Raw genomic sequence first — 144,179 nt, forward strand, 5'->3', positions numbered from 1 at the left:
ATCGTGGGACAGAAGGTTTAGGGGTAAAGAATAGTATTAAAGCTCAACGGGAAGAGAACAAAAACTACTCAATCTCATTGTATTCTCTCAGCTCCCAATAATCTTGACCCTCTACTGCTTTGCTACTCAAAATGTGGTCCATGGAACACCAGCACCAACATCATCCTAAGCTAGTTAAAAACACAGGATATAGGCTGGTGCCTTTAATCCCAGCACTTTGGGAGGCCAAGGCGGGGCCTATCACTTGAGTCCAGGAGTTCGAGATCAGCCTGGGCAACATGGCAAAATCCTGTCTCTACAAAAGAATACAAAAATTAACTGGGCATGGTAGCACACCCCTGTAGTTACAGCTACTCAGGAGGTTGAGGTAGGAGGGTCACCTGAGGCCAGGAGGTTGAGGTTGCAGTAAGCTGAGTCATGATTGTGCCACTGCACTCCAGCCTGGGTGACAGGTTGTTTATTTTTTGAGACTGGGTGACCCTGTCTCGAAAAATAAAAATAAGTAAATAAATTAAATAAATAAAAATACATGATATAATAAGACCTCATCCCAGATCCATTGACTAAAAAATCTGCATTTTAGCAAGATCCACATGTGATGAATCCCCAGGAGATTTGTATATGCACATTAAAGTTTGATCAACATTTCCCGAACACGTTGAGTTTTAAGGAAATAAACAATAAGATATGTCATACCACATTAATCTCCAAATTGGTGGTTTAAGTAACTTGGTATTTCATTAGACAGCCTTTCAATCTCACTTTAGAAGAGAAAAGCACAATAAAATATGCAGTATAAAAGGTATTTTAGGTATTCTTTATGTTTATCTGTTAGTGTCTAGTTAGGAAAAAATATTTCTTTTGCAATAAATTTTCTTATTTTATAATTTTCTTACAAAATGTACCAAATCTGTTTTTTAAAGTAAATATGTATTAGACATTTTTAAAGAATACTGACATATTAAGTACTGAATGCAAATACATACTTTCTTCCTTTTTTTTTTTTTTTTTTTGAGACAGAGTCTTACTCTGTTGCCCAGGCTGGAGTACAGTGGTATGATCTCAGCTCACTGCAACCTCTGCCCCCCAGGTTCAAGCGATTCTCCTGCCTCAGCCTCCTGAGTAGCTAGGATTACAGGCACCTGCCACTATGCCTGGCTAATTTTTGTAGTTTTTAGTAGAGACAGGGTTTCACCATCTTGGCCAGGCTGGTCTTGAACTCCTGACCTCATGATCCACCCACCTCTGCCTCCCAAAGTCCTGGGATTACAGGCATGAGCCACCATGCCCTGCCACTTTTCATATTCCTTTTTTTTTTTTTTTTTTCTTTGAGACAGAATTTCACTCCTGTTGCCCAGGCTGGAGTGCAATGGCGCGATCTCAGCTTACTGCATCCTCTTTCTCCCAGATTCAAGGAATTCTCCTGCCTCAGCCTCCCAAGTAGCTGGGATTCCAGGCATGCGCCACCATACCCGGCTAATTTTGTATTTTTAGTAGAGATGGGGTTTTACCATGTTGGTCAGGCTGGGTCTTGAACTCCCGACCTCAAGTGATCCGCCCGCCTCATCCTCTCAAAGTGATGGGATTACAGGCGTGAGCCACCATCATATTCTTTCTTTAATGCCCAGTCTAAGTAGGGAAGATAAACATTTACTAATATGTTCATTAAAATAAACATAAAACTCAGCTACTCTGGGCACACTGCCTATGGAGTAGCCTTGCTCTGCAAAGAGCGAGGAAAAAAAAGAAAAAATATTTAAAAAAATTTTAAAAACATAAACATAAAACTTAATAACAATGTAAATACAAAATATTCAGCTAAAAGTTGGAAGGGTTCAGACCAATATGAATTACACAATCCATTACATCTGTTTGCCATTGCAAAACAAACAAAAAAACCCAGCAGTCTTTTGATTTAGTATACTTTTAGTCATTTCAACCATTTCATGAAATAGAAGATAGTTTAAAAGAGAAAACAAATCAAGGGTAGAAGTAGGGCCATATGTTCTTACTTAATATTAGGATATAAAAGAGAAAATACAAGTAACATCAGTGTGACTCCTTCAGTGAGATTTCAACGCCTCATCTCACATATTTTTAGGCTATTAGGTGACATCTAGGGCTGAAGGATTTATTCACCAATCAGTATGTTAGGTGATGAACTGTGTCCCCCCAAAATTCCTGTGTTGAAGTCCTGACCTTCAGTATCTCAGTATGGGATTGCATTTGGAGAAAGGGTCTTTAAAGAGGTAATTAAGGTTAAATGAGGTCATTAGGGTGGGCCCTACTCTAATATGATTGGTGTCCTTATAAGAAGAGATTAGGACACAGACACCACATAGAGACCATGTGAAGACACAGGAGAAGACAGCCATCTACGAGAGACCTCAGAAGAAACCAACTTTTGACACTTGACCTTAGACGTCTAGCCACCAGAACTATTGAGGAAATAGGTTTCTATTGTTTAAGCTACTGAGTCTGGGGGTACTTCATTATTGCAGCCCTATCAAACTAATATAGCATCTGACATAGAAGATGTGTAATAGGTATTTACTGAAGGAATGAAGGTTACAGTTTATCCAGCAATTAATTCTGCCCAAAGCTGAGGCTGAAGGTTGACTTTCCACCAGTAAAGTCAGATTAAATATTTATTCTGCAGTAAGACAGGCAAAAAGCTATTATTAAATATGAGGAATATCCACATACCCTCCACCCATCTTAAGAAATGAAGCGGCCGGGCACGGGCTCACGCCTGTAATCACAGCACTTTGGGAGGCCGAGGCCGGCGGATCACGAGGTCAGGAGATGGAGACCATCCTGGCAAACACCGTGAAACCCCGTCTCTACTAAAAAAAAAAAAAAAAAAATTAGCCAGGCGTGGTGGCGGGCGCTTGTAGTCCCAGCTACTCTGGAGGCTGAGGCAGGAGAATGGCATGAATCCGGGAGACGGAGCTTGCAATGAGCCAAGATTGCTCCACTGCACTCCAGCCTGGGCAACAGAGCGCGACTCCATCTCAAAAAAAAAAAAAACAAAACAAACAAAGAAAAAGAAATGAAGCATCAGCATTATAGAAGTACCTGTGCTCTGGTTCTCAGTGGCATCCCTCTTGCTCCCATGCTAGAAATAACCACTAATTTAATTTGGTTATCATTCTGAATTTTTCTTTTTCTTTTCTTTTTTTTTTTTTTTTTTTCCAGACAGGGTCTTGCTGTCGCCCATGCTGGGGTGCAGTGGAACGATCATGGCTCACTGTAGCCTCAAGCTCATCTCACCCGGCTGATTTAAAAAAAAAAAAAAATTTTTTCGTAGAGATGGTGTCTCCCTGTGTTGCCCTGGCTGGTCTCAAACTTCCAGCCTCCAGCAATCCTCTCGCCTTGGCTTGCAAAGTGCTAGGATTACAGGCGTAAGCCACTGTGCCCAGTCACATGTAGCATTTCTTCATACACCTATCTATAGGTCTGTAGCCCTAAGCAATATAATATTATTTTTGCATGTTTTCAGATGTTATACAAATAATATCATACTCGACAAGGACTGTGTATGTTGTTTCTATACACCTACCATCTTTTTTAGATTCAACCATATGGATGCCCTTAACTCTGGTTTATTCATCTTAACTGCTAAATATGAATACAGTATTTTGTTATAAAATCATACCATGATTTATTTATTCTTCTGTTGATGATCTTTTAGGTTGTTTTCAACTTTTTTGCTATTATCAGCAATACTGTTAAGAACATTCTTATATGTGTCTCACATATATGTGAGAGTTCTCTAGGGCAATGATTTCCAATTCCTTTCATGACCGCACACAGGAAATCTTGGAAAAGCATATAGGTAAAAAAAGAAAAGGGGGGCTGTTCATAGCCAGCAGTGACCTGCCCGGGGCTCTGGCTGCCCCAAGACCTGCTTGGCTACTCCTAGCCTAATAACAAGTGTGGGGACTAGAGTGACTTTATTTTAAATGCTAATCTGCCATGTAACTTCTGACTAACCCCAAGTCTGGGAATGCCTCCAGAATGTCTAAATGATGTATTAGTCTTTATGCAAGAACCTCTATTCACTGTAAGTTTCCACCTAAACCACACTTGATGCTGTTGCAGAAATCATAGGCTGTGATGCCCATAGCCACCTACATACTCCTTCCAGAGCACATATACTTTCCCTAAGATATAAGCCCTGGGTCTGGGAGGTTTCGATGCAGAGATCTACCTGTCATGCAGCTGCCCAGGACCATATTTCTGTCTGTAAATTCGCCTAATAATCACTCAAAGCTGACAAACTGGGTCTGTCTGCCTCCTTCTTTGCCTTCTCAGCTCCTTCAGCATTTGGGGGCCACTTTGCACATATGGCCCATTCACAGATCAAAGAAAGGAAGCTTCTTTGGGAGTTTCCATGGAAGCAAGAGTGATATATACCAAGTGGAAGAATTTTTGAGCACAAGAGTATGTATAGTACATCTTTAGCTTTTTAATGTCCACATTGCTCTCCAAAATGTTATATCAATTTTTACACTTCTACTACCAACATATGAAGTGTTTTTCTACATTTTTACCAACACTTGGTATTAGCAGACATTTTAATTTTTGGATATGAAACGGCAATTCCATTGTGACTTTAATTTGCAATTTTTAGATTACCATTAAGTATCTCTTCGCATTTACTAATCATTTATTTCATTTTCAGCAAATTCCCTTTTCTAATCTTTTGCCCAAGAAGTTATGTCTTACTCTGAGCAACTGTTCTTTTCTACCCATGTTAGTTAGGAATCTCTCTTAAACAAAAGCACATTCTATTTTATATATCAGAGCAACTTACAAAACTACCATAGTGCACAGTCTACATTTTGTAAGCTGCTAATCTATACAATGGTCTAGAACTGATTAAAAAGCGAAGGGAGAAACCTGATATACATTTTGTTTCTTTTTTTATTTTATTTTATTTTATTTTATTATTTTTTTTTTTTCTGAGACAGAGTTTCACTCTTGTCGCCCGGGCTGGACTGCAATGGCGCAATCTCAGCTCACTGCAACCTTCACCTCCCGGGTTCAAGCAATTCTCCTGCCTCAGCCTCCCAAGTAGCTGGGATTACAGGGGTGCACCACCACTCCCAGCTAATTGTGTATTTTTAGTAGAGATGGGTTTTACCATGTTGATCAGGCTGGTCTCAAACTCCTGACCTCAAGTGATACACCCATCTCGGCCTCCCAAAGTGCTGGGCTTACAGGCGTGACCACCAAGGGTGGCCCTGACTTATATTTATAACAAGCTCAAATCACCAAAAATTTCACTCACACTAGATCATTTCATCCTTGGGAATGCAAAGATCTTATTTAACTAAATTTTCAGTTACTCAGGTCTCTGAGAATATTACCTGTAGTTTCTGCAGATAGAAATGGTTCTAGGCCAGGCATGGTGGCTCATGCCTATAATCCCAGCACTTTGGGAGGCCAAGGCAAGCAGATCACTTGAGGCCAGGAGTTCGAGACCAGCCTGGCCAACATGGTGAAACGCTGTCTGTGCTAAAAATACAAAAATTAGCTGGGTTTGGTGGCAGGCGCCTGTAGTGCCAGCTACTCAGGAGGCTGAGGCATGATAATCACTGGAACCGAGGCAGAGGTTGCAGTGAGCCGAGATGGCACCACTGCACTCCAGCCTGGGTGACAGAGCAAGACCCGGTCTCAAAGAAAAAAACGAGAAATGTTTCTTGCTGTGGAGTGGTTGTCATACAGAAATCCAGCTTCTTTGGTCATCTCAAAATGCTACAAATGGTTAACTTATTTGTAATCAAAAGTGTGAATTCAGGATCGTTATTTTAAAGGAGTCTGCACAGGATTTGATAGCCGGTTGGTAGTCATGCTACGAGCCAAGTCAGCTATAATATTCTCACTGTGGCTATTATCAATTTACCTACTCAGAAAGGTGAAATCACTGAAATTACTGAATGTGCAGACAGAACTCTTTATGCAGCTAATTTTTACTTAATGATTTAAAGCTATTGCATGTTTTTGCTACCGTAAAGCTCAACACATCACAGTGAACTGTGATGAAAATTTAACAAATTCTGTTTGATTTGAGGCTGCATAGACACTAAGCCTCTGAAATCATTTGAAGCATATTTTTCTTAAGTTTTTTCTTCATAAAAATTGCATGTTTTACAAATTATGATGGAGTAGGTCAAATCTTCCCATTAGTATTTCTATTATTGTATAGTAATACAAGATCAAGTCTTAATGGAAATTATATTTAGAAACTATAGATTACATTTGCTGAAATTGATCTATGTTTACATTTTCTTGTCAATGGGAAATACATATAACCATAAGTGAAAAATAAACTAAAACATGTTTATCTTTTGATTTCTAATAATCAAAGCTGATATTTATTGAGCATTTACCATGCACCATGCACTGTGTAAAATACTTTTTTGCACATTATTTCATTTAATTGTCACAAATTCACGAGGTAGGTTATGTTATTACCATTTATCTGATGAGGAAATGGTTAGAGAGGTTAAGAACACTGCACAAATACTGGTTGTATGATACAAGCAATCCTTTCTTTCTTTCTTTTCTTTCTTTCTCTCTTTCTTTCTTTCTTTCTTTCAGGGTCCCACTCTGTTGCCCAGGCTGGAGTATAGTAGCATGAACATGGCTCACTGCAGCCTCGACTTCCAGGGCTCAAGCAATCCTACTACCACGCATCTCGAGTAGCTAGGACCACAGATGCACCCACTATGCCTAGCTAATTTTTAAATTTTGTGTAGAGACAAGGTTTAGCTATGTTTCCCAGGTTGATCTCGAACTCCTGGGCTCAAGTAATCCTCCTGCCTTAGTCTCCCAAAGTGCTAGGATTACAGGCATGAACCACTGTGGCTGGCCAATACTGCCATTCTTTATGCAAATATTTTTTTCAATTGTTATCAAGTAGGAAATCTAATTAACTTCAGTTTCATTGAATTTCATCTTTACTTCCTTCCTATCCATGGCTTATGAGAGAAGTGTTAACATGAAGCAACAAGGATTATGGTAAATAGAGAATTAATAATCTAAAATAACTAAGAGTTTGCCATATTGTTATTATAATTATACTGAAGCTTATTTACATATTCTTTGTTTTGTGTTGAAGCCTTGAGTTCTGATGGGGGAAAATCATGATTTTGATTAAACACAAAATTGCTTCTCGCCTTTTGGCTAAGATCAAGTGTAGATTAAACACAAAATGAGTAGTTAAACCTCTAAATAGTACACACTTTGGAGAAAGCTGAAGTACATTTAATTATTTAAATCATTCCTGATTATTTAACTTACATATTTACAAGCCGAAATAAAATGTGCAAATGTAAATAATGCTTTTTCTTTTCTTTTTTTTTTTTGGAGACAGGGTCTCACTCTGTCACCCAAGCTGCAGTGCAGTGGCACACTGTAACCTCAACCTCCTGGGTTCAGGTGATCCTCCCATCTCATCGTCCCAAGTAGCTGGGACTGCAGGCGCCGGCCACCATGCTCAACTAATTTTTTGTATTTTTTTGTACAGACAGGGTTTCATCATATTGCCTAGGCTGGTCTTGAACTTCTGGACTCAAGCGATTGGCCTCGCCTTGGCTTTCAAAGTGCTGGGATTACAGGAGTGAGCCACCTGCCTGACCAATACTGCATTTTTTGACTTCCTGTTTTCTATCCTTAAAGCACTGATTTCTTGGACCCAGTGAAAACAAATTTTTCAAGTTGAAGATTTTAAGTTAATGTAATCATTCATATTTGAAGGATGTCATGATTTATTTTTTAATGTCTTTACTATTGAAAATATTTCTTATTATAGTTTATTTATGCCCTAAATTAAAAATAAGCAGGCACTTCATATTCTGGATTTGCTGTCACTTGCCTACAACAAAACAAGTAACTCTGGGTTTATACTGGATGAGTTACAAAGCAAGAGTTTGGATTTTATCATTGGTTTCAGTCCTAATTTTAGAGGTGTGGGGATACAAAAGAAGTTCTTAATTTGGAGACATTTAAAATGGCTTGTGTGGTTTTCTTCAGGAAGGAAGCATGCTGTCTAACTTCAGGACCATCACAGCACCCTTTAAATATGTAATAATTATTTTGTTCAAAATGTTTATGTTCCATATCTTATCACTCAATGTATAAAATATCACTGCCACTGACATCAATTACATTTTATGGAAAATGGAGTGAATTAGTAAGCTGTCAAGTAGGTATTTTCCTCCTCCCTCAAAAAGTTATGTGTCCAAGTATAAATCATCAAAAGGATGCAGATTCTTTCCATATATTGCTTACAAATTGACTATTGTTTAAAAAGGCACAAATTTCAAAAAAATAAAAAATATAAAAAATAAATAAAAAGGCACAAATTTCATAGACAAGTCTTTATCTCCTTCTTTCTTAAAAAAGCACAGAAAATGGAGGAAAAAGTCTTCTATACTGCAGTCTAAATTATAGGTAGGAAAAATAAAAACCAAGTGACATGGGAGATTGGAGGTGAATTTTCAAATATCAGTAATTTACAGGATTTACAGGATTTTCATTAGCATTGTTTCCACGTTTTCTGTAAGATATGAACATTTAAATTGATAAGAATGGAATGTTCATATAACATTAGTTTTTCTTACTTGTATCCATTTAAAGATTCACATTTTCACTTTAATATATAACTTAAGACTTTTCTTTCAAAACACATCTAAAAAATAGTAAAATGCCTAAATGGAAGCTTTATTTACTTGGTAGAAAAGCTGGAAAAAAAAAAAAAACGTATTCTTCACAATTTCAGAGGTGACAAAAATCTCTTATATTTCAGTAGTTTCTGATCTCCCTTAAGGGATTGAAAATTGTATATGATGTTGCATAATCTTAAGAAGATTAACGTTAAAGTGCTACTTGTCTATCTCAATTGTGTACTTCTTACAATATAATGAAAGAATTTATTTGGTAATCCTGAATCTATTGACCTCACAAACACTGGTCATTATTTTGGTGAAAATATTCATAAGCATTTTTAGTTACTGATTTCTAACAGTTGTTTCTTATTATCTTCCTGATTTTACAATTCCCCAAAGTAAAGGTGCGAAAAACAAACATCTACCCTCCTTTTCGACAAATGCCATGATAGAGGGGAGACTTGTGTGGTGTAAACACAAATGTAGACATTTGGAAGTTGATGGTTTTAAGACTCAATAAAAACTTGAAGGTTTTGGCTTCAAATCCCCACGCTAGTTTGTTTTAGTTCTACCGGATACATGTCCCCTACCCATTTCAAAGGACCCAGTCAACTCCGCTCTTGCCTGCAGTTTCAGCGTCGCGGGTGGCCCGCGCCCCGCCGGAGTTGGAGCTGGCAGAGTCCGATTGCTCAGAGCGCCGAGCCGGGAGTGGGGCAGGGGTACGCTTGCAGGTCCGGTGGTCACGCGGGCTGAGAGCCCCCACGGCCGACCCGCGCTGCAGACCCTCCTGGAGAACCTCAGGCCTCTCCTCAAAAACATCCCTAAAACGCGTTCCCTTTGTTCATTCATTCATGTTCAATTTCATATGCCCCTCTGTCTTGGGAAAACCAATTCGGGCCTCTGCAGCCTCAACACAGGGGCACTGTTCCCGCCTATTACTGACCCAGTGAAGCCGGGAAGACGAATCTCGACCACTGTTTCGCAGATACCGCGTGTGATTTATTAAATGCCGTCTCGCCGAGTCCCAAGTGGCCGAGAGCATTATGCCACGTCCCTTGCCCTCATCTCTCACTGCCATGCAAGAAAGCGTTAATGGCAAATAGGGACCACGGCCACGCTCCGTCGTTCCTGCTTCCTGCTTCCACAAAGCAAACCTTGTGCCAGGTTCCTCATTTCGCGAGGCTCCACTCTCTTGGGCTTCAGGCTGCGGCTGCGCCTCCAGGACCAAAGGGCAATAGAGGTCTGAGAGTCCGGGCCACAGGCATATGCAGGCCGCAGGTGGGAGGAGAATAGCGCCCGCGCGTGGCAACAGCCCAGGGCGTCTCAGCCGGATTTTTCCATCCCCGGGATAGGCTTGGTGCCCCGTACACTCCAGCGGAACTACAACTCCCAGCACCGTGGTTGCCCGGACTCCCGGAAGCCGAAGCCCGGCTGGCAGGAAGCAGCTGAGACCCCGCCAACAGACCGGGGGTTAATTTAGACAGAATAGGGGGCGGGAAGGGCTGTGGGATACTTGTCAATTCGCCGCCATGAACGTGGTTTTTGCTGTGAAGCAGTACATTTCCAAAATGATAGAGGACAGCGGGCCTGGTATGAAAGTACTTCTCATGGATAAAGAGACGGTGAGTTTGCTTTTGCTCAGCATTTGTCAAGGAACCCTCTCAACCTTACAATAGCTGGTCCCATTCCACAGTAGGATTTAGCATTTAATTAAAGATATGAACATAAGGGTCAGTTTGTGTGGAATTGAAAAGTTGTATAAAGCTTGCCCGGTGGGTTTTTCAGTCTAAATGGCTCCAGCCACTGCCCAGAGACTACTTCTACCCGAAACAATTTATTGGAATCAGAAATCTTTTAATAAATGTCTCTGCCAATAAATCATTAATATGTTAGAGCACTTGGAAGACTTTGGGATGGGCCTACTGTTTCCACTCAACATTGCGTTTTAAAAGTAAAGCTGTTGGAGCTCAAGCTGAACTGACAGGTTATTTGTTGGCCATAGACCAGAAAACAAAATTCTTTAAGGTGATAGAAAAAAATATTTTTGGAAATGTATGGATTGTTCCAGTTCAAAGAGAGCATGCTTTTTCTTTGTTTTTTGTTTTTAACCTTGACACTTCAGCTGAAAGGAGAGAGCGTATTTTTCGTTCTTGTATGTTACCTACCTGTTTGGATGTTCAGTAAATGTTATTACGTATATTACTATTTAAGTTATCCAGCTAAGTATTAATGAAAAAAGAGGCTTAGATATGCTACTTGTTTTTATTATTCTAGACTAGCTTACTTTTAGTTAATCCTTTGTTTTTACAGACTGGCATAGTGAGTATGGTATACACACAATCGGAGATTCTACAGAAAGAAGTGTACCTCTTTGAACGCATTGATTCTCAAAATCGAGAGATCATGAAACACCTGAAGGCAATTTGTTTTCTTCGACCTACAAAGGTACTGCATAAACTGAGTTTCCATCTGCCCAGGCAGATGCAGCACACTCTAATCTGAAAGCATTAAGAAGGCAAAATAAATTTGTATTTTCATAATTTGTGGCATCATAATTATCCTGGTTCATCAGTATTATAACCTTCATTTTTCTTGTTTTGTTTCCATATTTCAGTTGACCCCTTACAGCCAATTCTTCCTTCAAGATGTCTTTTAGGTTCACAGCTATTCCCATTGCCACTAATGAACTACTCTTAACAGAGACCCACATTACTTTATTCCTGGATTAACCTCCGTATCTGTCACATTGAACACCATCAACACTTAATTTCGTATACAGCTATGAGTGTCTTGAATCTTTACCACTTTATTCACATTTATGCTCAGAAACCTCTGGTGGTTTGATGTTATTTCCATGATTAAATCTATATTTAGCCCAGCAGTTAAAGCCCTCCTTTGTTGGTTTGATTTGCCCATATGTATCTAGCCTTCCTGTGTCCTAGGTCTGCTCCTCCTCTGTAGCCAGCTGGGCTACTGTTGGAATGAGCAATTTTACATGCTCATTCCTGTTCACTGTTTGGTTTCTTTTCTTCCACTAATTAAAAGTTATTGGCCATTTGTCACTTTTTGTCCATCACCTTCTAAATCTAGCTTGAGTTTCTCCTTTAAAAATCCTTTCCTATTTTAATACTTTCTTTTTTTTTTGGAGTATCCCTGTGTTGCCCAGGCTGGAGTGCAGTGGCGCAATCTCAGGCCCACTGCAAGCTCCACCTCCCGGGTTCACGCTTCTCCTGCCTCAGCCTCCCGAGTAGCTGGGACTACGGGCGCCTGCCACCACGCCTGGCTAATTTTTTTGTATTTTTAGTAGAGATGGGGTTTCACTGTGTTAGCCAGGATAGTCTCGATCTCCTGACTTCATGATCCGCCCTCCTCGGTCTCCCAAAGTGCTGGGATTACAGGCGTGAGCCACCGCGCCTGGCTGTTATACTTTGTTGATTCATATTCATATTCTTCAACTCTAATGCACTTTATCATGCTTGTACATACGTACTTTCCAGAATGCAAATTTGATCATGGCACTCCTGCTTGAAATCCTTAAATGACTTCTCATTGCTTTTCTGATAAGGGCAAAAGTCCTTGTAGCCTTCAAGGTGCAGCATGGTCTGGTTTCTACCATTTCTCCAGCCTCATTTCGAACCATTCCCCTTTTGCACTCTGCACCTTAATCACCTTAATCTTTCAATCCACTATATTCCCCTTGTTCTGTCATGCCACAGGACCTTTGCATAGGCTTCTTCTTCTGCCTGGAACTTCACTTCCTCAAGTAACCCTTCCCTGGTTTTGCTGACCAGGTCAAACCTGCCCCTTATGTGCATTTACAAAACCATCTTTATCTCCCTATTGCGTGTCATGGTTTGAACTTTTGTATGGTTTGGGTGATTACCAGCAGTAATCCATGAAAACAGATATGATATCTGTTTTTTCTCACCCTATATTCCCAATGCCTGTCACACAGTGGACACTCAATGAATAGTTGCTGAATTAATGAATACATGCTGTGTTATAATAGTTTCCAATTGTTTCATATTTGTAGCTCTTAGTCATGATATTTTGCTTCAAGAGGTACCTTAGAGATGATCTAGTTCATTATTTCCTAATTTTTTTATTAGAGAAACTCTTTGACTGCTATGTACTGTCTCTCAAACTCTTTTAAGAATCTTTCCTTTTGGCCGGGCACGGTGGCTCACACCTGTAATCCTAGCACTTTGGGAGGCCCAGGCAGGCAGATCACGCAGTCAGGAGATCGAGACCATCCTGGCCAACATGGTGAAACCCCGTCTCTACTGAAAATACACACACACACAAAAACAATTAGCCAGGTGTGGTGGCAGGCACCTGTAGTCCCAGCTACTAGGGAGGCTGAGGCAGGAGAATTGCTTGAACCAGGGAGTTGGAGGTTGCAGTGAGCTGAGATCACGCCACTGTAGTCCAGCCTGGCGGCAGAGCAAGACTCTGTCTCAAAAAATAATAATAATAATAATAATCTTTCCTTTTTCTTTTTATTATTTTGTATATTCTCTTTTGTCTTTTTCCACATTGTCTGAACTTTTAGGAATCTTTTAATTCAGTTTGTTATTTTTGCCTAGCATATTACGAGGAAGTAATTGAGGTTTAAAAGATATTTTAAATTTTTTTCTTAAGATTATATTATAAAGTTAATTTGAATGCATTTTTAAATCTAAATGACAATTTTTAAAACCTTTTCCCCATTAATAAGCAGTATACATTGCTTACATTTTTTTTTTAATTCTGTAAAGAAAGGTGATTTTTAAAACAAATTACTAAATATGTTTAGGGAACAATTTATATTGAAATTTAACCAGGTATTATAGTATCAAAAATCAATAAAACCTGCATTATAATCTTATGTAATCGGAATTCTTATATTTTGACCATATAAAAATCAACTTTTTTGTTTTAAACTTTTATACTTTATTTTAAATTAATGTAATTATAGAAAGATCCTAGCCTACTACTTGCAAATACTTCACAAACATTGTAGTTGTGCAGAGTCTTACATCCCAATAAATTAAAAGCCAAAGTGAATATAATTAACTATATTTTCTCTTGAATGTTTTTTTTTTTTTCAGACGGAGTCTCGCTCTGTCGCCCAGGCTGGAGTGCAGTGGCCGGATCTCAGCTCACTGCAAGCTCCGCCTCCCGGGTTCACGCCATTCTCCGGCCTCAGCCTCCCGAGTAGCTGGGACTACAGGCGCCCGCCACCTCGCCCGGCTAGTTTTTTGTATTTTTTTAGTAGAGACGGGGTTTCACCGTGTCAGCCAGGATGGTCTCGATCTCCTGACCTCGTGATCCGCCCGTCTCGGCCTCCCAAAGTGCTGGGATTACAGGCTTGAGCCACCGCGCCCAGCCTTGAATGTTAATTTTTAAAGGAATAGACACATTTGATATTCTAGGTAAGAATTTTGATCAGGCCAGGCGCAGTGGCTCACACCTGTGATCCTAGCACTTGGGAGGCCAAGCCAGTAGATCAGTTGAGGTCAGGAGTTCAAGACCAGCCTGGCCAACATGGTGAAACCCTGTGTCTACTAAAATTACAAAAAATTAGCTGGGTGTGGTGGCACAAACCTGTAATCCCAGCTACTTGGGAGGCTGAGACAGGAGAATTGCTTGAACCTGGAAGATGGAGGTTGCAGTGAACCGAGACTGTGCCATTGCCCTCCAGCCTGGGCGACAGAGTGAGACCTCATCTCAAAAAAAAAAAAAAAAAAAGAATTTTGAGCAAGTGAATACAATTTATAGACAAACAGCTCGATGTGAGTTTGCAGAATTATAATCAATTTTATGTTGTATTTCAACATCTGTGTCCTTTATATTCTTTATCTTAATTTGGTCAAAATGCAGTTGGTTAATATTTAATATTATACACATACTATTAAATAATATATGATTCCTGATCATTGTATTCATCTCTTTTGTCTCCAGCCCTTACCCACCAACATGTGCACAAAATTTATCTGTCTCCAGCCCTTATCCACCAACATATGCAACACTTAACCTAGACTTCAATATGCAGTAGATGCAGTAAATAAACAAATCAATGGGTAATGCTTATTACTTTTTTCCTTAAGCAACTCTCCTCATATTTTGTTCGCTTGTTCTTCATTTTCTAGGAGAATGTGGATTATATGATTCAGGAGCTCCGAAGACCCAAATACACTATATATTTCATTTGTAAGTATGTTAGTTCACTTTTTCAAACTCGTAACAACATCCCAGTTAGTGTGTTTCATTGAGCCCTTTATGTCACTAATAAGTTCATTCAATCTGTCACTATAAAGATCTCGTTTATTTAACGTCCTTCCAAAGTATTAAAAATCTGTTGACCTGCCGGGCATGGTGGCTCAAGCCTGTAATCCCAGCACTTTGGGAGGCCAAGGTGGGCGGATCACTGAGGTCAGGAGTTTGAGACCAGCCTGACCAACATGGTGAAACCCCATCTCTACTAAAAACACAAAATTAGCTGGGCATGGTGGCGCATGCCTATAATCCCAGCTACTTGGGAGGCTGAAGCAGGAGAATCGCTTGAACTGGAGAGGCGGAGATTGCAGTGAGCCGAGATTGTGCCATTGCACTCCAGCCTGGGCAACAAGAGCGAAACTCTGTCTCAAAAAAAAAAAAAAAAAAAAAAAACTTTTGACCAATATTCTGTTTCAGAGGGCTAAATGTGATTTCCATTCATCTTTGATTACTTAAATTAAAAATTTTACGTTTTACTTTGCCTTTCAAGATGCTTTGTAAGTCAAAAGTTGTAAGTAGACAAATTTTACATCTCACCCCTGCCAAAAAAAAAAAAAAGTATATACTTATCCCCATTTTACACTTAGGAATTGAGGCATGGAAGCTGATTTATTTTTTGAAGTGGGAAGGTAATACTTGAGTTTGTTGGAAAAGCAGAGATTTACTTTACATACCAGATAAAAGCCTTTCACTTCTCTTTGTTACTATATTTAATGCATTGAAAGTATAAATCATCAGGTAGTGATCTCTTATGTGCACAACTTTCTTGGGTTGGGGGTTAGGTAGGGGAGGTCTGGAAATAAACTAGGTTTGTATTTACTATACAATTTACATGGATTTTTTTGATCCAATACATTTGGCTGTGGAAGTTACATCCATTCTCCTCTAGATGTCATTATTGATCTTTATGTTAATAGTATTAGTGTAGTCTGTTTGGTAATATTTCCAAAACCAAGGACTAGATTTAACAGTAAGTAGGGCATTTGAGAAGTTTTAAAGCTTACTTAAAGGTATTAGAGTTTTAGGGTTTAGACTACAGTCTAAGACATATGTACTTTCTTCAGCGTATACTACTTAAATGGAATAATGATACAAAAAATTAACATTTGTGAAAAGACTATATATAAGAGCTCTCTCATATTTTATTTCATTCACTTCTGTGTAGAACTGAAAAGTTATATAAAGCTCGTCCAGTGGGTTTTCAGTGCACAACGCCCCAAGAGGTAAAAATAGGCAATTTTATTATCTGTGGCATCTTAATTTTTGTTTGTTTTTGGCTAATAGTCACAGGTTTTCTTTTTAAAATTAAACTTTCTATTTTGAAGTAATTGTAGATTTGTGTGCAGCTGTAAAAAAACAAAAAAACAAAAAAACACAAATGATCGCAGATACCCTTTACCCAGCTTCCCCCATGTAGTATCTTACATGACGATAGTACAATATCACAACCAAGATGTTAACACTGATACAGTCAGGATACAGAACATTTTCATCTCTATAAGGATCCCTTATATTGCCCTTTTATTAGCTTATATGGACTTCTCTCCCACGCCAACCCCCTCATTAACCCTGGTAACCACTAATATTTTCTCCATTTTATATTTTATCATTCAAAGAATGTTCTATAAATGAAATCATACAGTATAAAACCTTTTGGGAATGACTTTTTTTACTCAGCATAATTCTCTGGAGAGTCATCCAGGCTGGTATGTGTGCGTGCGTGCGTGCGTGCGTGTGTGTGTGTGTGTTTGCTTTTTTGTTTTTTTGTCTGAGAAGGAGTCTTGCTTTGTCACCCAGGCTGGAGTGCAGTGTCGCCATCTCAACTCACTGCAACCTCCACCTCACGGGTTCAAGCGATTCTCCCACCTGAGCCTCCCGAGTAGCTAAGATTACAGGTGCACACCACCACGCTCAGCTAATTTTTGTATTTTTTTTAGTAGAGACAGGGTTTCACCATGTTCATTGGCCAGGCTGGTCTGAAACTCCTGACCTTGGGTGATCCACCTGCTTCAGCCTCCCAAAGTACTGGGATTACAGGCATGAGCCACCAGATGTCGCCTGTTGTGTGTATTAATAGTTCATTCCTCCTTTGAGCTGGAGTTGCAAAAAAAAATTTTTTTTTAATTTAAAAATAGTTCATTTCTTTTTATTGCTGAGTAGTATTCCATGGTATAAATGTACCACAGTTTGTTTAACTATACACCATTGAAGGACATATGACTTGTTTGTACTTTTGACTATTACAAATAAAGCTGCTATAAATATCTGTGTACAGATTTTTATGTGAAAGTTAAGCCTTCATTCTCTGGGATAAATAACCCCCAGGAGTGTAACTGCTGAGTCATATGGTAATTGCATATTTTCTGTATTAAGAAACTGCCAAATGTTTTCCTTAGTGTCTATACCATATTACATTTTCACTAGCAATGCATGGGTGAACCAGTTTCTTTGCATCCTTGGGAGCATTTGGTGTTGTCTCTATTTTGTATTTTAGCCATTTGCATAGGTGTGTAGTTATTCTGGTATTTTTAGTATGATCACAAGCTAGATCTCTGATATATTTGTGTGTATATATACACATACACATATATATATATAAATATATATAAATCACATATACATATGTAGGTATATATGTACATATATCCCCTGTGCTGCCAAGTTTAAGTAGACATATATAATAACAGAATTACTCTTTTGCTGAATCTCTTGGCTAAAAATTGAATTGGTCATGAGGTGAAAGACTCCATTTTCCTCTAAACAGTTCTTTGTAGCAATTGACATTGATAATGGTTAATCTAGTGTTTACTCTTCTGGTTCTAAAAATTGTTTGATTTGGACTGTAAATCTATGAAGCAGAAGAAAAAAATTATATTAGCACCACAGCCTATGAAAAGTAGACTTCAGATTTCTTGGATGGCATAATCAATTTCAGAATTTTATTTGATTGATGTAAACTAAAATGAAATTGTATGTAGTGATTTTATTCATTACTAACTTGCAGCACAATTTATATCAGTACTAAGCTAGCTTGTTCATCTCTCTTTTATACTTTTTAAAAATATTTTTATGTTACTAAATCTCTTGTGTAATAGGCCCCTCTCTTTATTTAAAAAAACTTTTTGTTACGGAACATTCATTCATTTATTCATTTATTTGAGATGGAGTCTCACTCTGTCGCCAGGCTGGAGTGCAGTGGCACAATCTCATCTCACTGCAACCTCCACCTCCTGGGTTCAAACGATCCTCCTGCCTCAGCCTCCCAAGTAGCTGGGATTACAGGCCCATGGCACCATGCCTAACTAATTTTTGTATTTTTAGGAGAGTCGTGATTTCACTGTGTTGGCTAAGCTGATCTCAAACTCCTGGCCTCAAGTGCGATCTGCCCACCGTTGCCTCCCAAAGTGAGGGGATTACACATGTGAGCCACCTCACCGAACTTTTAAAGACATACAAAAGTAGAATAGTATCATAAGTCCCAATGTACCTATCAGCTGGTTTCAACAGTTATTGAGCCTCACCCAATCTTGTTTTAGCTATACTGTCACCTACTCCCCCACCAATATTATTTTAAAGCAAATCTAAGACATTATATAATTTTATCCATAAGTATTTCAGTATGCATCTCTAAAAGATAAGGACTCATTTTTTTAAAAGCACGTTTCCATTATTACATGTAGATTAAAAATAAAAAATAATTATTTTTTTTCTTTTTTTTTTTTGAGACAGAGTCTCCCTCTGTCACCGAGACAGAGTGCAGTGGCATGATCTCGGCTCACTGTAAACTCAACTTCCCAGGTTCAAGTGATGTTACCTAGGCTGGTCTTGAACTCTTAGTACTATTTTCAAATAACCATTCAGCATTCAAATTTAAAATTGTCTCTTTTTTTTTTTTTTTTTTTACAGTTTTTTAAAATCAGGATCAAAGTAAGGTTCACACATTGCTGTTGGTTGATATGTTAAGTTTCTTAATCTTCTGTATAGGTCTTCTCACCCTGCGCCTGCTGCCCCATGCAATTTATTTATTGAAGAAACTGTTAAGTTTTCCATAGTCTGGATCTTGCTGATTGCATCCCCATGGGGTAGTTTAACATGTTCCTTGAAGTTTAAAATACTCCTCTATCTTCTGGTTCCTGTAAATTCATAGGTGAATACAGAGCCTTAATTAGGTTAAGATTCGATTTCTTCTTGGCGAGAATACTTTATAGGTGGTATTGTGTACTTTCATTGGCTATTTATTCTTTTGATATTAGCAGCTGCTGATGCTCAATGCCTGGGTCCATTCAATTGATTCATTAGGGGTTAGAAAAAATGATGATATTCTAATTCTGTCATTAACATTCGTTAGTTATTGTTGAGCCGGAATATTTTCACAAAGAAAAATTTTCCCTCATCTATTTGGTTACCTGGTAGTACAGTTTATATATAAAACACAGGATGAAAGTTTACTTCTTTCTCCTTATTCGCTATTTTCAATAAAATGACTTGGTTCCCTAGTGTTCTCATTCTCCAATCCCTCCGATGGTGGTTCTTTTTTTTTTTTTTTGAGACAGAGTCTCGCTCTGTCGCCCAGGCTGTAGTGCAGTGGCCTGATCTGGGCTCACTGCAAGCTCCGCCTCCCGGGTTCACACCATTCTCCTGCCTCAGCCTCCTGAATAGCTGGGGCTGCTACAGATGCCCACCACCACACCCGGCTAATTTTTTTTTTTTTTATTTTTAGTAGAGACGGCGTTTCACCGTGTTAGCCAGGATGGTCTCCATTTCCTGACCTCATGATCCACCTGCCTCAGCCTCCAAAGTGCTGGGATTACAGGCGTGAGCCACTGTGCCCGCCGGCAGTCCTTTTAATATATATATATATAAAATTATGAATTTGTGGATTAAATATATTTGTGCTACCCATTCCAGTTTGAAGGTCACTTATTCATTAGGCTTTAACTATTAGGCCCTTTTACATATACTTGCAGCAGAAATTATCTCCTTTGAGTCAACCCCAACTCGTATGTTTCAGATTTCAGTAATGTGATCAGCAAGAGTGACGTGAAGTCATTGGCTGAAGCTGATGAACAGGAAGTTGTGGCTGAGGTTCAGGTAAACATATTGGTCCTGTAACACATCTCGTATGTTGGCCCTTTTTAAATATTTGAGTCTAAAAATAAAAAATAAGGAAAGGTCTGTCTCAAAGTTTTTTTATGAACACTTAAATATGTTTATCACATAAGTGAGGAATATTGTTTTCAGAGGCAGCAGATAAACTAGTTTTGAATTTTTCAGAAGGATGTGATAGGTGATAAATGAATAAAAAGAATGACCTGTTTTAAATTATATTCTCTCTCATGACAACACATTGGACAGCAAAGTTCTTTTTTATCTGAGTAGAACATTATATCTCCTATTAGCAGTATGTTATTTTTACTAATTGATAAGTATGCATAGAGGTCTCCAGAAATATAATGTGTATACCTTTACAACTTTTATTTTTTAGATTTATTGTTATTGCTACTGTTTTGTAATTATTTTAATTCTCCCACGTTGACTGTTGTTACTCAATTATCAATTGAACAATTTTGTGTCTCTTTACACCTGTATTTCACCAAGTTTGGTTATATCATATTATATATCACATATGACAATATTACTGCTTGATACAATTGAAGTTTATGGAATGACTATTCTTGGTGCTTTATTTGCAGGAATTTTATGGTGATTACATTGCTGTGAACCCACATTTGTTTTCCCTCAATATTTTGGGTTGCTGTCAGGTATGGAAGGAAAGGTTTAATTTATCAGTTGAGAGTTAATTCAGCAAATAATTAGACTTGTAGGAGAAATTTCAAATATTTTCTCTGAATATATGTTTTTAACAAAAAGGGTCGAAATTGGGATCCAGCCCAGCTATCTAGAACAACTCAAGGGCTTACAGCTCTCCTTTTATCTCTGAAGAAATGTCCCATGATTCGTTATCAGCTCTCATCAGAGGCAGCAAAGAGACTTGCAGAGTGTGTTAAGGTATGGCATTACCTATTCCTGGTTCCAAAACATAACAGCCATCCATTTCTCTATCATATTTCAAAAACTAAAGCAATATTTTATTTACAACCAAGGACATGATTGTATGTTAGGTTTCTTTTCTTTGTTTTTTTTTTTTTTTTTGAGACGGAGTCTCGCTCTGTCGCCCAGGCTGGAGTGCAGTGGCCGGATCTCAGCTCACTGCAAGCTCCACCTCCCGGGTTTACACTATTCTCCTGCCTCAGCCTCCTGAGTAGCTGGGACTACAGGCGCCTGCCACCTCGCCCGGCTAGTTTTTTGTATTTTTTTTAGTAGAGACGGGGTTTCACCAGGTTAGCCAGGATGGTCTCGATCTCCTGCCCTTGTGATCCGCCCGTCTCGGCCTCCCAAAGTGCTGGGATTACAGGCTTGAGCACTGCGCCCGGCCTTGTATGTTAGGTTTCTAAGCAAAGAGGTAGGTATATGTGATTTAAAACAAAAAGCAACATTTAGAGCTAAGATTCTTAGGTTTACCCCAAGAAACATACACAGGCTATTTAACTCTTTTTTGGTCCAGTTAAACCACTTATAAAATAGGGTTTCAAATTCTAACCTCTTAAATAGTATGCTACTAAACTTTGTGAGACTTTTGAATCCTTCAAATGGAAGATCTATGCGGATGCAAAGAACTATTGTTAAATGTAGCGTTTATTAATTTCCTATTTATATCATCTTTGTGTGTAACTAGTTGGTTGCACAAACCATCTTTCTTTCTCACCCACAGCAAGTGATAACTAAAGAATATGAACTGTTTGAATTCCGTCGGACAGAGGTTCCTCCATTGCTCCTTATTTTAGATCGTTGTGATGATGCCATCACCCCATTGCTAAACCAGGTACAAAACCCTTTCTTGGCATAATAGGAGGATGATTTCAAGTGATATTCATCAAAATACAGATATGGAAATAAAAGCATGGTCCACTTATTTGCCTCCTTATTTTTAGCTATTCTTGGTTTTGCTTTGCATTTCCCTGTGTTTTGGTATCATGATTCTTCCATCCACTGTCATCATTAACTCTTCTGCCTCATCCCTCCCATATCTTTCTGCCAGTACCTCCATGCCTAATCAAGACAGCTTCTTAATTCTGTAGATTCTATTTTCCAGTGTTTCCGTCTGTCTCCTCATTTCCATTCTTACAGCTATTGCCTTGGTCTAGACCCTAATCTCTTGCAAGAATATTGAAATAGTCATCTACTTGATTCCCTACTTTTTATTTCTTCTCACTCTAAATGTTCCACAAATACAATGAAAACTTTTCCTAAAGCACAGCTCTATCTTACTACTCTTGGCTTAAAAACCTTCATTGGTTCCCATTTGCCTACTAGGTTAAAAAACTCCTGAACTTGGCATCCAAGAGCCTTCACAATGTGGGCTAAACCTCTTATGAAACCTAGAGCTCACTACTTATGTAGATAATGCCACATGGTTTCCTGCCAGCATGCTTTTACTGTGACTGCTTTCTAAACTCTAGAATGTTTGGAGTACCTTCTCTTCCCATCTTCACCTATCAAAATACTGCTGTTAAAACCACTCAATCTGGCCAGGCATGGTGGATCATTCCTGTAATTCCAGCACTTTGGGAGGCTAAGGTGGCTGGATCACCTGAGGTCAAGAGTTCAAGACCAGCCTGGCCAACGTGGTGAAGCCCCGTCTCTACTAAAACTACAAAAAACTTAGCTGGGTGTGGTTGCACACACCTGTATTCCCAGCTACTTGGGAGGCTGAGGCAGGAGAATCGTTTGAACCCTGGAGGCGAAGGTTGCAGTAAGCTGAGATCATGCCACTGTACTCCAGCCTAGACAACAGAGCGAGACTCCGTCTCCAAAAATAAATAAATAAATAAATAAAATGATTTATATGAATAATAGCAAAGAATAAAAAAAAAAAGAAGAAGAAGAACCGGGCACAGTGACTCACACCTGTAGTCCTAGCACTTTGGGAGGCCGAGGTGGGTAGATCACCTGAGGTCAGGAGTTCGAGACCAGCCTGTCCAACATGATGAAACCCTGTCTCTACTAAAAATAGAAAAAAATTAGCCGGACGTGGTAGCAGGCGCCTGTAATCCCAGCTACTTGGGATGCTGAAGCAGGAGAATCACTTGAACCTGGGAGGCAGAGGTTGTAGTGAGCCGAGATCACACCACTGTCCTCCAGCCTGGGCAACAAGAGCGAAACTCTTGTCTCAAAAAAAACACTCAAAAGCCATCTCCAACATCCAGCCATTCTTCAACATCTCCTTGAAGCCTGTATTCTTCCAGTCAGATATTGTTCTTACCTCCTGAAAATTCCTGTAGACCTGTAGACCTTTGTGTCTCTCTCATGTCTCATGCTGTACTTGCCATGTTGTAGCTTTGGCTGTTTACACCGTCTCCTACGTTACATATTTCTTCAAGGCAGACTGTATTTATTTTTTCTCCTGCAAGCATAAGAACAGGGCACATAGCAGGTGCTCCATCAATAGTGATTTTATATGTATGTATGTATTTATTTATTGAGACAGAGTCTCTCTCTGTCACCCAGGTTGGCGTGATCTCAACTCACTGCAACCTCCACTTCCCAGGTTCAAGCAATTCTCATGCCCCAGCCTCCTGAGTAGTTGGGATTACAGGCGTGCACCATGATACCTGGCTAATTTTTGTATTAAGTATTTTTAGTACAGACAGGGTTTCGCCATATTGGCCAGGCTGGTCTCAAATTCCTGACTTCAAGTGATCTGCCCGACTCGGCCTCCCAAAGTGCCAAGATGACAGGTGTGAGCCACCGCGCCTGGCTGTGACTTTGTATTTATAGAGAAAGGCACAATCTATGTTTCAGTTTCTTCCCAGCTTATATGCTAAGGGAAATCTGTGGAGTGAAACTTCTCTGTAGTATAAAATAACCTTATATTCCTAAATTCAGAGTAATATATGTTCACCAAAGAAACTTTTGATAATATCAAAAAGTGGAAAGAAAATTAATTGCCTATTATTCTGTCTTGCAAAGAAAAGCAACTATTTATCCCACAGATTTCACTGGGGACTTGTTTTGTGCCACGTACTAAACTAAATACTAGAGATAAAAGGTTAAAAATTATAATTTCTGCCCTCAAAGAGTCCATGGTGCAATGATGAGAGAAATAAACATAATTTTAATTATAGAGTAAATGCTAAAAGCATGCACAAGAAGCTATCCGTAAAAACATAAAACATTTTGTTGTACTTTTTTTTTTTTTTTTTTTTTGGCAGAGTTTTGCTCTTATTGCCCGGGCTAGAGTGCAATGGTGTGATCTCGGCTCACTGCAACCTCTGCCTCCCGGGTGCAAGCGATTCCCTGCCTCAGCCTCCCGAGTAGATGGGATTACAGGAATGCGCCACCATGCTCAGCTAATTTTGTATTTTTAGTACAGATGGGATTTCACCATGTTGGTCAGGCTGGTCTCGAACTCCTGACCTCAAGTGATCCACCCACCTCGGCCTCCCAAAATGCTGGGATTACAGGCATGAGCCACCATGCCCAGCCTTGTATTTATTTTAAGTGCTCTAATGGAACTTGCTTTTTCAGGAATTCCTTTGGCAAATATTTTAGGAAATAAGCACCTTCTTTTACAACCTTCTAAATTATTTGTTAATAAATCTAATTTTCTTAAGATAAAATATGTATATAAACATTTCTAGCATTTAGATTCTAGATGCAGAAGGGAACGTGCTAGAAAATACTTCATTTTGTCTAACAGACCTATGACTGAAAGTAATCTATTCTCCATAAATGGTGAAAAGGGAAAATTTGGAGATTTCTCATTTCCAGTTTTACCAAATAAATTCACATTTTGTGAGACTGGAAACCAGTCCTTCCTCACAACTCCCATTAGGTAAAAATATAAAATAAAATGGATTCAGAGGTAAGTTTCTGAATCTCCCAGTGTTTTGATCAACTCACAAGGTTTTTCTGATAATATTAGTGTTCCCAGGATAAATATAGTACCACTCAAATCTGCAAGAACACACTTCTCATGCTGCAGAAAACCACAGAAGCATACAGGAAATGGTACAGCTTGTAACTGCAGTACCAATATAGCTCTATCTGTGAAGCCAAAAATATACCCTTAATTCACAGGCAAAAAATTGGAGCTAATGATAGCTCTAATTTGTTGTCTTTCTATCAAGAATATTAATCTTGCTGCCCTTTTTCCAAAAATGTGAAATTTAAAAGTATTTTGACTTTTTTTCAGTGTTTAATCAATTAAAATGACAATCTTGGGAGGCTGAGGCGGGCGGATCACGAGGTCAGGAGATCGAGACCATCCTGGCTAACACGGTGAAACCCCGTCTCTACTAAAATACAAAAAATTAGCCGGGCACGGTGGCGGGCGCCTGTAGTCCCAGCTACTCGGGAGGCTGAGGCAGGAGAATGGCGTGAACCCGGGAGGCGGAGCTTGCAGTGAGCCGAGATGGTGCCACTGCACTCCAGCCTGGGCGACAAAGTGAAGACTCCGCCTCAAAAAAAAAAAAAAAAGACAATCTTAATGCTTATGATAGCACAAAGTATTAGTAAAATTTAACTAGAGAATCTTCATGTAAAGAAGACTAGTTAAAGAATGTTATCAGTTTTTGTTTTCTTGAATGTTTACTATTTCCATATTTTGTCAGTTACCTTTTTTTTTCATAATTCTTTATTTAGTGGACATATCAGGCCATGGTCCATGAACTACTAGGCATAAACAACAATCGGATTGATCTTTCCAGAGTGCCGGGGATCAGTAAAGACTTAAGAGAGGTGGTCCTATCTGCTGAAAATGATGAATTCTATGCTAATGTAGGTGGTTTAAATTTTTTTTAATTGTCTTTAGTTGTTTTTATGTAAGAAGATCAATATTGGCTTGTTAGTATGGGGGCAGACATGGGATTTCATGTGAAAGGATGATAGAGGCATCCTGTGCATAAACTGCCTCTCAAGGGAAGGCAGAAGATTTGGATTCTGACCCTTTAGCAGTATTTTTTCATAGAGATCACGTAGTTAATTACTTCTCTCCCCTCCAGTAGCTGTTTGTGAGAATAGTAATGCTATTCATCACCAGTGTCCCAGCTAATGTCCAAATTTGGTAATTAAAATGGAATTTCCCTGCCCTTCAATTCTGCGTTCCGAATTCTTTTTCACTTCTTTTAAATTTTCTGAAAGTCAGACTAGTTGATGATGTGCTTCCGCCTTTCTTTTTCACAGAATATGTACCTGAACTTTGCTGAGATTGGTAGCAATATAAAGAATCTCATGGAAGATTTTCAGAAGAAGAAACCAAAAGAACAGCAAAAACTAGAATCAATAGCAGACATGAAGGTAAATTGAGCATGTACATGAATGACTAACATGTGAGAGTTTGGAACTATTCATGTAAGCAACACTTTTGGAATCTTCTGGGTCTGATTTCTACCTTGATTGATTTTATTTGGTTTGAGGCTTATTTTCTATAATGTCTTTAAACAATATAGCAAAAAATTCATAATAAACCATGTGCTTCTTTCCATTTTTCAGTAATATCTGGACTATTTAAAGACTCAATCTATTGCCAGGCACAGTGGCTCACGCCTGTAATGCCAGCACTTTGGGAGGCCAAGGTGGGCGGATCACCCGAGGTCAGGAGTTCGAGACCAGCCTGACCAACATGGTGAAACCCCATCTCTACTAAAAATACAAAATTAGCCGGGTATGGTGGCACATGCCTGTCATCCCATCTACTCAGGAGGCTGAGGCAGGGGAATCGCTTGAACCTGGAAGGCAGAGGTTGGGAGGTTGCAGTGAGCCGAAATCACGCCAGTGTACTCTAGCCTGGGCAACAAGAGCGAAACTCTGTCTCAAAAAAAAAAAAAAACAAAGACTCAGTCTACCAACATATACCAGTTCTTCTCTTCTTAAGCATAACAAAATGCCATGTGGCTGAAAGTTGTAGATGCTTTAATCAGGGCTGAAAAACATCCCCTGCTTTCCCTACCCCCCCATTCAATACATGCTTATCCTTGGTCAAAAAATAACAGAACCTCTCATTGATGTTTTTCCCATGGCAGGCCTTTGTTGAGAATTATCCACAGTTCAAGAAAATGTCTGGGACTGTTTCAAAGCATGTGACAGTGGTTGGAGAATTGTCTCGATTGGTCAGTGAGCGGAATCTGCTGGAGGTTTCAGAGGTTGAGCAAGAACTGGCCTGTCAAAATGACCATTCTAGTGCTCTCCAGGTCAGTCCAATTTGATGAGCACCTACTATGTGTAAGGCACTGTGCCAGGCAGAGCAAGAGATAAAAAGGCAAGTAATCCTTCTTCGCCAACATGGAATTTAGTCCGACAAGGAGCTGAGATGAGAACACAAATTGATATTGTTTAAGATAGATCTATAAAAAGAGACACAAGAGAAGTGTAATGTGCAATTCCTAAGCGTTCAGTTAATTAGTATGAGGGCAGCCTAGTCTACTAGAAAGAGCACTAAACTAGGGCCGGGCGCGGTGGCTCACGCCTGTAATCCCAGCACTTTGGGAGGCCGAGACGGGCGGATCACGAGGTCAGGAGATCGAGACCATCCTGGCTAACACAGTGAAACCCCGTCTCTACTAAAAAAATACAAAAAACTAGCCGGGCGAGGTGGCGGGCGCCTGTAGTCCCAGCTACTCGGGAGGCTGAGGCAGGAGAATGGCATAAACCCGGGAGGCGGAGCTTGCAGTGAGCTGAGATCCGGCCACTGCACTCCAGCCTGGGCGACAGAGCGAGACTCCATCTCAAAAAAAAAAAAAAAAGAAAGAGCACTAAACTAGAATCAGAAGATCTGGATTGGAGTGTTTGGTATACCACTTACAGGCTTTGTGACGTGGAGTTGTTGACTTAATCTCTGAGCCAGTTTCATTATTCGTAAAATAGGTATATTAATACTCATCTCACAGAGTGGTTAAGAAGACTTTAAAAGATAAAACGCGTATTAAAATGTATTATCTAAGTTTATTCATTATTGAAGTCTGCTTTTCATCGCACCAACATGTTGATGCCTGCTATATGTACATACTACTGCTGTGAGGATGTAGGAGTACAAAGATGAATAAGATACCACATTATAGTCGGGAAGAAAGAAATTTAAACCAGCAATTGTAACACCATGCACTATGTGCTATATTAGAGGTATTTACAAAGGAATATGGAAATACAGAGGAAGGACAACTGTTTTCCCGAAGGATGAGGCTTCTTAGCACTTCTTAGGGAAAATAACATCAAACAGGGAAAAGGAAGAAACATTCGCAGCAGAGAGAATGCAGGCATGAAGATGTGAAGAAATAAATATTGATATATATATTTTTTCTTTCTATATATAAAATATTTATATTTGAAATATACATATATTTAAATATATATATGGGAACAGAGAATAGTTCAGTGTGGCTAGTACAGGATACAAGATGAGTGGTCTTAGACTAGAAAGACTGACTGAAGCCAGGTTATGGCCATTGGAAGAAAGTTGGGCTTTAATCTTAAAATGATGGGACCTCCCAGAGGATTTTAGAATAGCAATATAATCAGACGCTGGCCTCAAGAAATGTATAGTCTAGTTGAAGACACAAAACTAAAGCACAAGAAAAAATTCGATAATGTTTCAAGATGATAATTAAGTCATAATTGTAATACTGACTGTAACAGGTTTTGAGGTTATTAGGAACAGTTTCTTAGAGAAGGCAAGATTAGGATGGACCACAAAGAATGAATAGAATTTGGGGGAGGAGTTCAGTCAGGAACAGCAAAAGCAAAGATGTAGAAGTACGCAGGAAGTAATAAACAGTTTGACCTGTAGAGAGTGAGTATGAAACAGAATTAGATAAAATTGAATTGGTAAACAAAAAACAGTTTACAAGCTTTATGAAGAGGCTTGTAAGAATTTATACCTGCTGGGATAGGCAAAGAGATCCAGTATAGGATCTTATGTAGAAAGTTGAGGTGGTGAAGGCAGTATTTTAGGAAATGTAACCTAGTAAGGATGCTTTAGAGGTGAAAAAACAGGTCAGAGAGACTTGTAGACTTACAGTGATAGTAGCAAAAATGTACAGCAAGGGGCAGAACTGAAAAACATTTCAAAGGGAGAAGAAATTAAATGACAGGCTGGATATAAAGATAGAATAAATCAGAGGTAATTCCATGATTCCTGAGAAATGACAAAGTATGATGTCACTGACAAGTAATTTAGGAATACGAGTCCTTTAGGAAATAGCCATTTCTAAGCCACTTACAAGAAGCACATTTCCCTGTTAATAGGACCCTATATTCTAAAGCTTAGCTTCTTTCTTTCCCAGCTACAGTTCCACTTTATTCTATAAGATAATGCCAACCTGGTATATTGGAAACAACTCAGGTTTTGGACCCAGACTGGCCTGACTTATATCCTACCTCTCCTTACCAAAGTTTCTTTGGGAAAATTACTTAATTTGCCCAAGTCTTGGGGATAATGATTTCAAATTTTCCGACTGTTATGATGATTCAGTGAGATATGTAAAATGCTTCACATTTAATAGGTGTTTTGTAAATGTTGGTTCCCTTCCTCTAAGCATGATTTTTTTTTTTACACATAGTGCAACCAAAAGAAAAAAGTCTACCTGTGGGTGCTCTAGTTATACCAGGGTCTTTACTGGGATTTATTGTTGTTGGGTTTTGGATCAGAACCTAAAGTCGCATTCTTTTTAATCACTAAATAGTATCCTTTGTAAAGATGTATCCTAATGTATTTAACATGGCCTTTAAACAACACTACTAATAATATTTTATAGTTGTTTTGTGGGCCTAATAGAAATGTCCTGATATTTATCACAAAAAAAATGAGTTTTCTGCCTCATATTAAATAAAAAACAAAATTGTGTCCCATAACTACATTTTAATTTCTTATATTTGTTTATCATTTGATTTTTCCCTTGGAAACAGTAGAACCAGACTTAATCACTAACCAGTTTTACTGTCTTTATTTGTATCTCTCTACATATGGAAAGCAATTAGAAAAAGTTATTGTAATAACTTGTCTGAAACTTTATTTTTATGTTCACTTCAAAAGAAAAATAGTCACTTTAAAAATATAAATTCTATTTGTGATCCACTTTTTATTTTTAAAACTTATCTTTTGAAGGTTTTCTTGTCTAGGGTATTGGGATTTTACAGTGAGTAGTTGATTTGGAGTCCCCCCATCATAAAGGACTTCTTTGGCAACACAACTTAAATAGTCTATAAAGGAATCTTTTGTTTGATAGTAAGTGGATGTCAGGGGCCTGACTTCTAGAGGGGTTATAGCATTCCTTGGCTTGACCTTAGATGATAATACATCATGAAGCAGTGAAATGAGGTTTGTGAGTAGAGATGGGATTTGCTTTATTGAATAGTAAGTATCATGACAAGAAAAAAAAGTTCACATATTGCTAAAAGTTAACTTAAAAATTGCTGCCATTCTAACCATTATTTTGTAGGCTAATGAAAATTTCATTTAGAAAGAATTTCACTGGATCCAAAGTGAAATTTACTACCACTGAAACATATACATATCCTTAGAAGAGATTTATTTGATTAGTAATGAAGATTTGCCATACCATGAAGAAAAGGCATCTTTAGAAAGGGAGCAATTCCACCCTCACCATCTTCCCCATACCCTGCCCCCAATGCCCAGTCTGTGTTGTCATATCACAGCTTTTCATATGGAGAGAGGAACCAGTCTATTTTATATCTTTTCCTGACCTTGCGTAAAGATCTCAAATCATCCTGTTAATGATACTTAATAAGGACTCAATCAATATTTATTAGAAAAATGAGGAGTAAGAGCTCTATTTGAAGCAGTATAGAGTAGTGGCTAAGAACTTGGACCTTTGGTGGCTTGGGTTTGAAAATAATTCCTAACCACTCTAAGCCTCAGTCTTACCTCAAAATTGTTGTGAGAGTGCAATGAGCTAATACATGTAAAACGCTTATGGTACTTGGTACTTACAGCTTTCAAGAAACATTAACTACCAACATTACGAGTGTTATTATTTGATGATACATTTAATTTTCTTAATGGCATCCAAGACTTGTTTTTTAGTTCATTGATAGCCGCATATCTCTCTGATTTCCGAAAAGTGTTTTTTTTGTTTTTGTTTTTGTTTTTGCCACTCATTAAAATTATAAGAAAAGTGGTTGGGACACATTGAACTGACTGGCAGTTTTACTTTGATTAATTAAATGTAAAAATGATCCTTTTACTCTAAAACAACATTTAGCCAGTATTTTAGAAACAGTGTTGATCAGCGGAAGATCTACTGCAAAGCTAAATTTTATGTTGACTAGTCATTAAGAAAAGGAATACTGACTCAGATGTATTTACCAGTCGGTAGAATTGGGTCTTGTCTGCTTTCTATCATTTTTCCCAGATAAGCTTTTTATATTCACACAACACTGTTCTCTCAGACTGTTAGGCTCATTTTTATCAGATCAGCATGTAGAAGACTTCTGCCAATTCCATCTTACTGTCCTAATCTGTTGGTTTATTTTGTTATATTCTGACTTTACTACATTACTATAGTAGATAACAAAGAAGGGATCCTGTTCTTTAGGTTAAACTAAAACAAAAAAAAATGGAGACTATCTTTAATTACCAAGACCATCTGTAATCTGTATAATAGTTTAAAATATGTGTATGTCATAATGATTTCTTCTTGCTCTGCTGCTTCATCATAGTTTTGATAGAAGAAAACAGAAAAGTAGAAAAGCGTTCAGCCAGAAACAATGGAAGAATCTCTAAATATCAGAAAAGAAGAATGGTTTTCTCACTGATATCTTATAAATGAATGTTAGTTCCTTTAGGAAACTTGATCTCCAAAGACACTATTTTTGCTTTTCTTTTCCTTTTCTTTTCCTATTCCTTGATTAGGCCCACACAAATGTTAGAGTTCAGCGCAAGGTTTTTGAATCCTGTCTTCTTAAGTAGATGACAGTTTTCTGTTTTGCTCTTTACTCAGTCATCGTTATAATATGACAGTGTCGTTTTCTAATAGTCACAAGGCTGATGGAAAATTTAATAAGAGAAACCAAAAAATTATGTAATTCAGTTATATTTCCAACAGATAAATACTACCATATAGCATATACCTGCTTTGTAATTATAAACCTCTCTGATTCTTTTTTCTCCTCTTCTCTGGTTAGTGCCCTGAAATCTCAGTGTAACGTAGGCCACTATCAATCAAGTTGATAAGTAGCTATGAGGGAAATCCTTCAAAATGAAGCCAAAAGATAAAGTGGGATCAAGGCAGACAAAAAGGTCCTGCTTCTCCAAGGACTGATACAGCTGAAAGAAAAGAAAGAACTCAGCTTGTACCTACAGGTTTCTTTTCATGAGAGAATAGATACCTCTAGCTAGAACATGGACCTGAGCCATGAGTTGGGTCCTAAGGGCTCAAAAGTAGGCAAAATAGTTACTCAAAGTAGGTCTGGTCAGATCTGGGCCAAGTCCTCAATGGAGAACTAAGAGTCAAGCCAAGCAATCTGAATACCAGTACCAAATCTCAAGGAATAGAAGTGGATTTTGTTTATGATTGATGCATAATGATTGTACAGATTTATGGAATACAATGTGATGTTTCAATACATGTGTACATTGTGTAATGATCAAATCAGGGTAATTAGCATATCCATCACCTTAAACATTGGTCGTTTCTTTGCGATAAGAACATTTAAAAACCTCTCTTCTAGCTATTTTGACATATGTAATACATTACTTTTAACTCTATTCATCCTACTATGCAGTAGAACACCAGAACATATTCCTGCTCTCTAGCTGTAGCTTTGTACCTATTAACCAATTTCTAACCACCCCCATCCTTCACCATCCCATCCTCTGGTAACTGCTATTATGCTCTCTACTTCTATGAGTTCTATGAGAACAACTTTTTACTCTCATGTGAGTAAGATCATGCACTATTTGTCCTTCTGTGTCAGGCTTATTTCACTGAATATAAGTCCTCCAGGTTAATCTGTTTTGCCACAAATGACAGAATTTCATTCTATTTCATGGCTGAGTAGTAAATATTTCATTATATATGTATATATGTATGCTGCGTTTTCTTTTCCTTCTTCTCTTTTTTTTCTTTTTGTTGAGACAGGGTCTGGCTCTATCACCCAAGCTAGAGTGCAGTGGTGCAATCTTGGCTTACTGCAATTTCTGCCTCCCAGGCTCAAGCTACTCTCCCACCTCATCCTCCCCAGTAACTGGGACTACAGGCATGCACCACCATGCCCAGCTAATTTTTGTATTTTTGTAGAGACAGAATTTCACCATGTTGCCCAGGCTGGTCCCCAGCTCCTGAGCTCAAGCAGTCCGCCTGCGTCGGCCTCCCAAAATGCTGGGATTACAGACCTGAGCCACCATGCCTGACCTAAATACTGCATTTTCTTGATCCATTCATCTGTTGATGGACATTTAGGTTGATTTCATATCTTGGCTATTTTGAATAGTGCTGCAGTAAACATAGGAATGCAGATATCTCTTCAACATACTGATTTCATGTCCTTTGGATATATTCCAAGTAGTTGGATTGCTAAATCATATAGTAGTTCTATTTTTAATTTTTTAAGGAACCTTCATACTGTTTTCCATAATGGCTGTACTAATTTACATTCACCAGTTGTGTGTAAGGGTTCTTATTTCTCCACGTTATCACCAACACTTATCTCTAATAAGAAACAGCCAAGAGTCAAGATCTACGTGAAGGTAACTAGAAAAGGACAGAGACTGATTACTGCAAATAGTCTTTGACTGTCATCATACCAGTTTTGTGAATTTATAGTTACTTGGGTTTCTCAGATTTGCTTAAAAGTACAGAGACAGATCAGCCAGAAAAGGTGGTAGGAGAGTGACTGCAAGGGTAGGAAATGAGACATTGTGCCTATAAGAAAAGTAACAACAGAAATCCCCAGTGGGATTTCTTTTCTTTTTAAAAATTTTTTAAAATGTTTTATTTATTTATTTTTTTGAGACGGTTTCACTCTGTCGCCCAGGCTGGAGTACAGTGGCACATAATCTTGGCTCACTGCAACCTCCGCCTCCCAGGTTCAATCTATTCTCCTGCCTCAGCCTCTTGAGTAGCTGAGACTACAGGTGCCCACCACCACACCCTGCTAATTTTTTGTATTTTTAGTAGAGACAGAGTTTCACCATGTTGTCCAGGCTGGTCTCAAACTCCTGACCTCAAGTGATCCACCCACCTCGGCCTCCCAAACTGTTGGGATTACAGGCGTGAGCCACCACACCCGGTCCCCAACGAGATTTCTTAATGTTTTAAACTTATGCTGTTGATTGAGATACATACATAATTTGTACCTGAAATTTCTTCATATTATAGTAGAAAATAGTGGAACATTTGAGCAGGTACCCTAAATGGGCTGTATTCCATGGCTGCTCTAGGGGGGAAGATACCATGAAGGGAAAAAAATAAGAAAAATCTTACAAATTTGGGATCAAAATCTACAGAAGTTTCTCCCTTTTTGATCCCTTAAGGATGATGGTAGTGAAATAGTAACCAAAAAAATCAACAATAGAAATCTCTCTCATAGAACTCTGTACTTGAAAGCTACATGGGAGGTTCCCCATTATCATCATAGTCCCTAGTCAGTGTGAACAGAAGAGCTCTTAGACATTGAACATGGTTGTTGTCAGGTACAAAAGAGATAATGTATGTGAAAACATCTTGTAAGTTGTAATCATATAGTTGATAATTATGTCCTCAGAATTCAGTGCCCTTTAAGGCTCTTGCCAGCCTTTCAACCCAAGCCATTTCTTCCTCTGATTTCCATATTTATTTTGATAGTGCCACTGTTTTTAGTCTCTCACACTGGTTCCAATACTTACTGATTCTTCAGGACCTTTGGCAATTGTCACCTCCTTTATGAAGTCTTTCCTAATTTCTCAACAACCCAGTATATTTTCTCTTCCCCTTTCTCTCCCCTTCCTCTTTTGCACTGATTTTCAGCTTTTGCTTTTTGTTTTCTTTTGTTTTTTTACATACATATGTTTCTGTTATAACACCACATATTTGTTCCTGAAAAACCTCACATTCTATAAAAACATGCACTAAAAAAAGGGTTATGAGAATATAGGGTTATAAGCAGACCACTTAAAATCTACATGACTATAAAAAGAAATTTAAAATTCATATAATTTTTTAATCAGAGCCCTAATAAAAATAGTAACAATTATAATAAAAATACTAGCATGGTTAAATCTCCACTGGCATTTGCACCTAGAAATAGAGCCAGTCCATCCTCTGCAGCCTTATTCCTGGGTCTCATGTTTTCTTCAAATTATAAGGTCTTGAAAATACTCACTTCTCATAAAGACTACTTTGTCAAAATTAAAAATACCATATGGAGATAGCTTTCTTCATCAATCAGTGTTTGATTGTTATTTTGTTTTGTTTTGCTTTTTAACACAGTGCAATATATTTGCATCCTTTGTATTTGCACTTGCCCTTTCCCTGTTTAGCATAACACAGTGGAAAGTGCAACAGTTCTTGAAGCTACAAAACCAAGTACTTCTTGCAGAACACACGTCTGTAGGATTATCATCTTTTTTTCTTAAGGTATTGGTAAGGCTTCCCCTTTAATCGTAAGAAAGCGTATCCATTCTGGAAAAATTACATATGAAACAATATGCCTTCTGTGTTAAACTGACACCATTTCCATATTTATTCATCTCACAGAACTAAAGTACATTAAAGAAACATGTATGTAGCAGAATAAATTATATTACTTTGATCATCGTTCACCCCATTGACTGTGAACTCACTGGGAACAGGAATTGTCTTTAACTTATCTGTGTGCCTGCAACAGTGCATGACATACTGCCTTATGGGGACTCAAAAAGTATTTGTTGACTTAAATTAAATTATTTGTTCTGCTGTATAATAAATATAAATCTGTACTATATGGAAGGTCCTGAATATGAAGATTAAAAAATGTAAACATGGCTTCTCCTGGCCCCCTTTTCTGTCGGTACCTGCCTCTTAAAATCATTAAGTACTAAATTTAGAGATTACGTGCTATTACATACTTACCTCTGTCAACCATGTTGAGACATGTTCTGATGCTTCTTAGAGATTAAGCCCAGTCTGTGTAAAATTCTACCAACTTTGTCTCCATTTCACATTATTACTAAGAGAAAGCAGTAGGGTTTGCAAATCAACTAGTCAGTTTTGTTGTGCTGTATTGATTCAAGTGGTGGAAATAGTTCCTTCTTTCAGCAAGGAAATTACAACTTCAGCTAGTGGAAAAGAAAAAAAAGAAAAGAAAAGTGGAACTACCCATTATTAAATTCATTTTTGTCACAAAGCAATTACAATGGAAATGTATTTCCTTATTTAATTCTTACCTTGGACAAAAGGCATTTAATTTTCTATAGTTGAGACAGTTGCTAAGTATATGACTTATAATTGTCATAGTAGTGATGTATCACTACCATTCAATAATTATTAGATCTAAGGCATTGTACAACAGATCACTCAAGTGAAAGGGGGATAAATATAAGTTCTATCTTTCTTCAGAATGTAAAAAGGCTTCTGCAGAACCCCAAAGTGACAGAGTTTGATGCTGCCCGCCTGGTGATGCTTTATGCTTTACATTATGAGCGACACAGCAGCAATAGCCTGCCAGGACTAATGATGGACCTCAGGAATAAAGGTGTTTCTGAGAAGTATCGAAAGGTAACCAGTTTCCATATTAGCCCACCAAACAGGAACCAACTCTGTTATTATATTCTTAGCTCTAACAAATGATAAATCATATTATTTTTATTTACAGAAATGTATAAATCTGTATTTTCATTTTTGTTTGCTTAATAAAATTATTTTCTTATGAAATGGGCTTCCTGATCCCTAAGCAATCAAAATTTGCTTCTCTTAATAGCTCGTGTCTGCAGTTGTTGAATATGGTGGTAAACGAGTCAGAGGAAGTGACCTCTTCAGCCCCAAAGATGCTGTGGCTATCACCAAACAGTTCCTCAAAGGACTGAAGGTATAGACATCTCCTCTATGCTCTCCTAAGTGAGAACAGTCGAAGCCCCTGAGGCTGAGAGTGAATGAATATGATCTTCAAAGTATCTTGAAGATTGCTGCTAATTTAGTACTATATCAATTAAATGAAATTAAAACTGACATCCTCTTGAAAGCTTTTTCTTTTAGTGCTTTCTGTATTAGAACTGTATCAGCATTGGACCAAATAACTGGGCGGGAAATAACTGGAGATATTTCCGGGAAATACTCAAGAAGAAAAAGACAAATGGTTCTGATAGTCACAGATATTTTACTCCATTTGTTTATAATTAAAGATTTGTTAGGTAGTTTCTTAAGGAAATTAAAGATGAAGCAAACATTTGATCTTTTAAAAATACTTAACTGTTTTCTTAAAATACTCAAAAATTAATTCTAATCTGCTAGCCTTTCTTATGTTTCCTGAAGTTTTTCTGTTTTCCTGGGTATTTCCAGTCTTTTTTGTACATGATCCTTTCCTTTTATTTGCTCTACCTATCATTTAACATTTTCACAGAAGGGTAAGAGGCAGTGAAGACATTATAAAGGATTTAAGCAATCCCATTTTTAAAAATTCCTTTACAATAACTAGCCCTAAATTACAGAGTAATTTTTATGAGATTAGAACATTTCTGACTGATTAAAATAATTGTGAAATTTACCACAGTTCCTATTTAAATCTATCCCATGAAATCTCTATTGAGTGTATATCCTTTTCTGATATGAATATTACTAATTCTTGTATTGCTAGTTTCCCAAAAATGACATAAGAACCATTTTCCCCTGTTTTAGGGAGTAGAAAATGTATATACACAGCATCAACCTTTCCTACATGAAACGCTGGATCATCTCATCAAAGGAAGGCTTAAGGAAAACCTATATCCTTATCTAGGCCCCAGCACACTCAGAGACAGGTAAGCTAACAAAGATGTTAATAATAAAAGCCAGAAACACTGAACAAATAGAAAATTTAGAGTAATGTTAAGCACTAAAGCTGAGGTTATAGCATTCTTCTCCTTTCTTCTGTTAAGATTCTTTTAGTTTTACATATGTCAGTATTAGATATGAATTCCTCTGCTAAGTCTGAAACATTTATTTCTTTTGTACTAAAGAAACAAGTGTTTTGGAGTGCCTCAAATCCTTCTGTACTTCAGTATCAAACCAGTTTACTTATGCCAATTAAGGTTCTGTTCGATGGCATCTGGCATTTGGTGTTTCAAACATTAAGGCCAAAAATAGACTTGCTGCCTGATTGCCCTCCAGAGCAGGTTGTTACTATTTTTACTGAGGACTGGACTTTGCCAAATGTTGCCAGCACACAAACTGAGAGACCTAATTAATAAAGTACATTTGTTACACAGGAGCAAAGGATGGCTTTCTTTTTGAGTATTAACTAAAGGAAGCAATAATTGTCATCTTAATCCAGTGGTTAATTTTTAATAAAAACAAAACTTATCCAGAACAACTTATTTAGGCCAACCCGAAATTTTAAATATTGTATACATAAATTCTACCTAGTTAAAAATTATATTGTTATATTTCTTAGTTGGACCACATGTTATCTAAAGGGGCTAACATATATACTTGAATCCTATTGGATAGATTAATGTGAAAATTTTACTGTTGACATAATTGTTCTATTATTTCAGTTAATAGACATCTAAGAGCCTTGGAAGTATAGTGTTTTATAAACATAATGAGATTCTGAATGGGAAAAATGTTTTGAGATACGTAAATGACTCATGTGATAAAGTGTATTTTTTCACGTTGTCCTTTAAAAATTTTTTTTCTGTAATTTGGTACAGAACAGGAAAAAAAATCATCTTTTAAAAGTCCAAGGTTGAGAGGCAGAACATTTGGTGTTCAATTCAGAGACACTCATTCAGATAAAATGTTTAAGGACCTTGGGATCAAGATCCAGAAATGTCAGCTAAGTGGGAAGAATGAACGCCAGCCCAAAGTTATGCACCTATCTGAGAGGCTTTTTAAAAAACATAACTATTCTTGAACTTTCGCATTAATGTGATAAATAAAAACATTAATTTGCTTATGAATTTATATAAGAATTACTGAACAAGAAATTAGCTATTTATTGCCAAAGGGAAACCATAGGCCACCAGAAGAATGTACTGTGCGTGATCAGTACACAGCAGAAAACCTTTCTAATTTACATAATTCATTCCCACACAAAGCTCAAAATTATATTCCTTGAACAAAATGCACATTTATCAGTTGTCAACATCTGTTACCATTTGTCACTATAACCTAAGTATGCATATAGTTAATAATTCAGTTGCTTTGTCCTTTTATACAACAGATGTTGATTGAATGCTTTCAGTATGTCAAGAGCTGTTGTAGATGCTGGCGATATAGAAGTGACAGGAAAGACAAGGTACCCGCCCTCAAAGAACTTACATAGAGACAATGAGTAAACAAGTAAACTAATGAAGAATATAATTTTACTAAGTGCTATCCAGGAAATAAATAGGGTAATGAGCTTCAAAGTAATTGTAGGGGTGGGGAGGACTACTTTAGATGGAGAGAGAACCTATCTGAGAGGTGATATTTAAGATGAGCTTTGAGTCATAAGAAAGAACTAGACCAGGCATGGTGGCTCACGCCTATAATCTCAACACTTTGGGAGGCCAAGGTGGGAGGATCACCTGAGGTCAGTAGTTTGAGACCAGGCTGGCCAACGTGGCAAAACCCCGTCTTTACTAAAAACACAAAAATTAGCCTGGCGTGGGTGGCAGGTGCCTGTAATTCCAGCTGCTTATGAGGCTGAGGTAGGAGAATCACTTGAACCTGGGAGGTGGAGGTTGCAGTGAGCCAAGATTGCACCATTGCCCTCCAGCCTGGGCGACAGAGTGAGACCCCATCTCAAAAAAAAAAAAAAAAAAAAAAGCAATCACACGATGATTAGGAGAAAAAGCATCCAAAGCAGACAGAAACACCAGAGCAAAGGTCTTGAAGAAAGAGAGAATTTGGCAAGTTAATGAAACATAAGGGAGTGCTTGGCTGGAGCATAGTGAATAAGGAGGAAATAAGAGGTTGAAAGAGAGGCAGGGTTGGATCACATCGGTTCTCGACGACCCTAGTAAAGAGGTTTTTTTTTTTAATGTTATGGGAAGCCATTGAAGAGTTAAGCATATGAGTAACATGAACTTAATTGTGTTTTAAAAGATCATTTGTGGTGAGAATGGATTATTGAAGGCAAAAATAGAAGCAGAGAGACTACTAAGGAGATAACTGCAGTAGTCCAGGTGAGAAATGGAAGTGGTTTGGGTAGGAGGCCAAGAGAGAAGCCAGAATCAATAGACATATTTAGTGACACAGATTTATGGAACAAAGGTAATAGAGAAGTCAAGAATAACTCTCAGGCTTTGAGGAGAAACAGAGTTTTGTTTGTTGTTCAGTTGGCGATGCCTATTAGATAACAAGTAGAAATGTCACATATTGAGAGTCAACAAAAATATTAGTAATATTAAAACCATGGAACTAGATAAGATCACTTAGAGAAAAAGCATAGAAAAGAGAAAATAAGAGAGCCCGGAACTAATCACTGAGTAGAGAATAAGGAGCCAGCAATGGAGACTGAGGAGGAAGCAGAAAGGTAGGAGAAAAACCAGCAAAGCGTGGTGCCATCAAGAGCAAGTGAGTAATAAACTGCATCCAAACTCTGAGAGGTAAAGAAAGTGAAGAAAGTAAAGAATCCATCTGATATGGCAACATGAAGGTCTTTGATGATATTCTCCCCTGGTTTCAGTGAGGTTGGAAGCCAAATTAGAGGAGTTAACAAGATATAAGATAAATTGGAGACACTTAAGAAATTTTGTGGCCAGGCGCGGTGGCTCACGCCTGTAATCCCAGCACTTTGGGAGGCCGAAGTGGCCGGATCACAAGGTCAGAAGATCGAGACCATCCTGGCCAACATGGTGAAACCCTGTCTCTATTAAAAATACAAGAATTAGCTGGGTGTGGTGGTGTGAGCCTGTAATCCCAGCTACTCGGGAGGCTGAGGCAGGAGAATCGCTTGAACCTGGGAGGTGGAGGTTGCAGTGAGCCGAGATTGCGCCACTGCACTACAGCCTGGTGACAGAGTGACATTCCGTCTCCAAAAAAAAAAAAAAATGCATAAAGGAGGAAGAGAAATGGAGTGGTATCTAGAAGAAATTGTGGGCTCAAGAGAAAGAGGTTCTGGAGCATATGTGTAACCCAATGAGAATTATCCAGTAAAGAAGAGCAAATAGGTAATGCAAAAGAGAAAGAAAGTGCTACAGAAGTGAAGTCCTTAAGGAATCCAGAGAACAAATAGAGGGATTGCCTGTGATAGGTGCAGAGGTACTTTCATTTTAACAGGAGAGAAAGCAATATGTATAGATACAATAGGTTTGTAGTTTTGATGGTGAGAATCTGGGGTCATCATGTCTGATTTTTCTCAGTAAAATATGCCAGGTTACCAGCTAACATAAGGGGTATAAAGAAAAAACATTGTGGAACAGTCATCCTGTAGGCTAGGAATCAAGTTTAGTAGGGAAATATAAGTAGGAGTTCTAGGCAAGGTTGAATGCCTAGAAAGTTTTATGGTCATTGATTTAAAATATAGCCAGTAAGCTTAATTGTGTGTCTTTCCTCTGGAAAGTTTGAACCGCTTCAGATTAAACGTGGAAAAGACAACTAGTTGGGTCCAACTAGGATTTGGGGAAATGGAAACAGGAGAGTATATTGGATCATGAGAAAGGTATTGGTGAATGAATTGGAGATTTGATGAGGCCAAAGAATTATTACAGAAGAGTATTAGTATAGGTAAATTGGAAGCTGAGAGGTAGTTATTGGATAAAGATATTTTGAATTCAAGATTTCATAGGGGGTTCAGAAGAAGTAATGAAGAAGTTTAGATTGTAAGCATGGATGTGGGTGGTTGTAGTGGGTAGAAGAAAAGATCAGGATTGCTAAGGAGACCAGGATGTTAAATGAGTAATCCACAGTGATGTTAAAGTCACTGAAAATCTTGAAAAGAGAAGGAGAAAAAGGAGGACAAGTAAGCCAGAGCTAAAGTCTTCAGGGAATAAAAGTGACCAGGAAAGGAAGTCAGGAAAAAGCGGTGCAACTACATTATGAGCTTCTAAAATAGTGGAAATTTTGAAGGAAGAAGGCAAAGAAATGGTTACAAAACTACAGTGAGTGTCACAGAACATACCTATACCACCTCCTGGCCATGCCTAACAGAAGGAATACTGCAAAGGACTTGAAAATACTCTTATTTGCCAATTCTACTTCTAAAAGCTTACTGTATAGATATTCCTGGCAAGTGCACAAAGATACTTAAGCAAGGATGTTCACTGAAGTAATAGCAAAAAAAACTAGGAACAAGCCAAGTATCTATTAATAGAGGGCTGATTACCTAAACTACAGTACAATACTACGTATTCTTTTTTTTTTTTTTTTTTTTTTTATTTTATAGATGGAGTCTCGCTCTGTCGCCCAGGCTGGAGTGCAGTGGCCGGATCTCAGTTCACTGCAAGCTCCGCCTCCTGGGTTTACGCCATTCTCCTGCCTCAGCCTCCCGAGTAGCTGGGACTACAGGCGCCTGCCACCTCGCCCGGCTAGTTTTTTGTATTTTTTAGTAGAGACAAGGTTTCACTGTGTTAGCCAGGGTAGTCTCGATCTCCTGACCTCATGATCCTCCCGTCTCAGCCTCCCAAAGTGCTGGGATTACAGGCTTGAGCCACTGCGCCAAGCCTCTTTTTTTTAAATGCCATAACTCTTCATGGGTGATATGCAAAGCTTTCTAAGATATATTGGATAGAAAAGCAGAATGTTATAACATTTCTTTTTTTTTGAGACAGAGTCTTGCTCTGTCGCCCAGGCTGGAGTGGTACCATCTTGGCTCACTGCAATCCCAGCCTCCTGGGTTCAAGATTCTCCTGCCTCAGCCTCCTGAGTAGCTTAGTAGAGATGGAGTCTTACCATGTTGGTCAGGCTGGTCTCGAACTCCTGACCTCGTGATCCACCCACCTCGACCTCCCAAAGTGCTGGGATTGCAGGTGTGAGCCACTGTGCCCAGCCATAACATTTCTTTTGGGTAAAAAAACTGTAGAATCCTGGGTGCAGTGGCTCATGCCTGTAATCCCAGCACTTTGGGAGGCCGAGGTGGGCTATTATTTGAAGTCAGGAGTTCGAGACCGGCCTGGCCAACATGGTGAAACCCCGTCTCTACTAAAAATGCAAAAATTAGCCAGGCATGGTGGCATGCACCTGTAGTCCCAGCTACTCGGGAGGCTGAGTGAGGAGAATCACTTGAACCAGGGAGGTGGAGATTGCAGTGAGCCGAGATTGTGCCATTACACACCAGCCTGGGTGATAGAGCAAGACTCCGTCTCAAAACAAAACAAAACAAAAAAAGTGTACATGTGTATAAATATGTGCTTGACTATACATATGTATGTATATTTTATATATATAATATATTTTTACAAGCACATATATGTATAAATACAGTAACTCTCTTTTTTGTTTGTTTTGAGACAGGGTCTGGCTCTGTAGTGCAGACTGGAGAGCAGTGGCATGATTTCAGCTTACTGCAAACTCCGCCTTTTGGGCTCAAGCCATCCCACCTTGTTCTCGTAAGTAGCTGGGACTACAGACACATGCCACAGTACCTAGCTAATTTTTGCATTTTTATAGAGACAAGGTTTTGCCACGTTGCCTAGGCTTGTCTCAAACTCCTGAACTCAAGCAATCTGCCTGCCTCAGCCTCCCAAAGTGCTTGGATTACTGGCATGAGCCACCATGCCCTGCCTACAGTAACTATTTCTGAAACAATAATCAAGAAGTTGTTAATAGTCGTTACCTCTGGATATTGAGACAGTAGTTAGTTAGTTACATATCTATCCTTCTCATTAGTTATTGTATTAGGTATTGTAATCTTGAAGTAAATACTACGTTTTGTTAATCTTCGGGGTTTTCACAACATTTAACACAGTGATTTACAAATAGTAGATGTTCAATAAATTCTATAGGCATCTCTTCTAGTTGATATGCCAATATTTATAGTTGGAAAATTTAAACCAGAGAATAAATTTAATTGATGCTATAGAAAATTTAGACTTTTGAAGTTCATAAACAATCCTCCTATAAAACTTTCTGGCTCTGCATTCACTTGGCCACACTATCAGCTCTAGCCACTTTCTTGGCCCTGTATTGTATTGAAAAGAGTCCTGGATTATAGTGATATTTATTATTATTTGTCTCATCATAATAGAAACTCTAGGTTTTATTGTTGCTATAATAACAGAAAATATCAAAGGAAATGTGGCAAGAACACAACTTCGCAAAACGAAAACACTGGTGAAAATTTTTTTAGCCCTAGCTGTTAAATTAGTGTTTAAGCTGTTTGGCAGTATAGCTATATCCACAAATTGGATTTGATCATTCTGCAGATGGGATTCTTGCATACCCTGTCTTTCAAGCTAATTTTTTTTTCTCACTCTAGAATTGCCTCTTGTCTCTGATAAAGGCAAGCAACTTTTTCATTTGGTGAGGAAATGGAGCTATATGATCATGCATTCCAGAATCAGTCAATTCAAAAAGGAAGTACTTTTCATGTTTACACAAATGTAGTAGAATCTTGTCACTACAGCTTATTTTTTGTTTCTGTGAAGCAGCAGTCCTTTTTCATTGACCTTTTTTTGTAGTAAATGCTCATAAGAACCGTATCATTTGTAAATATGTTCAAAAATTACAATTTTAGCCGTAAGTGTAATGCTCCACAAAATAGATAAAATGTTGCCTTTTGAAAGTTTGTGTTTCCACCTAACTTAACCACATATAAAAATAATGTTAAAAATTCTCAATAAGGCGGGCAATGTGGCTCATGCCTGTAATCCCAGCACTTTGGGAGGCTGAGGTGGGCAGATCACAAGGTCAGGAGTTCAAGGCCAATGTAGTAAAACTGCATCTCTACTAAAAAAATACAAAAATTAGCCGGGTGTGGTGGCAGGTGCGGTGGCAGGCGCCTGTGGTCCCAGCTACTCGGGAGGCTGAGGCAGGAAAATCGCCTGAACCCCGGAGGCAGAGGTTGTAGTGAGCCAAGACTGCACCACTGCACTCCAGCCTGTGCAACAGGGTGAGACTCCATAAAAAGAAAAAAAAAAAAAAACCTCTCGACAAACTTGGTATTGAAGGAACATACCTCAAAATAATAAGAGCCATCTATTCCCAACACTCTGGGAGGCTGAGGCGAGTGGATCACGAGGTCAGGAGATAAAGCCCATCCTGGCTAACATGGTGAAACCCTGTCTCTACTAAAAATACAAAAAATTAGCCAGGTATGGTGGTGGGTGGCTGTAGTCCCAGCTACTGGGGAGGCCAAGACAGGAGAATGGCATGAACCTGGGAGGCGAAGCTTGCAGTGACCCAAGATCGAGCCACTGCACTCCAGCCTGGGGGACAGAGCAAGACTCCGTCTCAAAAAAAAAAAAAAAAGCCTTCTATGACAAACCCACAACCAACATCATACTGAATGGGCAAAAGCTGGAAACATTCCCCTTGAAAACCGGCACAAGACAAGAATGCCCTCTCTCGCCACTTCTATTCAACAAAGTATTGGAAGTCCTAGTGAGGGCAATCAGGCAAGAGAAAGAAATAAAGTGCATCCAAGTAGGAAGATAGGAAGTCAAACTATCTGTTTTTAGATGACATGATTCTATATCTAGAAAACCCCATAGTCTCAGCTCCAAAGCTCCTTCAGCTGATAAACAACTTCTGCAAAGTTGCAGGATACAAGTCAATGTACAAAAATCACTAGCATTCCTATACAGCAACAACAGCCAAGCTGAAAGCCAAATCAGAAAGGCAATCCCATTCACAACTGCCACCAAAAAAATAAAATACCTAGGAATACAGCTAAACAGGGAAGTGAAAGAGCTCTACAGTGAGAATTATAAAACACTGTTCAAAGAAATCAGAGAAGCCACAAACAAATGGAAAAACATCCCATGCTCATGGATAGGAAGAATCAATATCATTAAAATGGCTATACTGCCCAAAACAGTTTACAGATTCAATGCTATTCCTATCTAACTACCAACATTCTTCACAGAACTAGAAAAAATTATTTTAAAATTCATGTGGAACCAAAAAAGAGCCCACATAGCCAAGGCAATCCTAAGCAAAAAGAACAAAGCTGGAAGAATCACATTACCCAACTTCCAACTGTACTACAAGGCTACAGTGACCAAAACAGCATGGTATGGGTACAAAAACAGGCACATAGACCAGTGGAACAAAATAGAGAGCCCAGAAGTAAGGCGTCACATCTACGACCATCTGATCTTTGACAAGGCTGACAAAAACAAGCAATGGGGAAAAGACTCATTCAATAAATGGTGCTGGGATAACTGACTAGCCATATGCAAAAGACTGAAGCTGGACCCCTTCCTTATACCATATTCAAAAATTTCAACTCAAGATGGATTAAAGACAAATGTAAAACCCAAAACTATAAAAACCCTGGAAGACAAACTAGGTAATACCATTCTGGACCTAGGAACAGGCTAAGATTTCATGTCAAAGACGCCAAAAGCAATCACAACAAAAGCAAAAATTGACAAATGGGATCTAATTAAACTTAAGAGCTATTGCACAGCTAAAGAAACTATCAACAGAGTAAACAGACAGTCTACAGAATGGGAGAAAATATTTGCAAACTATGCATCTGAGAAAGGTCTAATATCCAGCATCTATAAAGAACTTAAACAAATTTACAAGAGAAAAACAACCCCATTAAAATGTGGGAGGCCAAGGCAGGTGGATCACCTAAGGTCAGGAATTCGAGACCAGCCTAGCCAACATGGTGAAACCCCATCTCTGCTAAAAATACAAAAAATTAGCCAGGAGTGGTGGCTGGCACCTGTAATCGTGCCACGGAAGGCTGAGGCAGGAGAGTCGCTTGAACCTGGGAGGTGGAGGTTGCTATGAGCCAAGATTGTGCCATTGCACTCCAGCCTGGGCAACAAGAGAGAAACCCTGTCACGAAAAAAAAAAAAAAAAAAAAAGTGAGCAAAGGACATGAACAGCTGCTTCTCAAAAGAAGACATACATGCAGCCAACAAGCCTATGAAAAAAAGCTCAATATCACTGATCATTAGAGAAATGCAAATCAAAACCATGGTGAGATACCATCTCACACCAGTCAGAATGGCTGTCATTAAAAAGTCAAAAAATAGGCTGGGTGTGGTGGAGCATGCCTGTAATCCCAGCAATTTGGGAGGCCAAGGTGGGCGGATCACAAGGTCAGGAGTTCGAGACCAGCCTGGGCAACATGGTGAAACCCCTTCTCTACTAAAAATACAAAAATTAGCCAGGCCTGGTGGCGTGCGCCTGTAATCCCAGCTACTCGGGAGGCTGAGGCAGGAGAATGGCTTGAACCTGGGAAGCGGAGGTTGCAGTGAGCCAAGATTACACCATTTCACTCCAGCTCTGGGCGACAGAGCAAGACTCTACCTCGGGAAAAAAAAAAAAAGAAAGTCAAAAATAACAGATCCTGGCGAGGTTGCAGAGAAAAGAGAACCCTTATACCCTGTTGGTGGGTGTGTAAATTAGTTCAACCATTGTGGAAAGCAGTATGGCAGTTCCTCAAAGATTTAAAAACACAACTACCATTTGACCCAGCAATCCCATTACTGGGTATATACCAGAGGAATATAACTCAAATTCTACCATAAAGACACATGCAGCTGGATGCGGTGACTCACGCCTGTAATCCCAGCACTTTGGGAGGCTGAGGCAGGTGGATCACCTGAGGTCAGTAGTTCGAAACCAGCCTGACCAACATGGTGAAACCTGGTCTCTACTAAAAATAAAAACAATTAGCCAGGCATGATGGCAGCTGCCTGTAATCCCAGCTACTTGGGAGGCTGAGGCAGCAGAATTACTTGAACCCGGGAGGCGGAGATTGTGATGAGCCAAGATCACTCCACTGCACTCCAGCCTAGGTGACAGAGTGAGACTTCCTCTCAAAAAAAAAAAAAAAAAAAAAAAAGACACATGCATGGCCAGGAGGGGTGGCTCATGCCTGTAATCTCAGCACTTTGGGAGGCCAAAGTGGGTGGATCACCTGAGGTCAGGAGTTTAAGACCAGCCTGACCAACGTAATGAAACCTCGTCTCTACTAAAAATACAGAATTAGCGGGGGCATAGTGGTGCAGGCCTGTAATCGCAGCTGCTTGGGAGGCTGAGGCAGGAGAACTGCTTGAACCTGGGAGACAGAGGTTGCAGTGAGCCAAGATTGTACCATTGTATTCCAGCCTGGGCATTGAGCGAAACTCTGTCTCAAAAAAAAAAAAAAAAGACACATGCACACGAATGTTCATTGCAGCACTGTGCACAATAGCTAAGACATGGAATCAACCTAAATGCCCACCAATGACAGACTGGATAAAGAAAATGTGCATATACACCATGGAATATTAGGCAGCCATTAAAAAGATGAGATTATGCCTTTTGTGGGAACATGGATGGAGCTGGAGGCTATCACCCTTAGCAAACTAACGCAGGAAGAGAAAACCAAATACTGCATGTTCTCACTTACAAGTTGGAGCTAAATGATAAGAACTAAGGAACACAAAGAAGGAAACAGCAGACACTGGGGTCTACTTGAGCAGGAAAGGTGAAAGGAGGGAGAGGAACAGAAAAGATAACTATTGGGTCCTGAGTTTAATAACTGGGTGATGTAATAATATGTATGACAAACCGCCGTGACATGTGCTTATGTAACAAACTTTCACATGTACCCCCAAACTTAGGATAAAAATTTTTGAAAGAAATAATGATTTCCAGAAATCCTATATGTTAATTTTTTTATTTTTTAACAAAATAAGATATTACCCTTGATTATCCTTGTATATCTCTATACAGCATGAGCTAGCTGCTGTTTTCTAATGTTTGCTGTCTGCATTAATTAATGCTTTGGTTGCTATAGTGAATTACAGAGCGCAGGAAGATGCATACAAAGAATTGAACTTGTGTATTCCACTTAGCTTCAACCATGATATGGAAAAGATTTGCTGTATGTTTTACCATTGGCTTCATCAGAACATCTACTTTTAAAATTCACTGGGAAAAGGAATGAAAAGGAAAAATGTCAGGGATATTTAAACATTGTTTTTCATAGATGTTCTTCCTTAAGTCAGCTTGAATAAGTAGTAGGAGGAGGCTCAGGAAAACATTTATTAATGTTTTCATAACCTAATGTGACATAGTCATCTTTGTGAGGTATACAATTGAGCCAAGCTCTAAGAGCCTATCCCTGTATCTAGGTTTTGTCCTTACATTTATATAACCTACACCCACAGTTTACCACCCATGACATTTTCTTTCCTCTCCAGTAGTACAAAAATACCCTGCCACCCTGAAATGATCAGACTGAAGGACAGTGTTCTCTTGCTATGCTAAAACCCACTTGAATTTGTTCCTTCCCAGTTCTTGCCTTTCTTTTCCATGAGAGACAGATACATTCTCCAGGCAGGTGATGGTCAGAGGATAGCTATGGAGAAGCAACATCGTTTTCCACGATGCTCTCATTTGTCTGCTAAACCGCTTTTTAAATTGACTTATCAGATCAGGAGCTCAAAACAAAGGTGTTAACTGTCTGATTCTTCCCATTAGTCACCAAGATGGTCACTGTACCCCTGCAAGAGAAAGATTCCCTCCCTTCTTTTTAATAAAATAATCTGTGCAATTCATTTATTTACTTAAGTAAATAAAATGTATTTATTTGAGTAATCCATTATGCAGTTTATCTTGAGCAAATATATATATTACTTTCCTACATTTTTCATTTTTTTGGTGAATATAATGTCCTTTCAACCTTGAGTATTTTATTGTTTCTGAACACTTTAACTGCCTCTTATCTTCCTGCTTTTTACATAGTCTGTAACTATCTGGGTAATTTTTCAGTCTTCTTCTTTCCTCCCTCCCCTTTTTTGGAGTCCTCCATAGTCTCTTCTCTTCATCCTTTTGTCCATGTGTACCTGCCGTGTTTAACTCCCATTTATAAGTGAGAACATGCTATATTTGATTTTTCTGCTTCAGAGTTATTTCACTTAGGATAATGGCCTCTTGCTCCATCCATGTTGCTGCAAAGGACATGATATCATTCTTTTTTATGCCTGCTTAGTATTCCATGGTGTATATATACCACATTTTCTTTATCCAGTCCACTGTTGGTGGATACTTAAGTTGGTTCCGTAGCTTTGCTATTGTATATAGTGCTGGGATAAACATGAGTGCATGTGTCTTTTTTTATATAATGATTTCCTTTCCTTTGGGTAGATACCCAGTAGTGGGATTTCTGGGTCGAATGGTAAGTTGTTTTTGTTTTTTGTTTTTCCTTTCTTGAGACAGCATCTTGTTCTGTTGCCCAGGCTGGATGGAGTGCAGTGGCACAGTCACAGCTCACTGCAACCTCGACTTCCCAGGCTCAAGTGATCCTCACATCTCAGCACCATCTACCTGCCCCCGGCCTCGCCAAGTAGCTGAGACTACAGGGGAATGCCACCAAACTGGGCTAATTTTTTAAAAAATTTTTTGCAGAGCTGGGGGTCTCACAATGTTGCCCAAGTGGATCTCGAGCTCCTTAGCTCAAGAGATCCACCTGCCTTGGCCTCCCACAGTGCTGGGATTACAAGCATAAGCCACCAGGCCCAGCCTTTTTTTGTTGTTGTTTTTAAGGAGGAAGAGGGGACATGAGCAGGGACGTACCCTGTGCGTTTGCTCCCCTCCCTGTAGCTTGATTGCTAGTTCTATTTTTAGTTCTTTGAGCTAGCTCTATAATGTTTTCCACAGAGGTTGAATATAAATTTATATTCCCACCAACAGTATATGAGCATTCCCTTCTCTCCGCATCCATGCCAACGTCTGTTGTTTTTTGACTTTTTAATAAACCAAAATAGTAAGAGCCATATATGACAAACCCACAGCTAACATCATACTGAATGGGGAAAAGTTGGAAGCATTTTCCCTAAGAACTGGAACAAGATGAGAATGTCCACTCTCACTGGTCCTATTCAACATACTAAAAGCCCTACCTAGAGCAGTCAGGCAATAGAAATGTAGGACATCCAAATTGGAAAAGAGGAAGTCAAATTATCTCTGTTCACATTCAGTACGATTATATACTTAGAAAACCCTAAAGATCCCTCTAGAAGATCCCTAGACTTGATAAGTGACTTCATTAAAGTCTCTGGATACAAAATCAACATACAAAAATGAGTAACATTTTTATGCACCAGTAACATTCAAGCCGAGAATCAAAGTAAGAGCGCAGTCCCATTTACAATAGACACATACACAAAATACTTAGGAATATATTTAACCAAGGAGGTGAAAGACCTCTACAAGGAGTACTTAACATTGATGAAAGAAATCATAGATGACACAAACAAATGGAAAAACATCCCATGCTCATGGATTGGAAGAATCAATATTAAAATGATCATATTACCCAGTGCAATCTACAGATTCAACATAATTCCTATCAAATTACCAACATCATTCTTCACAGAATTAGAATCCTAAAGTTGATATGGAACCAGAAGAAAGCCTGAATAGCCAAGGTGCTTTAAGCAAAAAACAAATCCAGAGTGACATTGCCTGACTTCAAATTATACTATAAGGCTACAGTAACTAAAAAAGCATGGTACTGGTACAAAAACAGACACATAGATCAATGGAACAGAATAGAGAACCCAGAAATAAAGCCACATACCTACAACCAACTGATCTTCAATAAAGTCGACAAAAATAAACAATGGGGGAAGGACACCCCATTCGATAAATTGTGCTGGGAAAATTGGCCAGCCATATGCAGAAAAATGAAATTGGACCCCTATCTCTTAACCATATACAAAAATTAACTCAAGATAGATTAAAGGCCTAAATATAAGACCTGAAACTATAAAAGTCCTTGATGAAAATCTAGGAAAAAAAATCTCTGGACATTGGCCTAGGCAAAGAATTTATGAAAAAGATCCCAAAAGCACATGCAACAAAAACAAAAGTAGACAAATAGGACTTAATTAAACTAAAGGGCTTCTGCACAGCAAAAGAAATAACCAACAGAATAAACAGACAACCTACAAATAATGCCTCCAACAAAGGACTAATATCCACATCCTACAAGGAACTTAATTTAAAAAAAAAACAACCCCATTAAAAACTGGGCAAAGGACATGAAAAGACATTTCTCAAAAGAATTACAAGTGGCCAAAAAACACTTGAAAAAATGCTCAGCATTACTGATCATCAGAGAAATGCAAATGAAAACCACACTGAGATATCATCTTATACCAGTCAGAAAGTCAGATGCCACCACTCTGGTTTTACCTTCCTACCAGCTCTTCTGAAGCCTTTGTTATTTTCTTTCTCTCTCTTGCTCTCTCGCTCTGGCTCTCGCTCTCTTCTCCCCATCACCCCATTATTTTCAGCCTCTTCTCTGCCGACTTCTTTTCCACAGGTTATAATCATACTAATTTTCTTTTGTTAAATAATAAATTTAAAGCCTTTAGTCCTAGATTTTCCTGTAAGTTATGTCCTTCCCTTCATAGCCAAGCTTCTTGGATAAAGAAGTCCACAGTTACTGTCTTCTGTTTGTCAACTCTTACTCCACTACAACACACTAAAACATTTCTTGCAAAATCACATTAGTAAATCCAGGGGACTCTCAATTCTCACCTTACTTTCCCCACTGCATCATTTCACACTATTAACCATTCTTTTCTTCTTAAGACTCAGTTGGCCCTCAACCTTTCCCTTCTGGTTCTCCTCCTACCTTTCTGAAAATGTCCTTCTCAGTTGCTAATGCTGGCTACTCTTTTTACTTGTATTGTGGTTGTTAGGGACTCACCAAAAAAATCTGTCTTTTGGTTCTCTTCTCATTCTACATGATCTCCCTAGATAAAACTCATCTATTCCCATGGCTTTAGCTACCACATATTCAGGGAAAGCACTAGACCTGAATATGCAGATGTCTAGTGGGCATCTCCATTAAAATATTCCACAGGTATCTAAAACACAACGTGTTTGTGTCTTATGCTCAGTAAGTGTCCTTTTTCTCAAATCTAAACCACTACACCTAGTTACCAAAACCAGAAAACAGTTATGGACTCCCCCTTTACCCCTATCCTCCACATTCAGTCATTGACCAAATACTGAAGAATATGTATTTTTTGTGACTGGACATCCACTACCTCCTCTTTACCCTTTCTAGGATGTCTTTAGTTCTAGGTTTCATCATATCTTCCCAGAAGTCTCACACTAACCTTTTATTCTCCAACTTTTCCCAACAGTTACACCCAATTCATTCTTGCACGGCTGCCAAAACTATCCTTCAAAAAAGCAAATTTGGCTGGGCACGGTGGCTCACACCTGTAATCCTAGCACTTTGGGAGGCCAAGGTGGGCGGATCACCTGAGGTCAGGAGTTCAAGATCTCCAGCCTGGCCAACATGGTGTAATCCTGTCTCTACTAAAAAATACAAAAATTAGTCTGGCGTGGTGGCACGTGCCTGTATTCCCAGCTACTTGGGAGGCTGAGGCAGGAGAATCGCTTGAACCCAGGAGGCGGGGGTTGCAGTGAACTAAGATCGCACCACTGCACTCCAGCCTGGGTGGCAGAGAGAGACTCCATCTCAAAATAAAAAGCAAATTTGATCCTGATAACCTGTGAAAACCTTTCAGTGATTCCCCCATGACCTGTGAGATTTGAGATCTTCTGTGAGCTGGCTTATGCTTCTCCCTCTTTCTCTCACTATGTCCCCAACTTCACTTCTGCCCCAAAGGAAGAGTTAGGATGAGTCCAAAGTTTTTGGCCCAAGCAACTAGAAGGCTAAAGTGACCATCAAGTAAGATAGGGAAAGCTATAGGTAGAACAGGCTTAGGGAAGATTGGGGATTTAAAACATGTTGAGTTGAGAAATAATTAAACATCCAAATGGAAATATCAAGTAGACAGATATTTAAGTCTGGAGTTTAGAAGAAAGGTCTGGGCTGGAGATGGAGATTTGGGAGCCATCAGCAGATAGATGTATTTACAACCAAAAAACTGGGTGTGCTTATCAAGGGAAGGAAATGTGCTGTTTCTCTGGTAATTAGTAATGTAACCACTTGTCAGTGTGGCTGTTCAGCACTTGAAATGTGTCTAGTGCTACTGGGGAATTAAATATTTAATTTTATTTTGGTTAATTTAAATTTAAATAGCCATAAGTGACAAGTGGCCACTATACTAAATGGAGCAGATGGAGGGAATGAGTTTAGGTTAAGAAGAAAGGAGGACCGATGTCTGGACTCTGAGTATTCCACCATTAAGAGGTCACAGAGATGAAGTGGGACCATCAAAGGATACTGAAAAGTAGCAAGGGAAAAAATCAAGTATGAAATTTTCTGGAAACCAATTGAAGAAGGTGTATCCAGGAGGAGCAAGTGATCACCTCAGTCATATGTTGCTGACAAGTCAAGTAATATAAAACTGTTCTACCTCACCTATCATCAGGCAATAGTTTCATAAGGAGCTCGCAACCTAGATCCCTCCCATGTGTAGTTCACAGTAGGATTTGCACTCCTATGAGAATCTAATGCCTCTACTGATCTAAGAGCAGGCAGAGCTCAGGCCTGAAAACCCGCTGCTCACCTCCTGCTGTGCCCCCACAAGTTCCTAACAGACCACGGACTGGTATTGGTCCTCAGCCTGGGTTTGGGGACCCTTATCATAATTGACACTTTACCATAACAACCTCTTCATCATTGGTAGCTTGTATAACTGTTTTATGGAGGGAGGTTTTTTTGGGGTGTGTTTGTTTGTTTGTTTTTGAATATGGAATCTCACTCTGTTGCCCAGGCTGGAGTATGGTGGCACGATCTTGGCTCACTGCAACCTTCACCTCCCAGATTCAAGCAGTTCTCCTGCCTCAGCCTCCCGAGTAGCTGGGATTACAGGCACCTGCCACTACACCCGGCTAATTTTGTATTTCTAGTAGAGACGGTTTCACCATGTTGGCCAGGCTGGTCTCGAACTCCTGACGCCAAATGATCCACCCACCTTGGCCTCCCAAAATGCATACAGGCATGAGCCACCGTGCCTGGGCTTGTATAACTTTTACTGGGGAATCTCTGCAATTTAGAGACTATCTGAACATTTAAAAATAGCCACAATAGCTGATTCTGTTTCAGTGAAGTCCCACAAGAACAAATACTCTCTTAGTTAATTCCTTCAAGGTATTTTAGAAAGAGAGAGAGAGACAAGCAGGAAGGAAATGTAGGGTTAGGGTTTTTTCCAAGATTTATACACAAGCATGTATATTCCTTGATTAAAGATGTTTCTGGTTAGTTTTGTGCAATAACATTCAAAATGGATGCTTCTGCTTGATGTAGTTTTAGTGTCCAATGAGTGATTTAACAAAATTATTTGCCTAGTAGGATTAATTTTATCTTCTTTTGATAGCATGAGAAAAGAAAAACAGGACAAACATTAGTGATTTTGAAAATAATTTGATCTCCTTCTTGGTGATATCTACAGAAGGAGCTGATAGGAGGAACATTCATTTTGCTATGAAGCCATTTTGATAAGGATTGAAACAGGAAACAGTAAAACAACACAGTGCTACTCAAGTAAAGCTAGTGACTGAGCTGTGTTCACATGTCCAGTATCAGCTACACTCATGGCTTTTTTTGGTTTCTTTTTCTTGGTTTATCAAAGGATTCAGAAAAAATATTTCAAGAAAAGATGGAGTTCCTAGAAGCACCATTAATTTATGTGTCCCATTCTTTTTTTTATACTCAAAATACTAAATGTTTCTAGTTCCCATGTTTTGGGGACATGCGAATATGCCAGTTCTTTCAAAAATGTTTTGAGGTCCTTGGACAGAGGCCATTGTAATAGCACTGTACTAAGTATTTGACAAAAGGCTTATACATGAAAGGAGATGTGTAGTATTAATACAAGCATACAAACATAAAATACTGCTGTATTGATATCATGTGACGGTAAGGCACTCTGCACCCTCTTGAATATAAAAGAATATTTCTACATTTGGTTCCAGCAAACACTATTGTGCTATTCTGAAATCCACAGCACAGAAATTATAAGACATCCGCTCATAAACAGAAAGCAAATCACTATTCAGCATTTCCTGCTCTGTTTCCTGCCAATTTCAGATAATTAAAACTTTTTTTAAACCTTTTATTCTATTCTGCTTTAATTCTGCTTCCTCCACCAAAAAAAAAGGTTTAGAAATTAAAACTCTGTGTATATAAGTCACAGTCCTTTTTTTTTTTTTTCTTATCCTGTGATATTATCTCATTCTTCATTATTGCAGACCTCAGGATATCATTGTGTTTGTAATTGGAGGAGCCACCTATGAAGAGGCTCTAACAGTTTATAACCTGAACCGCACCACTCCTGGAGTGAGGATTGTCCTGGGAGGCACCACGGTGCACAACACGAAAAGGTAAAGGAGAACATTCATTCTACAGCTGTGTCCTCCTTCCCAGAGGATAAAGCTTAAATTCCCTTTATGTTGGAAAAATTTGGTCAATACTAACCAAACTGCTGTAGACTGAAATTCTCTGGTGTTTGCAGCTCCAGAATAATTTAAGAATTTGTGAAACAAAGGATCTATAGTAGTTAAGTTCATTAAGTTCATAAATCTCTTTATTTGGTCAAAGACCTAGAAAGTAAGAACCATCTTACACTGTTAACAATTTGTATTTCCTGTGTGTTCAAAAAAGGAGAAACCCTTGGACCTACTTCATAAGGAAGGGGGAAAAATTAAAAATTGGGTTTTTTTTGTTTTTTTTTTTAAAGAAGGAGAAACCTAATAGCCACAGCTTAGACTTTCTTAATGGTATTGAAGTCAGGGAGTTTTTCTATTTTGTTGATTAACTTTATTCACTTAGTAAGTATTCAGTAAGAATACAAAGATGAATAATCTAAAGATCCTACCTCAAGTTATTGTCTATTAGGAAAGATTTAAAAATAAGAAAATACGTGCCCAGAGAGGCAGATGAAAGGGCCAAGGATTCTCAAAGTGACTAAGGGAAATTAGCAAATGTTTCACATAGAAGATAGTATATTAGCTGAGCCTTGGGTGAAAAGGACATATGGAGGGAGAGCACATTCTAGGTTCAGTTAACCACATGAACAAGTTATAAAAGCTGTAGGCAACGGGCGAGATGGCTCAAGCCTGTAGTCCCAGCACTTTGGGAGGCCGAGACGGGCGGATCACGAGGTCAGGAGATCGAGACCATCCTGGCTAACACGGTGAAACCCCGTCTCTACTAAAAAAATACAAAAAACTAGCCGGGCGAGGTGGCAGGCGCCTGTAGTCCCAGCTACTCGGGAGGCTGAGGCAGGAGAATGGCGTAAACCCAGGAGGCGGAGCTTGCAGTGAGCTGAGATCCGGCCACTGCACTCCAGCCTGGGCGACAGAGCGAGACTCCGTCTCAAAAAAAAAAAAAAAAAAAAAAAAAGCTGTAGGCAACATACATACACAAAGAACAGCAAATAGTCAACTAGCTGGAATGTGTGTAATAAAGTGAAAAGATGATTGAATGCCATCATTGTGGAAGGCCTTGAGTGCCAGGCTTGGGAATTTATGCTTTTTTACATAGAAAATGGGGAATTATTGAAAGCAGTGATTACAAGAAAGCCACAGTGTTTAAGGAAGATTAATTTGGCAGCTAAAGGTAGAAGAGGAAAAGACTGGAGAACCATGACATGATTGTTGAATCTAAAGATTGGTGACCCTGAGCAATCTATGCTGAGCCATGTATGCATAGATAATTTGGAGTCATTAAAAGTATTTATATACTTTTTTATTTTGTAGGATTATTTGGTTTTTAATGTAACTTTTCTCCTTTATTATGGAAGTAATATATGCATATTCTGAATTTTTTTAATTCAGAAAGTACAAAGTACAAAGTTTCCATAATTTAACCACTTGTTACATTTTAGTGTTTTCAGGCCTTTTTTCTAAGCCTGTATAGATGTTTGTGTGACTGTGTGGGCAGAAAGGGATCTCATCATACATTCTGCCTTTTAACTTTCATTTTGCAGTCTGATGTAAACATCTTCTAGTGTTGAATATATAATCATTCGTTCATTAAACAAATATTTATTGGATAAGATTTCTTGGGTTTGAATCCTGATTTCCCTCATACTATTTTTGTGAACTTGGGCCAATTACTAACCTCTTTGTTAGTGTCCAGAACTCACTGGCCATTTATATGTTTCTTTTGTGAATTGCTAGTTCATATTCTGTGCCCATTCCACAATTGGAGTATTCCTTTTTTTTTCTTAATAATTTTTTTTAATGTGGCACATCTACACTATGGAATACTATGCAGCCATAAAAAAGGATGAGTTCATGTCCTTTGTAGGGACATGGATGAAGCTGGAAACCATCATTCTGAGCAAACTATCGCAAGGACAGAAAACCAAACACCACATGTTCTCACTCATAGGTGGGAATTGAACAATAAGAATACTTGCACACAGGGTAGGGAACATCACACACCGGAGCCTGTCATAGGGTGGTGGGAGGCGGAAGGGATAGCATTAAGAGATATACCTAATGTAAATGACGAGTTAATGGGTGCAGCACACCAACATGGCACATGTATACATATGTAACAAACCTGCACATTGTGCACATGTACCCTAGAACTTAAAGTATAATAAAAAAATAATAATAATAATTTTTTAAATTCTATGTATATAATTAAGGTTATTGGCCATTTGTCTAGTATATATTTTGCAAATCTTTTTCCTCTATATATTTTTTTATATTATTCACAGTGTTTTGTTGTATAAAAGTTTTGTTGTTATTATTTTAATTTTATATTGTCACAGCTACCTGTGATTTCTGCCTTTGGTGTCATGCCTGGAAGGTTCTTTCCTACCCAAGATTATATAAATACTAACATGCATTTTAAAAATTATTTTTAGGATACATATTTAACATGATATCTTTACAGTCTATCAGAATTTTAGTTTTGTGTAAACAGTGCTGTAGGGTTTCCTTTTATAACTTCTACAGAAATATTACAGTGAGGGGCTTTTTTCTTCTTGACACCAAATACACCAGGTCTTTCCCACCACCATTTTTCCAATTTTCCAGACACTAACTGGATATCTAACAATTTGATTCAATTCTGACACGATCTACCTGGAGTTAGCATCTCATCTCGAAGTTAAAAGGGCTTAACCCCACAAGACCACCCCTACTTCAGATGCCAGTCACAAGTCCCAGACCACCTGAGTGACTGGTTGTAAATCAGGGGTTCCCATGACCCCTTTCTGAGGTTTGATAATTTACTAGAACAGTTCACACAACTCAGGAAAACACTTTACTACATTTGCCAGTTATTATAAAGGATACAACTCAGGAACAGTCAAATGGAGGAGATGCATAGGGCAAGGTATAGGGATGGGGTGTGGAGTCTCCATGCCTGCTCCAGGAACACCCACCCCACCCCAGCACCTTGATATGTTCACCAACCCACAAACTCTTCGAACACTATTGGGTAGGGGTTTTTATGGAGGTTTCGTTATGTGGGCATGCTTGATTAAATCATTAGCCCCTAGTGATTGATTCAGGCTCCAGCTGTTTCCCCGGCCCTGGAGGTTCAGGCGTGAGGCTGAAAATTCAAAGTTTCTTATAAAGGCTTGGCCTTTCAGGCAACTAGCCCTCATCATGAAGCTACCTAGAGGCCCACCAAGAGTAATCTCATTGAAACAAAAGACAATCCTGTCACTCTCAGTACTCAGAAAATTCTTAGGGAATTAGGAGCTCTGTGCCAAGAATGGGGACAAAGACTAAATATCTTTCTATGATACTACATACATACACTTATACACAGGCATTTCATTATGTACAGAAAAGTATATAAATGATAAAACAGCTCATTAAAACATTGCAAAGTAAATATATCTATTAAACGACTTCTGAGTGTAATGATCAAGAAATAGCACATTACCAGCACCCCCACAGCCTTTCTTATTCCTCATGCTCCCTCCTTGTCACAGATCCCTGCAAAGTATTCATTATTATGAATTCTGTCACTGTAGATTAGTTTTACCTGTTCTTAAAAGATATTTTTTTAATAAAAGAAGAAATAGGCTGGGCACGGTGGCTCATACCCGTAATCCCAGCACTTTGGGAGGCCAAGGTGGGTGGATCATATGAGGTCAGGAGTTTGAGACCAGCCTGGCCAACATGTTGAAACCCCGTCTCTACTAAAAATAGAAAAATTAGCCAGGCGCGGTGGCAGGCGCCTGTAGTCTCAGCTATTCAGGAGGCTGAGGCAGGAGAATGCTTTAACCTGGGAGGTAGAGGTGAGCCGAGATCATGCCACTGCACTCCAGCCTGGGTGACAGAGCAAGAGTCTGTCTCAAAGAAAAAAAAAAAGAAGAAGAAGAAATAAAGACTAGATTTAATCTATTTCTGCCTTTCTCACAAATAATATAAGAATCTTAGTGTTTTAACTGTAATCAACTTCCTCCCAATTTGTATACTATCATTGTCCAGTGTTTTGGTTTTACCTTTTTAAATTCCCAAATTAATCATTATTTTCAGTAGTTAATGTTTATTTATATTTACCCACATATTTGCCCCCTTTTCCCCCTCCACTTTGTTTCTTTCCTCCTGGCTCTTTCTTCAATCCAATTTTCTTACTAAAGAACATTCTTGCCTGAATCCCATGCCTGTACTCCCAGCACTTTGGGAGGCCGAGGTGGGCAGATCACTTGAGGTCAGGAATTCGAGACCAGCCTGGCCAACATGGTGAAATCCCATCTCTACTGAAAAATACAAAAATTAGCCAGGCGTGGTGGCACATGCCTGTAATCCCAGCTACTCAGGAGGCTGGAGAATCGCTTGAACCGGGGAGGTGGAGGCTGCAGTGAGCCAAGATCGAGCCACTGCACTCCAGCCTGGGCAACAGAGCAAGACACCATTCTATATATATATAGAATAATATATGCTATATTGGCCAGTAGTTTAGGAGGCCGTGGCAGGAGGATCACTTGAGCTCAGAAGTTTAAGACCAACCTGAGCAATATAGAGTGACCCCGTTTCTACAAAAAAAAAACGTAAGAATTAGCTGGGCATGGACTAGGCATAGTGGCTCACACCTATAATCCCAGCACTTTCGGAGGCCAAGGCAAGCAGATTGCTTGAGCCCAGGAATTCAAGAGGAGTTCAAGGAGTTCAGCCTGGGCAACATGGTAAAATGTTGTCTCTACAAAAAAACACAAAAATCTGTTGGGCATGGTAGCATGTGTCTGTGGTCCCAGCTACTTGGGAGGCTGAGGTGGGAAGATCACAAGTGTGGGAGATTGAGGCTGCAGTGAGCCATGGTCGTGTCACCACCCCCTAGCCTATCTGAATGAAATCCTGTCTAAAAACAAAAAAAAAACTTTAATATTTTTTCAGCTATTGTTCATTTTGATGCCTTTGTCTAAAAGTGTCTTCATTCAGCTAAGTTTAGAATTTCAGGTTGATAATTTTCACTTACTTAAAAGTAAGACAACAATGGAATACTGTATTACTTGGTATGAAAAATTCATGTTTGGCATAATTTCTGGAAATTTTACAGTCATTATTTCTTTGAATGTTGCTTCTCTTTCATCTCCTGTTGTCTATCCTTCTGGAATTATTGTGAGATATATGTTAAACCTTCATCTATTCTTCAGGTCTCTTAATCTCTCATTTTTGTTATCCATCTGCTATCTCTCTGTGCTGTCTTCTGTATAATTTTTTGAGATTAGTGTTCCAGTTTAGTAATTCTTTCTTCAGCTATATCTGATCTATGTTTAATTTGTCTACTAAGTCCACTAAGATTACATTTTTATGCTTATGAGTTCTATTTGCTTCTTTTTCAAATTTGCCTGATGTTTTTGTGACTATCTTCTTTTTTTCTCATGTTTTCAAATCCTTTATTTTTCCTAAACCACATTAACTCTATAATCTGAACTACATGGAGGTCTAATTCTGCTGTTGTATCTGCTAACATTAGCTCATGATGAAGCATTTCTGCATGTGTTCTGTAATTTTGACTTATGAGTTATCTTAAGAAGGGTTTTATCTATAGCACCCATGAGGAGCTGACATTCAAGATCTATCTCTCTTGCATATTTTTTCTTTCATTTTTGCTAGGTAGCCCAAGAGCATTGTCAGTCTGGAATCATTTTTATGTTTGTTTCTATACTTAACGGATCCTGAACCTTGCAAAGCATATCTGCTTGTGCAGATAGATTTTTTTAGTCCACTTTTTCAGTGAGAGTTTCTATATTACATGGAAATCTCAATTTTGATTTATTTTCCTACCAAGGCCTAAACCTTCTTTCCTGACCCTCTGTGACTACTAAAACACAGTGCCCTTGTTTAATAACACTGGCACACACCTATTAGATAGTGGTAGCATCAGTTTATACTTACAAAGCTAAGTTTTTATTCCCTTTTTGTGCTGACCCTTGGCAATTCCTCTTACTTTCTAAAGAATTTAGATATTCATTTAAAAGGATGTTTGTTGTTTTTTATCCTGCATTTGTACGTGTTTTATTACAAGATAATTTTCACCTTATATAATCTGCCTTAATTCCAGAAATGGAAGTGTCAGTGTGGTTATGATCTTGGGAGTAGATAAAATGGTAGTGACATTATAGAAACTCCATTTTGAACACTAGTAGATAATATTATTTGGAAGGATAGCCGTGCATCCTAAAATGTCAAACTGAGGCTTTTGTACCTAATTCAGGGTCAGCTCTTGAATATTTTTGAGCACAGAAGTGACATAATATTATTAGAGCTGTTTTATTCAAGTTTCTCCCTTTGCTGCTAATAAAAGTAGTAATAGTTCATACTTACTGAGTAGATACTATGTGCTAGGCACTGTACTGCATACTTTAAATCTATTAACTCATTGAATCCTCACATAAAGTTTCTACTATTATTATCTTTACATATGGAAACTGAGGCACAGAGAGATTAACTTACTCAAGTAAACATGACTAGTAAGAGATGGAGCTAGTATTGGAAGCCAGAACCCATGCTTTTGACCACTATGCATTTCCTTCCTGTTACTTGAATGCCTAATACTGCATTATTCTCTAAATAATATTTAATAATTTAGAGTTCAAAAGGTTTTATTTATTACTTGATGGTAGCCATATAGGATTTTGTCTTCTTGATCCAAATGAGTTCTTTCATGAATGTTTAGTTAATCATATGCTTTTAAATAGGCTTCCATATCAGAATTCAAAAAGATGAATTGGCCCTTAAGTGGTTCCTCTGAGAGTTAATATTTCTCACTATTTGTAGCCTTATGGCCAGTAACTAAGAATTTTAGCATCATCCCTTTAATTTGAAATATCAGCAGGTTAAAATTAAATGTGTATATCTCCATTTAAAAAGATAGGCTGGCTGCAGTGGCTCACATCTGTAATCCTAGCACTTTGGGAGGCCGAGGTGGGCGGATCACAAGGTCAGGAGATTGAGACCATCCCCAGTAACACGGTGAAACCCCGTCTCTACTAAAAATACAAAAATTAGCTGGGCGTGGTGGCGTGCACCTGTAGTCCCAGCTACTCAGGAGGCTGACGCAGGAGAATCACTTGAACCTGGGAAGCAGAGGTTGCAGTGAGCCGAGATCGCCCGACTGCACTCCAGCCTGGGCTACAGAGGGAGACTCCATCTCAAAAAATAAAAATAAAAATAAATAATAATAAGTAGGGGGGCTGGGCATGGTGGGTCATGCCTGTAATCCCAGCACTTTGGGAGGCCGACGTGGGTGGATCACCTGAAGTCACGAGTTTGAGACCAGCCTGGCCAACATGGGGAAACCCCATCTCTACTAAAAATACAAAAATTAGCCGGGCGTGGTGACAGGAGCCTGTAGTCCCAGCTACTCGGGAGGCTGAGGCAGGAGAATCATTTGAACCCGGGAGGCAGAGGTTGCGATGAGCCAAGATCGTACCACTGCACTCCAGCCTGGGCAGCAAGAGTGAGACTCTGTCTCAAAAATAAATAAATAAGTAAGTAAGTGAGTAAAAATAAAAAAATTAAAAATAAGTTGGGAGCCAGGCATGGTGGCTCAGGCCTGTAATCCCAACACTTTGGGAGGCCGAAGTGGGCAGATTGCTTGAACTCAGGAGTTTGAGACCAGCCTGCGCAATGTGGCAAAACTCCATCTCTACCAAAAATACAAAAAAGTAGCCAGGCATGGTGGTGCCACCTGTGGTCTTAGGTACTTGGGGGGCTGAGGCGGGAGAATCGCTTGAGTCCAGGAGGCAGAGGCTGTAGTAAGCCAAGATAACACCACTGCACTCCAGCCTGGGTGACAGAGCAAAACCCTGTCTCAAAATAAATAATATAAGTTGGATTTAGATAGAAAGATAGATTAGTAAAGATTTTTATATATGTCTTTGTAATTTAGTCATATTACATACAAAAATACATGTTTTAGATGTGTTTGACTAATTACTAGTGCTATGGGCTGGGTATGGTGGCTCACGCCTGTAATCTCAGCACTTTGAGCACTTCGGAAGCCCAAGGCAGGCGTATCACTTGAGGCCAGGAGTTCGAGACTAGCCTGGCCAACATAGTGAAACCTTGTCTCTACTAAAAAATACAAAAATTAGTCGAGTGTGGTGGTGTGCGCCTGTAATCCCAGCTACTCGGGAGGCTGAGGCACAAGAATCACTTGAACCCAGGAGACAGAGGTTGCAGTGAGCTGAGATGGCACCATTGCACTCCAGCCTGGGCGACAGGGTGAGACCCTGTCTCAAAAAAAAAAAAAGGTACTGTGAATAAAACTTCATTTTCTGTTCAAAGAAAAAAATAAAACAATGAAACATCTAAGGTTTTCCTTAAATTAGTATTCAAGTTCCTGACAAATGACCTTTTGTTTTTTGGGGGACAGAGTCTTGCTCTGTCGCCCAGGCTGGCGTGCAGTGGCGTGATCTCGGCTCACTGCAAATTCAGCCTCCCAGATTCGAGCAATTCTCCTCCTGCCTCAGCCTCCAGAGTAGCTGGGACTATAGGCATGCACCACCACACCCGGCTAATTTTTGTATTTTTGGTAGAGACGGGGTTTCACCATGCTGGCCAGGCTAGTCTCAAACTCAGGACCTCAAGTGATCCACCTGCCTTGGCCTCCCGAAGTGCTGGGATTACAGGAGTGAGCCACCGCACCTGGCCTCAACGAATTATTCTTATATAAAATTAAGAAGGTAAGGCAGCCCTGCAAAGGCTTTATGCTAGATTCTTCCAGCTATTGTCAGCGTTTGTATCTCTGTGTGACCTAATAGCATGCTAAGTAGTACACTGTATTACATTTGAGCCAATATCTTAGCAATAAAGATTCAATAAAATTTTGGACAGAATTGTTCACTGGCTTCCTGACCAATGAAACTTTTATGAAGAGGGAGTTGCTATGACAATCACCAAACGGGAAAAAATATTAGTTGATTTTTGTAATATATAAATGATTTAATATCAAGTGTTTATAGTTTACTTTTATAAATATATAGCCCCTAGCCAATAAGTAAACAGTGAAATTTATCATACCAGTAAGATGATGGAATTTATATTTCAGAGGCCAGTTGAAATTGTAAAGGCTTAAGTAATTGAAAGCAATAGTTTCAGCTTTGAATAGAAAGGCTCAGTTTTCATGATGAATGTAGGATACCTTGGGTATTACTAACATATTTAGTAAGTTTACAACTCTTAATACACATTGGAATCTTAGACTCTCAGTAATGGAAAGGCTAATATTTTTTAAAAATCAGTTTTATTCCTGGATATAGTAGGGCTGCAGTGAACTAGCAATAAAGACCTTGATTTGGACGAGAAAACATTAAATAATTTGTTTCTGTGAATTATTAGGGTTTAATTTTGTAGGAGTTTTAGTGTATAATTTTCTCTGTAATATATGGGTTATTTCTTAAGGAAACAGGCCAAAAGAATAAATGATGACAAAAATACAGCCTTGATCTCAAGAGCTCTGCAGCACAGAAGTAGCTTTTTGAGAGACTAGGGAGATTAGAAAATGGTATATGTTTAGATTTGCCATGATATATGCTCTCCTTTTATATTTAGAATCATGTAAGTCATGGTATGGTTGGCCATGTCTTACATATTTTACATCCAAATCCATGGATTTGGATTAGTGGGGACTCCAATAAACAGGAAAGAAATGATATCTTGTCACTGTGTGATGTGCTAATACAGAAGCTACTATCCTTCCAGAACAGGAAATGTCTGTTGTAGGATATTTATGGTCACTTGGTTTCCCTATTACAACTCTTAAATAAAATCTGAGATTACCACAGATTTATTCTGCACTCAAATTTCAGAATTACCACCTACTAGTTTTTTTTATTACGTAATCACTTAATGTAATGGGTAGATAGGTCAAAATTGATCTCCTGCATCCCAAAAAATAACAAGTACCCTTACCCCTCAGGTAGCAATTTTAACAACCTTGATCCTGGTTTCTCTATTTCTAACATACCTCAAGATCGCTTTTACTGTAAATTGAAACAAAATCTTAGTTGTAAACAAAACTTAAAAATAAAGAATAGAAAGCAATTATTCCTTTCCTGCCTAGTATATTTCCAAAAATGAACATAATTTTTAGTGTGAGAATAGGGCCTTTGTATAAGTAAGCTCGTCATCTTAAGCCAGAAGTTACCTGAATATATAGGTCCCTTAGATCCTAATAGGAAATACATATTAGTTTAATCTGAAATTCAAGTTGTCATTCAAAGTTATTATTTTAAAGTGGCTCTTTCTTGCATACTTTATTTCTTTAAAACAGTTCTTTTGTGATAATATTTTTTAGTGATTCAGGCGCTGGTTGTAATGAAGCGGAGTTCTATATATGCAGGCCTTCTGTAGTTGTGTGATTTGTTTCTATAGGGCCTACTCTGATTAGCTGTAATTGTGATTATCTTTGTTTAGATTTAAACACCATTTAAAATAGAAGGCATGTATTTGCTGCTAAGACACCAAAGAACTTTGCAGAAGCTAATTATCTCCTTAGCAACATTCTTAATAAAATTGCCTTCTAAATAAAGAGAGGCAGTCAATATTTCTTCTCTTTCCATAGCCATATGAAGTTTAATATGAATTTTGTATTACTTCCCTTTTTCCTTTCATATATAATGAAATACACAGAAATAAAAAGTAGTAACCAATTACAGAGACTTATTTAAAGATATAACTCGTGCTTTTTTGAAGACCAAGAACCTGCCCTGAAAAAGAATCTGACCTGAACACATGCTGTCCTAAGCAGTTAGTCTAGTGTGTCTGTGGGGTCTGTACAGGTTTGTGTGTACAGACTGTTATCTCCTGTCTCAGTATTTGCCCTTCTTATGGAATTACTTTCCTTCCTCTTATTACCTTATCTCCTCCTCTTCATTTGTCTCAGTTGTATTAGCCATATATATATTTACTTGTAGGGGAGGGGGAATGTCAAATTTCAATTTCTAACAATTATATATGGCATGAGTCATTGCTATAACATCACAGAAATTTTCATCAACATCTATATAGAACAGTCAGGAGTTCTAGTTATGAGTTCTGTAATAGATAAATATTTATTGAACATGTGAGAACAATGTAAAGCCAGTAGTTTGTTCACTCAAGTATTTACTGGGCACTGGGATACCTCCATGAATAAAACAAAGATCCTAACCCTTGTGAAGCTTTCATTTTAATGCAGGGGGAGACAGAAATAAACAATAAACTTAACAAATAAGTATATTTTATAGTAAATCAGTATGTAATAAATGCAGTGGCGGGGGTAGGGAATGTGAAACTGTGTAAAGGGAAATTGAAAGTGCTTGGGGACAGTGGCTGTAGGTTACACTACTCAGTATGGTATCAGGAAAGGCTTCCTTAAGAAGAGATGTGTGTAGGCCACGTGCCATGGCTCGCGCCTATAATCCCGGCACTTTGGGAGACCAAGGCGGCCAGATCACCTGAGGTCAAGAGTTCAAGACCAGCCTGGCCAACATGGTGAAACCCCATCTCTACTAAAAATACAAAAATTAGCTGGGCCTGGTGATGTACTCCTATAATCCCAGCTACGTGGGAGGCTGAGGCAGGAGAATCACTTGAACCCAGGATGCGGAGGTTGCAGTGAGCTGAGATCGAGCCACTACACTCCAGCCTGGGCGACAGAAAGAAGAGTGTACAAAGACTTAAAGGAGGTTGGGGAGTAAGCCACACAGGTAGAAGGAAAAAGCATTCCAGGCACAGCCACAGCCGTGTCCTAAGAATCATGCAATGCATTGCAAGAGCTGCAAGGAGGCTGGTGAGTCTGGGTGGAGTGAGCAAGAGAAGTAGAAAGAAATGCAGTGTGACAGGCATCAATATCTGGGGCTGTTCCTGGAGTGCCTTATAGACTGTGAGGACTGCTTTTCGCTAGGAGTTAGCACTTTTGGGTTGGGTTTTTTTTTTTTTATGTTTTTATTGAGATATAATTTACATACCATACAAGTCACCCTTTGAAGTGTAAAATTCAGTGGTTTTTAGTATATTCACAGATATATTCAACTATTACCACAGTCAATTTTAGAACATTTTCATTGGTTGGGCGTGGTGGCTCACACCTGTAATCCCAGCACTTTGGGAGGCTGAGGTGGATGGATCACCTGAAGTCTGGAGTTCGAGACCAACCTGGCCAACATGGTGAAGCCCCATCTGTACTAAAAATACAAAAATTAGACTGGCACGGTGGCATGCACCTGTAATCCCAGCTACTTGGGAGGCTGAGGCAGGGGAATTTCTTGAACCCAGGAGGCAGAGGTTGCATCATGCCATTGCACTCCAGCCTGGACAACAAGAGTGAAACTCCTCAAAAAAAAAAAAAAAAGCATTTTCATCATATCAAAAAATTCCCCCCTCCAGCCCTAATAAACCACTAATCTAACTTCTCTTTCTATAAATGTCCCCATTCTGAGCATTGTATATGAATGGAATAATATGTATTCTTTTGTGACTGGCTTCTTTCACTTAGCATAATGTTTTCAAGGCTCCTCCATGTGTAACATACATCAGTACTTTATTCCTTTTTATGACTGAGTAATATTTCACTGTATGCATGTACTATGTTTTATTTATCCATTCATCAATTGATGGACATTTAGGTGGTTTCCATCTTTTGGCGATTATAAATAATGCTGCTGTAAACATTTATGTACAAGTTTTTGTGTGTGTTATAGGGTTTTAAACAGAGCCATGACACCTGACTTATGTTTTAGGAGGATCTATCGAAGCTAATGTGAATTAAGAGAATTATCCACCAAAATGAACATTTGCTTATTATAAAAATGCAAATTTCTAGATGTAGTTAAACAAACTATACCCATTATTTTATTCACCTGCAATAAACTGAGCCATTATCGTAGTTGGTTTTCTGAAGCACATGATCCTACCTTGCAAATAAATGAGCATCTTGGTTTGGATTTTGAGCTGGCCTACCTTATCACTTCACAAGTCAATCAATATTAAAGAGTTCTAGTCCCTGCCAGCAGCAATTGACACCTTTAAGTTAGCTGTGTGAGCTGAGAGGTCAAGAACCCAATCCATATAGATGAAATTGTTATCGTAATAGGCAAAATCCCTGTCTTCATGGGATTCAGGATAGAAGCAGAGGGGAAAAGGGTGGCTAGGTTAATTCATTAGCCAACAGCACTGCCATTGCTTGCGCACTACCTGAACTTTATTTAGTCTCCAGTACTTCTTAAAACTTTTGACAAATAGAAAAGACATATCCTGCTAGAAGATGGCACAAGAGCAACAATTCTCTTGCTGCCAGATTCCCTTTTAAGCCAATAATAATTACTGTACATAGTACATTCTTTGTCATACTACTAGATTCAACTAAGCCATCATTAGCTGTAAACCTGCAGAATAATTAATGATCCCATTTTCAATTATTTTCCCCATAAGCAGCAAAGACAGATAGTGCTGGCAAACAGATAAAGGAAAATAGGCATTCCCCTTGACCAAGTAATTCATGCTCATTGTTAAAAGAAAGTAAGGCCGGGCACGGTGGCTCACTCCTGTAATCCCAGCACTTTGGGAGGCCGAGGCGGGTGGATCACAAGATCAGGAGTTCGAGACCAGCCTGGGCAACATGGTGAAACCCCGTCTCTACTAAAAATACAAAAATTAGCCAGGCCTGGTGGCTCGCACATGTAGTCCCAACTATTCAGGAGGCTGAGGCAGGAGAATTGCTTGAACCTGGGAGGCGGAGGTTGCAGTAAGTCAAGATCACACCACTGCACTCCAGCCTGGGTGAGAGAGCAAGACTCCATCTTGGGGAAAAAAAAAGAATTATAAAAGTAAAAATCATTCATATACCACAACTCAGAGCTAATCACTGTTAATATGTTGGCTTTTTTTTTTTTTTTTTGAGACAGAGTCTCGCCCTGTCACCCAGGCTGGAGTGCAGTGGCGCGATCCCACCTCACTCCAACCCCTCCACCTCCTGGGTTTAAGCAATTATCATGCCTCAGCCTCCCAAGTAGCTGGGACTACAAGCCTGCACAATCACGCCTGGCTAGTTTTTGTTTTGTTTTGTTTTGTTTTGTTTTTTTGTATTTTTAGTAGAGATAGGGTTTCACCACGTTGGCCAGGCTGGTCTTGAACTCCTGACCTCAAGTAATCCGCCTGCCTTGGCCTCCCAAAGTGCTGGGATTATAAGCATGAGCCACTGTGCCTGGCCCCTTCTAATATTTTTTTAACCTACAGGTTTTAGAATTTTGTTTATGTTTTGTTTTTAACATAAGATCTGTACAGTTTTTTTTTCTTTTAATCATATTGAGAACATTTTCCCATGTTACTAAAAAGTCTTTAAAACAATCTTAATGGCTATATAATTTTATTTTTAAGGATGGGTCTTTAACTATTACCATTGGACATTTAGGTTGTTTACATTTTTTTTTCACCAGCATATTTAGCTGCAAGTTTACTTTTTTATTTTTTATTTATTTTTTATTTAATTTTTTTTTGAGACGGAGTCTCACTCTGTTGCCCAGGCTAGAGTGCAGTGATGCGATCTCAGCTCACTGCAACCTCCACCTTCCAGATTCAAGGAATTCTCTGCCTCCCGAGTAGCTGGGATTCCAGGCACCTGCCACCATGCCCAGCTAATTTTTGTATTTTTTAGTAGAGATGAGGTTTCACCATCTTGGCCAGACTGGTCTTGAATTCCTGACCTTGTGATCCACCCACCTCGGACTCCCAAAGTGGTGGGATTATAGGCATGAGCCACTGTCCCCAGCCAAGCTTACATTTTTAATATAAATAATGCTTCAATAAACATCTTATATACTGATAAAACTTTGTCCCCATCTCACTGGGATTACAGGCCTCCCAAAGTGCTGGGATTACAGGCGTGAGCCACCGCACCCAGCCTGTTTTTTGATTTTTAAGAAGCTCTTGCTCAAGTGATGGAAATGTTCTGTATCTTGATTGAGAAGTTGGTTATACAACAGGATATATTTGGCAAACTCATCAAACAACATCCTTGATAATCAGTGAATTTTGTTGTCTATGAGTTATATCTCAATAAAAAAATTTTAAATGTAGCTGAGCAGAGCAGCTCATGCCTGTAATCCCAGCACTTTGGGAGGCTAAATTGGGAGGATCACTTGAGGCCAGGGGTTCAAGAACAGCCTGGGCAACATAGTGAGACTCCATCTCTACAAAAAACTTTAAAATTAGCCAAGCATCGTGGTACACATCTGTAGTCTTAGCTACCGGTAGGACAAAGCTCTGTAGTACCAAACTGACATTTTCTCCTTCAAATGTTCAGAAAGATAAAAAAGATAATTTAAAATGGAATAGTTTCTCACTGCATAATTCAATGTTGTTTAATGCCATGTCCCGGAACCACCTGATGTCAACTGATGTTATGAGTCACATACTTTAAGGAACAGTGGTCTATTACAATTCCTAAAGCAAGGGGTATGATGATACTAAGAACTAAAACTTATTTAGCACATACTATGTGCTAGATACTGTTTGAATATTTTATACCTGTGTTGTCCAGTAAGGTAGTCTGTAGCCACATGTAGGTATTGAGCCTTTGAAATGTAGCTAGTCTAATTTGAGGTATGCTACAAGTTTAAAACCAGATTTTAAAGACAGTACAGCAAAATGTAAAATATCTCAGTAATTTTTAAAAGTTGATTACATGCTGAAAGATAGTATTTTGGATATATGGGTTAAATAAAATATACTACTAAAATTAATTTTACCTGTTTCATTTTACTTTTTTAATGTGGCCACGAGAACATTTGTGGCTTGCACTGCTTTAGCCATTTAATTTTGTTAATTCTTATAATGACTCAATGAAGCAGATTTCTTTTTTTTTTTTTTGAAACAGGGTCTCGCTCTGTTACCCAGGCTGGAGTGCAGTGGCACAAACAGCTCACTGCAACATTGATCTGGGTTCAAGCAATCCTACCACTTCAGCCTCACAAGTAGCTTAGACTACAGGTGCTAACTTTTTTATATTTTTCTAGAGACAGGGTCTTGCTATGTTGTACAGACTGGTCTCAAACTCCTGGGCTCAAACAATCCTCCCACCTCGGCCTCCCAAATTGCTGGGATTACTGGTGTGAGCCACCACACCCAGCCAAGGTAGATATTTTTATAATTGTCATCAACTTCCTTTTTCAGATGAGGAAATCAAGGTAGACAGAAGTTAAGTACTTTGCCCAAAGTCATAAAGCTAATAAGTGGTAAAGCTGGAATTGGGCACAGTCTGTTTCCAGTATGAGCATCTAAGCACTCAGTTGAAATAATATTTTGGAATATTTATCTACCTATGATTTTTTAAATCCTTTGTTTATAATGTCACCTATAAGATAGGCAAAATATGTTTCTATCAAATGGATAATATGTGAAGCTTTCAGCGTACTAAGAAATATTGTAAACCAAAGCTGGGGAAAAAATAATATAGAACTGAGGAATCATTTACTTTTATTTTAAGAATTTTATCATTCAGTGATGATTTAAAATGAGATTTAAGAATAAAATGCTCTTTGAATAAAAATGACTAACTTGGCCAGGCACAGTGGCTCACACCTGTAATCCCACACTTTGGGAGGCCAGGGCGGGCAGATTGTTTGATATCAGGAGTTCGAGACCAACCTGGGCAACATGGTGAGACCCTGTCTCTACCAAAAATACAAAAAAATAGCTGGGCATGGTAGTGTGTGCTTGTGGTCCCAGCTACTCGGGAGGCTGAGGTGGGAGGATCGCTTGAGCCCAGGGGGCAAAGGTTGCAGTGAGTCAATATCGCATCACTGCACCCCAACCTGGGTAACAGAATGGGACCCTTGCCTCAAAAAAAAAAAAAATTAACTTGATTAGTTAGTGGAAGCTTTTAGTTTCATAACTATCTGAAATGATGCCTAAGTGTTGATAATAATTTAACTTTGACATGGAGTAAGTGAAATTAACACTTTTTGTAGTGAATACAGCTACGGGCCTAGAAAATAGTTGGCATCTTGAATTTCTATATATAAGTTTGAGGCTGGTAGGGGGCCAATTCATGTTATCAACAGGTACTTTATAGATTTCCTCCTAAACAAGTAACACTAGAAACTTGGACCTTCTCCTGTAACCACCAGTAGGTTCAATCTCTGAATTATTTACAGAAAAATTAGGATACTATGACAGAATTTGCATTTCAAAGGGGAGGGAACCCAGAGGGGACTTTTTTTCACTATGGACATTTCAGGATAAATTTTGAAACTGTCCCAGAGAGATGTTCTTTCTTTTGTGTGTGTGTGTGTCTGTGTGTGTGTTTATGTGTGTGTGTTTGTGTGTGTGTGTGTGTGAGACAGAGTCTCACTCTGTCGCCCAGGCTGGAGTGCAGTTGCGCGATCTTGGCTCACTGCAACCTCTGCCTCCCGGGTTCAAGCGATTCTCCTGCCACAGACTCCCAAGTAGCTAGGACTACAGGGGCGTGCCACCACGCCCAGCTAATTTTTTTGTATTTTTAGTAGAGACAGGGTTTCACCGTGTTAGCCAGGATGGTCTCGATCTCCTGACCTCGTGATCTGCCCACATCAGCCTCCCAAAGTGCTGGGATTACAGGCGTGAGCCACTGCGCCCGGCCAAGAGATTTTCTTTGGCAGCTTATTTTCCTCCAGTGACCAAAGGATTAGACATCATTGCAAGAGTTGTGATGGAATGCCGGGCGCAGTGGCTCACACCTGTAATCCCAGCACTTTGGGAGGCTGAGGCGGGCGGATCACCTGAGGTCGGGAGTCCGAGACCAGCCTGACCAACATGGAGAAACCCTGTCTCTACTAAAAATACAAAATTAGCCAGGTATGGTGGCGCATGCCTGTAATCTCAGCTATTCAAGAGGCTGAGGCAGGAGAATTGCTTGAACCTGGGAAGTGGAGGTTGCGGTGAGCCAAGATCGCGCCATTGCACTCCAGCCTGGGCAACAAGAACATAACTCTGTCTCAGCAAAAAAAAAAAAGAGTTGTGATGGAGTGTATCGCCTGTCACTGGCAATCATTTATTGAGTGCTGATTATGTGTAATGTTCTGTGCACGGTACTAGAAAGATGAAAACCTGTTCTGTATCTTTAAGAATCTCAATGTCTAATGGGAAAATAAACATAAATGAACAACTCTAATAAGATGCCTTTTTTAAAGCTGAATTTAACCCAGGATTCAAATTTAGGCATGTCCCCTGATTCTAATTTATTTGTGCACTGTAACATATATTTTTTAATTAAAAAATAGCTTTTCGGCCGGGCGCGGTGGCTCAAGCCTGTAATCCTAGCACTTTGGGAGGCCGAGACGGGCGGATCACGAGGTCAGAAGATCGAGACCATCCTGGCTAACACGGTGAAACCCCGTCTCTACTAAAAAATACAAAAAACTAGCCGGGCAAGGTGGCGGGCGCCTGTAGTCCCAGCTACTCGGGAGGCTGAGGCAGGAGAATGGCGTAAACCCGGGAGGCGGAGCTTGCAGTGAGCTGAGATCCGGCCACTGCACTCCAGCCCGGGCGACAGAGCCAGACTCCGTTTCAAAATAAAAAATAAAATAAAATAAAAAAATAAAAAATAGCTTTTCATTTTACCTCTGAATTGTGTGTGAAAAAGAAATTTAAAAAAGAAAAATAGCTTTTCATTACAAAATCAATATATAATTCTTGTAGGAAAAAAAATTTAATACAGCTAAGCAAAAAAAAAAAAAAAAAAAATAGCCATACTGCCACCATAGGGAATGTTGTCAGCCTTTTAGATCTTTCACTATGAATGTATACACATTTTTTAAATTTTATTTATTTATTTATTTGTTTGTTTGTTTATTTGAGATGGAGTCTCGCTCTGTCGCCCAGGCTGGAGTGCAGTGGCGCCATCTCAGCTCACTGCAACACCCGCCTCCTGGGTTCAAGCGATTCTCCTGCCTCAGCCTCCCAAGTAGCTGGGACTACAGGCATACACCACCACACCCAGCTAATTTTTGTAGTTTTAGTAGAGACAGATTTCACCATGTTGGCCAGGCTGGTCTTGAACTCCTGACCTCAAGTGATCCACCTGCCTCAGCCTCCCAAAGTGCTGGGATTACAAGTATGAGCCACCATGCCTAGCCAATTTTTTTTTTTTTTTTAAGATGGGGTCTTGTTCTGTCACGCAGGCTGGAGTGCAGAGGTGTGATCATAGTTCACTGTAACCTCAAACTCTTGGGCTAAAGCAGTCCTCCCACCTCAGCCTCCCAAGTAGCTAGGACTATGGGCCACCAAGCCTGGCTATCTGTCTATCTAATCTATCTATCTATTTATTTATTTGAGATGGAGTCTCAAATATGTTGCCCAGTCTGGTATTGAACTCCTGGCCTCAAGAGATCCTGCAGCCTTGGCCTCCCAAAGTGCTGCGATTAGAGGCATGAGCCACTGTGCCCAGAACACATATATAGCTATATCTAATACACACACAAATTTTTTTTTTTTTTTTTTTTTTTTTGAGAGACAAGGCCTTGCTCTCTTGCCAGGCTGGAGTGCAGTGACGCGATCTTGGCTCACTACAACCTCCTCCTCCCGGGCTTAAGCCATCCTCCCGAGTAGCTAGGACTACACATGTATCACCATGCCCAACTAATTTTTATATTTTTTGTAGAGAGAGGGTTTCACCATGTTACAGCCCAGGCTGGTCTCAAACTCCTGGGCTCAAGTGATCTGCCTGCCTCAGCCTCCTGAAGTGCTTAGATTACAGGCATAAACACCACACCAGGCCCAGCCCACATATATTTTTAAACAAAAGGAAACATAGTCTATGTATGCTTTCAATGAAAATGCTTATCTATATCATTTGTAATAACTGAATTATATTCTATTGTTTAAGTGTACCATAATTTAATCAATCCTCAATTTTTTTGTTCATTCAACAAATACTTATTGAGCACCTACTATATTACAGGGGCTATCTTGAGACTGGAATATAGTGGTGAGCAAAACAAATGTTGTTTGATATTGTTTGCAGTTTTTCACTCTTACAAACAGTACTGTAATAAACATCATTTTACATACATCTTTAAACACTTATTTAATTGCTGACTTGGAATAATAATAATTGAATATATACTATGTGCCAGTTGGTTGACTTCATTACATATATTATCTCATTTAACCTTCATGATCCAAGAAGTGAGATCATTATAGTCCCAATATTTAAATGAAGAAACAGGAACATAGAGAAATTAAGTAATTTGCCTTAAGTCATATAGCAGGGAAATACAGAGCTGGAACTCAAGCTCAGATTTGTGTGGTGCTGGATTCCATGCACTGCTGGCAATGTTGGTGAGGCATCAGAAGGTGTAAACATTTTTAAGATGCAAAATTACTAAACTGCCAGCCAGAAAAATTGTATTATACCTGTATAGTATATACACATAACAGTGTGTTTATACCTTCACATCATGCCTTTGCCAACCCTGAGGTTAGCTGCTGCTGATTCTTAAAAATAAAATTTAGGCTGGGCACGGTGGCTCCCAAAACTTTGGGAAGCTGAGGCAGGTGGATTGTCTGAGGTCAGGAGTTCAAGACCAGCCTGGCCAACATGGTGAAACCCCATCTCTGCTGTAAATACAAAAATTAGCTGGGCATGGTGGTGGGCACCTGTAATCCAGCTACTCGGGAAGCTGAGGCAGGAGAATCATCGCTTGAACCTGGGAGGCAGAGGTTGCAGTGAGCCAAGACAGCGCCATTGCACTCCAGCCTGGGCAACAAGAGCAAAACTCCATCTCAAAAAAATTTAAAAAAATAAAATTTAAAAATTATCAGCTAGGCACAGTGGCACATGCCTATAATCCTGACGCTTTCAGAGGTCGAGACAGGAGAATCGCTTGAGGCCAGGAATTCGAGACCAATCTGGGCAACAAAGCCCAGACCCTTTTTTTGTCTCTACAAAAAAAAAAAAATTGTTTTTTTAGCCACGCATGGTGGCATGCACCTGCAGTCCCAGCTGCTTGGGAGACTGAGGCAGGAAGATCACTTGAGCCCAGGAGTTAAAGGTTACAGTGAGCTATGATCATGCCACTGTACTCCAGCCTGTGTGACAGAGCAAGACTATGTCTCAATAAGTATAAGTAAATAAATAAAAATTATCGATGTGTATGGAGAAGGTTGGTTAAAAAGCGATGTACTTCAACCCAGATGCAGAGAAAGAAGGAAGAAACAGATTAACAGTGTGAAGCTTAAAGAAGAGACCAATAAATAAATGAGAGAGAAATGGAAGCAAGAGTCAGCAAGGTACATGTTATCTAGTTTCAAAGCAGCCTTCCAGTTCCAGATTCCAGGGTTTTATGAAGCAATGATCTTGCATTGAGTCAGTGGCAGACACCTCTGCCCTGTCAATGCCATACAATAATCTTTTTTTTTTTTTTTTTGCATAAGCTACTTTGAATGGGTCTGTTTCCTGCAGCCAGAATGTTGAGTTATAGGAGAAAGTTCTTCTCTCTTACAAGTTTGTAAGATATGCCTTTTTGTGTCATGCGGAAGATCCAATACAGATTTGCATATTTGTTTCAGGACTTGTGTAAAACTAAAAAGTTAAAAATGTAAGGGAAAGCTCAAACATGCCTGACTCTGTATAGTGAGACAGAAGTGACCCATTTACTTCATTATTTCCAGTATTATCTATATTTCTGTTTTTATGATCAAAAATTTTTTTTTTTTTTTTTTTTTTTTTTTTGAGACGGAGTCTCGCTCTGTCGCCCAGGCTGGAGTGCAGTGGCCGGATCTCAGCTCACTGCAAGCTCCGCCTCCCGGGTTTACGCCATTCTCCTGCCTCAGCCTCCCTAGTAGCTGGGACTACAGGCGCCCGCCACCTCGCCCGGCTAGTTTTTTGTATTTTTTAGTAGAGACGGGGTTTCACCGGGTTAGCCAGGATGGTCTCGATCTCCTGACCTCGTGATCCGCCCGTCTCGGCCTCCCAAAGTGCAAGGATTACAGGCTTGAGCCACCGCGCCCGGCCATGATCAAAAAATATTAAAATGTTCTACCGATTTTAAAGAGTCATCAATTTGATGCCACTGGAATTATTTAAATAATAAAGTATCCAGTTGATTATATTCAACACAACCCTGAGTTGCATTCCTCTGACAAAACTGTACAGTATTACTTTCCCCAAATGAATGATGCATCCTTCAGGACATATGTTATTTCACTAGGATTATCATTAGAGCTTCTAAGCCTAAGTGGAACCTGTTACATATAAATCACCTTTTGGTACCCTTTGGTCTTGTAAGAAGCAGTGTAACATAACAAGAGTATGGGCTTTAGTGCCAGACTACCTTGTTTAAATTCTGGTTTTGGCACATATTCACTTGTATGATCTGAGACAAATCATTTAGCCTCTTTCTGCCTCAGCTTTTTCAGCTGTAAAATGGAGGTATTAATAGCCCCTTCATACCATTGTTGTGATGATTAGATGATTAATATTTGTAAAATGCTTAGAGGTGATCTGGCAGAGGGTAAGCACTCAATGGATGTTACCTGCTGTTGCTGTTATTACTGCTACGTTTTGGGGAGATAAAGTAAAACAGACTTAGGATATTCATCATCACCATCTCTGTCATCACCCTTACTTCCAAGTAAGTTATCTCCTTTACTTTACCATATAATTCAAGGGTAGAATTATACTGTTATTCCAAGTGGGAATATACTGAGGCAGTGATAAAATGTGCTATGAAGATAGTCCAATGTCAGATGACTTTGCAGTGTATGAGAAGAAGAATTTTTAGTAGTTCCATTTCCATTTGTGTTCACTTAAAATTTCTCCTTTGGGGCCCCCCAGAGTCAGTACCTCTAAAATTAAAAGACGCAGGCCAGGCATGATGTCTCATGCCTGTAATCCCAGCACTTTTGGAGGCTAAGGTGTGTGGATCACCTGAGGTCAGGAGTTCCAGGAGTTCAAGACCAGCCTGGCCAACATGGTGAAACCCCGTCTCTACTAAAAAAAAAATACAAAAATTAGCTGGGCATGGTGGTGGGCACCTGTAATCCCAGCTGTTCGGGAGGGTGAGGCAGGAGAATCTTTTGAACTGGGGCTGCACTCCAGCCTGGGCAACAGAGCGAGACTCCATCTCAAAAAAATAAGACATGCGAAGAGTCTTCAGCATTCATGATTGCTACAGCTGGGTTATTTGGGGCTTCGTTTCTTGCATTTTTTAATAGCGTTCACCATGCTGCCCCTGTAGTTGTGGTTGTTCTGACAAATTGATGTGGGCTTGAATGTTGCCACACATCTACACCTCTTTTTATTCTCAGACAATAACTACCTTTCAGACCTCTGTGTTCTCAGATGATAACAACCTTTCAGACCTCTTGAGTTCTGTCCTTGAGGAGTCCATTTTTTACCCTGTGGATGATGAGGGTAATTTTTTTCTTTCTCTTCGCATGATATTCCAATGAATGACACAAACAATGCTAGATCCATGCAGAATCTCATTGTTTGCTTTTTTGCTGTTTCTTCTCAATGAGAGAGGAAATAGTGCCAAGAGCTCCTGTTTGCTTCTTTGTTTTGTTTTGTTTTGTTTTGTTTTGTTTCATAAATCAGGTGGCCAGTACTAAGGAGGGAACTGGGAAGGAATAGCTACATTTTTTAATAGGCAATTACATCATTTGTAAGAAAGTGTCATAGGGTAAAGTAACTCCAGTGGAATTAGTTAGAATCAAGGAAATATCTTATACTTTAATTCAGTGTATTCCAAGGCTTGTTATACAGAAAATTTATTTGAGGAGATATTGATAGGTATTCCATTTTAAAAAGGGTTCTATAGCCAACTAAGTTTGGAAAACACTCTGTCCTTCTCTTGAAAAGTCAAAACTCACATTTGCATATTAAAGATTCTGAGAAAATCTAGGGTAAAGAAACCCACTCCACTTTTGTGTTTTTAAATTGTATTTTAATATAATATTTGATAAAATATATGTCGCATGTAAGTTAGAAAGCATAATATAATAAATACGCTTGAGCCTTTCACCTAACCCAAGGACTAGAAAATTGCCAGTAACATAGATGTATCCATGTGTTCCTCTCCAATTACATCCCTTATCTCCCTACAACAGGTAAGTGCTATCCTACATTTTGTATTTAATTCCCTTGCTTTGGTGGAAGAAGATAGTGTTTTTAGCACTTATCTATGTATTTCTAAATAACACATTGTTTAGTTTTGCTTGTTTTTGAGCTTTATAAAGATGGTATCATACTTTTTTCATTAAACGTTGCTTCTAAGATTCATCTATATTGTTGCATGTAACCTCAATCATTTTTCAGTGCTGTGTAACATTCCATTATGTGAATATACCACAGTTTACTTTTCCATTCACCTGTCCATAGACATGAGGTTTTTTGTTACATTTTTTATTATTACTATTGCTCCTCTCAAGGAGAAACAAGAAAATGTGAGCTAAGAATATTGACAGAATATTTTGATTATATTGTTTGGGAGCATTAAGGAGTATATTTATTGAGTGGCTGCCTTTACTATTCAAGGCAGGAACTTAAATGCAAACATAAATAAAATGTCCCTGTTTTCAATAATCTTATGGTTCATTGAAGGAGTCAAACAAATTCTGTATTATTCATATTAGGATATGATTAGTCTCAAAGACTAATGGCACAAAATAAACATGACACATCTTTTGAAGTGCCCAGTTTCTTATAACTGGGGGGATGTTCAGGGATAGAATTTAAAAATTTAACTGATAAGTACCTTAAAGTATGTTTATGTCAAAATTTTAAAGGTCCTTTTATGAAAAATAATATCAAATTATGCATTTTTTTTTTTTTTTTTAATGACAGAGTCTTGCTCCTGTCACCCAGGCTGGAGTGCAATGGTGCAATCTTGGCTCACTGCAACCTCCGCCTCCCAGGTTCAAGTGATTGTCCAGCCTTAGCCTCCCCAATAGCTGGGATTACAGGTGCCCACCACCATACCTGGCTAATTTTTGTATTTTTTTTAGTAGAGACGGGGTTTCACCATGTTGGCCAGGCTGGTCTCAAACTCCTGACCTCAGGTGATCCACCCTCCTCGGCCTCCCAAAGTGCTGGGATTACAGGCATGAGCCACTGTGCCTGTCTAATTATGCATTTTTAAAACTAAATCCTGGAACTCAAAGATGTAAGCTGGTATACCAATCTGGACTACACCCTTAGGACTCACAAATTCATTTGCTTCTTTTTGTTTTTTTTGTCTGAGACTGAATCTCACTCTGTCGCCCAGGCTAGAGTGCAGTGGTATGATCTCAGCTCACTGCAACCTCCGTCTCCTAGGTTCAAGCAATTCTGCCTCACCCCCCTGGGTAGGTGGGACTACAGGCACGTGAAATCCCATCCGGCTAATTGTTGTATTTTTAGTAGAAACGGAGTTTCACCATGGTGACCAGGCTGGTTTTGAACTCCTGACCTCTGGTGATCTGCCTACCTCGGTTTCCCAATGTACTGGTATTACAGGCGTGATGGTGGTGGGCATGGTGGTGGACTCCTGTAATCCCAGCTATTCAGGAGGCTGAGGCAGGAGAATTGCTTGAACTCAGGAGGTGGAGGTTGCAACAAGCCAAGATCGCACCACTGCACTCCAGCCTGAACAATGAGAGCAAAACTTCACCTCAAAAAAAAAAAAAAAAAAAAATGAAAAGTGTTCATGTACGGAAGTTAAATAAAATGTATCCTAAATATAAATAAATAATTCTGACAGAGTAACTAGGAAATGCCTCACAGAGGAGGTGGTTTTTGAACTAGACCATAAAGGATAAGTAGGATTTCCATAGGAAGAAAAAGCAGTCAAGGCTGAGGAAAAGCATGATTAAGGACAGGAGCAAGATTTAAAAAAAAAAAAAAAAAAAGGGATACCACATTTGAGAAATAATGAGAAGTTCTTCATTATTCATTAAACGTGAGGGGCAGGATGATCTCTTTGTGTGAGATTCCTGGTATTTCCAGATGTAGATTTGTTTGTTTTGAGACAGCCTATGACCCAGGCTGGAGTGCAGTGGTGCCATCTCGGCTCACTGCAGCCTCCACCTCCCAGGTTTAACTGATTCTCCAGCCTGAGCCTCCCGAATAACTGGGACCACAGGTGCACACCACCACACCCAGCTAATTTTTGTATTTTTTTTGTAGAGACAGGAATTCACCATGTTTCCCAGGCTGGTCTCGAGCTCCTGAGCTCAAAGTGATGCACCTGCCTTGGCCTCCCAAAGTGCTGGGATTACAGGTGTGAGCCCAGCCTCAGTCGTAGATGTTGAATGCCAACCTATTCCCTTGCTCCTGATAAAACTGCTGTTGGATATTTAGAAAAAGTTTAGTATACTAGGTGATATTTAAGCTGGGGTCTTCTGTTAAAAATCTGTATCTGAATCGTGTTCATTTGGCAAACAATTCATCCACTTTATACTAAGAATGAAGAAGGTAATACTCAAGATGTGCACTGACTAGTAAGACAAACCATTAGAAGATAATTAGAAGGGAGAAAACCCACTGCCTTCTGTCCTATCATAGGGGATGAATGCTCCTAGCTGGGGCTAGCTCTTCCACTTGGGCACCAGAGCCCATCCACCTCACCTATACTGGAATATCACTCCAAACTCGCTCCCCTTTCTTTCCCAAATCGTTTTTTTCCTATCTATTGGATTATTCATAGAAGCATAGAAATATCCTGTTTTGCCAGGCACGGTGTCTCACGCCTGTAATCCTAGCACTTTGGGAGGCCAAGGTGGGCAGATTGCCCGAGCTCAGGAGTTCGAGACCAGCCTGGGCAACACAGTGAAACCCTGTCTCTACTAAAATACAACAAATTAGCCGGGTGTGGCAGCGTATCCCTGTAGTCCCAGCTACTCAGGAGGCTGAGGCAGGAGAATTGCTTGAACCCGGAAGGTGGAGGTTGCAGTGAGCCGAGATCGTGCCACTGCACTCCAGCCTAGGCGACAGAGTGAGACTCCGTCTCCCAAAAAAAAAAAAAAAATCAGTTTGAAATACCCTGCTATGTTCTGCATCTTTAAAAGCCCTCTCTTAATCCCCTTACTCTTTCTAGGCTCCATCTCATTTCTCTGTTCTCTTTCATAGGAAAATTCTCCAAGAGTTGTTTATACTCACTGTCTCTAATTCCTTCCCTCACATATTCTCTTAAGCCCACATATTCTCCTCAACTACTGCATTCAGGCCTTCACTTCCATCACTCCAAAATCTTGTCAGGGTCCCTAGGGACCTCCAGATAGCTAAACATAGAGTCAACTTTCAGTCCTCATTTTGCTTGACCTATCAGCAGCATCTGACACAGTTCTTTCACTTCTGTTTTTAAAAAAAATAGAGATGCAGTATCACTATGTTGCGCAGACTGGTCATTGTTATCACTTAGCTTCCAGGAGCTATACTGTCTTGGTCCTCCTACCTCACTGGCCATTCCTTCTCTGTCTCGTTTGCTGTTTCTCCTGTTTTTGGAATCCCTGGGACTTGGCCACCAACTCCCTTGGCCATCTCATTCAGTCTCATGGCTTTAAATTCTGTCTCCACTACTAACTCCCAGATTTATATTTCTAGTCCTGAGTTTCACTATTGCTATTTGGAGGCAGATAATCTGTCGTTGTGGAGGACTGTCCTTTGCATTATAGATGTTCAGCAACATTCCTGGCCTATACCCGTGAGAAACCAGCAGCACTCCACCAGTTATGACAAGGAGAAAAACATCTCCAGACTCTGCCAAATGTCCCTGAGAGTAAAATCACACTCCTCCTCACCCCATTGAGAACCAGTGTTTCTTGACCAAACTTCTCCCCCAAACTCTGGACTTGTATATCCACTGTCTTTTTGACATCTCTACTTGAACGTCTAATAAATATTCATACTTAGCGTGATCAAAACCAAACTTCTGATATTTCTTCCTCACATAATCCTCGCTCCAACTTCCCCCCTCAGTGACACATCCATTCCTTTAGTTGCTTAGGCAGAAAAAAACTTGGCATTTTCTTGAATCTCCTCTTTCTCTCACATCTACATCCTGACTTATCAGTAAGTCCTGAGAGCTTTACCTTCAAAATACACCCAGAATCTAATGCCCTTTCGCCACTACTGCTCTGGTCCATGCCACCATCACTTCCTACTGGGATTACTGCAGCTGCTTTACACTTGTCCCCCAGCACCCCCTTCTCAATATAGTAGTAGGGTGATCTTGTGAAAATGTGTCATTCAGGGTATGTCACATTTTTTTTGCAGAACCTTCCAGATGTCTCTCATCTTACCCAAAGTAAAAACCACAATTCTTACAATGACATGCCAGGCCTTACATGATCTCTCCTTATAGCCCACTCTACCTATTCCTTACCTCTCCAATCTCACCTCTTACCATCCAACACCTTATTCACTTCACTCTAGCCACACTAACCTTCTTTCTTTTCCCTAAACATACAGAGCCTTGATCCTTTTGCACTTGCTCTTTCCCAGATACATGCTCCGTTGCCTCATTCAGGTCTTGGTTTAAATGTCAGTTTCTCAGGGAGGTCTTCCTTAAGTACCAGTTTTTGTTTTTGTTTTGGGGGGATTTTTTTATGGTAGTATTTTATTCCTCTTCAAGAAAAGCTATTACCTAACATTGATGAACTCTCTTTTTTTGAGACAGAGTCTCACTCTGTCACCCAGGCTGGGGTGCAATGGCATGATCATAGCTCACTGCAATCTCTAAATCCTGGGCTCAAGCTCAGGTGAACCTTCCACCTCAGCTTCCTGAAGAGCTAGGACTACAGGTGTGCACCACCATGCTCAGCTAATTTTTTAAATTTTTTGTAGAGGATCTTGCCATGTTGCCCAGGCTGATGTTGAACTCCTGGACTCAAGCAATAGGATTAAAAATATCCTCCTGCTTCAGCCTACCAAAGTTCTGGGATTATAGGCATGAGCCACCATGGGCAGCCAGTCACTAGTTTTATTTTATTTTGTTGTTGTTATTGTTGTTTTGAGATGGAGTCTTGCTTTGGCACCCAGGCTGGAGTGCCGTGGCACAATCTCAGCTCACTGCAACCTCCGCCTCCCAGGTTCAAGCGATTCTCGTGCCTCAGCCTCCCAAGTATCTGAGATTATAGGCATGCACCACTACACCTGGCTAATTTTCGTATTTTTAGTAGAGACAGGTTTCACCATGTTGGTCAAGCTGGTCTCAAACTCGTGACCTCAAGTGATCCTCCCACCTTGGCCTCCCACAGTGCTGGGATTACAGGTGTGAGCCACCACACCCAGCCCAGTCACTAGTTTTAAAATCTCACACCACTATCATCTCCAATACTCCTTTTTTAAGCCTGCTTTATCTTTTCCCATAGTAGTTCTTCATCTAACATATTACAAAGAGGCAGTATAGCATTATAGTTAAAAAAACAAACTGAAGCCAAATTGCCTGGGATTATATCCCAATTCCACTTCTAAGCTGTAAGATCTTGACTTCTCTGTGTTTTGTGTGTGTGTGTGCATGTGTATTTAAAGTGGAATGGTTTCTGTCCATTAGAACAGTACTTTGCACATAGTAATATGTGTACACCATTGTTGTATCATTAGTAGTGACTAATTAATTTTATTCTCCTTATCTCCCATTGGAGTATAAATTCCATGAGAGCAAAGGGGTTTTTTTGTTCGTTTATTTGTTTTTTGTTTTTTTTTACTTTCTTCATTGCTGTATTCACAGCTTCTAGAACGGTGCCTAGCACATAGTAGACAGTAAATATTTGTTGATCAAATTATGTTATTTCTGGAGTGATGAGGATAAGAAGGGTCAAGGAAGATGAGGTATATGTGTACTGTTTAAAACTTTTACAAAGAGAATGTACTCATGTATCCTTGTGCCCCAAAAAGCTTCATAGGCTTGCATGGAAAATAGACATATAGACAAATAAATTACAACATAGTATATTTACAAGATATGGAAGAACGAGTAATAACTCTAAGGGGAGGGCAATGCAGTTGAGGAAAGCTTCCTAGAGGAGTAATAACGTGAGAGTTGGGTTTTTAAAGGTGCGTAGTTCCACCAAACAAAGTATGAGACAGATGTGACAGCCTTCGAATAGTAGGTGCAAAAGCAAAGAAGTATGAAACACAGCAGTGGCTCTCAAAACTGCAAGCAGTGGAAGTTGAAAGGAGAGGTGAGGAGCGTTTTCAGTGTTTTGAGCTATTAAAACTTTTATCCTTCTCCCTTACCCACTCCCATACTCCTAACATCTCCAAGTAAGTGTTTGGCTGTAATTAGGAGCTTATTACTCCATTACGGCAAATATCTTGGGGTTTTTCTCATTATTTTCCTGAAAGTCTTCTCCTATTTTTCTGCTCCCCACAAGTTCCATTTTTTAAATATATTATTATACCACTGTTCAGGTTCTAGATTCCCCTTGGTGTCTTTGGTATAAGAAATTCACATGTAATTTTTACCTGTGGAGTATAGTGAAAAAGGAGGAAGACATATCCTTAAATTATATACACATACACACACATAGTTTTGTTACAGTGTGGTAGCTTTGTTTAGGAATAGAAACACAGTTGTTCAGCTGAATTATTTTAGTAATTAATATTTTTAATCCTATAAACGTTGGTCTCTAGTCCCTTACCAACGATCTAAGTGAAGAAGCTTGCTTTTCAGTGTGTGACTTAAGACTTCTCAAGGTTGACTCTTTAAAATCAGGGTTGGGCCGGGCGCGGTGGCTCAAGCCTGTAATCCCAGCACTTTGGGAGGCCGAGACGGGGGGATCACAAGGTCAGGAGATCGAGACCATCCCGGCTAACATGGTGAAACCCCATCTCTACTAAAAAATAGAAAAAACTAGCCGGGCGAGGTGGCGGCGCCTGTAGTCCCAGCTACTCGGGAGGCTGAGGCAGGAGAATGGCGTAAACCCCAGAGGCGGAGCTTGCAGTGAGCTGAGATCAGGCCACTGCACTCCAGCCTGGGTGACAAAGCGAGACTCCGTCTCAAATAAAAAATAAAATAAAATAAAATAAAATCAGGGTTGGGGTTCTGCTTTTTTCCACCCACCTTCCTTCTATACATGGAGTCAGGAAAACACCCTTGATGACAGCACAAACCAAAAAAGCAGTAGCATTAATCCACTCTGTTAGTTTCTGGCACTGCCTCTGTTTATACTCATATTGGATTGTGATTGTGTATCTGTCTCTGAGAGTCCCTTAATGTAGGAATCATAACTAAGGTGTTCATTTGTACACCTAGTTCAATGCCTCATTCATAATGGATGCTCATTAAACATTTGTTGAATTGGATTGAATTGAACTGAATTGAACTGGACTATGGCACCACAGGAGACGGGGATTTTTGAGTTCACTTTTAATGAGATTGATTTAAAACGAATTTAGAAAGAAAAATTATTCTTTTGTTTTGTTTTTAAACATCTAAATTTGGGGTACAGCTACCAATATGTTCATTCCCCATAATTTTTTAAGCATTCTGAGCAATGACTCATCAGAGTCCCCAAATAGATATATTTTTTTTAAGTCACAGTGGCCCTAGGAAACAAAATTAGGCTTGGTAAATATAAATAGTAAGTGTGTTCTCATTATAGTCAGGAATGTGGGGTCTTGTTGATATACAGAGGAGGATCTTTATTTCTTCCCTTTGTAGCAGAGTTGGAAATGAACCAAATATCCCCTGATAAATTCCTGTAGGGTTTCCCAGCACATTTATTTCATTCTTTCCAGAAGTCACCAAGACTTGTTGTGTTATTGTTAAAAAAAAAAAAAAAATCAGTGCTACTTCATTTCCTAACACTTGTTTTCTGACCTCCCATTGTCTCCAGTCCAACTGGCCAAAAAGCCAGGCCAAAGATATCTGTATTTCCACAGAGAAACAAATGGACTTAGCTTCTACTCCTTTCCCTCTACTTTGCAATGTTTTCTTTTGCAAAGGAGTTTGGAATTTAAATTCTCCAAGCCCAGAATCTTTCAGTCTAAAACTGCAAAACAATGGTAATAAGATACCTGGTCATTCCTCCAGTCCTCTGTCTTTTAAATATCTGCTCTGAGAGAGAGTCCTGAGCATCCAAATAACTTTTGTTGTCGTTGTTGTTGTTGTTGTTATTGTTGTTGTTGTGACAGGGTTTCACCCCTGTCGCCCAGGCTGGAGTGCAATGGCACGATCTTGGCTCACTGCAACCTCTGCCTCCTGGGCTCAGGCGATTCTCCTGCCTTAGCCTCCCAAGTAGCTGGGACTACAGGCGCCTGTCTAATTTTTGTATTTTTTATAGAGATGGGGTTTCACTATGTTGCCCAGCCTGGTCTCGAATCCCTGGGCTCAAGCGATCCACCCGCCTTAGCCTCCCAAAGTGCTGGGATTACAGCGTAAGCCATCGCACCCATCCATCCAAATAACTTTTATATTATAAAGAGGGCTCTCTTGCCAATGGGTAGCTATTTTATTCATTTACTCAGCATAACTTTATTGGATACCTCTGTGTTAAGCCCTGGAGATCTAAGGTGAGTAAGACTTCCCCCTACCTCCCAAGAAGCTCACAGTCTATCTTGGCAACAATTATACAGTGCTGAGATAGGAGTGGGATAAAGTAATAATAGTAATTAGTTCAGCATGGAGGGGTCTGGAAGTGCTTTACAAAAAAGTGACATTTATGTATTTATATATGTATGTATGAATGAGACCATGCCTGGCCAGAAAAGTGACTTTTAATCCTTAGTCTTAAAGAAAAAGGTTCCTGCCAGGCGCAGTGGCTTACACTTGTAATCCCAGCACTTTGGGAGGCTGAAGCAGGTAGATCATCACTTGAGGCCAGGAGTTTGAGACCAGCCTGGCCAACATGGTGAAACCCCTGTGTCTACTAAAACTACAAAAATTAGCCAGCATGGTAGCGCATGCCTGTAATCCCACCTACTCAGGAGGCTGAGGCAAGAGAATCGTTTGAACCTGGGAGGCAGAAGTTGCAGTGAGTCGAGATCACGCCATTTCAGCAGAGAAAGAATAGCCCTACATTTCAAACATAGGACATAGTAAGAATAACTACTTGAAGTATGAAAGCTCATGACATGTTTAGGAACAGTGAGTTGTTGGGCATGGATGGCATAGAGGCTGCACTCTGAGAGATGGAATAGACCAGTGGGAAGCAATATTGTATGATGCTGAAAGGCACAGAATCTAGAGCCTGGGTTTGAGTCCCAGCTGAGCCACTTACTGTCTGTTGTGACCTTGGCAAGTCACTTAACCTCCCCTCTATAGGTTTGCTTCTTCGTTTTCTTAAAATGAGGATAATAGTAGCATCTGTTTGACAGGGCTGCAGGCATATATGCATATATATACACATACGGCTTTAAAAAGTGCTCAGAACAAAATGAATATAAGTATTCATTATTAGGCCACATTATGAAAGGCCTTGAACTGTACATTTTCCATAAGTAAAAGAAAGGTTTTAAAGCAGAAGAGGGGAGAGTATATAACAGGATAAAATCTGCATTTTGTTTTATTTGTTAATTTTTTTTTTTTTTAATTAGAGACAGGGTCTCGCTCTGTTGCCCAGGCTGGTCTCGAACTTCTGGGCTCGAGCAATCTACCCGCCTCAGCCTTCTAAAGTGCTAGGATTACAGACCTGAGCCACCGCACCTGGCTTGTAATCCGTATTTTAGATAAGTAACTCTGGTGCTACTCTGGAGAGTAGATTGGATAAGGAAGAAACTAGAGACAACATACAAGCTCTGAGACAGTTTCAAGAGTATAGATAACAGGTGCTGATGTAACATGGTATTGAGTTAATATAGTGGCCTTGCCCTTAAAAATTCTGGGTTCCCAAACAGAAACTTCAAACTTGAAATGTTAGTCTTAATAGACCTTACAAATTTAATTCTAAAAAAAAAACAAAATGAAGACCCTGGGGAAGAGCACAGAAGGACTGTCCTTGCAGTATGGATGTTGTAGTGCTCAACTGATGCTTCCATTCTATACCCAAATATCAGACCAGTACCTCTTGGCTACTATTCATGATATATTTTCATCTGGTTAGCTGTCCAGAGCAAGACATTCTATTTTTGGAGATGCTTTTGTTTTTTCTTTCAAGTAACCTCAAACTACTTATCAGTTTCCTAGAGGAAGTTCTGGCTTCTGGACTGCACAGCCGAAGCAAGGAGAGCTCTCAAGTCACATCAAGGTCAGCGAGCAGAAGATGAAACAGTGGTTGGGGGAAGGGCACAGCTTCCTCTCTCACCCCCACTACAGGCTTTCCCTACTAATCAGAGGTGTTGGAGAGCAGCTTTGGGTTCTGTGCTGGTTGTTAGAACTCATCTCCAGGTAGCCCACAGATTTGTGGTTGGCACAGACACACGACTCCCAGAGTTGACCTAACAATAAGTCTGAGCCCATCTCAACCCACTTTTCTCTGGTAGTCTTTATGTATCTGTTAGCACAATCACTTCAGTTACTGATGAATTTTGTTGGGATCTGACGTGGGGAAAGGGTTATCAGAGCCTAGAGGGGCTTAAAAAGTAATCATTTGATGTACATACCACATTCCTTGACTTCCTTTCTCTTCCCTTGACCCTTTCTGCTTTTCATTAACCACATTCCTGCACAACTTATTTCTGAAAACCTACCATATTTCTTTATAGAGCCATCCAAAATTTTTTGTCCCTACATAGCAATTTTCTGTGGCACTGAGAAACCATGTATGACCACAATAAAAATCCATTTTGTGAAAAGATATGAGTGATTTAGTTTTATTTCTTTGGGGCTAATTTATGAGAATTTATGAGGTGGGACATGAGCTGGTTTCACACCGAATATAATGAAGGCATTACCTCTACCTGAAGGATATTTAAAGTATGTCAAGGCAAATAATAAATTCTGGTGTCAATTTCACCTCTCTTGAAAACAGGATAAACCGATAGTATCATTATTGCCAGGAAATTAAGGTATCCTCAAATCATCATAGCAAAAATACCAAAGCGCAATCCCTCCCTGGTGTGTGTGTGTGTGTGTGTGTGTGTGTGTGTGTGTGTGTGAACTTGTATGTTGATAAATATTCTCTAGCATCAGACAGCAAGGGCCAAATCTATGTCATATTTATATGGCTTTGGGAATGTTATTTAGCCTCTTTGTGGCTCAGCTTTCTCATTTATAAAACAGAACCTTCCTCATAGGATTATAAGAATTAAATGAGATGAGATGATACATGAAAAGTGCTTAAAACACTGATGTACAGTAATCAATAAAATGTAGCTAATAGTAAATAAGATTAATTTCTGTACAGAATCACATGTAAAATGACTGGACTAATCATTTTAATCATTGCACATCTAATCATTGCACTAATAAACAGTTCAAAAAATAGAGGGAAAAGCTGAAAGGTCATTCTGTCCCTCTTTTCTCCACTCCTCCCAGCTCTCAGCTGTTTGGTTGGTTTTTTTTTGTTTGTTTGTTTGTTTTTAGTAGAGATGGGGTTTCACTATCTTGGTCAGGATGGTCTTGAACTCCTGACCTCGTGATCCACCCACCTCAGCTTCCCAAAGTGTTGGGATTACAGGCGTGAGCCACCACACCCGGCCTCAGCTGTTGTTTCTTTACACACACTCATGAAGTAAAATCCAAGCTAAAATCCAAGGTGTTTGTTTTTGTTTTTGGATTTGTGGGTCCCTTTGGGTAATGTTTTCTTCTTCATTTTTTATAAGTCTTTGAGACAGCCTGCACTTGGGGATGGAGTATTTTAAATGCAGCATTTTACAAGTTATATAGTGTTTTAAAATATGAAAAACTCCCTCCTCCAAGCAGGAATATCTGCGCTTCTCTTCTTATCGCCAAGATAACGCTGTGGAATAAAAAAAGCAAAAACAGAGACCTTCCTTATATCATTTTCCTCATTATTCATCTGCTTCCATTGTGCCTACTCAACTGACAATATCAAGAAGTCTAAGAAATGAGCCCTACTATCAGGGTGTTTGATGTCAGAAGTTGGCATTTCTTTATTAAGAATCAAAGACTCATATTTTTGTGTAAGATTTACAGAGCTGATTCCATTATTACTGGCCCTTTATTTTTGTGCCCTTTAAAAACATCACTTTAATTAAGGTCTTGTATGCTTTTAATAATCCTCTCCCCCATAAGTGGAAATGCCCTGGTCAAAACCTCTGTGTTCCATTTACTCCACAAAAGCCAAGGATATTTGTTTTTAGACAACTGTGTTTGAATAACAGTTTCCGCCCAGTAAACTTGCAAGCAGTTCACAAGTTTTTATCTCTAATAGTTCCCTTTCTCCCTTAAGTTATAAAATATTCTGTTATAGAATACAGCTACTAGCAGTCGCATCTTATCCTCAGATGTTGTTAGGGAGGTACCCCCATCATGAGGTCCTCCCAGTGTCTTATCTCCACCACAGGCAGAAACTGACTGAGAGTGATTTCTGTGGTGTATGTGTGTATAGTGTCAAGCTCACTGAGGAACGCTGAGGAGACAGCGCTATAAAAATGTGTAAAGGAACCCATACGTTCTCAGATTTCTCACTTAAGCATTGGTCTTTGGAAAACAGTCCGACCTACATCCCAATTCAGGTACCACGAAGTTCACCTGGTGAGGCAAATCAGCTTCAAGAATAGGCCAGAGGAAGTGGAAAGGGGTGAGTGACAGGACAAAGGGAGAACAGGTGAACGAAAGTAGGGGCAGGATCACAGGATGGAGCAGGGCAGAGAAAGAAAGGACGCCAGAGATTTATGTAACATCTTAAGAGAGCAGACAGGCAGGGAAGGTTCTGCAGCCCACATGCATCTGCTCTGGAATCTGAAAATTACTTTGGAGGGTTTTTCTTTTTCATTAGCCCCTCTGCCTGATGTTTCACAGTGCTCTGGCACCTATCTGATGCAGCACGAAAGGAACCCTGGACCTCACATATAGGAGGCACTCAAATATTTGTTTTATCTATCTATCTATCTATCTATCTATCTATCTATCTATCTATCTATCTATCATCTATTTTTGAGATGGAATTTCACTCTGCTGCCCAGGCTGGAGTGCAGTGGTGCGATCTCGGCTCACTGCAACCTCTGCCTCCCAGGTTCAAGTGATTCTCCTGCCTCAGCCTCCCAAGTAGCTGGGATTACAGGTGTGTGCCACCACATCTGGCTTTTTTTTTTTTTTTTTTTTGTATTTAGTAGAGATGGAGTTTCATCATGTTGGTCAGGCTGGTCTTGAACTTCTGACCTCAAATGATCCACCCGCCTCGGCCTCCCAAAGTGCTGGGATTACAGCCGTGAGCCACCACGCGCGGCCCAATATTTATTGACTATTGGGAAAGGAGGAAGATGGGGCAAATGATGAATTACTTTTTTCCCATAAATCAGAATCTATTTAAATGATAAATCTAAACCACTCATGTGTGTTTGTCCAGCAAACCCTCAAAAAATCATGCAGGCTATTCCTCACCAGTACATCTGGACATATTGCTTCCTCACATATGAAGACATCCTGGATTTGCTCATTATTTTTTCATCGCTTTTTAAACGGGGGGTTAGAAAATAGAGACATTGGGGCCGGGCGCGGTGGCTCACGCCTGTAATCCCAGCACTTTGGGAGGCCGAGACGGGCGGATCACGAGGTCAGGAAATCAAGACCGTCCTGGCTAACATGGTGAAACCCTGTCTCTATTAAAAAATACAAAAAACTAGCCGGGCGAGGTGGCGGGCGCCTGTAGTCCCAGCTACCCGGGAGGCTGAGGCAGGAGAATGGCGTCAACCCGGGAGGCGGAGCTTGCAGTGAGCCGAGATCAGGCCACTGCACTCCAGCCTGGGCGACAGAGCGAGACTCCGTCTCAAAAAAAAAAAAAAAAAAAAAAAATAGAGACATTGGGAAGGGGACAAGATGGTTTAGGGAACGTGGTGTGTGCACACTCATGCCCATGGGAGGGGGTTACAAAATCTGAAGAGGAGACTGCAGTCAGGAAGCTTGGATTCTAATCCATTTAGCCAGTAACTTGATGTATAAACTTGGACAAGTCAGTTGATCTGGCATGCCCTGTTTCCTCATTTTCCAAATGAAAATATTAATACTTAATCTATATACCTTACAAGGTGGCACTAAAAGTGTAAAGAAATGACATATAAGAGCATTTTGAAAGGATAAGTTTCTGTGTCAGTCTAAAATCGTGGAATTAATTGGTATGGTGAATGGAAAGAAGTTGAGAGGAATATCATTGGATTAGGAGGAAAGGTGGGACTGGGAAGGGGAGGGAGCCCCTCCTTCATTTGACATACCAGAAGAAGCCAAAACAGCCTCCACTACTCAAACCACAAATTTAGCCAACACTTTTATCTTGAGACATCTCTGGAAAAAGGATTTTTCCTTTTCCCTGCTCCTCAGTGCCAGGGATTTTTATTCATTTTGTGGTTATTGCATGCTTGCCATGTGCCAGGCAATGTGTTTATTAGCCTTTTATTTCAAAATTAGCCCTGGAAGACAACACATATCTTCAAAGGACTCTCAGAGGTCATCTCATATCTTCCCCTAACTTTCCTTGTTGATAAAAATGGCAGTTCATCCCTCACCACTTAATATGTGGAGGGTTGCAGGCCTAAAGAAATTCAGTGAGTTGACCAAAGCCCAGAGTGGTGATGAAACCAATACCTAAGAGTGGGGTTTCTCACTCCCCTTTTCCATCACACATATATATACTGAAAAGACATGAAGTTACTAAGATGTGTCCTGGAGGCTCTGAGGCAGATCTGCTGTAGGAGGGATCAGCAGAGGCTTCCCTAGTCAGGGCATTCTCTGGGCGTTCAGCCCTTCCCTCCACTGGGCTCCAGCGCTGTAGAGAGGATGGGATTTTTACCTATTAGTGCAGCGAGAAAAGATACCCAGGTGGCAGGAAGTTTAAGCCTCACCTGGAACTTACATTGAAAGCCACTTGGTATAAAGGATCATGGTTTGGAGACAATTCTATTCCTGCCAGCATTGACACTGTGTCTGCAAATCCCTCAGCTATTCTGAGTCTCCGTTTTCTCCCTGTGAGATGGAGATCATAAAATCCGCCTCATCCTTAGGATTATTCTCCTGAGGCTACAATAAGGCCTGAGGCTTTGTACACTGGAAGAAACGTGTATTAATAGAAACTTCTGTCCCACCCCATCCCCCAACTCGTCGATCCCCTCCGGAGCATAAAACTTTTCCCAGCATCTGACCTGCCCAGGCCACCCTAGCACCTAGGAGCGTGAATTCCTGATGAGAGTTCTGGGTGGCGCGCCCTCCGGGCTCCCGCTCTCGTTTTTGTTTTTGGTCAGGAAAGGCGATGCTCTAGAGGCTGGCGATCTCCGGTCTTCACGAATCCGCACGTCTCTCCATTATCACCGCGCCCGCCCACTGGGCCCCGGGGCGGCCGGCGACCGGGTCTCTTGGGCTCCGCGTGTCGCCCGAGCCGCCGCGGAGCGAGGGTCCCTGCCCCCTGGGAAGCGGTCTCCGGCCGCTTGGAGGCCGCCTTCTTCCCCCTCCGTGAGTCAGAAACAAAGGCGGGGGGGCGGGGGGAGCGCCCGAGCTGCGGCTCCGCGATTCGCCCTTTATTCTGAACTCGCAACGTCAGCGGCCCGCGGATGGAGCTGCGGGGCGCGGGCTGGGCCGCCCACAGCGCACCGGGCCGGGGGAGCGGCCGCGCTGGGCCGGGCCGGCGGGTGGCGGGGGCGCGCTCGGGGACCCGGGCCGCGTGGGCGCCGGGATGGAGGGCGCCGAGGGGCGGGGAGCGGGCGTGCGTGTGTGTGCGAGTGCGAACGCGAGGGAGGCCGGCCTTGAGTGAAACCGGAGCTACAAAGAAGGGGAGAGTCCGGGAGCGGGAGGGCGCGAGGGAGGAGCAGCGGCGGCGCCGGGGCAGCTCCGACGCCCTCCCGCGGGGAAGGAGCCCCCGCGGAGCCGCCGAGGCCCCGACGCGGGGCCGCCCCTCGGCCCGCAGCCCCGCGCTCGCGCCCGCTGGGAATGATGAAGAAGAACAATTCCGCCAAACGGGTGAGTGCGCCCGCCCGCCCTGCGGCCGCCGCCGCCTCCGCGCTCCGACGACCCCGGCCCCGTCGGCGCCGCGGCAGCCTGAGAGACACCCGCCCCGGCCGCTCCCCCGCCCCGGCGGCCAGGTCCCCTTGGCCTGGGCCTCGGGCCGGGGCTCTGGGCCCCGCGAGGCGCCGGCGGGGGCTTTTGTTTGTTTACTCGCCTCAGGGGGATTCAACTTGGCTGAGTTTCCCCGCGACCCGCACCTCCCCCGCCCCTGGGCGCCCGGCGGGCGTTTGCCTCGCGCTCCGCCGTGGCGAGGAGACAATGGGAGAGAAAACCAAAGAAACGCCGTTAGTCCCCGCGCGGCGAGCACGGGGTGGCGGGGACGCAGGGCCTGGAGGGAGCCCGGGAGCCCCTCCGCGCCCGGCCGGCGCCCCTGCCACTCGCAGCCCCGGTTGTTTATTCGGGAGCAGGGGAGGGGAACGGGGGGAGTTCCTTGGAGTGAAAACCCTTCCGAAGTGGGAGCGAACCTGGGGCGCCGCCCCCGGCCGCAGCCTTCGGAGGAGATGGGGCCGCTGAGGCGGTCGTGAGAGACGGATGGAGAGGAAGCCGCGGCTGGAATCTCCTAACCGCCCGCTTCTCATCTTGTCCTGGGGCAGGGGCCTCAGGATGGAAATCAGCAGCCTGCACCGCCCGAGAAGGTCGGCTGGGTCCGGAAATTCTGCGGGAAAGGGATTTTCAGGGAGATTTGGAAAAACCGCTATGTGGTGCTGAAAGGGGACCAGCTCTACATCTCTGAGAAGGAGGTGGGTGCTTCTTGCCTCTAACTCTCCGTTTTCTCATACCCCCCACTTTGTCACTCCACAAGGGCTCGCCTAGCTTACTCCACCCTCGTTTTGTTCCAAAGGCAAGTTCAGTGGTCTCCTGACTCTCTACCCCCATCTCATCTGCAGAGAAAGGTCACCCTTTAGTGAGAAGACCCGAGTGAGAATTAGAAGTTGAGCTGGCCGCTTACTCAGTGTTTTTTTGTTTGCAAATACCTTTCTAACAATGATAAGCCCCTCCCAAGATGCCCCACAAGTCCTGAGTGTCCCTTGCTGCCTCCCACCCTAACCGGCCTCCTGAATATAGGATTTATTTTATTTGTTATTTCTGCTGAAACAGTTTAGCCTATTCGCCACCCCTTTCTGTCCCCCGACCCTACCCCAGCCAGCCTCCCCTTTCCTGTCTGTGGCAGGAGCGTGCACAGGTCCTGTCCGTGGCGCATCCTCCCTGAATCACAGAAAATACACACGCACCCCCACCGTCTGACCCCTGTGACCTCGGGTCTGTGAGTGGCAGTTATTTTCGTTGAAGGCAGTGTCCCTAACCAGTATGCTCTCTGTTCCCCACCCCCACCCCATTTAAAAAAGGCAAGGAACCCATTTTCTCCCCACTTCCTGCCCACCCCCCCACCATTTGTATCAGAAGGGAGAAGAATGGAGTTAAGAACCCCTGTATGTCTTTGGATACCTTTGGCTGTGTATTTAACCATGAAAACCAGTCTACACTGTGTCAAAACCTGAGCTATGATAATTGAATCCAGACCCATCTCCCTTTTTTCCCTAAGTCTTGGGGTCAATAACGTGTACTCATGTTGAGAAATCAGAATTGCCCCTCCAGTGGTTAGAAGTCACTCCATTCCCTGCCTCTGACTGTCAGTATAGCCTGGGAGACTGTCCTGTGTACCAGTTAGAGTGGCTCTTCCTCTCGCCCTCACAGGAGGGATTCTGTGTTCCCTCACTGTGTTCCCAGAGCTAACTGGGAAGCCCTCCCTGAGTTCTAACCTCTTCTACTTTCTGCAGTAGACACCCTTATTCAGTAGATTATATTTAGGTAAATAAAACCTTTTATGGTATTGAAACAGATACACACACACCCTGAGACAAAGTACTCATCTAGAAGAACATCTACTGAGGCATCTAGGGAAGAACTAAGCTGTGCCACAGCCAAAGAGATCCCTCTTAAGGGTATTGAAACCTAACTGTTTACACAAAGCTAGGAAGTTGGTGATGGAAAGTCTTAGGAGTGAGGTGAAGGCACTTTTCTTGGTCTGTCACCCAGGCTGGAATGCAGTGGTTCAATCACAGCTCACTGCAACCTCCACCTCCAGGGCTCAAGTGATCCGCCCATCTCATCCTCCGAGTAGCTGGGACTACAGGTGGGTGCCACCATGTCTGGCTAGGTTTTGTATTTTTTGTAGAGACAGTGTTTCGCATTGTTGACCAGGCTGCTCTCAAACTCCTGGCCTCAAGTGGTCCACCAGCCTCAGCCTCCCAAAGTACTGGGATTACAGATGTGAGCCACCATGCCCGGCCAGGAGGATTTATTTTTAAGAGTTACCGCTGCCCAATCACAAATCCTCCAGAAAGTTTTCTCCACAACTTTCCGGCTTTCTAATTTAAAAAAAAAAAAAAAAAAAAGCAAGTGTCAAAGTGTATCTCCTGTCTTCCCCGAACTTCTTAATTGCAGGAAACTCTAGTTACCAATCAGGGAGAACTTCCTACAAGTCAGGGAAAACATAATAGTGAAAGGGTAAGAGGAATAAGACATCCATTGCTTGTTTGTATTTGCCCAAAGAGCAGAGTCTGGGGGCAAAAGCATAGTTGATCCTTGCTTGTGAGGAAGAGGTACAGAGACAGGGGAAAGGATGGAATGACCTCAGCCTAGGATGTCTGGTGTCCTATGAGTCAGGACCATCTGACTGGTCACGGAGCCAGCTGTCTCCTGCTGGGAAGGGCACAGGAAAGAGGGACTAGACATATTGATACTATGCTTTTTTAGAGCCAGTTTCCATGCTACAGTGGGCCTGGTTAAAAAGTGAAATTGACAGAGGACTCTGGGCTTTATTCTGCCCACTTGCAAAAAGCTCCAGGGCCAATAGAGTCAAGACAGGGTGTTTTGTTTTGTTTTTTAGAGACGGTCTCACTGTGTCTCCCACGCTGGAATGCAGTGTCACAGTTGTAACTCTCTGCTTTCTTGACCTCCTGGGCTCAAGCAATCCTTCCACCTCAGCCTCCCGAGTAGCTGGGACTACAGGCATGCACCACCACACCCAGCTATTTTTTTTTTTTTATTTTTTGTAGACATGGGGTCTCACTATGTTGCCCAGGCTGGTCTCAAATTCCTGGCTTCAAGTGATCCTTCTGCCTCAACCTCCTGAAATTCTGGGATTATAGGTGTGAGCCATAGTGCCTGGACAAGATTTTTTTTAAGGCAGAGTATAATCTATATCATGTGCTGTTAATGCAAGAAAAATTATAACCCTATCTCCCAGAATTTTCACTAGTCTTTTTTGTTATTTCCTCTCTTAAAGGCAGGGTCTCCCACAACCACCTCTGCCATAGAATTTCTTCTGTGTTCGATAGTAATCATTTTCTTCCTTCTCAGTCAAAGGGCATCCTCTCTCAAAGAGGGCTGGAGCACCTTATGGTCACAGGCTGGTGGGTAAGAACAGAAGCTAGACCTTAGACCTCATGGTCAAGGAAATTGGGTTTGGGGCAACTCTTTGGACAGGTGTGGGAAAAAATCCCTTTCTGTGGTCAAGGACAAAGAATCAGGGGAAAGGGAGGGTTAATTTGGAAGATGGGTAGTTATAAATGAGACTCTGGGAATTAGATAAGCGTGGAAAAAAAAACACAATACGGTGGAGAACAAGTCTGCTGGCTTTGTCCATCTTCCCAGGCACTGGAATATACTTGTGCTACTGCTTGCCTCACCCCATCTCCCACCCTCTCCACCCCCACTAAGGGCTAACCTCTGTCAGTGTCTTCTGCTCCCCAGAACTCCTTATCAGTCTGTATGCAAGCTAGAATAACTTCCTTTCCTTCCCTTCCCCTAAGGAAAACAGAGTAAGTTAACTCTCTTCCCCTGGCTACATTCACACACCCAGCATTTTCCTCTCCACGGTTTCTGGACTCTGCTGATAGTCTCAACTCTGGAGAAGGAGGGGCAGAGGAGGGATGATGCATCATCTTACATCCCTGCCCCGTGTTTCTGGGAATTGTTCTTGGACACCCCTTGCCAGCACCTTGTCCTACTTCTACCCGTAATCATTCAAGGCCTCTGGCCGCTTTCCAGCCTAAAGCCAGGGAACCTGGAAAGTGGGGGGCCCTGGAGGAGCCAAGCCTTGCTGAAACAAATGGAGGTAGATTATGAGCAGTCACTCGCTTGAATGGGGCCATGTGGTCATCTGTCCTCATCTGTCATCAGCCTCCAGGTCCAGCAGCAATTCAGAAGGATGGGCGGATGCAAGACTGTAGATGGTCTGGGTAATGGAAGGGAGAACCACTTCCCCACTTCCAGGTTTCCAGGAACCAGGAGGATAGATGAATTCACCTCCATGCACATGAGCCCCATTTCAGAGCTGGGGAAGTTGGGGACTCTTTTGAAAAATAATTTCAGTCAGGGTAGGTGGATGTCATCCAAGGAAGACATGAGGCTACTTTTATCTGTTTAGTTTTAATGAGACAAGTGCTGGTGCTTTTCATTTCTCATCCCAGGAAAACGTGACCAGCTTTTTCCTGAGGTGTTCCAACCCTGGGCTCAAGTCACAGAGGGTGAACAGACTGTGCAGTCTGGGCTTGTAACTAAGTCTCCTCTCTGTAACTTTGGTCTTTGCAAGCCAAACCAAATCCATAAGCCACTGCTTCAGAGTCCCAGAGTTGTAGGAACACCGCCTTAGGGGAAAGGAGAAAACATTGTGATCGGTTTCAAATGGACCTGCGAAGAAATATTTCTAGAGCCGCTTTGCAGTGCTCAGAAAAGGCTAGCTGGGGTTGGAGGATGTCACTAGGAATGCGGCCTCGATGAGATGTTCAGCAGGAGTGCTAAGAGCTAAATGTTACTTGAAGTTGCTAAAGGTAGAACCAGAGTGCAGGACAGAGACTACAGCAGGGAGGGCTAAGTTTAGATACGAGGGAGAGCTTCCTGCAATAAAGGGGACCCAGGCACTCAAACTAGAATAATGGCAAGAAGTCACAGAATACTTTTTTCCAAGTCTAAAGTATAGTCTTCAAGGGAAAGTCTAAGTGCATTCTTGCCTAGAGATAGGGGGATGAAAGAAATGGTTTTTCAGGTCTGGAGGAGTTAGTTTGGATTGTCACAGTACCTTAGAGGGAGGAGGAAAGGGTAGGAACTGTAATTGTAGTTTTCAGCTTCTCTGGACAAACTCAGCAAAGTGAACACAGGGGGCTGCCGTCCTGTGGTGGCGATGCTCCTGAAATGAACAAGGAAGATGAGTCTCTATAATTGTACATACCAGAGAAGGGAGCAAGGTGGGGTGGGAGAGCTATACTGCACATGTGCGAGTGGGGAGGCCAGAGACAGCCCCTCCTTCCCTCCAGACACCCTGATACTGGCCATGCCTTAATCTTCATTCTGTGGACCATCAAGGGCCATACAGGTCTGTCTTACTGAGGGTGATGGATCAACCATCTACCATGTCCCTTTAAGGACATGAGCCTTTTTAGAACATGTAAGTTGTGTCCTTAAGGAAGAGTGGGGCAATGGGTGAAGAGAGGCATAGTGGGACTCTGGAAATGGCAGCCTGGCTAAGGAGAGTGAAGAGAAGGGATTTAAACAGAAACACACCTGAGCATTCAAGACGTGGGGCTGCCCTAGCCTCCTCTTTGATGTGAGGCCTTTGTAGGCTTTGGGCAGGACGGCCCTCTCCTCTCCTGGCATGCCTCCCTCTCCTCAGGCTTCCCCTGCTTCCCAAGATGATCTAAACTAACAGTCTGGGTGGAGGGGCTAAATAATTTTATCCTCCTCACCTCACCCCAACCCTCCCCTAGGTAAAAGATGAGAAAAATATTCAAGAGGTATTTGACCTGAGTGACTATGAGAAGTGTGAAGAGCTCCGGAAGTCCAAGAGCAGGAGCAAGAAAAATCATAGCAAGTTTACTCTTGCCCACTCCAAACAGCCCGGTAACACGGTATGTTTCTCCTGCCACCTTGGCCGCTGGAACATGGACAGGGTTGGAGGGGGCAGGGGAGAACTCCTTCCCCTCAACTTCTCTCAGCAATCTTGGCTCAGAGGCCCTGGATTGCTCTCCTGCTGGCTTTTATCATTTCACCTGAGAATATTGTGGCCATTTCCTTCTTTCCAGGCAGGCCAGCCTTTAACCTGTTCAGCCACAAAGATCATCTCTCTATATATCTCTTTATTTTTCTCTGTCTTATACACACACATCCACACATGTGCATATTTACATCCCTTAGAAGAAAATCCCTGTCCTTGTACCCTGATAGGTGGTTGAAGTTCTAAATCTAATTCATCTTGTCGGAGGGAACCCAGGGAAGTTACTCCTGTCACATTCTATTTCTTCAAACATTGAAAGATTTGTATTTTAATACCTGTCCTTCATCAGACTTCCTCTGATTATCTCCAATACCATATTAATACTTAGTATCCTTCTTAGCTCTTCCTTGGTCGTTTCTAAAACAACCTCCTAGCTATGCATTTTGCAGGAATAGAAGCTGGGTTTCCTTAAGTTATGGATGACTCTGGAAGCAGAATATCTCTCCTTCCCGGAGCTGGGTCTAAGAAAGTGAGATTATAATCTCCCCTCACAGGCACCCAACCTGATCTTCCTGGCAGTGAGTCCAGAAGAGAAGGAATCGTGGATCAGTGCCCTCAACTCTGCCATCACCCGAGCCAAGAACCGTATCTTGGATGAGGTCAGGGGGCTCACTGTGGGGAGAGGGAGGGAGGCTGGGGCAGAGGGAGCAGCTGTGACCCACTGAAGGGGGAGGATTATGCAGGCCCCATTTACTCGCTCCCCCACCAGCTCTACTTCTTTACCTCCCTTTTAAAAACCTGATCTCTTTCTACCTTCTCTCCAAGTCTCTTCTGACACCTCCTCTTCCCCACTTCATGATGCGGGAGCCAGCCTTGCGTCAGCTTAAAGAGCCCCTTCGTGTCCAGTAAATCCCCTTGCCCATGGATTCATTCAGAAGCCGTGAATGGAATGGGCACGCGTTCAGGCCTCGGGATGCTGGGTTGGGACAAAGGTCACTGAAGAGCACTCATGACTCACAGTACATCTCTTCAGGTCACCGTTGAGGAGGACAGCTATCTTGCCCATCCCACTCGAGACAGGGCAAAAATCCAACATTCCCGCCGCCCCCCAACAAGGGGACACCTAATGGCTGTGGTATGTAAGACTGTAATAAACATTGCCAAAGGGCTGATTCTGTGTCAGTCCAGCTCAGACAGAACTGTATGCCACCAGAGGCATTTGTGGGAGGCCTCCCTGATGCCAAGATCAGAGGCGAGGGAAGTCCTTCCACCCCATGCCCCTGCCTGATCTAAATCAAAAGGATTTATTCAGCACCCATTAGGAGTTCAAAAGTCCTGGCTCCCAGTAATGTTACCCTCTTTTGGAGAAAATGAGTTATACCCACAGGAAAATGAAAACTAAGCTACTTTATGGTGACTGTCTTGATGGGTAACAGTATGTAGTAGTGCAGGCATTTGGAGGAGAACGGATGACAGTGAATCCCTGAAACATACAAAGTGCTGGTTTCTTTCATGCTTCTGAGCTCTTAAGTCTTTAGAGAGAGAGGAAGGCAGGTATAGTGCAGAGAACACAGGCTTTGGAGTCCAAACCTGAGTTGGAACCTCACTATAATCAGCTACCTGTGTGGTTCTCTGAAGTTGCATGTCTTCAGCTGTAAAATGAGGCAGTAATCATGCCTGCCTTGAAGGGCTGCTATGAGGAATGACTAAAGCAGCATATGTATAGCTACATATTTGGTATTGACTACTCATCACTTTTAGTATTCTGGAAATAAGAGAAAAAATTTTGTAAGGCAAGGGGGCTGAAGTGTGGGGCTCATAGGATGCAGATGGAGGAGGACAGTCATTGTGCCATGGGGAGCGTCCTCTGTGTGTCAGACCCAGTTTAATGCTGAGAGTCCACAATACTGAGGAAGAGGACGCCCCTCAGGAAGCTTGTGGTAGAATGGAGAATACAGGAAACAAGCAACAGAAAGTAAATCACAGAAAAAGAAACATTCAAGTCACTATCAAAGGAATAAGAAACAGCACATTCAGTAGGAGGGTTCAGTCAAGAGCAGAGGGCTTTGCCAGGCAGGGTTGCTCACACCTATAATCCCAGTACTTTGGGAGACTGAGACAGGTGAATCACTTGAGATCAGGAGTTTGAGACCAACCATGGCCAACGTGGTAAAACCCTGCCACTGCTAAAAATACAAAAAAAAAAAAGCCAGGCGTGGTGGTGCGTGCATGTAATCCCAGCTACTTGGGAGGCTGAGGTAGGAGAATCGCTTGAACCACAAGGTGGAGTTTGCAGTGAGCCAAGATTATGCCACTGCACTCCAGCCTGGACGACAGAGTAAGACTCTCTAAAAAAACTACTCATTCAGGGAAGGCTTGTAGAGGAAAATGACCACAGCTTGCATCTTTTAGGCAGTCATTCTGAAAATCCCTCCTGAAGACAGCTTTCCCCTCTCATTTCCCCCTTGCTCCACAGGCTTCCACGTCTACCTCGGATGGAATGCTGACCTTGGACCTGATCCAAGAGGAAGACCCTTCCCCTGAGGAACCAGCCTCTTGTGCTGAGAGCTTTCGGGTTGACCTGGACAAGTCTGTGGCCCAGCTGGCAGGGAGCCGGCGGAGAGCAGACTCAGACCGCATCCAGCCCTCCGCAGACCGGGCAAGCAGCCTCTCCCGACCTTGGGAAAAACCAGACAAAGGGGCCACGTACACCCCCCAGGCACCCAAGAAGTTGACACCCACAGAGAAGGGCCGCTGCGCCTCCCTGGAGGAGATCCTGTCTCAGCGGGACGCTGCCCCTGCCCGCACCCTCCAGCTCCAGGCTGAGGAACCCCCATCCCCTGCCCCCCCCGACCCGGGGCAGCTGTCCCGGATCCAGGACCTGGTAGCAAGGAAACTGGAGAAGACTCAGGAGCTTCTGGCAGAGGTTCAGGGACTGGGAGATGGGAAGCGAAAGGCCAAGGACCCCCCTCGGTCTCCGCCGGATTCTGAGTCAGAGCAGCTGCTGTTGGAGACGGAACGGCTGCTGGGAGAGGCGTCATCAAATTGGAACCAGGCAAAGAGGGTGCTGCAGGAGGTCAGGGAGCTGAGAGACCTGTACAGACAGATGGACCTGCAGACCCCCGACTCCCACCTCAGACAGACCACCCCGCACAGTCAGTACCGGAAGAGCCTGATGTGAGGGCAGGGTGGGGTCTGGAACTCGTTGGGTTGGACAGACTCTTATCTCCGTGTGGCTAGATAAAGCTTTTTTATTTACCTCAATCAAAAAAAGAAAACAAAAATGAGCTCATTGCTCTTGCTGATGCCTGACCCCACTACAACCCTTGTTTCCCCTCCTACTTTCCGTATCCCCTTCAGGTTTGAGGAAGTGACCCTGTAGCAGTAGTAGGAAGTTTTTACCCAGCCAGAGAGAGAGAAGGTGCAGAAAAGACATAGTCTGATCACTCCACACACCGCCTGCCCCCAAGACGGCACGGGGAGTCCACTGCTGCTCCCAAGGATACAGTGGGCTTCTAAGCTTAGAGCAGGAGGGGGACGAGGGCGTTTTCTATGTCCCACCCCAGGCAGGCAGTTTGAGGGTGAAGTTTCAGCTGCCCTACTCTGGTTGTAGGGATGTGGAGGCCATTGCCACCTGTCCGTGAAATTTATCCCAGCCCCGAGGAGGATTTGTGGAATTAAAATCTTCCCCAGCCAGACACTGGCTTCTCTTTCCTAGCAGTCTCTGGTTGAGATCCAGCTGCCTGGATTTTCTTACATGAGACATTTCTTCCCTTCATCTTCCATACCCTTCCCAACATTGACTCAAAGATCCAACTTTGTCGGGCGCAGTGGCTCATGCCTGTAATCCCAACACTTCGGGAGGCCAAAGTGGGTGGATCACCTGAGGTCAGGAGTTTGAGACCAGCCTGACCAACATGATGAAACCACGTCTCTACTGAAAATACAAAAAATTAGCCAGGCATGGTGGTGGGTGCCTGTAATCCCAGCTATGCGGGAGGCTGAGACAGGAGAATCACTTAAACGTGGGAGGCAGAGGTTGCAGCAAGCCAAGATCATGCCGTTGCACTCCAGCCTGGGCAACAAGCAAAACTCCACCTCAAAAAAAAAAAAAAAAGATCCAGCCTTGGGTGGATGAGACTAGTTTCATTATTTGATTCAGGGCCCTAGCACAGGGGAACTAGAGACAGATCCCACAGAAGAACTGAACTAAGAATGAAACTGATGTGTGATGCAAGCTGGGTAGGATGAAGGGGAAAACCAAACATGTGTCTAAGTTCCTCTTTCGGCCAAGCTAAGGTTTCCTGTAGCCTCCCCACTCTCCTTCATCAAACCTCTTCTATCACTAAGCAAGCCCCCACTTTAGAAAAGCATCTGGATGCCCACGCCAGCACCCTCCCAGCCACCCTGAAGTTGACAGGCTTCCCAACGTTCTTGCCTGTGGTAGGTCCCACACAACTCACTGTTCGCTCTTCTTCAGAAGTGTGTGAGATCAGGTATAGTAACAGTGGTGAGGTCCCGAGAAGAGCTGTGAAGGGAATAATTTGATTTTGGGAAAGAAGGGACAGAGCCTCATGAATCAAGTAAATGGAGGGTTAAAAACCACTTTGAAGTGTGCCCTGCTAGCTGCTTGATCCTCCAAGAGCAGCGGGGCTTCACTAGAGATGGGGGGAGGCGGAAACAGGGCCAAGTTGCATATAGACCTGGCCATGAAGCTACCCCGATGTTAGGAAGATGGGATAGGAGGAAGAGGGGGGAAAACCCTGGGGGAGAAACAGACCCTTCAATCCCCATTCTTCTGCTCTGATGTCACTCCTACAACCCATGGAAGCAAAATGGTGTGGGCGGGGGGGTTCTCTCCCCTTCTTTCCAGAAATCATCTCTTTCCTTCACAACTCTTCTCTGGACCTTATCACTGCTATTAAACCATCCCTAGGGCAGAGTAATTCTTGTTCTCTCTAGTCCCTTGCCACTCTGTCATGGAGATTTTCCCCAGCTTTAGACTGTAGTTACCTAGCCTCTTCCTTGAGGAATGTGTATCCCAGTTGAGTAAGGGAAAGCGTGCAAGAGTGCCACCTTCATGTCTCTGTGGTCTCCTGGGGTATGAGGTGAGGACCCAGGCTTCCAGACATCCTGTCCTCCAAATAGCTACACTCTCCACGACCCTAAGCATGGTCAGCAGAGTCATCTGCTGTCACAGGAATTGAAGTCTAAGCTAGAATTATGCTTTCTTTTTACAAGTCTCTATCTTTGTATTTTGCCAGCATTTTTCCGTTTTTTCTTCCTTGTTGCTCCCACATAATGAGGAAAGAAGACAAAAGCACAAATGACATATGTATCCCAACATGTCAATTATCTGTGGCTCCCAGGGGAGCCAGAAGATGGAGGGAGACACTAGAGAGGAGAGTGACAGGTGAGGGAAGCAGAAAAGAAAGATCGGGGACCTCACGACAGTAAGAGAAGAGCTGGGCACCATGCTCCCGGCTTCAGGCTCCAAAACCAACAGCTTCCAGTTCTCCAACAGTTACTGGAACATCCAGGCCATTGGGTGGTGAAATGAGCCCAGCTTTGAAACCAGATGAATCTGGATTCAAATTCTAACTCTGTTAATTCTTGATTATGAGGCCCTGGGCAAGGCACATGCTTTCCAAATATTACTTTTTTTCATCTGCAAGCTGCAGAGGTATTGGATGGGTGAGGACAATATGGAAAATGCCTGTCAGAAAGTAACCGCTGCAGCTACTGTTACTGGTTTGACTCTGGGCAGTGGGCCGCTAGCTCAGGTGGAAGGAGCACAGTGTGAATGAGGCCGCTGGTGTGGGGTCAGTCACTGTCACTTAGCTAGATCCAGGCCACAGGCTGTGCCCGACCTCTCTCTTCAGAGGAGAGAGCACACCAGGTACTGTGCTGAAGCCTAGAGCCAGAAGAGGGGATGAAAGCATCATCCCTGGTCTTCAAGAACTTTAGAGCTTAGCATGGAGCCAGGCTTGCCACTAGAAAAATTGCTTAAGGTGCACCCTTGTGGTAGGCTGCTGGCATGAGTTCTGTTGAGGAAGCATTTGTGTTGAACCTGGGCACTGTGACAGGAGGATGGGAAGGTGCTTACGGTTTATTTCCCTTCCTCCCAGCGCCTCTCTTCCCTCACTCCATCATTCCAGCCCCTCTGCCTGTGATATTTCCCTTCGTGCCCGCAGTAACTGTGATGCGTGGCAAATGGGTGGCTCCGTAGCTGTGTGGGGCAACTTTCTCAGCACACAGCTGCCCTGAGACGCTTTCAGGGTGCACTTATTCTCCCTCCCTTCCTCCTCCCAACTGCTCTGCTCCCTTCTCTTCTTATACAGATGAAGCAAAGGGAAGCACCCTCCGGAGGCCCAAGGATGGGGAGACGGGGGGGAACCCAGGACACAGAGGTGAGATGGGGTGAGGGGTAGAGGCAGGTAAAGAACGAAATCTTAATTCGCATTTCAATGACATTTTCCTCAACTTTTCCTGTCCTTCCCCATCAGGTTGTTAGCCAGGGGCCTGAGGAGGGACGAAGGAACTGCAGTCCTGGCTCCCTCTGTCAGGAAGAATGTCTGGGGTGTTGGCCTGGAACGCTGATGAGTTGATTTCCTGCTATTTCCACAGCATAGGTTGACCAGGGAGAAAAGAAAAGTGCAAATTTCTGTAACTCCTGCCCTGCTTCTCACAAACCATGCGGTGCTGAGCCTAGAGCTCTGTCCCTGAGGAAACAGCTCTCGCCTCCTTCGCCAGCCACTCTCCCAACCTCTCTGCCAGTAGTAAATTTGCCTCATTCTCCCAGGAATTGAGTCTCTAAGAATCTCTCCCCTCACAGGCAAGCAGTCCCAGCTCCCTTCTGCAACCCTCAGGCTCGGCTACTGCCCCCCATCCCCCACTTCGTCACTCCCTTCCCTACGCTGGGTTCCTTTCTCTCTGCTTTCTTACTACCTCCCTGTCTCCCAACAGAAGCAGCCAATCCCCAGCCTGCTCTAGAGCCACGCCATATATGGAGAGGTTGGAAAAAACCCGAGTAAATGCAGGAGCGAACACACACACACACAAAATCATACACGTTCATGCACACACTCATGCACACACATACACGCACACAGCAGAGTTTGACCGCCTTTCTGCACGTGACCCTGTGTCTGTCTCTGTGTGTGACACAAGTCCCACCATTCCTCCCCCGGCTCACCCCCCCCAAAGAATGAGGAGCCTGTTTGCTATTCCCCACCTTTAGTCATGCCCCAGGAGACCATCACTCCAACCCGTTGCCTCTGACCTAGATTCCTTGCACTAATTACAAGCCTAACGAGATCTAACAAACACCCAACTTAGCACAGCTGAGACCCTCGAGGTCAATTAGTGCAGCCCAGCTCTGCTCAGGAAATGAGAGATAGAGCCAGAAAGTCTTGTACATGGCCCACCCCAACCTCACCCCAACCCTAGGGTTGGAAGCAAGGATGGGGGGAATGCAAAAATTAGCAGGACCAGTTTAAAAACGTGATTTTGGAGGCTTAATAAGTATGGAGAGCACACTTGTTAAGTGCATTAAGGTTGGGGAGCAATTGGAGAATACAGATTCCCAACTCCTCCTGAACTATCAGAAGTGTAGATGCTGGTGCAGCTACAGAAACCATGGACATAAGGCGGCTTTCATAAGGACTTAATATGAGGAAAAGGAACTCACAGAAAAGCAAGTAGCACTAGAACTCTTGACCTGTGTCATGGTCTCCGACGCCGAATCCCTTCTCCTCTTTACTTCCTGCTATGGGCAAGTTGGGGTTATCACCCCTGTCCTTCCTGCTGGTTTGGGATGGCTCAGAAATCACCCCTTTCTTTCAAAAATACTAGTCTCATGCCCGTTCTTGCTTTCCCTTCTTCCAGATATTAAAGCCATGACAGCAAACAGCCCCTTTCTCCTAAGGTTCCTGACTTCAGGTGGCAAAACAAGCTAATGGCATAGTCTCCTGTCCTATGTCCTTGGCATGCAGGTCAGTTGTCCTAATACCGTCCCTAATGTTTTTGGCTCTATCAAGGTTGGGAGGCAGGGAGGAGAACACTAGTGGAATGCTCTGTGCAGAAATAGGGAAGTGGACTCAAAAACACAATATTCCTCTTCCCCCAGCCTCCACCCAGCTCTGGCTGCAGAGGGCCGCACTCCGCCATTACTGCGCCTCATACACAGTCCAGACTTATACAGCAGCTGGAAACCCTGAGGGCAAGACGATTCCAAGAAGTACCCAATCTGTATGTTGATATGTTGTCCCAAATTTATTTCTCCAGCCTAAATTTCCCTCTCTAGCACTTAGAGCTAAGTACCAACTTGACATCTTTACCTGGGTATCTAACATGTATCTTAAATGTACAATAAATGTAATAGATGACTAAATAATGATCCTCAGTGAACCAGCCCCCCTCCACGCTCCTTTGCAATATGAGTTCGCTGTTTCTCCCTTTTGAGTTGCTCTCTCTTCAACTGCTGCTTGAATCTGGGTTTGCCAATGACTTGTTTTGCCCAATAGAACAAAGAACATGTACTGTGTACGTTCCAGCGCCTAGGCCTTAAAGGGTCTTGTAGTTTCCACACTTTTACTCTCTTAAAAGTCAGGTGCTTATAAGAAGCCTGGGCGAGCATCCTTGCTATGAGACCATGAAACCACATGGATATGTCCCAGCATCCAAGCCTCCAGTCAGACACAGCTGGAGCAGCACACAAGCAAGACCAGAGACTAGCTGCTCAGTCAGCCCCCAGAACTGTGGGAAACTAACAAACCATTGCTGTCTTAAGTCACTAGGTTTTGGGGTGGTTTGTTACTCAGCAATAGATACTAGAACAAAGATTGTTTCTTGGAAGTGGGATGCTGCCCTCACTAAAACCTGAAACAAGTGGCATTGATCTTAGGACCCAGCAGCAGACAGCCTAGAAGGGCAGCAAGGAGACTGTTACAGAGTCTGGATGAACAGGGAGAAAACTGCTCTCAGAGACGGGAGAAAGACCACCCGTGTTATATGGTGGTAGAATCATTCACAAAACTGTCACCTGTGGTGTCTTGGGAGCTAGAAAATATACCTAATAAATTTGTTGGAGGTAGCTAAAGAGACTTCCAGGCAGAATGTTAGAAGTAGCAACAGGCTTTTCTTAGCTGTGATTGATAAGGTATTGCAGGAAAGAGGAACTGAAAAAGGAACTTTTCAGTTTGCAAGCAGAATTTGACGGAAAGATAATAGAACCCAGAACAGTCTCCAGCAAGAAAAACTTTCACCGGTGGTAATTTATGAGAATGAGCTAATGGCAGGGACCACCTGGCCAGTGAAACGATTCAGGCCTTTGAAAAGTACAGAGGTAAATTATACCCCATAAGGATGTGCAATTACAGTGTGTCCATTTTTAACATTAAAATTAAAACACACCAAAAATGCACAGGAGAACAAAGCACACAATGACAAAGGAATTGGCTGTTACTCAGCTGCACTGGTATCGTACAGAGAGAAGGAAAGGCCGTTAGCAAACAACTGAAACTAAGTGTGAGGGCCAGGGGCTTCTTTGGTAGCAAAGGGATCGCCTGCAATGGAAGAACAGTAAAAGATAGAACTCAGAAACTGATAGCAACCAGGAGCTTCAAAAACTAACACCCCACTGAGGCTGAGGCAGGTAGCTAGAACCCTTAGCCAAGGTAGATCCGCCCTGTCAAGATCAAGGCCCTGGCTGAAAAAACTTGGGCTAGGATTCCAACACACAGAATGGGGACATCTGGTACGTTGGATGGTGGAGATCCCTGAAAATTTTGGTTCCCAGAATCCTCTGACCCCACATACCCTGCTAAGAGGACCCACCCCTCTCTGTTAAGAGCCAGCACCACCTGCTGCCCAGGAAAGGCAACGCAGAGATCTCTCCCTGAAACATAACAGGAGTGTCCCTCCAGATCGGCCCCAACTCCTCTTCTGGCTGCCAGAATAACTGAGCATAAGTCACAACGTAATTCAGAGCCAAGAACGTGCTGGGCCTTACAAGGAAGAAAGGAACTAAACCCAGCATGTAGGAGCAGGAGCAGGGGAGGTGCCTATGGACCTAGAATTTTTTTTGTTTGTTTTTTGTTTGTTTTTTTGTTTGTTTTTTGTTTGTTTTTTTTGATATGGAGTCTTGTTCTGTCCCCCAGGCTGGAGTGCAGTGGCACTATCTCTGCTCACTGCAACCTCTGCCTCCTGGATTTAAGTGATTCTCCTGCCTCAGCCTCCCCAGTAGCTGGGATTACAGGCAACACTCCACCACGCCCAGCTAATTTTTTGTATTTTTAGAGGAGATGGGGTTTCACCATGTTAGCCAGTATGGTGTCAATTTCCTGACCTCGTGATCAGACCACCTCAGCCTCCCAAAGTGCTGGGATTACAGGTGTGAGCCACCACTCCCCACCTGTTGTTTTTTTTTTTTTTTTTTGACAGTCTCCCTCGCTCTGTCACCCAGGCTGGAGTGCAGTGGCACAATATTGGCTCACTGCAACCTCCACCTCCCGAGTTCAAGCGATTCTCCTGCCCCAGCCTCCCGAGTAGCTGGGATTACAGGCACCTGTCACCACGCCTGGCTAATTTTTGTATTTTTAGTAGAGACGGGGTTTCACCATGTTGACCAGGCTGGTCTCGAACTCCTGACCTCAAGTGATCCACCTGCCTCATCCTCCCAAAGTGTTAGGATTCCAGGCGTGAGCCACTGTGCCCAGCCGGACCTAGAGTTTTGAGAATATCAGAATAGAAACCTGGATAAGAAAGTTTATTAATTTGGGGGCACTTTCTTGGGATACAGGATTTACACTCCAGCAAGGACCCCACAAAATAGTTCAGATATATGAATATTAGTGTGCTCCTAAAAGCCTTGAAAAAGTAATAACCCATGCAGCACAATTGAAATGCTTGAATTTCAATGTTTCCTCCACATCAGCAGTGGAGGAAGAAATTTGAAAGTTTAGGAAAGTAGATGTGTTGGAATGTATTATTTGAGGTCTAAAGACTCACCATGGGATTATGTTCCATGGAAGACACACATCCTTTACTGAGGCATTGGTGAGGGTGGTACCAGCATCAATAAACAAAATGGGAGATGTACAGACAGTGGGGCCTCCCCTCCGTAGGCCAGGGATGAAGATAGGAGAGGTCATAACAAAGCTGAGATTATTGATAGCAATGGAAATAACCAATCCCCTCCCCAGTGCCAAGCAATAAAGGCCAGGTGGCAACAATAGAAGCCAGGAGGTCACAATTCTCTTAATGACCAGCAAAGTCAAAGAGCTGGTCAAGACCAGGTGCGGTTCATGCCTGTAATCCCAGTGCAAGGTGGGAGGATCACCTAAGGCCAGGGATTCATGACCAACCTGGGCAACATAGTAAGACCTGTCTCTAAAAAAAAAAAAAAAAAAAAATTTTTTTTTAATTAGCCAGGCATAGTTGCATGTGCCTGTAGTTCCAGCTACGTAGGAGGCTGAGGTGGGAGGATCTCTTGAGCCCAGGGGTTGGAGGCTGCAGTGAGCCTCCTAGGCTGGTGCCATTGCACTCCATCCTTGTGACAGAGTGAGACCTTGTCTCAATAAATAAATAAATCAGTCAGTCAGTCAGTCAAGGGGAAATTAAGTTGATTACTAGAACATGATATCCCTAGGGATAAAATTAACAGCCAACAAGGGCAAATCAAACAAATGCAAGAATAGGCTGAGCACAGTTGCCCCCGTAAAAAGTCTTGAAGTAGAGAAATTGGAAGCCTTGTGCAGTATTGGTGGAAATGTAAAATGGTGAGCTGCTGTGGAAAACAGTCTGAGTGTTCCCAAAAACTTAAAAATGGAATTACCATATGATCCAGCAATCCCACTTCAAAAGTATTGAAAGCAGGGTCTTGAGATATTTGCACACCCATGTTCACAGCAGCGTTATTCACAACAGCCAACAGGTGGAAGCAACGCAAGTGTCCATTGATGGATGAAAGAATAAATAAAATGGGAAATGTACATTATTCAGCCTTAAAAAGGAAGGAAGTCCTGTCACATACTACAACATGAGCCTTGAGGATATTATGCTAACTGAAACACACCAGTCACAAAAAGACAAAAATACTGCATGATTTTATTTATATGAGACATCTAAAGCAGTCGGATTCATAGGAACAGAAAGTAGGATGGTGGTTGCCAGAAGCCAGGGGCAGGGAGAAATTTGGAGTTGTTGTTTAATGGGTATGGGGTGTCAGTGTTGCAAGATGAGCAGCTCTAGAGCTCAGCTGCACAACACTGTGAATATACTTAAAACTGTGGAACTGTACACTTACAAATTGGTAAGGATCAATGTTGTTTTGTGTGTGGTTTTCTTCTTTTTTGGGGACGGGGTCTCACCCTGTTGCCCAGGCTGGAGTGCAGTGGCACTGTCTCTGCTCACCACAACCTTGACCTCCTGGGTTCAAGTGATCCTCCCACCTCAGCCTCCCAAGTAGCTAGGACTACAAACATGCACACCCAGTTAAAAATGTTATGTTTTTATCACAATTTAAAATAAAATATATGTTTTAAGAACACTGAAAAAAAGTAATGATTCCTTCTCATTTCCTAGACCTGCAACATTTTTCAGACCTGAAATGGAAAATGTGGCAGAGTCCCCAAGAGGAAGGTCCCTGCAACATCACAGCAAGTGTGCACTGTAATAATTCCACCAGTCCTGGCTGACTGTCACCTGGGAGAGGAGGAATATCCAGACATGTTGAAGACTACTAGACACAGGGCCTGAATGGCACTGATATTCAAAGACCCGAAATGTCATAATGGCCCCTGTTACAATGATGGGCTATAGGTCAGGTAAAATGGGGATTCTGGCTGATGTCCAGCTTCGAGTGGGTCCACCAGGGCTCTGGCCACACCTGGTGGTCATTGCCCCAGTCCCTGAATGTATAACTGGGATTGGTATATTCAGCAGTTGGGGAAGCCCCCATGTGGGGCCCCTGCTTTATGCTATTAGAGCTATCATGGTGGGGAAGGTCAGTGGAAGCCTCTGAAATTGTGTCCCTCTCCCCTTCACCCAGCCAAGATAGCAAATACAAAATAATATCTCATGCCAGATGGAAGATAGAGATCATTGCCACCCTTAAGTACCTCAAGGATGCAAGGATCGTGGTCTGTATCATACCTCTGTTTAATTCACCAGCCTGGCCCCTGCAGAAAACACATGGATCCTTGGAAATAACCCTAGACGATTCCCAGCTCAGCTCAAGCCTCGAGTGATCATGCTGGGTGTGGTATCATAGCTAGAATATATAAATATGGCTTCAAGTACATGACATTTGGCCATTGATTTGGCAAATTCACTCTTCTTTATCTCGATCAGGAAAGAGAATCAGAAACAGCATTCACATGGACTGGATGACAATATTCATTTAGATTCCCCCCACCCCTAGGGTTGTTGTTAACTCTCCCAGTCTATGTCATGATACATTCAGAAAAGATCTAGATCATCTGGACTTCCCACAGAATATCACAATGCTCCATTCATCAATGACATTAGGCTAATTTTGGAGAATAGCAAGAGGTGGCTGGCACCTGAAAGCCTCGGGAAGACACTTGCAGTCTAGAAAATGAGACATAAACTCTCTGAAGATTCCAGGACTTGCCCCTTCCATAAAGTTTTTTGGAATCCAGTGGTCAAGGGCATACTAGGTCATTGCCTATGAAACAAAAGACAAAATGCTGCATTTTGCATGCACAAAGAAGGAACTACAATGCCTGAAGGGTGGCCGGGCGCGGTGGCTCAAGCCTGTAATCCCAGCACTTTGGGAGGCCAAGACGGGCGGATCACGAGGTCAGGAGATCGAGACCATCCTGGCTAACACGGTGAAACCCCATCTCTACTAAAAAAATATACAAAAAACTAGCCGGGCGAGGTGGCGGGCGCCTGTAGTCCCAGCTACTTGGGAGGCTGAGGCAGGAGAATGGCGTAAACCCGGGAGGCGGAGCTTGCAGTGAGCTGAGATCCGGCCACGGCACTCCAGCCTGGGCGACAGAGTGAGACTCCGTCTCAAAAAAAAAAAAAAAATACAATGCCTGCAGGGTTCTGGCGGCAAACATATTCCACGCCTGGGAATACTGCTCCAGCCTGTATTCTAGAGGGGGGTGAAGCTCTGTTTGAGCCTGGGGCAGGGATATGGAGCCTGATCAACAAAAGGAGCTAGAACTGCTCTTGGACAATAAGGCAGGAAGGAATATGTGTGAAACTCAGGTGAGCCACTTGGACACCTCTTGGTACTCTTCATGCCCAGTGGTAACCTGAATGGCAAGTGCAGCCCAGCCTGTGAAGGGTGAAGTGATCAGGGACTCAGAGCCTCTGAGGAATCAGGGTTGTGCTACACCGCTTGGTAAGCTATCAAGACCAGCAGAAATGACAGTGGTGTCATCTCTAGCAGAGAGGGAGAGTGGAATTTAGAATGGATAATGGAGGAGGGAAATGATGTTACCTATTGCAAGACCAACTGCAGCAACAGCCTGTGGTTATCCCACTGACCTCCCTTATCTAAGTCCCTTCAAGAAAAGAGCCCACTGAAACCCCGGAAGAGCTACCCCTCGACGTATGTGGAAATGTAGATCCACATGGTACAAAAGGAAGACTGTGGTAGCCATGAAGGTGCCTCACCTGGATTTGTCTTCAAGAAAGAACTTGCTGCACAACTGCAAGGAGGACAGTTAGCTGTCAGCCCCAGCTGTTAGTGCTGAGGAATCTGTCTCAGTTTTCCAACCAAGGCACACTCCTCTCATCAGGCCCTGGCCAGTGACTGAACAGAGTAGAGGGGCTCTTAGGGCCTGGACATTTCTGCCTTATGCGAACCCCTCTAATGAAACACATTTGCTCTGGAGTTCCCCAATATGTTGCCCAAGATTCTATCTGCATTTCAGTCTGAGGCTCTCCTTGCTGAACCCTGCTTCCTGTCCCCTCTCATAGGCACTCCCTTTTAGGCCTCTTACACTCCTCATTCAGCATCTGCCTCCCAGAGGAGGCAGCTGACAAACCTTTCTTCCCCTTGCCTACCCCATCCCCAACATCTGGAGTCCATCAGCAAGGCTTTTTGGTTCTACCTTAAAGCATAGCTGGAAGATGACCATTTCTCCATCTCTCCTCAGCCAGCTCCTTCCCTACATAGTCTCCTGGTGAGGTCTCCCTGCCTCCCCTCATTCCCGTTCAGCAGCTGGAGTGTATTCTTGTATGTGTGGGTGTTTTTGTTTTTGTTTTGTGTGTGTGACAGAGTTTTGCTCTTGTTGCCCAGGCTGGAGTGCAATGGCTCACCGCTACCTCCGCCTCCTAGGTTCAAGCGATTGTCCTGCCTCAGCCTCCCAAGTAGCTGGGATTACAGGTATATGTGCCACCACGCCCAGCTAATTTTGTATTTTTTTTTAGTAGAGACGAGGTTTCTCCATGTTGGTCAGGCTGGTCTCGAACTCCCGACCTCAGGTGATCCGCCCACCTTCACCTCCCAAAGTGCTGGGATTACAGGCGTGAGTCACTGCGCCCAGCCTGGAGTGTCTTCTTAAAGCAGTTCATCTCACTTGCCTACTTAAAACTACCCTAACTTCATGTCACTCTTAAAAATCCAAATATTTTCTCTGGCGAATAAGGCCCTTCTCTGCCAAACACAGTGGCTCATGCCTGTAATCCCAGCACTTTGGGAGGCTGAGGCGAGCAGATAAGCTTGATCCCAGGAACTTGCCCCACCCCTGGGCAACATGACAAAACCCCATCTCTACTAAAAATACAAATAAATAGCCAGTCATGGTGGCGCACACCTATTGTCCCAGCTACTTGGGAGGCTGAGGTGGGAGGATCACTTGAGCTGGGGAGGTCGAGGATGCAGTGAATCGAGATTGTCCCACTGCACTCCAGCCTGTGCGACAGAGTGAGACCTTGTCTCAAAAAAGAAAAAGAAAAAAAAAAAGGACCCTTCTTCTTCTGACTCATGCATATCTCCAACCTTATCCCCAGGCCAGACACACAGATCTCTTCTCTGTTCTGTACATACACCAAGCTCTTTCCCACCTCAGGGCCTTTGCCTTTGCTATTCCTTCTGCCTAAATACCCTTGTTCTCTTTTCTAACTTCTTTATTCAAACATCAGTTCTTAGGAGCCTTCTCTGGCCACTCTGTCTTGAGAGGCACCCCTTCCAACAGAATTGTTACCTTATCATTCTGCTTCCCACACAACAATGACCACAGTCTGATTATTCTCCTCAGTTGCCTCTTTATTTTCTCTCTCCCTCAGTAGAATAGAAGCCCCCACAGAGCAGGGCCCTGACTTATCTCCCCAACACCTAAATTCAATCTTTATTTGTGTAATGAATGATTGAAGAAAGCCTTACCTAACACATGTACCTCACCACATTATCTCCACCATTTAGTTCCATTGTAATAAAAGTAATACCTTTTGATGGTCCTTTACAGTTTTAGATATCATGTTCTTGTTTGCTATCAATAGCTCTCTCACACATACACTATTTAATTTTTGATCTTCATAATTAACCCTGTGAAGAAAATAGGACAAGTATGATCCCCGAATTAAGGATTAGAAAAATTGAAGCCGGCCAGGTGCGGTGGCTCACACCTGTAATCCCAGCACTTTGGGAGGCCGAGGCAGGTCAGGAGTTTGAGACCAGCCTGGCCAACATGGTGAAACTCCGTCTCCACTAAAATTACAAAAAAAAAAAAAAAAAAATTAGCCAGGCGTGGTGGCGGGCACCTATAACCCCAGCTACTCAGGAGGCTCAGGCAGGAGAATCGCTTGAACCCAGGGGGCGGAGGTTGCTGTGAGCTGAGATCGTGCCATTGCACTCCAGCCTGGGCAACAGAGCGAGAATCCGTCTTAAAAAAAAAAAAAAAAATGAAGCCGAGAGACGTAACCAAGCTAGAAAGTGTCAAAAGCGTCAAAATCTAAATCTAAAAGCAGGCTTTGGGAAACGCAGTGATGTCTGACCCCAACTACCTGGAGGCAGGCCAGACTTCAGGGGGTAAGGAACAGTCCTCTACCAGGCCACCCTCACTTCAGACACCAGTAGCCAGTTCAGGGTTTGGTTCCACTATCCCCGCAGGTTTGATAATTTGCTACAATGACTCACAGTACTCAGGGAAGCACTATACTTATGACAAAGTAATTAAACTTTTTTTGCAGCAAAAGGGTACACATCAGAACCAGCCAAGGGAAGAGATCCAGAGGGCAAAGTCTGGGAAGAGCCACACGGGAAACTTTGGACACCTTCTCCTGTGAAATTCCAGACATCACTGCCCCTCCCAGCTACGAGGTGTGACAGTGCTTGCGAGTGCTGCCACCAGGAAAGCTTGCCCAAGTCTTTGGTGTCCAGAGCCGTTGCTGGAGCTTGACCACATGCTGCCTGCATGACTGACCTTTGCTCTCCAGTCCCTATGGGGGCTGGAACTGATACGGCGTGTTTCAAAGCCCCCATTATAAATCACATCATTCAAGCATATGGTGGCCAAGCTCCTCAGGCAAACAATGACATTCCTATTGGGCAGGACATTCCAGGGGCCTAGAGATCATCTCCCAGTAGCCGAGGGCCACAGCCAGACCTCTCTGAGTAAAATCAATTCACTACACAGGGGAGTTGTACTCCTTTGCTTTTTTTTTAATTCAAGATCGAGTGCTCCAAACACACTGTTCTGTTTAATCTTTGCTCTCTTCTTTGACCTGTTTCTTCTTTTTCCGAGTTGGCTTCAGGTCACATGTTGCTCTGGAGAACTGAGAAGGGTGAGCAGACACCAATCATGACCCCAAACAGCAAGAGGACAGAAGTAAGTGAAGTCTTTATTATCAAGCAAGGAATATGCTGTTTACAAAGGAAATTATTATAAATAATCATTTATATTAGTAGTAAGGAAAAGACCAAAGCAATGCCGGGCAGTGACGTCAAAGTAACATAATACTGAAATCTACTTGACATTCTCTGATAATATACCACAACACTATAGCCTGTAATTTCCTACAGATTAATATGCCAAGAAGGTGCCAGTTACTTATTGAAATGTAAAATTCAGATGATTTCACTGGTGTGTGGAGGGAACTTATGCACATGGGTATATATACATGTGGCTACTTTCTCTCTTATTTTACAGAAGTCCATTGTGGTTTTTTTGTTTGTTTGTTTGAGACGGAGTCTCGCTCTGTCACCCAAGCTGGAGTGCAGTGGCATGATCTCTGCTCACTGCAACCTCCACCTCCTGGGTTCAAGCGATTCTCCTGCCTCAGCCTCCTAAGTAGCTGGGATTACAGGCACGCGCCAACACACGTGGCTAATTTTTTTGTATTTTTAGTAGAGATGGGGTTTCACCATGTTGGCCAGGCTGTTCTCAAACTCCTAACCTCATGATCCGCCTTCCTCGACCTCCCAAAGTACTGGGATTAAAGGCTTGAGCCACCATGCCGAGCCTTCATATTAACTCACAAGCTGTCATCACACTGTCATCAAAAACATTTATTAAGTCTCCAAATTGCAAAGTATGTTTTGTCTTTGTAACTTTGTTTATTTACCTTTCTCCCAACTAAATGGTGAGCAGTTTACACAGGTGCTCAACAAATGTATTTCAATGAATGTCTACAAGAGGTTAACTAATTTGAATTTTTAAAAACAAATTACACAGCACAATAGAAGCATAATAAAAGTATAACAACAATAATGAACCTATAAGAAGGCATTGAAGTTGCTGCCGAGAAAGTCAGGTTCCCGTTCCAGTTCTGCTTCTTAGTTGTTTGACGTTGGGCAGGTCTCCATTCTAACATCTATTTCCTCATCTGAAAAATAGAATAACTCATGTTTGCTCTACTTACCCAGGAGACTACTGTAAGAATCAAATGAGTCCATCAATTTTAAGGTGTTTTACAAACAATAAAGTATTTTGCTGATGTTATTATTTCTTTTTGTTGTTGTTGTTTTGAGACGGAGTCTCACTCTGTTGCCCAGGCTGGAGTGCAGTGGTGCCATCTCAGCTCACTGCAACCTCTGCCTCCCGGGCTGAAACAATTATCCTGCCTCAGCCTCCCAAGTATCTGGGACTACAGGCGCCCACCACCACACCGAGCTAATTTTTGTGTTTTTAGTAGAGACAGGGTTTCGCCATGTTGTCCAGACTGGCCTCGAACTCCTGGCCTCAGGTGATCCACCTGCCTCGGCCTCCCAAAGTGCTGAGATTACAGGTGTGAGCCACCGCGCCCGGCCTGCTATTGTTATTTCAACAGAAAAATTATTTTAGAAGTGGCATGCATTTTACTAGGATGCAAAACATGATTGGGGAAATAGACTCAAGAATTCCAAACCTGCGGCCGGGCGCGGTGGCTCAAGCCTGTAATCCCAGCACTTTGGGAGGCCGAGACGGGCGGATCGCGAGGTCAAGAGATCGAGACCATCCTGGCTAACATGGTGAAACCCCGTCTCTACTAAAAAAATACAAAAAAACTAGCCGGGCGAGGTGGCGGGCGCCTGTAGTCCCAGCTACTCGGGAGGCTGAGGCAGGAGAATGGCGTGAACCCGGGAGGCGGAGCTTGCAGTGAGCTGAGATCCGGCCACTGCACTCCAGCCCAGGCGACAGAGCGAGACTCCGTCTCAAAAAAAAAAAAAAAAAAAAAAAAAAAAGAATTCCAAACCTAGGCAGATTGAGGTCAGGGAAGCTACCTCTCATCTCTTTAGTCTTGAAGTAGTCTAGAAGTAATCTACTCCTGGTCTCTGCTGTTTATTATTTGAGCCTCAGTTTCTTTTTTTTTTTTTTTTGAGACGAGTCTTACTCCGTTGCCCAGGCGAGAGTGCAATGGCACGATCTTAGCTTACTGCAACCTCTACTTCCCAGGTTGAAGTGATTTTCCTGCCTCAGCCTCCTGAGTAGCTGGGATTACAGGCACCTGCCACCATGCCCAGCTCATTTTTGTATTTTTACTAGAGACGGGGTTTCACCGTGTTGGCCAGGCTGGTCTTGAACTTCTGACCTCAGGTGATCCACCCATCTCAGCCTCCCAAAGTGCTGGGATTACAGGCATGAGACATGGCACCTGGATCTTTTTTTTTTTTTTTTGAGACAAGGTCTCTCACTCTTGCCCAGGCTGGAGTGCAGTGGTGTGCAGCTCACTGCAATCTCCGCCTCCTGGGCTCAAGGAATTCTCCTGCCTCAGCCTCATGAGTAACTGGGACTACATGCATGCACCACCACACCTGACTAACTTTCATATTTTTGGTAGAGACGGGGTTTCACATGTTGGTCAGGCTGGCCTTGAACTCCTGACCTCAAGTGATCCTCCTGCCTTGGCCTCCCAAAATGCTGGGAATACAGGTATGAGTCACCGTGCCTGGCCCTCATTTTCTTTATATCATTCTCTCTGAGCCTCATTTATGTTATCTGTAACATGGTGATAAAATGTGCCTTGCCACAGAAGGTTTGCTAGGGGGTTCAAATTAGATGATTGTTGCTAAGGTCTCTTTAACAGCTATAAAGTACTATACAAATGTAAAGAAATTTTGTATGAATTCCCTGAAGGCGATGAACTTTCAGATATAGTTTCAGTAAAGCACAAAGGCTGAGAGTATGGGAGGTTAACATTGGCAGTCACATCCCAGGAAAGAATAGAACATTTTGGTATCTATTATCTTGGGTTGGATTACACATTGCCTTAGAAACTCCATTCTGACAAGGCCTTGCAAAAAAGTAAAATGAAACATAGGCCCTTTCACATACATTGACTCAATAAATCTTCCCAACACTGTGCCAAGTGGGAATTACGATGCCCATTTGACTGATGGGGAACTGAAGCTTGGAGATGTTGAAACTTACCCAAAATTATGCAACTGGCAAATGGCTGCATAATCTTGGGTAAAACTAATTTCTCCAGCTCCAGCAGAAAAGTTAAGAGCATGCTTACATGAAAAGGAAGAGCTGGCCAGGCGCGGTGGCTCACGCCTGTGATCCCAACACTTTGGGAGGCTGAGGCGAGTGGATCACCTGAAGTTGGGAGCTTAAGACCAGCCTGACCAACATGGAGAAAACCCATCTCTACTAAAAATGTAAAAAAATAAAATAAAATAAATTATCCAGGCGTGGTGGCGCATGCCTGTAACTCAGAAGGCTGAGGCAGGAGAGTCATTTGAACCCGGGAGGCGGAGGTTGCAGTGAGCCGAGATCACATCGTTGCACTCCAGCCTGGGCAACAAGAATGAAACTCCGTCTCAAAAAAAAAGAAAAGAAAAGGAAGAGCTAGTCGGGGGTGGCCTTAAACAAATGGCCCATTTCTCATTCCTCCCTGACACAACTTTCTACTCAAGCCAGCAAACCTCTTCTTTTATTTCACAAATACTTCACAAATACGTCTTTTCTCTTCTTTTTTTTTTTTTTTTTTTTTTTTTTTTTGAGACGGAGTCACGCTCTATTGCCCAGGCTGGAGTGCAGTGGCACAATCTCAGTTCGTTGTAACCTCCACCTCCCGGGTTCAAGCAATTCTCCTGCCTCAGCCTCCCAAGTAGCTGGGATTACAGGAACATGCCACCATGCCCAGCTAATTTTGGTATTTTTAGTAGAGACAGGGTTTCACTATGTTGGCCAGGCTAGTCTCGAACTCCTGACCTTGTGATCCACCGGTCTTGGCCTCCCAACGTGCTGGGATTACAGGCCTAAGCCACTGCGCCCAGCCAATACTTCATATTTCTTACTATGGCTGGGGTGCCCAGAGAAACAACTATGACAACAGGTGGATTTAGGATACAACAGGGTGATGTCTGTGCACAGGCAGGAAGGCATTTTTACCGAAGCGGAGTGTGATCAATGTTCACAGCTGTGGCAGCCTGCTCCCCTGAAAGATCTTTAATTGGAGAAGAAGTGGCTATGGACAGCTTCACTCTGACCCTGTTAAAAATGCCCAGTTCCTAAGTCACATCCCAATTCTACACATAGACTCAAGGGTCTGCAGAAACACCCATTACTCTCCCACCTCCCTCCTCATAAATATGTTCATCCTACGGCCTAGGAGAGTCAAGAGTAGTCCGTCAGACACAAAGACACTAGTGGTCTCTGTTTATGTATAAATCTTTTTCACCACCTAGAATTCTTCCTTCATTATTTTGTGTCTCTTCCCTCAATTTAAAATCTAATTTTAAAAAATCTAACTCAAATATCAAAAATTAGAAACAGCCCCAATGTACATCAATTTGGAGACCAATTTGGCTGGTTGTGGTGACTCACATCTGTAATCCTAGCACTTTGGGAGGCTGAGACAGGTGGATCGCTTGAGCCCAGGAGTTTGAAACCAGCCTGAGCAACAGGGTGAAACTCCGACTCTACCAAAAAAATACAAAAATTAGCTGGGTGTGGTGGCACACACCTGTAGTCTCAGCTAATCAGGAGGCTGAGGCGGGAGAATACTTTGACCTCAGGAGCCGGAGGTTGCAGTGAGCTGAGATCACGCCACTGCACTCCAGCCTGAGAAACACAACGAGACCCTGTCTCAAAAAAAAAAAAAAAAAAAAAAAGGAGACTAGTTTAAATAAATAATGAGAACGCACATTCAAACAATGGACTATTAAATAGTTATTCAAAAGAGCAAAGTAGGCAGGACATAGTGGCTTACACCTGTAATCCCAATGCTCTGGGAGGTCAACGCAGGAGGATCACTTGAGGCCAGGGTTTGAGACCAGCCTGGGCAACATAGGGAGATCCCATCTCTATAAAAATTTTAAAAATTATTTGGTCATGGTGGCACACCCCTGTAGTCCTAGCTACTTGGAGGCAGGGGCAGGAGGATCCCTTGAGCCTAGGAGTCTGGGGTTACGGTGAGCTATGATTGCACCACTGCAATCCAGCCTGAGCGATAGACCAAGGCCCTGTCTCTTTAAAAACAAAACCAAAAGTAGATGTAGCAAGACTGCCAAAATACAATGTTAAGTGAATTAGTAAAGGGAAGAGCAAAGTATATAGTATGTTCCAATTTTTATAAAAGATAAAAATTAAATATAGGCTTACAGTGGCACAAAAAGCTCTAGAATACACAAGAACTGTTAAGAATGGCTGACTCTGGTTAGGGAGACACTTTTTTTTTTTTTTTTTTTGAGACAGAGTCTCGCTCTGTCGCTCAGGCTGGAGTGCAGTGGTGCGATCTCAGCTCACTGCAAGCTCTGCCTCCCGGGTTCACGCCATTCTCCTGCCTCAGCCTCCCGAGTAGCTGGGACTACAGGCGCCCGCCACCACACCTGGCTAATTTTTTGTATTTTTAGTAGAGACAGGGTTTCACCGTGTTAGCCAGGATGGTCTCAATATCCTGACCTCATGATTCACCCTCCTCAGCCTCCCAAAGTGCTGGGATTACAGGCGTGAGCCACCGTGCCCAGCCAAAGGAGACACTTTTCATTGCATGCCTTTAGTGCTGTTTGAATTTTACCATGGCATATATTACTAATTCAATTCAAACGAAACAAAACAACTTTAACTAAACATGTCTTTCTATCAAAAGCTTTACTTGTCCACCCTACTTCCTAAATATCTCCCAAATCTGATTACCACCCGCTTCCCACTGCCTCTGCCCCAGCCCAACTACAGGAGTGGACCATGCTTTGCTCCTGAATTCCAAAATCTCAGGGGCATGTTTTCCTTTAAAACATAATTGTTTAAAAAGAATAGCACCTGGTTATCCAGACTATTTGTTAAACTGAAAACTATCAAAAGGCATATTACCAGTCACACCTGCCTGCAAGCTCTATCCTGCATTACAGAGCTGTCTGAAGGTCAATTTTGAGTTGTTTGCCCTGAGTGCCAACATTGCTGCTCATGGTTTTGCCTCTACAGGTTCAGGCCATCAACCTCTCTCTCTTCAACGACTGCAACAGCCTTCTAATTAGTGTCACTAACTCTGTTTCGTATGCCCACACTGCAATCAGAGTGATCTGAAATTTTAAATCTGGCTTGGCGTGGTGGCTCACACCTGTAATCCCAACACTTTAGGAAGCCGAGGCGGGCATATCACCTAAGGTCAGAAGTTCAAGACCAGCCTGGCCAATATGATGAAACCCCATCTCTACTAAAAATACAAAAAAAAAAAAAAATTAGCCAGGCATGGTTGTGGGCGCCTGTAATCCCAGCTACTCGGGAAGCTGAGGCAGGAGAATTGCTTGAACATGGGAGGTGGAGGTTGTAGTGAGTCGAGATCGCGCCATTACACTCCAGCCTGGGCAACAAGAACAAGACTCCGTATCCAAAAAAAGAAAAGTAAAATTTAAAATCTGATATTTATAGTCCCCACTGCCCTTGAGTTAGAGTCCACCTTCTTTAACACGGTTTACAGGGCCTCTGTGATCCTAGCCACTTCTTTCTTTAGCCTTGTCCTTCCTCTCCATTCCCCTTATAGACACCTCAGGGCCGCCCCATGCTCTAAACTCCAGCCATACTGCGTATTGGTGAACGTTGTGCCCTGAATCAGCATTGCTCTCTCTGGTCTCTAACACTCATGCCTGCTGTTTGCTCTTTAGGGATCCCCACTACTCCACAGCTTGACAGCAGAGCAGTGACCAAAATATATGCTCAGGGAGGCCAAAGAGATGAAGCTGCAGCTGCTTTTTTTTTTTTTTTTTTTTTTTTTTTTTTTTGAGACAATCTCATTCTATTGCCCAGACTGGAGTGCAGTGGTGCAGTCTCGGCTCACTGCAACCTCCACCTCCCAGGTTCAAGCAATTCTCGTGCCTCAGCCTCCCGGGTAGCTGGAACTATACAGGTGCACCATCACGCCCAGCTAATTATTTTTTGTATTTTTTTGTAGAGATAGGGTTTTGCCATGTTGGTCAGTCTGGTCTCGAACTCCTGGCCTCAGGTGATCCACCCAGCTCAGCCTCCCAAAGTCCTGAGATTATAGGCGTGAGCCACTGCACCCAGCCAGGCTTGCTTCTCTGAGCCATACCCTTCTCCTGTTGGAACAAGCATCCTTTCCATTAAAAAGCAATAAATCTCCTCTTAAGTGGCAGATGGTTAAGACTGTTACTTTTGCTTTCAGCAATCCTCTAGAAAAAGAACGAACTTTAAGATTGAGAACTAACTTCTAGCAGCTATGCAGAAGTTGAGAGGCGACTCGTATTCTTTACATCAAGACCTCCACAAAGGCCCCTTCTGTCATGGAGTCAAAATTCTAGTGACCCAGGTTCATCCTCAAATGTGTAATGGCTTTCCAAGCCTACTTGGAAACCTGTAAATCACTTGGACTTCACTTCCCCTCCCACCCTGGGTCCTCCACCCCACCTTGCTTTGGTTTTGCTTGGGGAGAGAGTGGTCTCTACCCAATATGTCTCTCTCCCTATCAGTCTGCAGGATGCTCAGCAGGGGCACTCCCTGAACATACCTGCTCCCACAGCATGTGCAAAGGCTTCACACTTGGATTGAGGGTTATACATTTCTTCATGGACATCCCCAAACAACACAGAACAGAGACAAGGTTTTGTGGTCCTTTTGGAATGTCCACACCATTCCCATTCTTCAAAATCTGTCACACTTCCAGATAGCTCCAGTGAACAATGAACTCTCCCCCTATGCAGTAGCAGTTGATTATTCGATTTTAACACTGAATTATATATTCTCTTGAACTGTTCTCTAACAACTATGAGGCATTTTCAATGGAAGTTGAATGGAAAAATATAAAACTGGGAGTAAAAAGATCTGGCTTGTAGGCCAGGCGCAGTGGCTCATGCCCGTAATCCCAGCACTTTGGAAGGCTGAGGCGGGTGGATCACCTGAGCTCAGGAGTCCGAGACCAGCCCGGGCAACATGGTGAAACCCCTGTCTCTACTAAAAATAGAAAAACTAGTCGAGTGTCATGGCAGGTGCCTGTAATCCCAGCTACTCGGGAGACTAAGGCATGAGAATCGCCTGAACCTGGGAGGCGGAGGTTGCAGTGAGCCGAGATCAGGCCATTGCACTCCAGCCTGGGCAACAGCGCGAGACTCTGTCTCAAAAAAAAGCTCTGGCCTCTCAAGAGGCCACCACTAACTCTCTGTGTAACCTTGAGCAAGCCAACGTTCTGGGCCTCAGTGCTCCCCACAGAGTCAGAGGAGGACTGCCGATCTCTAAGGATCTTCCGTGGTCTATGGGTTTATGACTCGAAACCCCTCAAAGTGCAGGAACACAAGCCACATGCCTTCTCAAGGCCAGACACATACTAGGAGCTCTATTAATACCTGAATAAAAACCACGGATGAAGAGCTTGCCTGGCCCTGGCCTTTCTATACCAAACCAACACGCCACGGATCATTGTGTCTTCCCTGGGACAGACCCTCAGAGCCTGCAAGTGATTCTACAACTTCACTGGTACAGATCTATTATTCCTTAGCTTAGACTTCCATCTCTCCAGATCAACCTTCAGGAAAACTAGGAAACTATCAATAATGATTTCAATTGCTGGCTTCAAATTCACCTTATTTCTCCTACCCCAGTACACCTTTTTTGGTGGCAGCACTTAGATTCTCATTCAGAAAACAAACACATTCATGTTGTACCAGTGATTTGTTGGGGAAACTGCCTCGGCCCCACCACCCAGATCCCCCATGTTCCTACCAAGTAAGCCAAGTGACCATGCGAAGAACTGACTGACACACAGAGGAAACTAATAAACAAAAACAAATAAAAGCAAATACCTTTCCAGGAATCTCACTTGGAAAACCAAGTATAATGGCAAAAAACAAAACACACAAAAAACAACCAAAAAAAAAAAAAACACCCTAATGTTTTCAGCGTTGGGGATGTTGGGGGTGTAGACATCTCGAGAGCTGGTTTCCGAAGGCACCGCACCCCACACAATGCGCTACAAGAGCCTCCCGGCTGCTGTGTCAATGAAGCCTTTCAGGCCCTCCACACTGCTTCACTTGTTCCCTAAAGTAGTGCTTTCTGGAAGCTAAACTCTCAGCTGGCGAGAACAGTGAACTCTGTGCCATTTGTCTATCAACTCCTTTAAAAAGAAAAACCGCCTGTACGGCTGTCTTGCTTTGCATTTTCTATTCTGCACTCCAGTACGCGTAACGACACACAGAGGAGGCAAGGCGCTCTTTTAACACCGTGAAGAAAGAAGAAATTTGAAAGCACCCAGAAGCCTCTGCTTTCAGCTATTAGAGAAAAGTTTGCATCCCATAGAAACCAGCACTAATTTAAAAAAAAAAAAAAAATGTCAGTCCTCAGCCCTGGGAATCAACAATAAGGGACTCTTCAGGGTATGGAATAACAAAAAAATTCAAAAACAAAAAATAAACATGCATAGCCCATCTATCTTTTCCCAGTCAAATAATACAGCCTTCCAAAATGTAAAAATAGAAATATTTTCACACGTGAATTTTACCTCAATAAAGTAATTTTTAAAAAACCTTTTTAGCTGGGCACAGTGGCTCACGCCTGCAATCCCAGCCCTTTGGGAGGCCGAGGCGGGCGGATCATGAGGTCAGGAGTTCAAGATCAGCCTGGCCAAGATGGTGAAACCTCATCTCTACCAAAAATACAAAAAATTAGCCAGGCGTGGTGGTCCACACCTGTAATCCCAGCTACTCGGGAGGCTGAGGCAGGAGAATCGCTTGAACCCAGGAGGCAGAGGTTGCATTGGGCCAAGATTGAGCCACTGCACTACAGCCTGGGCAATAAGAGCCAAACTCCATCTCAAAAAAAAAAAAAAGAAAAGAAAAGAAAACAGGAGGTGTCTTCCATAATTCCAAATACAGTATTGTTAAATATTAATGTATTATGTCCAAATAGTTCAGTGAATTTCAAGTTTTCATCCAGATGAGTGGAGTTCTTCAAATTCATTCAACTAATAAATATTCCTTGAGCATCTACTAGGCATTTTTACAAGTAACAACAAAAGTAGACAAAATTTGCTGTCTTTATGGACTCTGTATTCTAGTAGAGGGCAGAAAAGTCAGTGACCAATAAAAGCCAGTGACCAACACTTGCGTTTTTTAGATGACTTATTCTTGGGTATTTAAAAGAGATCTTGGACCGGGTGTGGTGGCTCACACCTAATCCCAGCACTTTGGGAGGCCGAGATGGGCGGATCACGAGGTCAGGAGATTGAGACCATCCTGGCTAGCATGGTGAAACCCCGTCTCTACTAAAAATACAAAAAAAAAATTAGCCAGACGTGGTGGCGGGCGCCTGTAGTCCCAGCTACTCGGGAGGCTGAGGCAGGAGAATGGCATGAACCTGGGAGGCAGAGGTTGCAGTGAGCCGAGATTGCGCCACTGCACTCCAGTCTGGGCAACAGAGCAAGACTCTGTCTCAAAATAAATAAATAAATTAATTAATTAATTAATTAAAAGAGATCTTGGACCGAGCGGTGGCTCGTGTCTGTAATCCCAGCATGTTGGGAGGCTGAGGCGGGCGAATCAATTGAGGTCAGGAGTTCGAGACCAGCCTGGCTAACATGGTAAAACTCCGCTTCTACTAAAAATACAAAAAATTAGCCAGGCGTATTGGCACATGCCTGTAATCCCAGGTACTCTAGAGGCTGAGGCAGGAGAACTGCTTGAACCTGGGAGAGGGAGGTTGCAGTGAGCTGAGATTGCGCCATGGCACTCTGGCTTGGGCAACAAGAGCGAAACTCCGTCTGAAAAAAAAAAAAGATCTTGAAAGGAAGTTAAAAAATTATACGAGTCTGTTATTTTCCTAGTCTTTTCTCCACTCCAAAGGAAGATACACCTAATTGGTATTCCTCACCACTACAACAATCAGGACCACTGGAGTGAGAGGGAAAGAAACTATACAAGGATGTGTTTAAAGCTCATTACTTAAACAAAATGAAAACATAAGATCCAAAGAGTTCTTTTTATATTTGTTTAAGAGCTTCAGAAAGGCTGGGCAGGCTGGCACATGCCTGTTGTCCTAGCTATTTGGGAGACTGAGGCAGGAGGATAGCTTAAGCCCAGGAATTTGTATCCACCCCGGGCAACATAGTGAGGCCTCATTTCAAAAAAAAAAAGGAAAGAAAAAAGGGTTTTAGAAAATATAATCTGATGCAACAGATTATAGAGTTTTGCATTTTTAAAAAATAGATCTAACTGATAAGACAGCAAAAAATGAGTATGCGGAACCCAGCAATTTCATTCCACATACACACTAGAGCAGTAATCAGCAAACATTTTCTGCATAGAATTAGATATCAGATATTTTAGGCTTTGAACACCAGCCAGTCTCTGTTACAACTACTCACTAGGCCTGAAAACAGCCTTAGGTAATATATAAATGCATGAGCATGGCTGTTCCAATAATACTTATGGACACTGCAACTTGAATTTTCATGTGTCATAAAATATTAGTCTTTCCATTTTTAAAAGCCATTCAGAAATGTAAAAACCACCTTAGTGTTCGGGTCATACAAAAAAAGGTGGAAGGTCCACAGGCCAGACCACGGTTTGCCAATCCCTGCTTTAAAGGACTCTTACAGGCCAGGCACAGTGGCTCACGCCTGTAATCCCAGCACTTTGGGAGGCCAAGGTGGGCAGATCACATGAGGCCAGGAGTTCAAGACCAGCCTGGCCAACATAGTGAAACCTGTCTCTACTAAAAATACAAAAATTAGCTGAGTGCGGTGCCGCGTGTCTGTAATCCCAGCTACTTGGGAGGCTGAGGCACGAGAACCACTTGAACCCAGGAGGCACAGGTTGCAGTGAGCCGAAGTCGTGCCACTGCATTCCAGCCTGGGTGACAGAGCAAGAGTCTGTCTTAAAAATAAACAAAAAAAAGGAACTCTTACATACACATAACTCAACTACATATAAGAATGTTCATAACATCATTATGTGAATTAGCAAGTATGCAGATACCAAAAATGTTGGTAGACAAAAACTGGAGTTACATGTATCAACATGGATGATCTTACAAACGTATTTAAGAGAAAACACAAATTACAGAAGAACAGTTATAATGTCATTTATATACAAATTTTAAATATGCAGAAATTATATATTACTGGGCATATTTAACATATATAATAAAAGTCTGAAGAGGCCATGCATGGTGGCTCATGCCTGTAATCCCAGCACTTTGGGAGGCTGAGGCAGGTGGATCACTTGAGGTCAGGAGTTCAAGAGTAGCCTGGCCAACATGGCGAAACCCCATCTCTACTAAAAATGCAAAAATTAGCCAGGCGTGTTGTTGTTCGCCTGTAACCGCAGCTACTCAGGAGACTGAGGCAGGAGAATCACTGAACCTGGGAGGCAGAGGATGCAGTAAGCTGAGATTGCACCACTGCACTCCAGCCTGGGCAACAGAGTAAGACTCTGTCTCAAAAACAAAAAGGAATGCTCCACATCAAACTCATTTACCTGGAAATGACGGCAGCAGGGAGGCAGGAGAAGGATACAATTGGAGAAGGGTGCACAGGGGGCTTCAACTGCATTGTTGATGTTTCATTTTTTAAGCTGAGTGACAAGTAGATCAATGTCCATTCTTGATACCACTCTGTACCTTAAATATTTAATAATAAATAAAAAGAAATGCGCAGTTTTGGGGTTTTTTTTTTTTGTTTTTTTTTTTAGATAGAGTCTCGCTCTGTCACCCAGACTGGAGTACAGTGGCGTGATCTGGGCTCACTCCCAGATCCTGAGGAGCTGGGACTACAGGTGTGCACCACCATGCCTGACTAATGTTTGTATTTTTAGTAGAGACGGGGTTTTACCATGTTGGCCAGGCTGGTCTCGAACTCCTGCCATCGTCTCCCAAAGTGCTGGGATTACAGGCATGAGCCACTGCGCCCCACTAGGAATGTGTAGATTTAATGTGAATTTAGCAAATGGTTTGTCCTATTTGAGGGCACAGGTGAGGTCAACTTTTATTAACATATCCAAAAACTTGGTTTGAGCCTAGATTTCTGACACTAAAAACAAAAAATGCTTCATTTGTTTCTTTTTTTTTTCTTTTTTCTTTTTTTTTAAGAAACGGAGTCTCGCTCTGTCGCCCAGGCTGGAGTGCGGTGGTGCGATCTTGACTCACTGCAAGCTCCGCCTCCCTGGTTCATGCCATTCTCCTGCCTCAGCCTCCTGAGTAGCTGAGACTACAGGCACCCACCACCACACCCAGCTAATTTTTGTATTTTTAGCAGAGACAGGGTTTCACCGTGTTAGCCAGGATGGTCTCAATCTCCTGACCTCATGATCCGCCCGCCTCAGCCTCCCAAAGTGCTGGGATTACAGGCGTGAGCCACCACGCCCGGCCTATTTGTTTCGTTTTTTAAAATTGGACTGAACCTTAGGAGAAAACAGAAAATTGTACTGCGTTATTGCATAGCTAGCTAATGTAAATAGCTGCAAGCAACAAACTAGATATTATTGATCCGTTTCAAAAGAGCTGAGTCAGGCTGGACTCGGTGGCTCATGCCTGTAATCCCAGCACTTTGGGAGGCCGAGGCAGGTGGATCATCTGAGGTCAGGAGTTCGAGACCAGCCTGGCCAAGATGGTGAAACCCCATGTCTACAACAAAAAAATACAAAAATTAGCCGGGCATGGTAGCGTGTGCCTGTAGTCCCAGCTACTGTGGAGGCTGAGGCACAAGAATCGCTTGAACCCGGTAGGCGGAAGTTGCAGTGAGCCGCGCCGAGATTGCACCACTGCACTCCCAGCCTGGGCAATAGAGTGAGACTTCGTCTCAAAACAAAAAAAGAGCTGAGTCAGATTCTGACTTGTCTAATGGACTCAGTCGTGATGTTTTCCCTGTCTGCTCCAAGTTCCCCTGTTCCAGACACATCTCCCACAGCATTATAATGATCTACATGCCCTAGGAATAGCGACTTTCCATCATCTGCCTCCTCAGAGCAAATAGAAGTGTAAGTGGCAATGACGTTAGTGTTTCTGTGTGTGAGAACCTAGTGCGAACTTTCCCCTTTCTCTGGCAAAAGCTCACAAGCCACTATTATAGAGAAGCAGAAGAAAAACCGCTTGTTCTGCTTTTCCTGACCTCAAAAGCAGCAGTTGTTAAAACTCTTAAAAAAAAAAAAAAAAAAAAAAAGATGGGGTCTTGCTGTGCTGCCCAAACAGGTCTCCATCTCCTGGGCTCAAGCGGAGCTGGGACTGCAGGCACACCACCACACCAAGCAAAACTGTCTTTTGATTTAAAATTACTTAAATGCTTCTTTAAGGGTCTCCTGTAGTCACTTAGCTTCTAGTTACCTAAATCACCAGCTTTTTTTTTTTTTCCTTCAAAGACCCCCATAGTAACATCTGTTGCAACTATCAGGCAGGTACTGCCCTCTAGTGTTTATACTTTTTTTTTTTTTTTTTTTTTTGAGACAGAGTCTCGCTCTGCCGTTCAGGCTGGAGTGCAGTGGCCCGATCTCAGCTCACTGCAAGCTCCGCCTCCCGGGTTGACGCCATTCTCCTGCCTCAGCCTCCCGAGTAGCTGGGACTACAGGCGCCCGCCACCACGCCCGGCTAGTTTTTTGTATTTTTTAGTAGAGGTGGGGTTTCACCGTGTTAGTCAGGATGGTCTCGATCTCCTGACCTCGTGATCCGCCCGTCTCGGCCTCCCAAAGTGCTGGGATTACAGGCTTGAGCCACCGCGCCCGGCCGTGTTTATACTTTTATAATAAAAATTTTTAAACCCTACCCTTTTAACTGACCACAAAGCATGGAAAATCTGTCAAAAATTAAATAACATCCTATTAACCCAAGATTTTTCACCTTCACGCTACTGGCATTCTGATCATCCTGTGTTGCGGGGCTGTCTTGTGCACTGTGGGGTGTCTGGCAGCACCCCTGGCGTCTGCCCACTTGATGCAGTAACTCCCACACACACCCCAGTGTGACACCAACACCTCCGGACATAGGTCAGTGTCCCCAGGGGAACAAAATCACCCGTGCTTGAGATCCACTGGATTAGCCGAAAGGTTGTCGAAAACCTTCACAGTAGACCTGAAAATTATAAGGGAAAAGGGCTTCTCTGGGCTAATTCCTTTGAGTGAGATAAAGAACTTCATTTCTGTGTGAAAAACAAGGAGGTAGAGAATTAAGATTTTCAGCTCCCCACCTCCACTTTCCCACAAAGTCCTGTCCATTGGGACATTTTTACACCTTTAGTTTTCTGTTCCAGCTTTACCTCTTAGACCTCTGCACTTCCTTTCAAAGTGCATCGCAAACAAAGCTTGACCTTCTAGCCAAATGCAGTGAATGTGGTAGGGAAAAGGAAGAAGGGAGGTCTGAGCATTTGTACTCGAAAACAGGGCTCTCACCGGATGCGGTGGCTCATGCCTGTAATCCCTGCACTTTGGGAGGCAGAGGTGGGCAGGAGTTCAAGACCAGCCTTGGCAACATGGCAAAATCCCATCTCTACTAAAAATACAAAATTAGCCGGGTTCGGTGGCAGGTGCTTGTAATCCCAGCTATTCTGGAGGCTGAGGCGCAAGAATCCCTTGAGCCTGGGAAGCAGGGAGGCTGCAGTGAGCCAAGATTGCCCCACTGCACTCCAGCCTGGGCAAAAGGGCAAGGCTCTGTCTCAAAAAAAAAAAAAAGAAAAGAAAGGGAGGGGGGCTCTAGCAAAGCACTGAGGCTCAGCATTAATAATACAGCCAACCAGGAACCTGTATTGATTGTCAGCCTAATACGAAAATTTCTTTTTTTTTTTTTTTTGAGACGGAGTCTTGCTCTGTCACCCAGGCTGGAGTGCAGTGGCCGGATCTCAGCTCACTGCAAGCTCCGCCTCCCGGGTTCATGCCATTCTCCTGCCTCAGCCTCCCGAGTAGCTGGGACTACAGGCACCCGCCACCTCGCCCGGCTAGTTTTTTGTAATTTTTAGTAGAGATGGGGTTTCACCGTGTTAGCCAGGATGGTCTCGATCTCCTGACCTCGTGATCCGCCCGTCTCGGCCTCCCAAAGTGCTGGGATTACAGGCTTGAGCCACCGCGCCCGGCCACGAAAATTCTTATAAAATATCAAAACAAGTTTCAAATCTGGCTTTTAGAAAGCTATTTAGGAGGGTTTATTCTAATCTGCTATGAATGATTATTCCTCATACAAATGCATTATACTTATAAACCTTAGTTCTGTGGGTTTTTTTGTTTTTGTTTTTGTTTTTGTTTTCAGACGGAGTCTCACTCTGTCACCCAGGCTGGAGTGCAGTGGCGCGATCTTGGCTCACTGCAACCTCCGTCTCCCGGGTTCAAGCAATTCTCCTGCCTCAGCCTCCCGAGTAGCTGGGATTACAGACGTCCGCCACAACACCCGGCTAATTTTTGTATTTTTGGTAGAGATGGGGTTTCACCATGTTGGCCAGGATGGTCTCAATCTCTTGACCTCGTGATCCGCCTGCCTCAGCCTTCCAAAGTGCTGGGATTACAGGCGTGAGCCACCGTGCGCGGCTGGTTCTGTGAATTTTAACACTTGCAAATTACTGAGAACTTGTTATTTAAAAAATAAAAAAGGAGTTTGGACTGTCACTAACTTCCTCCCCTCAACAAATTTCTCACTGACTTAGTTGATTTCACTAAAGAACTAAACAAAAAATAAGAATATTCAGGCCGGGTGCAGTGGCTCATGCCTGTAATCCCAGCAGTTTGGGAGGCTGAGACAGGCAGATTACTTGAGCCAGGACTTTGAGACCAGCCTGACCAACATGGTGAAACCCCTTCTCTGTTAAAAATACAAAAAATTAGCCAGGCTTGGTGGTACATGCCTTTAATCCCAGTTTCTGGGGAGGCTGAGGCACTAGAATTGTTTGAGTCTGGGAGGCGGAGGTTGCAGTGAGCAACTTGTTTCAAAAAAATAATAATTTTTTTCTGTCTCAAATTTTTTTTTTTTTTTTTTTTTTGAGACAGTCTCACTCTGTCACCCAGGCTAGAGTGTAGTAGTGCAGTCTCTGCTCACTGCAACCTCCCTGCCTCCTGGGCTCAAGTGATTCTTGTGCCTCAGCCTCCAGAGTAACAGGTACTACAGGCACGCACCACCACACTGGCTAATTTTTGTAATTTTAGTAGAGACGGGGTTTCACCATATTGCCCCGGCTGGTCTTGAACTCCAGAGCTCACATGATTTGCCCTCCTCGGCCTCCCAAAGTGCTGGTATTACAGGCGTTAGCCAGCATGCCCAGCCTAAACACATTTATATAATTTAAAATATATCATTCTTTTTTAACACTTTCAGACCTAATTTTTTATTATTATTTAGCAAAATTGAAAGTCTTATAGCTCTACATTTGTCAAGCTCTTATTAGCAGACCCTTGAAATGGAAATCTGTTTTAGCTACTGTGATGGTTAACACTGAGTGTCAACTTGATTGGATTGAAGGATGCAAAGTATTGATCCTGGGTGTGTCTGTGAGGGTGTTGCCAAAAGAGATTAGCATTTGAGTCAATGGGCTGGGAACGGCAGACCCACCCTTAATCTGGCCCCCTAATCAGCTGCCAGTGCAGCTAGAATATAAGCAGGCAGAAAAATGTGAAAAGAGACAGTGGCCTAGCCTTCCAGCCTACATCTTCCTCCCATGCTGGCTGCTTCCAGCCCTCGAACATCGGACTCCAAGTTCTTCAGTTTTGGAACTCAGACTGGCTCTCCTTGCTCCTCAGCCTGCAGACGGCCTATTGTGGGACCTTGTGATCATGTGAGTTAATAAACTCCCCTTTATTCTCCCCTTAGTTCTGTCCCATTAGAGAACCCTGACTAATACAGCTACCCAGAGCAGTTTGTGATCACTGCCCGACCTCCTCTTCAGATGTTGTGGCATTATTGACTCTGTTTTTACTGGGATCATCCTATTCTCTTTCTCTCTCTCTCTCTCTCTTTTTTTTTCTTTTGAGACAGGGTCATGCTTTGTCACCAGGCTGGAGTACAGCAGCACGATCTCAGCTCACTGCAACCTCTGCCTCCTGAGCCCAAGCAATCCTCCTGTCTCAGCCTCCAGAGTAGCCGAGACTATGGGCACGTGCCAGCTCACCCTGCTAATTTTGGAGGGGGCAGAAGGTGAGGTGGATTTGGTAGAGACGGGGTTTTGCCATATTTCCCAGGCTGGTCTTGAACTCCTGGGCTCAAGCCATCCACCAGCCTCGGCCTCCCAAAGTGCTGGGTACAAGTGTGAGCCACCGCACCTGGCCCCATTCTAATTAATGCAATTAGAAAGTCTTCTAATCGTACAATAAAGCAAAGCGCAAATAGTTCTTAGGCTTTCATCTTTAAAGGGCAACCAAATGATTTAGAATATATATATTTGAAACTATAACCTAGAAAAGTCATATGACTTGGAAGTAAAAAGCTAAAGTAAAACACAAAATCTGGAAACATAGCATTCTGATCACAGAGAGAGGAGAGGTATATGTCACCAGATATCAAAAGGATCTTTTTTCAGTTATATACAAAATTCAAGCTATTCTGGAATATGCAATTATTTAAGACAACCAGAAGTTTTTCTAAAAAACAAATTATGGTAGGAATGTGTTTATACATTCATACTAATTTCTTAGCACTTTAAATCCCTTAGGTGAAGGAAAATTCCTTAGGTTTTTATATTAAGGAACTGTGGCAGGCAGAATAATGCCTCCTCACCCTAAGAAGTCCATGTCCTAATCCTCAAAGTGAATATGTTGCCTTACAGGACAAAAGGGATTTTGCAGGTGTGATTAAGTTAAGGATTTTGAGACGGGGAGATTATCCCGGGCCCAAAGTAATCACAATAGTCCTTATAAGTAAAAGAGGGAAACGGGAAAGTCAGAGTCAGAGATGCTGGAAGTGGAGGTCAGCGTGGTGCGATAGTTAGCTTTAAGATGAAGGGGGGCCATGAGCCAGGGAATTCGGGCAGTGTCTAGAAGCTGGAAAAGCCAAAGGACAGATTCTCCCCTAGGGCCTACAGAAGGAACACAGCTCTGTGGACACCTTTATTTTAGCACCGTAAGATCCATTTCCATCATCTAACCTCCAAAACTGTAAGAAAATTAATTTGTATTAAGTGGCTACATTTGTGGTAATTTGTTATAGCAACAATAGGAAACTAATACAGGGGCATTTTATTTGTCTTTTAGTACTTTGACTATCCTGTTAAGTCAGAATTTCAGCATTTAAATAATTACATCATATATTTTTTTTTCTTTTTCTTTTTTTTTTTTTTTTTGAGACAGTCTGTCACCCTGTCGCCCAGGCTGGAGTGTAGTGGCACGATCTCAGCTCACTGCAAGCTCCACCTCCTGGGTTCAGGCCATTCTCCTGCCTCAGCCTCCTGAGTAGCTGGGACTACAGGTGCCCACCACCACGCTGGGCTAACTTTTGTCTTTTTTTTTTTTTTTTTTTAGTAGAGATAGGGTTTCACCGTGTTAGCCAGGATGCTCTCGATCTCCTGACATCGTGATCCACCCGCCTTGGCCTCCCAAAGCGCTGGGATTACAGGCGTAAGCCACCGCGCCTGGCCAATTACATCTCATATTATCACGTTAGCTATAAAACTGTATGCACCCTTTTTATGGTTGCTAATAACAATGTTTTTGCTCAAATATACTTGCTGTTTACCTTTAAGTGAATAATGTATTCCAGAATTAAAATCCAGAGGCAAATACACACACAATAAGGAGCATCACTCTAGCAATGCAAGACACATTTAGTAAACATGACACATGCATTTCAACATGTGGCAAATTCTAAGCATCTACCTATCAAATCTCAAGAGATAAAGTCCAGCAGCCCAACCACACTGGCTGTCAAACAGGCTGAAATTTGATTCAGAAAATAGCATCTGATTCAGAAGACAAAAATGGTAACGTTAACAATGCTACTTTGATGTGACTTTTAGCAGAAAGCTGACCTTTTCAACAGTTGTTAAAAAGTAAGGTATGTCTGTAGGAGAGAGCTGAGCTTGACAAATGAAGAAAACAGGCCTATCCCCATAACAGAGGGAGAAATGGCTGACAATTTAGTCTCATCTTGTTCCACTATCATTTTAACAGTGAAAACTGCCACTTTGAAAGCTCGCTGCATGGCACCTGCTAGGCCTCGTTCTCATCTCGCAGTTCCCAGAATTCCTCTTGATTGCAGCATCCATACACTCTTCATTTTCCTTCGAGGTATTATTTGGACACTCTTAATTTTTTTTTTGGCCGGGCGCGGTGGCTCAAGCCTGTAATCCCAGCACTTTGGGAGGCCGAGATGGGCGGATAACGAGGTCAGGAGATCGAGACCATCCTGGCTAACGCGGTGAAACCCCGTCTCTACTAAAAAATACAAAAAACTAGCCGGGTGAGGTGGCGGGCGCCTGTAGTCCCAGCTACTCGGGAGGCTGAGGCAGGAGAATGGCTAAACCCGGGAGGCGGAGCTTGCAGTGAGCTGAGATCCGGCCACTGCACTCCTGCCTGGGCGACAGAGCGAGACTCCGTCTCGGAAAAAAAAAAAAAAAAAAAGAATCCTTTCCCTCCCCCCGCCCCAAAAAGCCGGAGTCTCACTTTGTTGCCAGGCTGGAGTGCAGTGGTGCAATCTCGGCTCACTGCAACCTCCTCTTCCCGGGTTCAAGCAACTTTCCTGCCTCAGTCCCACGAGTAACTAAGACTACAGGCATGCACCACCTCACCAGCTAATTTTTATATTTTTAGTAGAGACGGGGTTTCACCATGTTGGCCACACTGGTCTCAAACTCCTGACTTCAAGTGATCCACCCACCTCTGCCTCCCAAAGTGCTGGGATTACAAGCATGAGCCACCACACCCAGCCCTCTTAAGGAATCCTAATTGCAACTTTTAAGGCTTGTAATTCCTCCAAATAACTAAAGCAATAGCACATACTCTAAAAAGAAAACTTTTCTTCCTTTGCCAATACATTGACAAATTTGGAAAAGATAAAATCCCAACATAATGTTCATTATTATTGTGACTATGACTCTCGAAACTTTATGCAGAAAACTGTACAGAGTAGTTCCTCATCTTTCCCAAAACGCTTAAGAAAAACAAGAATGTTTAATCCAGATGCTGTTTTCTAAATTGGCCAAAATATGTTATTCCTTGATTTGAAATGCAAGAAATTATTTCAGTTTAGCACTTACATCTTAAGAAAGTAAGCTTCAGAAATTCTCCTGTTTCATCTCCTCCTGTCATGCGTCAATATCATTTGGCCTTTGGCTTCAATTAGAACATGAGTTCATTTCTTCTTAGCGCTAACTAATGGTCATGTAGTAGACTGACTTTTCAAATAGTGTGTTTTGAATAAATTAGTTCATTACAGAACATTTTCTTTATTTTCAGCTGGCATCAATGTGGGCATCAAGGTGTCCTTCTGCTAAGCAGTTTAATCTGAATTGGTAACATGGATTATATACCTACAGTAACTTGGAGATTTTACTGTATTTCTCTTTTGGGATGTTTTACATAATTTTTTTCTCCTTGATGTGCTACTAAACTGTAGAGAACTGTATGCTTTAAGTCTAAACATCAAGTACAGTGTGGGTTGAAGGGATGATATCAAGAAAAGCAAACTCAAAAACTCCTCCCAAAGTGCTGGGATTACAGGCGTGAGCCACCGCGCCCGGCTGGTTTAGGTCTTTATAACCCTCTTAGTTGTGATTAGCTGTCTCATCACAGAAATGTAAGAGAGAAAGATCTTACGAATAGCTTAAAAATGACTGGAGTTGGCTGGGGGCAGTGGCTCATGCCTATGATCCCAACACTTTGGGAGGCCCAGGCGGGTAGATCATGAGGTCAAGAGATTGAGACTATCCTGGCCAACATGGTGAAACCTCATCTCTACTAAAAATACAAAAAAATTAACCAGGCATGGTGGCATGCGCCTGTAGTCCCAGCTACTTGGAGGCTAAGGCAGGAGACCCACTTGAATCCGGGAGGCGGAGGTTGCAGTGATCGCACCACTGCACTGCAGCCTGGGCGACAGAGCAAGACTCCATCTCAAAAAAAAAAAAAAAAAGACCTAAACCAACATTGTAAGCAAAACAATGCTACAAAAAATGGAAGACATAGAGTTCCTACCCTCCAGAGAATTTCCCTGAGAGGAGTACTGCCTTTCAGTTTTCTCTTTTGTGGGGACAGAAAGAATAATGGTAAGAGGCTGAGTAATGGCTGCATCATGAGGGAACTCTAGACAAGCAACCCATGGATATGCAAGAGAAAGACTGTCTCCAGGGATCCATGAAAGAGACTGCCTGAAGATGAGTGGGATCTTGATGAGATGGAAAACATTCCAGGCAGAGGGAAAAGTGTGAGCAAAGACAGGGAGATTTGTGTATTCATTTCCCAGCGCTGCTGGAACAAAGTACCACAAACTGGGTGGCTTAAAACAGCAGAAATCTCTCACAGTTCTGAAGGCCAGAAGTCTGAAATCGAGTTGTGGGTGGGGCCATACTTTCTCTGAAGGCTCTAAGAGAGGATTTTCCTTGGCTCTTCCTAGCTTCTGGTGGTTGCAGACAATTCTTGGCATTCTTTGGTTTGTAGACACATCACTCCAATCTCTGCCTCCACCATGACATGGTGTGTTCTTTATATGTCTCCCTGTTCACATGCGCCCCAGCTCTGTGTCTGTATCTATATCTCTTCCCCTTATAGGTATATAGCTCATACTGGATTAGGGCCCACCGACCCACTAGGACATCATCTTAACTACATCTACAATGACTCTATCTCCAAACAAGGTCACATTCATAGGTAGGCATTAGAACTTGAACATATCTTTTTGGAGGACACAATTCAACGCATAACATAAGGTCATGAGAAGTTCAATGTGGTCAGAAAGTAGAGTATATCTAGGGAAAGAGTGGAAGTGGAAGTAACACAGGAAGAAGGGGCTGGAGTGTAGAGGACCTTGATGAATAAGCAATGAGGGTGCACTGAAAAAAAATATATATATATGTGGCATGTGCCACCACACCTGGCTAATTTTGTATTTTTAGTAGAGACAGGGTTTCTCCATGTTGGTCAGGCTAGTCTTGCACTCCTGATCTCAGGTGATCTGCCCATCTCTGCCTCCCAAAGTGCTGGGATTATAGGCGTGAGCCACTGCACGCGGCCATTAGGGTGCACAGAATATTTTTAAGTAAAGGAGTATTACTGGCCAGGTATGGTGGCTCACGCCTGTAATCCCAGCACTTTGGGAAGCCAAGGTGGGTGGATCCCTTGAGCTCAGGAGTTCGCGACCAGCCTGGGTGACATGGTAAAACTCTGTCTCTACTAAAAATACAAAAATTACTTGGGCATGGTGGTACACTTCTGTGATCCCAGCTACTTGGGGGGCTGAGGTGGGAGGATTGCTTGAGCCTGGGAGGTAGAGGTTGCAGTAAGCTGAGATCATGCCACTGCACTCCAGCCTCGGCGACAGACTGAGACACCATCTCAATAAATAAATAAATAAATAAATAAATAAATAAATAAATAAATAAAATAAAAAGGAGTATTACTAATAAAGTTGTCCATTTGGGAAAATTGATTTGTCATTATTATTTAAAATTCATTATAGTAGAAAAAGAGAAAAGAATAGGAAAAGTCAGAGAACTACTTCAGGAACAGAGGGGGTTTGTGATGCATCTAATAGAATAGTCCATAGATCTGTAAAGAATGGGACATACAAGACAGCCTGGTTATAAGAGATGAAGTATGACTGAAGTTGGGGACTAGGAGAAT

The 144,179-nt window shown here is 42.1% G+C and overlaps 2 protein-coding genes across 10 annotated transcripts; both read left to right on the forward strand.

Annotated features, from left to right (window-relative positions):
- Positions 1–9,256: 9,256 nt before the first annotated feature.
- Positions 9,257–91,286, forward strand: VPS45 (vacuolar protein sorting 45 homolog). 6 transcript variants are annotated; one of them, XM_025386108.1, is made up of 15 exons: positions 9,257–10,304; positions 10,989–11,123; positions 14,810–14,870; positions 19,948–20,027; positions 20,630–20,698; positions 20,808–20,945; positions 21,709–21,819; positions 25,641–25,775; positions 26,181–26,294; positions 27,020–27,187; positions 36,527–36,685; positions 36,888–36,995; positions 37,802–37,923; positions 56,381–56,512; positions 90,671–91,286. In XM_025386108.1, the coding sequence occupies exons 2-15, from the start codon at positions 11,004–11,006 to the stop codon at positions 90,756–90,758; spliced, it is 1,605 nt and encodes a 534-aa protein (XP_025241893.1). In that variant the 5' UTR covers positions 9,257–10,304; positions 10,989–11,003; the 3' UTR covers positions 90,759–91,286. The 6 variants fall into 6 exon arrangements, 5 of the variants coding, with proteins under 5 accessions (XP_025241893.1, XP_025241874.1, XP_025241857.1 ...); XM_025386089.1 differs by having other exon boundaries at positions 9,257–10,300; positions 20,880–20,945; XM_025386080.1 differs by having other exon boundaries at positions 9,652–10,300.
- A 4,252-nt stretch (positions 91,287–95,538) lies between these two features.
- On the forward strand, positions 95,539–106,299 carry PLEKHO1 (pleckstrin homology domain containing O1). 4 transcript variants are annotated; one of them, XM_025357542.1, is made up of 6 exons: positions 95,539–96,057; positions 97,200–97,346; positions 102,375–102,515; positions 103,156–103,260; positions 103,635–103,736; positions 105,078–106,299. In XM_025357542.1, exons 1-6 carry the CDS (start codon positions 95,791–95,793, stop codon positions 105,780–105,782), a joined length of 1,467 nt encoding a protein of 488 aa, XP_025213327.1. In that variant the 5' UTR covers positions 95,539–95,790; the 3' UTR covers positions 105,783–106,299. The 4 variants fall into 4 exon arrangements, with proteins under 4 accessions (XP_025213327.1, XP_025213335.1, XP_025213344.1 ...); XM_025357559.1 differs by lacking the exon at positions 95,539–96,057 and adding an exon at positions 96,160–96,561; XM_025357550.1 differs by lacking the exon at positions 103,635–103,736.
- The last annotated feature ends 37,880 nt before the right edge of the window (positions 106,300–144,179 follow it).

This window comes from Theropithecus gelada, chromosome 1 (assembly GCF_003255815.1).
Source record: "Theropithecus gelada isolate Dixy chromosome 1, Tgel_1.0, whole genome shotgun sequence".
NCBI lineage: Eukaryota > Metazoa > Chordata > Mammalia > Primates > Cercopithecidae > Theropithecus > Theropithecus gelada.

Coding starts and splice junctions, on each gene's coding strand:
- PLEKHO1 (XM_025357542.1), top strand. CDS start 95,791: ATGAGAGTTCTGGGTGGCGCGCCCTCCGGGCTCCCGCTCTCGTTTTTG. Junction 96,058..97,199: donor GGCCGCCTTCTTCCCCCTCC/GTGAGTCAGAAA, acceptor GTCCTGGGGCAG/GGGCCTCAGGATGGAAATCA. Junction 103,261..103,634: donor AGAACCGTATCTTGGATGAG/GTCAGGGGGCTC, acceptor ACATCTCTTCAG/GTCACCGTTGAGGAGGACAG.
- VPS45 (XM_025386072.1), top strand. CDS start 9,771: ATGGCAAATAGGGACCACGGCCACGCTCCGTCGTTCCTGCTTCCTGCT. Junction 11,124..14,809: donor GTTTTCTTCGACCTACAAAG/GTACTGCATAAA, acceptor TTCATTTTCTAG/GAGAATGTGGATTATATGAT. Junction 14,871..19,947: donor ATACACTATATATTTCATTT/GTAAGTATGTTA, acceptor CGTATGTTTCAG/ATTTCAGTAATGTGATCAGC.